This window comes from Paralichthys olivaceus, chromosome 4, assembly GCF_024713975.1.
Source record: "Paralichthys olivaceus isolate ysfri-2021 chromosome 4, ASM2471397v2, whole genome shotgun sequence".
NCBI classification, from domain to species: Eukaryota; Metazoa; Chordata; class Actinopteri; order Pleuronectiformes; family Paralichthyidae; genus Paralichthys; species Paralichthys olivaceus.
Window position 1 is genome coordinate 22,433,176 of NC_091096.1, and position 105,129 is coordinate 22,538,304.

General features: G+C 42.6%; 3 protein-coding genes across 8 annotated transcripts; all 3 read left to right on the forward strand.

Annotated features, from left to right (window-relative positions):
• The first annotated feature begins 4,803 nt into the window (after positions 1–4,803).
• kat6a (K(lysine) acetyltransferase 6A) lies at positions 4,804–38,903 on the forward strand. 3 transcript variants are annotated; one of them, XM_069524239.1, is made up of 17 exons: positions 4,804–4,957; positions 6,393–7,822; positions 18,806–18,914; positions 20,183–20,298; positions 21,327–21,408; positions 21,698–21,812; positions 22,786–23,102; positions 25,254–25,366; positions 27,176–27,291; positions 28,431–28,572; positions 29,353–29,514; positions 30,355–30,448; positions 30,577–30,808; positions 31,613–31,811; positions 31,908–32,603; positions 32,744–33,005; positions 33,259–38,903. In XM_069524239.1, exons 2-17 carry the CDS (start codon positions 7,157–7,159, stop codon positions 36,618–36,620), a joined length of 6,783 nt encoding a protein of 2,260 aa, XP_069380340.1. In that variant the 5' UTR covers positions 4,804–4,957; positions 6,393–7,156; the 3' UTR covers positions 36,621–38,903. The 3 variants fall into 3 exon arrangements, with proteins under 3 accessions (XP_069380340.1, XP_069380341.1, XP_069380342.1); XM_069524240.1 differs by having other exon boundaries at positions 4,810–4,957; positions 32,747–33,005; XM_069524241.1 differs by having other exon boundaries at positions 4,821–4,957; positions 22,786–23,060.
• A 2,269-nt stretch (positions 38,904–41,172) lies between these two features.
• ap3m2 (adaptor related protein complex 3 subunit mu 2) lies at positions 41,173–48,063 on the forward strand. The gene is made up of 9 exons (XM_020094047.2): positions 41,173–41,323; positions 42,833–43,117; positions 43,217–43,388; positions 43,746–43,883; positions 44,061–44,146; positions 44,539–44,672; positions 44,829–45,036; positions 45,247–45,391; positions 46,212–48,063. The coding sequence occupies exons 2-9, from the start codon at positions 42,845–42,847 to the stop codon at positions 46,310–46,312; spliced, it is 1,257 nt and encodes a 418-aa protein (XP_019949606.1). The 5' UTR covers positions 41,173–41,323; positions 42,833–42,844; the 3' UTR covers positions 46,313–48,063.
• Positions 48,064–57,285: 9,222 nt separating this feature from the next.
• On the forward strand, positions 57,286–90,320 carry tet3 (tet methylcytosine dioxygenase 3). 4 transcript variants are annotated; one of them, XM_020093891.2, is made up of 11 exons: positions 57,286–59,020; positions 59,721–59,780; positions 72,087–75,021; positions 76,995–77,085; positions 79,922–80,015; positions 81,042–81,250; positions 81,879–82,029; positions 82,141–82,230; positions 82,505–82,642; positions 82,789–83,137; positions 83,656–90,320. In XM_020093891.2, the coding sequence occupies exons 3-11, from the start codon at positions 72,135–72,137 to the stop codon at positions 85,422–85,424; spliced, it is 5,778 nt and encodes a 1,925-aa protein (XP_019949450.2). In that variant the 5' UTR covers positions 57,286–59,020; positions 59,721–59,780; positions 72,087–72,134; the 3' UTR covers positions 85,425–90,320. The 4 variants fall into 4 exon arrangements, with proteins under 4 accessions (XP_019949450.2, XP_069380344.1, XP_069380343.1 ...); XM_069524243.1 differs by lacking the exon at positions 59,721–59,780 and having other exon boundaries at positions 58,816–59,020; XM_069524242.1 differs by lacking the exons at positions 57,286–59,020; positions 59,721–59,780 and adding an exon at positions 64,824–65,053.
• Positions 90,321–105,129: the final 14,809 nt, after the last annotated feature.

Consider the following 105,129-nt stretch of genomic DNA (forward strand, 5'->3'; position numbering starts at 1 on the left):
AAGTCACAGCTATTTGTGCATGTTAATGGCCTTGTCAGAGGTCCCCCGCTTGAAGTGTACATACACTTACAGCGACTGTTAACCACAGCAGGACAATTGATTTGTCAAACAGAGTAGTTCAACCACTGCTTATGTCGGGCGTACAAGTGTACTCTGTGGCACTCTTGAGCACTCGCGAGTTCAAGTGAAGGGGATGGTGTTTTCTGAGAGGTTTCAGACAGGAGGTGAATGAGAGGTGTCTGGTTTGACTTTCAGCTCAGCGCCCACAAGCTGCACTTCACCTTCCAGCTGCTCTCCGTCCCTTTGGCTCCAAGGCAGGGGAGGGAGCAGGGGCTACAGGGAGGGAGGCGTTGGGTGGTGGTGGGGGGTTACTGGATGGGTGGGGGCATGCTCTTGGGCGCACAGGCCCCTGGAAATTTCCGTTTGTATATTTCAGCTCTTTTTAGGATGGGAGGGGTTTGTGTTGGGAGGGTGGTGGCGGGGGGGTGAAGCTGTGGTTGGGTTAGGGTTTGGGGACTTGGCTGTGAGCCAGACACAGCAGGAAGCCTGCTAGTTTCACACGGACAAAAAAGCAGCCTTGGACAGTGGCTGGCTATCTGAGCACAGCACTCCAACCATCACCCGAAAAAGAAAAAAACAGGAACTCAGAAATGTGGTGGCACAGATTGACTGCAGCTTACTCACAGCTGCACTCAATATTCTACAATCTACTCATCTTATTAAGGCAAAGTAAAAGACAGCCAGAGAGGATGGAGCTCCTTTCTTTTTAAATTTCAGCTCAGTCACTTACTAACTTGCTTTTCATAATGTCCGATTCTTCAGGTCTTATCATTTCACCCTATATTTACCTGACGTCTCCACTGTTACACCCGCCAAGGTTTCACTTTGGGTTTCCATTAAATCAGTCATGTGTCAAGTGATCGTGTTTACTTGGAAAATAAATGTCCCCTCAGCTGGACTCAGTATATAAACATCCTCATTTACTGAAACTAAACAGACAATCAATCAGGTCCTATTTTAAGTCCATTTCACAATAGGGGACATGACATGTAACCACAGGAGGATTTAGAATAAAAAGAATCCTTTTTACAGACTGGTGAAATTGCCACATTTAAAATTAACAAAAAAACATCAACACAACAAGCATGGTAATTAAGCGTGAAATGTTCTTTTTTCAGACTGAAAGGGATGCCCTGGGTTTATTTGCCCTGGCAAAATTCCAGCTTTTAAAACGGAGGCAGGAAAAAGTGAGCCAGCAGCGAGGCCTGGAGAGCGGGAGGTGCCGCTGTGCATCAGGTGGACGGGATGTGTGTGTTCATGTGTGTCAGAGAAAGGAGGGGGTATGGCAGGGGGGGCAGGTGGACACTGGTGCGGCTTGCTGGGGGCTCGGGGCCCCTAGCAGGTGGATGCACAGAGAATGGAAATCCAAAAAAAAGGAGGGATTAAGGGGATGAAAGGAAGCTAAGGATTACTAGTCTCCTTTTCTCCACTGAAGACAGAATACAAACCAGGGGTCTCATACCAAAACATCCATTTGTGTGTGTGTGTGTGTGTGTACTGTTCAGTCACATTAACAACCAGAAACTCCACTAATATTAGAATGTTATAAGATTGTTACATTTTGCATTTTTACACTAACACAAGCATTTATAGAAGAAAACACATATTTTTCCATTTCAATCAATCTATCATATATTTCTTCCACAGTGTTTTAGGGTCAAAGGTGACTTTTTCAAAATGTTTTTTCTGACCTTAAGTCTAAAAAGTTTGCATTGAAAAAATTGAAGACACACTTGCACCTGAAAAAAAAAAGTGTCTTTGACCATCGTTAAAAGCATTAGAAAAACGAAATGTATTCCTATGTATAATGTTTAGTGTCTTGTTTGTTTACCTCTACCTTTTAGATAGTGGACTACTTCTTGCGACCTTATGCTGACAACCACGCCTCAGGGAGTCACTACTCCTGCCTGAATTAAATAAAAATTAACATTTTATTAGGATTAGGATTTGTGGGATTTGTTTTAACATGACAAAGCCATGCTAGCAGTGTCTGCCAATTTCAGTGTTTACAGTAAGATACACAGGTATGGGCTGAAGCTACATATTTAACTGACAGACATGAGAGTTGTATTAAAATTCTCATATAACATTTAAAGAGAAAGCAAATAAGGGTATTTCTCAAGAGTTTGAACTATACCTTCAAACAGTTAATCAGTTTTCAGAAGTGTTTCCCATTTCCTGACAATCATCTTGTCATTTATTCACTGAAGATTTATGTTCTAGTAAGTTGATATAGCTTGAGTACATGACTTATATTTTGCATGATGATCTATGCTGTAATTGTTAGCCCATATTCATTTGTGATTTACTTAAAGGTTCAGTGTAAGATTTAGGTGAAAGGGATTTTTGTCAGAAATTGAATATAAAATAATCCTAGTGATTCACTGCTGTGTTTCATCTGAATTGTTGTTTTATTTTCCATAGAATGAGCCCTTTATCTTTACAAACTTTATATTTACATGGAGGGGGCATCCTCTCTATGGAGGCCTCCATGTTTTTTACTGTCGTCCTAAAACCTTTTGAGTTTTCATGACAACTGAAGTTCACCACAGGTTCTCTTTCATGTTGGGAAGGGGAGGGTGAGATGAGGAGTATTCAGCTGCAACATGCAACTTCACCTCTAGATATCACTAAATTCTACACACTGAACCTTTAAATATTGTACAAATTAAAGATTTGTGTAAATTAGGTAAATTTTGATCTCCTCCAGTTACTGTAGAAGTTATTAGATCTTTGGATTAAATTAAGTAAAGCTCTTCATGTTGTGTGTGTCTCCATACACCTGACTGAAAATCAATATGTTCTTACCAAAGTTACTGTAAAAGGACTCCCTACGCCTCCACCCTATCCATGAGTTAGTTTGTTTCTGTTGTGTATTGGTGAACATGGTCTCTGTCGTGGATCATGGTGCACGACATTATTTATTCATAGCTTGGAATGATAGATGTGTTGCAATCTTCCCCTGAGTATTGTCCATCTGTTAACTGGACTACTGTACACACTAATGTAAAACGTGAGTCCTCAGGAGGCGCACTAATGGCTGTTCATGTGTTAACACTTCACACTATTTATCTGTGTAATAACACCATCATTAATTAAAATTAGCGCCTTGTCATTGGAATGTGATTTATCTGTCCCAGAAGAAGGACAAGATAAACAGCAACTAAAGTGTGACCTTACTAGTTTTATTTGATCACCAGCACACTGACAGCCACTCCACCTCTCACAAGACACCTCTAACATGGGAAAACCTCAGGTCTAATTGCTTCCTATAAGACACTCCATAATCCGTCTCTGAGGACTGCTGTACACATCATTTTACACAAAGCTGCAGATAATTTAATTTCCACCCTGGGAGCTTTCAGCATTAGGCTGTAATAGAAAAGGAAGATTGCTGCCAGATTTCCAACCCAAGTGCCTCTGTATCACTATGATCATAAAACTGAAGCAGCGAAATCAGTTTCCCTTTATTGATTGTTTTTCTTCTGAATAATAAGAAGACTGTACTTACACTGTTCAAAGTTCCCAAATACAGATTCATTAGTTATGGCGCAATATATGATACTCAACCCCTCCCACATAGCAAAATTGTTTTGGCCCAGATTTGGCCCACACTGCCACGTTGTCATTCAGCCCACATACAGCGTGGAATTATGGCACTTGGTCACTCTGCTCCTCTGCCAGATCTGGGCCACAAATAAGCCATAGTAATACTGCATGTCAACCAAAGGTGCCAAAGGTGGCCTAGGTTTGTTTTGTGCTATTTTGGCAATATTCACCATTTACCACGTGGGCCACATTTCATTGTGCCACCAGATGACCAGAGGGGCCAAATCTGAGCTGTGTGTTCTGAGCCCTGATTAATAGTCTCTCATTTCTAATGCTGTAGTCCTAATTCTCTACAACACATTACTAAAAGTATCAATTACTTGTGCATACTCTGAAGCTAATTACATCAAAATGGAGCATGCTGCAGTTTCACATGCAGATAGTGACACGTTTACATTATGTTGCTTCCATCTGTCACCAGATGCTGTAATTTTATGTTGCTGTGAAAAATCCCTGCTTTCAGCAGCAAATTATAAAGAGAAGGTGTTGGACTCAACTGTCATTTAATGAAATGTAACAAAGTGGGTCGGCTGCAGACAGTTTACATAATCGCTGTCTTTGGTGGGAGAGGATAATGCTCTGTTTCACAGTCTGGAGAGCAATGCATCAGCACTCTGTTCTGCATAGGCACATAATAACATCCTTTATCATGTGGTGTAATAGCTCCACACCAACGTCTGATCACCAGGACTGGATCTGTGTGGCATCTTCAGCGTAACAAACACTCAGCGGCTACAATAGACTGCAGTGTGGAGGGGTGTCTGCTTTGATCTTTAAATACCCTCTAACGTTAAGGCATGCTCATTGGCTTTGTTTTTTTTTTCTGTATTATTAACAACTGTTGGGCAAAATGCAGACGCTCCCTTGAATCTCCCTCATGTGGCTGTAGCACAGCAGAGAAAGTGAGAACACCTCTGCTCTCTCTCTCTTCCTGTCGCTCTCTCTCCTTCTCTCTCCCTCCATCACCATCTGTCCTTTTATTCCATCTCATGTCCTCAAGCAGTATCCACACCCCTCTCATAGCAACAGCACGCCGCCGCCGCCCCCCGCGCCTTGCAGTGAATCTCCCCCCTTCCCCTGGCTCTTCGCCCCGCACCATGCAGACGCTCCCTTGGCCCAGCCTGACGGTTCGGTGTTCCCCCCTCCCCCACCAGCCGTGCTCCTGTTTCACTCAAAGATGGCGTCGGCTCTAGAGCCCCTGGTCTCTGGCTGCATTTTTAGGCTTGTTGTTGTCTCCGTTTCGCACGGTTTTGGCACCTTCTCCTCGGCGGCTCGACACGATATCCCGGTGAGTAGCAGCGGAAGCCGGACGGAAGGGGAGTGTGGGCTTTTTTATTTCTAACACGGCCCGCTTTTTGCCGAGGTTCCCCTCGGTAAACCAGAACCGGACCAGCTCGGGATTTTTGGTGGGGAACCGCGAGCGGTGGAGGAAGAGAGGGGTACGGAGAGGAGGATGAGTGCCGAGGTGGGTGGGGGGCTCTGAGAGGGGGGAAGCCGAGGCCTAGCTACTCCGTTCCAGCGGCCTTGTCTTCAGCGCACCGCGGGCTGTAGCGTTACGTGGGAGGGCGGTTGGCGGAGGGAGGAAGTCGGCGAGGTGGTGTCCGCTTGCAGGGACGCCTCTGAGCGGACACGGGCTGCTCACCCGCACCGGGGGCTGTGGAGGGCGCCGCAGAGCGTGTAATGCTGCGGAATCCGCCGCTACCTCCGCTTCGATTTTGGAATTGCCCGCTAGCAGAGATGGCCGTCTGCAAGTTGCATTGTGCCTTTTTTTCCAAGGCCGCGATTTCAGGTTAATATCTGAATGTCATTCAAAATCATATTATTGGCCCTGTTCGCTGCGCCGTGCTGCTCTTTATTGTCCGGGATTTTCTGGCGAAGGAGGGAATGCTGTGTGTTTGAGTGCAGGGGCGCCGGCTAACCTATAGTTTCATGCTGTTTACGTTTCGGGTTAGCAAGTAACGTAAGTAACATTATCGCAATGTTAGCTCGGTGGCTAGCATGTATCGTTAGCTTGCTAAACAACAGCAGTAAGCGGGAAGGCTTGTTGTCAGACACTTGGCGGCTTTATATCACACCAGTGAGACTAAGCAGCAGCAGAAAACAGTCTGGTGATGCGACACTTATCTCTGCTTACATTTTTATCTAGCGTCGCTGCTAATGTTTGCTAACAGTCTGTGTTTTGACTGCATCATGTTTACGTTAGCAACCCAACTAGCCCCATAGTCAACCTGCCAGTGCAGTTTTTAGAAAGAGTTTGTTTACCCTTTTATTTCTCATCGTTTACATCATATTTTGGCATATATGTACAACTTCTAGTAGTAATCACAGCTCCTGGTCATACTTGTTTGTTGATAGTATTATGTCATACTGGCTGTGGTTGTGATAATACAGTAATATTACTGTAATAAGAAATTAAGCATGGTTACACACTAATCAGACAGGCCAGTGGTAACGTGTGTTGTTAAGATTGTTTGCTCCTCTTCCCAGTAAGTTACAATAGCAGTTCATGCCCAAGCCTCATGTTGCTTTCTTAGGGCAAGCATAGCCCTATTTGTGGATCTGTGTGAGGACACTGTAGCAGAGTTCTTCAAAAGCATGTACCCTCTTAGGTTCTCTGACTTAAGACTGAACTTTGTTGCTGTTCTAACTGATTCTACTGCTTCTTCTGTTCCACTTTTATCTGCAGCTTTTAACCAACCTCTTTTCTTGTGTGTTTTGTAAAGGATTTATCAGCTACCCAGGTGCAATAGGCATGAAGGTGATCAGCCCTGGCTGCTCCCTGGGGTGAGATATCTGTTCCATCCCAGAGCTGAGAAGCCCAGAGCTGCTGTTTGAGAAGAAAAGTACACGTGGAAGAGGAGGGAACGTGAATGGAGAGAAAACCCACATCTCATGGATCGTCATTATCCACAGGAAACATTTTTACTGTATCGCCCTCGCCATTCATTATTGAAACACTAATTTCATGTCTTGGAGAAGATGAGCATCTTTCACTACACACTTTGAGAACTGGATAATTTACCAGCAACACAAAACTGACTGAACAGGTGTTGACGGACAAAGTGGGTAACACCACTTTTTATTTCTGAACACCCTTTTTAAAGATTTACTCTACATTTCTCTGTGTATTGTTGGAGGTCAAGTTGCTCATAGACCTTTTACTTTCTCCACGCCCCCTGTTTCTCGCCAGGGACCATCACCTGGCTGGGAGTGGGCGGTGGGTGAACCTGACTTTACTGGGTGGAAGCTTGGCTCAGGGGGTTTGTGCTATGGTTAGCTGCTCCCGTCCGTGCTGCTCATACTCAGCTTCTGAGGGACTCTCTGTACGACCCCAGGACAAGGGATAGTAAGCAGGCAGAGGGCAAAGAGGAGGAGGAGGCGGCGCTACGGCGCAGGCCAGGTATTTCCTCGCCTTACAGTCCCTATTTTTTGTCAGTGGCCATTGCAGTAAGGCTACAAGGCCTCTGCTCCTACCCAGGCTGCAGCCATGGTGAAACTGGCAAACCCAATGTACACCCAATGGATCCTAGAGGCCATCAAGAAGGTGAAGAAGCAGAAGCAGCGACCATCAGAGGAGCGCATTTGCAATGCGGTCTCCATGTCCCATGGTCTGGACCGCAAAACGATTCTGGAGCAGTTAGAGCTCAGTGTCAAGGATGGAACAATTCTAAAGGTCACCAACAAAGGTTTAAACTCCTACAAGGACCCCGATAACCCTGGACGCTTGGCTCTGCCCAAGCCTAAAGGTGGTGGCAGCTCTGAAAGAGGTGGGGGAGGTGGCAGCAGTAGTGGCTGTGGTAGCTCTCACTCCCACTCGGGGAAGAAACCGGGACTCGACTGGAACAAGCTGATCAAGCGGGCACTGGAGGGGCTCCATGAGCCTGGTGGCTCCGGCTTAAAGAACATTGAGCGCTTTCTTAAGTGCCAGGCTGATGTCGCTGCCTACTTGTCGGGCAGCGGCTCCATGGGGCCTGGCCTCTTCCACCAGCAGCTGAGGGTGGCCTTGAAGCGGGCAGTGGCCCATGGACGTGTGGTGAAGCAGGGTCCAATGTTCCAGCTCGTCAGCCGCAGCAGCTCACAGGATGATGGGATCGGCACAGTGTCACTGGAATCACTGCCACCTGTACGGTTGCTGCCTCATGAGAAAGACAAGGTAATGTCAAATTTTACTGCTATGTGCATACACCTCAAACTTGCACTATATATAGATATAAGACATTAAATGGAGCACAAGGGATACATTTTTGTACTGATCTTTGTTGAAAACAAAAAGTCATGCAAAAAGTCATCAGGTGTCAAACACTTTGGTCTTGCAGCGTCAGACGTGTCTGATGAGATCACTCATTTCCTGCTGAATCAACAACTGTAGCTGCATTGTTATTGTATTCTCTCCAGTCCAGAATGTTTGGAGAGATGGAGAGAAAGTGAATGGGATGTGTGATAAATATATAAAACAACACTTTCTGGCTCCTTTTGCAATAAACACCACGCGCATTAAACTTACGTAATAGCTGCAGCATGTCTAATTGGCCCTACAAGGCCCTAATATCCTATAGTACGGTTTGGTCTTAAAATACGTGGCTATCAGTTGGACGTTTTCATCTGGCATATGGTGTTGTGGTTTACAGTGAGCATATTGCAGAGTAATTTTAGAAGTAGCTGAGAAGAGCTGGGCAGCAGCTGTAAGATCAGGCACATACCAGTGTGAGCATCTCTCCACAAATTGCAGTGTGCAACTTTTTATTATGCTATCGATGTATGTTTTTGGAAGACAGGCCAGAATGCAGGTTAGACATCACCGAAGTCGGTTTACATTCCATGTGTGAGTGCTATGGTCCAGCCAAGCATTGCCAGAGTGATGCTGAGTAGGCGGCTGGTGGACCAGTTTTCAAAAGTGGAGGAGGTCAGGGGAGAGACTCACATGGCTTCCAGCCTCCTGAAGGGAGTGTGGACCAGCTGCTGGGCTGCTCCCTGTCAGTAGCTGTCAAGAGATGGGAGAAAGGAAGAAAGAAAGAAAGAAAGACAGACAGAGACAAAGAAAGAAACAGAAAGAGAGGGAAAGGGAGGAGTACTGACAAGCGAGTGAGAGGTGGTCTGTAGTGCTGCCAGAGGAAGAGGCCTGGGATGACGCAAGCTTCAGGCCTCTGTATCCAGAAAGTAAGAGAGAGGCAGAGACAGGGAGAAGAGAGAGAGAGACAGAATGAGTTAGAGAGAGAGAGAAAGAGGGAGAGGCAGACATGCAGGCGACAGAGGAGAGCAGGAACACACCCACTTTTGTAACTTGATCACAGAGAGCAGCCGCCTGCTAACCTCTGGTTGTAAGGGCCAGGGACACGTTCATTCACACACACACACACACCCTTACTGCTGCACGCAAAGAAAAAGGCACAGTCCTTACCTCAAACTACAAGTATTCTGACTTGAGACCACACACAAGCCTGCAGTAACGCAAACATGTATTTTCACAATCCTGTTGGAACTAAACACAACTCTACAATATCTGCCTACCATTTGGTCCATCATCAGGTCATATGTCAGCCAGGTTATCAGACAGTCAGTAGGACAGTAGACTTGTCCTAAACACTGCACTGTTTTGACTGGCTACTGGCTTTATCTGGCCCCAGTGTGTCTTTGTAGCCACAGAACCCTCTGGTAAGGACACACACACACACACATTCACAGTATGGTAGGATTAGCCTAGAGAGCAGGCTGGAGTCACATGGGGTCTGCCTAACACAGTGACCTGCTTGGCTGCAGATGGTCCACCCTTTAAGACAAACAGAGATCAACCACTTCCTCCTCTGATGGTTCAGCTAATGATTGGCTGGCTTCCCCATATTAATTGGATAAAAAAAACACAAACAAATGAACGCATGCTTGTTTTCAAAGCAATGCTTTTACATAGGTGAGCATTAGAGCTCTCATCAAATCCCTAAATTAAAAAAAAACATTTGCTGAAAGTAATTTGAGAAGCTGCTGCAGCAGTGGAGAAGTTGACATTTGTATCTGGCATTCACACAAGCCCTTTTCACTCTTCTTCTCTGCTCCTGCTCTGTTGTGATGTTGCCTTGTTACATCTCTCCAGAGGAATCAACCTTATTGCTGCTCAGTCATGTGTGTTTTACACATTGGTGTGTTCATGAAGCACATGCTATTCTGTGTCTGTGCAAGTGGCACATGCATCAAAGAGATGGAGACTGTGTGCAGGGAAGACAGAGACGGGTGTTGCATGATCACTCTCGTCTGTTTCGCTACCCTTCTACTGGCGCATCATTGCCATATTGCTCTGCATGATTACTAACAGTTACGATTTCAAGAGGAAAGGTGGAGAGAGAGTGTGTGAAGGCTGAGGGGGGAGGAAAATAAAAACAAATGGATAAGCACTGGCTTTGACCCCATTTGCAGGGAGATTTGTGTTCTCAACACACTGATGTTTATGTCAGAGCGCTCCATTCAAACAGGATCCCAGAACCTATTTCTGTCTCTCTGTCTCCCCCCTCTCACCCTCATAGGGTGCCATTGCCAGGTCATGAAGGGGGAGTTGAATGGGGGAGCGAAGTCAACCAGGGGTCATGGATATATAGATGGCAAACCTCATTGCCTCCCTGAGCACCCGTTAGCAGTATGAGGATACAGCCATTAGGTGGGATGGGCTTGACGCCGACCCTTTGTGTGTATATCCGTCTATGTATTTAGTTGTCTGCCTGTGTGTGTGTGTGTGCGCGCGCTAGCATGCATGCTGCTCATTCTGTCATAATAGACAAGAGCAATCTTCCTGCCCTGCAGTTGCCCTCTCCTCAGCAGCTGGAGTGGGGTGACCCAGAGTTCTGGATGTCGATGTGCAGTGTCATGGCAAGGATGAGAGAAAAAAGTGACTTGTTAACAACACAAACACACACACCATGTCGTGGTGATTAAAAAAAAAAAAAAAAATAATAAGATAAATAAATGTTGTGGTGATTTCCCTCCAAAACTGACCCCCTAACAGGATTGGTTAATGACAGCATCATGCAGCTAATGGTTCCTCTGCTGGTAGTAGGTGTGAAGCTGCTGCAGTACGTACTGCTTATTATGATCCATAATGGAGATATTTATCCACTGTAATTCATTCCTTTTAGGCGGTATTAAATGGACACCCACCTGTCTGGATAACATCACACACACCTGCCTCTCCGCTTGTGTTTGTCCCCAGACATCGATTATATGCCTTGGGTCCAACCTGCCTCTTCATTTGTTTCTGTATCCTCTTCACTTCCACCCCCCCCTGCTCCTTGCTGCTCCATCATGTAGTCACAGGAGAGGGTTTTTTGCCATTGCTTGATGAAGGGAAACAATTCCAGGGTTATAGTACTGCACCACAAGAATGCTGGGACTATGACTCAAGTTTGGAACCATTAAATGGACTCCCTTGACTCTATTGTTGACTTTTCTTGAATTTTAGATTATGGACTGATCCAATTTTTTAAAGGAGGGGGAAAAACTTGTATAACTTTGTCATTTCTGCCGCCCCATTTCCTTGACACAGGCATCCATTGTTTCCATTTTGTCAGAGCCATGGCCTCAGTTGACCCATTATTAGTTCCTAAAGTCAAAAAAGCTGGGCTCCACTCTGACACCAGCTTCAACCTCAAGCTGCGCTGCCACCACAGGCTCAGTTAGTACTTGACATTTAGTGGTAAACTACACACCAGCAGTGAGATTGGAAAACTGTGGAGCATTTATTTAAAGGTTCAGTCCAAAATATACTGAAAGAACTGCAACAGTTGGGTAGAAAATTTAAATGCCAAACATTTTGATAATCATGATATATATATATCTTAACAAATCTTTTCTTCATTTCTCACGTATCCCTTTAGTGGTATATAGCCATACAGATACTTCTCATATTTCCTTTTCCACCCAAAAAATGGATCAGGATAAAAAGTCCACCCCCCATTTTCGCACTCATGCAGTCAAATAAGGTAGTTGTTGCTCAGGTCGTCTGTGGGGCCTCCTCCTCTTTGAGTGAAAATTCATGAGGTGAGCCAGCAGATTTGGTGTTGCTGAAGAGTAGGGTAGTTGCTTTGTACAAATTTGACAAACTGCCTTACTGTTGTTCATTACTTTGCCGCATACGCTGTAAACACAACACATCGACAGACGGCTTCTCAGATGCTTTGCTATGTTTGTTTGCTCAGGACAGGTTTGTTTGCCAGTATCTTCTATTTTTATAGCCAAACAACATTAATGGCTTATTTTTCTGATGGGTCAAGAGTGAGCACCCTCTGCTGGATTGTGATGTCTGATGCTCTTCTAGACTTTACATCTTAAAGTTTAACAGGTCATTAAAGTTTACACATTCCAATTCAATTTTGAAGTTCTAAAAGTGACAGCCCCAGTATTACCATTTCAATTTTTTTCATTAGATCTGTGTTTGATTGCTACACCTAGAAAAAATCCCAAAGTAAATACTGTCCAACATCAACCCAAGTTGGCAGCAGTCTTTCAGGCGCAGCATCCAACATGGTCTCATTTGACATCAATGAAATCGTGGTGGAGGCAGTGACAGCAATTTTTTCAGTCTGAAGTGTGGTCATATTTTGGTTTTTATAAGAGAGCTGAGGGGAAACTTGATCGAAGATGGTCACTGTGTGTGCAGACCATGCAGATATTAAATCACTGCAACTGTTACTGAAATCAAGGCAACTTCCAGCTTTGTTAATGATGTGGGGACTTGAAAATATGGTTTCTCTGTTTAACTTGCTTATAGCCTGTTAGTGGTGTAAAGTGTCAGTGCAGCCTGCTGTTGTAAAAACACGTTGTTGGAGTGGTGCTGCTGTTTGTGCAATGTGTCTGCAGACTCTATCCTCCCACACATGTACATGTTACATAGCTCTCGAGTCTTGTGCTGCACGGGGAAGGTAAACTGAGTGATCAAGTCCAAATAACCCGTGATGAGTGTTGCTGTTTATTCGTAAAGTGAGTGCAGGTCAGCAGGAGTGTGGAGGGAGAACACAGGAAACTCCAGCACAGTACAAACCAACCGTTGCTTCTGCCCTGATCATGAAGCATTGGCACTCATCATTGTGCAGAGACAGACCGTAGTGGAAACCCTGTATTTTCACTTTTTGTTGCCACTGTTCTTCAACAAATTGGACACATGCTTTTTCTTGTTAACAGGCTCTCCTCTTGTCTCTACTTCACTGTCTGTGTCACTGTGTGAGTGTGGGCGGGGCCTGTGTGTGTGTGTGTGTAAACTCTGTCTCGTCCTTCTCAAGACAAAGATATGAGATGAGAGAAGTGACTCGCTAGCTCGCGAACATGCTTCTGCTGTTCTCCTGTGAAATGGAGTCACTTATGAGAATTGATATCGAATCATAAAATAAAATAAATAAAATTCGTTATCAATCGGAGACATTTTTTTTTAACCCACCCTTATAGTTCGGGAACTATAAGTTGCACATTGAGACATTGCATAAACACAAATGCAACACATAAGATGGACTGTGAGACACTGCTTCACCTCTTAATAGAAACAGCATTAGCAGTGGCGTTGGTGCCCAGGGCAAGCAGCTATCAAGAGCCCACCAGTGGCTTTGATGTAAATGGCATTTGGCAGGAGAAGAGGAGCTGTGTGAGGCCTCGCGTATGGCCAGCATCACCAGCCCACCAATGTGTTGAGCAGCTGTGGAAGTGACGGCTGGAGCGTGGCCAGCCCCTGCTCCGTTTGATACAGTGATTTAGCTTTGTGCTCCCTGGCTAACCTCAGCTTTAATGGAGGGTGATGCTTGGCTGAAGGTAGGGCATGCTGGCACAACAGAGAGTCCTCCTCTGGCTCTTGTAGATGTCACATTTACACAAGTTAATTCCAAGCGTGCAAGGGATCTCAGATTTGAAATGCCACATGGTCTCCTATCTGTTAACTGATGTCAATTGAGGATTCATGCGTGTTTGTTTGCTCTGAAATGAAAGTGGAACTATAGCGTGTCAAGGTGTGTCTCGTGACTGCTATCCCTCAGTGCATGTAATGACTTTTGGAACAAGTGCGTGTGTGTTTGTGCCCTGTCTCTGCTTGCGTGGCGTGTCCTATAACATTGATCAATGAGTTTGTTTTCGAGGTGGGGGCTGCCATAAGGATCTGTAGTGGTGGTGGGTTGTGTTGCTGAGATTGGGCTCCCATGTTAATGAGATCCTTGACTTGAGACGAGACAAGGACAACAGTAAAGCGTTCCCCTCTTTCTCTCTTTTACCATTGTTTTTTATCCTTTCTTTCCTCCTACTCCTCCATTCCTGTTTCTTCTTTGGTCCTTTGTCTACTGTTTTCTTCTTCACGTCTCACTCCTCTGCCCTCTGTCTTTACCCTCTGTCTTTGGATAACATAAGTCAGTATATTAGGGGGTTCCAGGCTACCTTTAGTCATTTTCTATAACCTATTTGCATTTACAAGGTCTCAGAAAATGCTACAATGTCGCCTCAAGTATTAGTTTAGGCTTTTAGAAAACTGTCTGAAGAATTAGGTAGCACAGTGCTACATGATATGCAGTTGTTGTTGCTCAAGTAACTTAAACACTGCTGGGTTGTACTAGACATGGCACTTAGAAAGTGGGATAGGGAGAGTCCATCAGTCCTAACTGAGTGGACTCTAACAGATCCAGGTCTGGTCCATCCTCTGGTATGTTTTTCCAGTCCGTGGACTAGCGACCTTCCAGTCTGATGTCCCTCTTTTCTAAGCACTAGTCCACCGCCGCTCCCTTTAATAGGCGTGTATTGTTAGACATGTTTTTATGGACTAAAAGTGGCATGTCAAGTCAACCTAGTAAACGTAGCTAGTAGCTAACAGTTGCTGTGAGGTGTGTTCTTGGCTCAGGCCAATATTTTGTTCCTGAATCCTGCTTATGTTGGGAAAAAGAAGAAGATCACATGCCAATACATGAAAACACAGGCTTAAAATAGACACTCACACATCTGCACACATTTCAAGTGAAATGCCGGCCCTGTCGACACTCAACTCAAACGGCCAGTTGATGTGAGAAATTTCTAGAATGCTGTCATAGTGCAAGAGCAGACCTGGCAGCCAGCTGAGGAAGCTGGCGGAGGTAGAAAAGCCTGAAAGGGGGAGGAAAACCAACTCTTGTGAGGAATTTGAGGATTGTGTTTCACTGTTCCAATTTCCCTGTCGTGGAGGGAGGATTAGCTTTTCATTTTTTAGTATCTGTTGGGGATTAATTTACAGTGGCAGCCAGTAACTGAAGCTTCAGTGTAACACGCATCTCTATACAAGGTGTCTGATTGTGTTAAAGGCGACGCTCCTTCGCTCGCTCACTCTCGGCTCTTGTTTACTCGAGCGTTCTCAGAGTGAGTGGGAGCAGTTTACCTCTTCTGGAGAGGAAGGGGTTAAGCGTCAGGAATGATTGAGGTGTTGGCCACACGCAGGCTGCTCAGCAGACTGCTGCTGCAGATTTTCTCCCAGTTTTTACGTTTCCCATTTCCTTTGCTTTTTTACCTCTGAATTCTTATTTTTGCCCTCGCTTTGCCTTTTTTCATACTCTCCTCCTCCTCCTCTTCTTTCTAGTTGCTGAGTTCAATTTCTCTTCAGTGACTTTGTTGCTTTCTTTTGTTTGCCATACAGCTATTTACATTGTAAAATCTTTATCGTTATCCAGTACACAATCATTGTTTCATATTATGTTCACCTGTGAAAAATGGGCTCAGAAAATGGAGAGAGAGAGAGCTAGCGAGGCTCTATCTTCTTCTCACCTGCATGTCTCTCCTTATCTACCTCTCTCTTCACCACTGACTCTTTACAACCATTTCTTTCTCTCCGTTTACCTCTTTCTTACTCTTTCATTACTCCCTCACTTTATACCTTTTGTTTCTCCCTTTCTCTGTCTGCTGTGTTTTGTGGGGGGGGGGGGGGTGTAGCGGGGGCTGCTGGAAGTAGCCTGAGTTAGAAGGAAATGAACCCAATAAATCAAGCTCTTGTCCCTGTCTCCTCCCTGCCAGGACCTGGTGCCTACCCAGCTCTCTGCAGCTACGTACATTTACACGTACGCTGTCCTGCAGGAAACCTCCAAACACCAATTTTACTGAATGTCATGGTGTTGTTTCCACCCCCCCCCCCCCCCCCGGCTAAATAAAGGATATGGTCCTTTGTGGGTTGGGAGAGATGTTATGACCTTGGCTGTAGAAAGCCTTTTTTCACTGTTTTGCAGATTACATCACTATGTACAGATTAGTGTTTTTTTTCCCAGCAATTTATCGCAGTTACCACGGACGTGCTTGAGAATAAGCTGTTCCTCTTAAGAGGCCTTTTACTTTGTAATTGTTCCGTCTGTAAATACATAGTAACTTGTGACGTTCTGCAAGTATGAGTGTATGTCAAGAAAAATAAGTTCTTTAAGATTTTACTAAAAATAATTTATACATTGGTCTAAATTTCTGCGCTCACTAGTGGTTAGCTACAACAAGCTACAGCCTCATAAATGATTTTGGGCATAAGAATTAGGTCTAACCCGATAGCTAGAAGCTTAGACTGTTGCCATGGTAATCATCGTCCAAATAAGTATTCAAATTCTGTGTTTAATTTTAAATTATATAGCTTTATTATCACAAAAAATCCCAAAAGTACTCGAACAACCATGGCAACATGTTGAAAACGCCAACATCTGGATTCTGGAACATCTAAATTTGTGAAGATGGCTGTTGAACAGTCCAATGTGGCAAATCATGAATCTATGAGTTTTCACAAATCACCTGAAAACTAGGAAGCTGCTTTCAGACATGCATTGAGTATGAGAGAACACCAATGTCTGAGCTGCAGACATTCTCTGGAGTTTGCCCCATCAGCTCCCTCAAAACTTGAGAATCTCAGAGTGAGCCCATCTTAGAACATAGCAGGATTCTGTTTGGACATACACCGCGAGGGAGTGGGTGTGTTAATGACATTTGTAACATACAATGAATACAAAACTGAAAAAAATGCAAATATCTCAGAATGAAAAAAAGCACCTAACGACAGCTTTTTTGTGATATGGGCCAAGTGTCCAGTCTCCCAGTTTCGAACAAAAACACTTAAATTCTGCAGCAGGATTAATACATCATGTCCTGCCACTTGCATTCTTTACCCAGGCACGACCATTTGCCTGTTTGAGCCAGATATTTTCTCACAGTCTCCTCCTGTGTTTTTCATATGAGAAAGACAGCTTAGCTGTCTTGCATCTGTAAAATGCTGAATGTTAACATAAATATAACGTTGAAGTCCGATTTCTGGCATTGTCTCTGCTTGACTGAATCATCAGCAGCTTTCATGTTCTGCCGCTAGTTCTGATAGTTGGATGTCTGGATGCGAATTTGTCCCCTGCAGGACGTTGTTGTTTTTGAATTTTGGAGTTTGTCATCTTATATGCAATCTCTTACAGATTTTCTTGCATTAATGTCGCCCACTGTCTTCAGTGAAGTGCCGTATTGAAGCATCCCTACACCATGATGCTACCATGCATTAACGTAATTGTTGTTTATTCCTAGATTTGTTGATTAGTGTTTTTTTCAGTTATGACTGTCAAACTAAATATTAGAATAAGTTCTCTGTCATTCATTCCCAATATGTAAATGTTTTTCATGGGGTTAAACCTGAGCCAGGTCATACAACAATGATGGTGATCATCACTTGCATACAGGGTCAGTAGCTTATAGCTGTTAAATTACATTATATGGATTTGTTTTTTTAAATGCACTTTTATCAGATGCGTACTCAGTATCAGCCCATGTTAAAAGTCCAGCTATTGGAATAAATATTGGGAAGTGAAAAATAGTATCCGAACATCTCTCTGTCTTTGTCTCCATATCATTGTTGTTGCTCATAAATTATATGCGATTGACATCGGTTGAACCTCCCAGAAATGAGTGTATTTAATGTTAAACTATTCTGGATCCACTTGATTACACACAGATGTTCTTGATTTACCTCAGAATGTGGCTTTTAAAATCAGTTTACTGTACCCTTGTCAAAAATCTAAGCAATAGTTTACCTGAGCTGTAACTATTTAGCATTTTTAAATTGTGCTTGCATCAATTTGTAAAGGGGTATTTTTTACAACTATATCTGTCATAAAACCCTTAATTACACCCACAGAAATTTTGGGATTGTTAAACTAAATTTGATAAAGGTCAAAACTGTTTTATGGGCATCATAAATCACCATACAGCACTGTTAGTTTTTTTTCTCCTTTTTCAGGTTCTCCTGACATTTGAAGCTACTAAAATTCATTTGTATTCACAACATTTATGTGAGCTGTAAATATACCAGCCAAAACTATAAAGATTTTTATGGTTAAAGTGACAGCAATACAAATTCAACTTACTTATATCTGTGCTCGGCAGCAAACAAAAATGTGCTAGCAGAAAAATGACTTGTGGTTTAGTGTGAGGCTGTACCACTTCCCCTCATGGCTTCCAGGCTCCCGAAACTTTTAAGACTTGCCCTCAGGGGGCCCTGCTTGTGGGTTGGTGTCTGTGTGAAGTGCACCTGTGCTGCTTCAGGATGATGTGATTTTTTTTTTCAGCTTTATTGTTCACACAAGTCTTATTTGATGTCTTTAAAACATGTGCTGTCCAGCCTTTTGTCATCCTGGACACAAACCTGGCTAAGGTGTGCGCTTATATACATTTGAGATGTGTTTTGTTTTGCATCTTAGCACACACCTGCTGACAAGTGGTGTGTTTTCAGGGACACGTTAAAAGATGTATGCAGCCCAGGAACCGAAATTTTCAAATTGGGACATGCTGCGACTCCACAGTCTGTACAACCAGGAGCAGCCAGTTATAGCTTTTGATCAAACAGCTCAGGAGTCGGCAAGAGGCACTGGCACATAATGGCAGACTCTTAACATGACACGGTCACATAAATTATACAAGCTCACTCATCACAGTAACTCTTATTCTCTTTATTATCCTAAACCCTGTGCTCACAGATCACATGGTGTCATTGTCGTTTTCAGTCTGCTGTTAGCTTGTTAATACACACAGCCACAGTCATCTGCTGTGGCAGGACACACAAGGCCACTTTGTTGTACTCATTTGTACAATGAAGCTGTTAAATTGTCTGTCAGTCTAAACTCGTGTCCCCCCTCTCTCTCTCTTCTGCTCTGTCCCTCTCCAGCCTGTGGCAGAGCCCATCCCAATATGCAGCTTCTGCTTGGGCACCAAGGAGCAGAACCGCGACAAGAAGCCGGAGGAGCTCATCTCCTGCGCTGACTGTGGCAACAGTGGTATGTGTGAATTTTTGACCAGTAAAACGTGAACTTGTTTTAAAAATTATCTTGCCACCAGCTCAGTCTGTTACATGGCCATACTCGTATACTAACTCATACTAGTTTTCTGGTCGAAATAATAATAAATAAGAACACTTCTGAGTGTCATTTTAGCAAGATGCACCCCTATCTCTGGCCTTGTGCTTTCGTCTGCGTCTTTAAATGTCATTTCAGCTACGTTTATCTCTTCCTCTTCAAGTAACATTTCTTTTATCTCTTGCTCGTGCTCTAAAAATTCAGCCACTCTCACTGGTTACACGTCAAATTACATTTCCACTGCCTTCATGGCTTACTCTGCAGCGGACAGTTTACAACAGCTTTTACTTCAGCTTCACTCAACATTTACTCTCCTCTTACAATTCAGCTTCATTGAGTGCTCACTCTTAAAAGAAGGATTGAGGAGTTGTTCCTGAAAGATGATTTATCTTATCTTTTGAAATCCTCTTCAAGTCCAAACGGCCATCAATAAAGTCATCTGATGATGAATTAAATTGTTACAGAGACATATACAGCTGAAGCAGAGACGATTGCCAGGAGAGTCCGCTTCTAGCGTCTTTTTGGGGGGCCTGGATTTGATGAGAGGGCTGATGGGAGGGGGTGGGATCTATTGGTTGCATATTGTAGCTTGTTCTTGCTAGTTTTTCCAGGTTTGACAACCCTAGTTTAATTATCTAATTTTCATCATCCATTTCAAATTAACCATTTTGGCCATTTAATTTTAAATGCTGCTGAAAGGGGGGTCTTTCATTTCCCTCCTAGGATGCTATGCTTAAACTGACACCTCACAAATACGAACACAGTGATTGAATACGCACAGATACTGGTATTAGTCTGTGTTCAGTACATCTCATATATAATAGATCCCTGTAAGATCTTGTTTTTCAGCCAGGAGTTGTAGTATTCATAAGAAGCCCTGACATTGCCTGGTGAAAGCAGAGGACAGATTGTTCTTTCCTCAGCGGGTTTCTTTCCCAGACAAGGCTGTCTTGTTTGCTCTTCCTCAAACCGAGCAAAAGCACAGCTCTGACAGATTGTCATTTATGTTTGAACACTCTCTTTGCAGCCAGGTTTGATTCAGTGAGGGCTTTAATTCCAAAAGGAGCCTTTTTTTCCCCCTCCTACAATGATGTAAGTGGGTCACAGCTGTCAGTCAGCAACGGCGGAAAAAAATTCTGAAGTTGACTCACTTGTTTTTCTTTTTTGTCTGCCTGTCTGTCTACCTGCAGGCCACCCGTCCTGTCTCAAGTTCTCCCCAGAGCTCACAGCGCGTGTCAAGGCTCTGTGGTGGCAGTGCATCGAATGCAAGACTTGCAGCAGCTGTCAGGATCAAGGAAAGAATGCGGTGAGTGGATGAGCGTGTATGGCGGCCTGGCAGCCAAACGGCGCCTGTGAACGCTCTCTTCTGCTTAAGTGCCAGATAGAGATGCTGATAGACATGTCTGTGGTCCTGGGATTGAGCTATTTTAGTCAAGCTTGGTATGATTCCTCTTTTCTCTTTCTTGTCAAGTTAGAAATCATTGTTATTCAAATGTTTGCAGGGAGAGTAGAGAGTGAGACAAAATGCCCAATATATCAAGACACACAATGTTAAAATTCATAATGTAATGGAAAAAAGAGTCAGTCAGGGTTGATACTGCCAAAGTATTGTTAATTTGTAATCTTCTCATTTTTAATTAATAAAATAAAAAATTGGATGACTCTCAGTAGAACACATACCTCTGCCAAAGCTGAATAGCTCCCTTGAACAAGCTTTACCAAAATTGCAGACACTCATAAGCTGCTTTCAGACACGCACTGAACTCTGTAGTTCCTCTGTATTTTCTCTGGATGAGGTACAAATGTCAGAGTGAGACATTCTGCCTGGCATCCCATTATAATGTTCGTAGAAATCCAGGAGAAGTCGATTTGAGAACACAGCAGGGGATTCCCCACGGAATTCACCCCAAGTGATTGGTGGGTTTTGATGACGCCTCTGATACACAGCCGATGCCATAAATCAGAAAACAAATATCTCCCAGGGAAAACGTGGTGATACACACAGACAAAGCTGTTTAGGGAGCTTGTGGTGATAAGAGCTGCCGGCGGTGTCCGTGTGATTCGGATCCACATCAAAATTGTATGGATTAGTCCCTGACTCATACCACATCCTGACACCAAGTTTCCAGTATTTTTTATGTAATGCTGTAATAACCAACAAAGATTCAGATGAAAACAAGTAAGTAACAACCTTGGCAGAGGTTTTAAATCATGAAAATTTGTAATATGAATGAAAAATATGTCAAATATATCACCATTGAATCAGGTCACTGAGACTCACCCTGTATAAAAACATTTGACAATCTTCAACACTTGTGTGTCTGTGCTGTACAGGACAACATGTTGTTCTGCGACTCCTGTGACAGGGGTTTCCACATGGAGTGCTGTGATCCTCCCCTCACGCGTATGCCAAAAGGTAAATAAACAGAACTGCTCTTTTAACTCATTACCGTCACATGAAGTCAACTTGTATCTGTCCAACCTCTCATTTACATACATGATCATCATAGTCAAAGAAAATGATTAAACATCTTTTGAGTTGTTGCTTCCAATGAACTCTAATGAAACATCTAATGCCATGAAGTACCATGAAGTACCGATGCGTTAGATACGTCCCAGGGCGTGTTAGTATCTGCACTGAAGCCTGTCGTGTCTAATCCACCTCAGTGTATGTGAACCTGTCTCTTTTTCTCTCTGTCTCTCAGGCATGTGGATTTGTCAAATCTGCCAACCCAGGAAAAAGGGAAAGACGCTTTTACATGAAAAGGCAGCACAAATCAAACGACGCTACAACGCACCGCTGGGACGGCCCAAGAACAGGTAAAGAACTGCCATTAGCTCATGGTTACTTCTTCAGTGTCAGTACGATGGGGAGCTCCAGCCAGACATCGTCTTTCTTACAGCTACAACGTTTATTCTCCAGACTTCGCTCACAGACATGTTTTCCTTTTATTGCCATTTCTCTCCTCTGCCCATTTTATTAGCATGTATCTATAAAAAGTATGTGCAGGGTTAATTTCTGTTCCAGCATTTACAGCAGTGATTCCCTTTAATTACCTAGACATGCAGTTCTCAGCAGGCTGCCAGACCTAGGCCCTCACTGTGTGAGGCTCTCACTTGGATGTGCATGAGAGCATACTGCATGTATGTTTGCTTGGCAATTACAATAATCAACCTTCACTGGCCTGAACTATCCCCTCGACAGCTACTTCCACAAACCGATCTAAGTGTGTGTTTACATGCTCCTCAGAACGTTCCATTGCCCAAGCTGAGATGCTGTAGTTTCGACTTCATTGTGTCAATGTTCTTCAAAGGCGGGAGGTGAAACAATCACATGGAAACCGTAAACAAAATGTGTTGTATTGTGTTAAGATCATTTCAACCACAGCTTGATGCATTTGCTTAATATGTACATGGTGACAAAGAGCAAAGAAAAAGGATAACGGGTGACTGACATATTAGTAATTTAAAACATTTGCAAGTTAGATAGTGGTGCTTGTGAGAGATGGATGTCCAGCTGGCAAGAGACAAAACTGTAACATTTGACAAATTCATATTAGCTACTATGTAAAGCTGATTGTAAAATTTTATGAACTGGTTTATAAGTGATGTCATTGTTCTACCTTGAGATGGCATTCACATTAATTTTCCCAGTCAGGAAATAATTTTGGGTTATTCTGACACCAAATGAATGCCCAAATTTCAGGGGGAAATACTGAACAGTACATATGTAGTTCCACAGGCAGGTCGCTGGACTTACTCAGCTTAACAACACTCCTTTATTCCTCTTCAGACCGGGGCGGCCCTTCAAGAAACTTGGCGGGCGTGGTCGGCGGAAGCGTTCAGCCTCGGCCAACTCATCCTCCAGCTCCTCCTGTGAAGGCTACCCCGGTGACGATCGGCTGCTTTTTTCAATGCGGGACGACGATGACCTGTCACAGAGTGGCCTACGCTTCAATAACAAGACCAAGGGCCTCATCGACGCCCTCACAAAATTCTTCACACCGTCACCCGAGGGCCGCAAGGCACGACAGGAAGTGGTGGACTACTCGCAGCAGTGCCGCATCCGTAAGAAAGCCAATCGCAAGGGAGAAGGAGATGACAGGGGGGGTAAATATTAGTTTTGTTCATCTGCTTATATACACAAGGGGGCAAAAAAATTAGAATACCAAAATTTGGCAGTTGATACTGTTCTTCCTACAACGGTAAGTAAACGTTGTTAGGAAAGTTCGTCTCAACACTGTTGCAGAAGTTCCCATGAATTTTGGGTTGTTAATTTAACTTTCTGTCCAGTTCATCATAAAGCAGCTGGATGTTTAAGTCTAGAGACTGAGCTGCTGTTTTGTCCAATTATATCATTATCCTACTGTAGGATGATGATTTGGCATAGATAACATATGTGACTTTGGCACAGCGACTAGGGGTGTTTTGGTAGTCGGTGTTACCAGTGTTCAGACACATACCATTCCAATGTAACTTGCTCACCGGTCACACCAGCTATTTCCATTTTTTGTAGACATAAAACTTGTTTGGTTAATTTTACACATTGCAGTTATAAAGTGGAAGGGAAATGTCTCCTCCACACAGCAGCACATTATAATCTTGTCACATGACAAGAGGAGAGTTCACCAATGAGGAAGAGGAGTATTTGGTGTTAAAAGACTAGAAAAAAGTTAGAAGATCAGACGAGTCAACATGTCAGAGAGCAAGAAGTGCAGGGAGCTGTAAACTCTACAGTGAAATAACAGCACAAAACTTCTTTAAGAGCTTTAATGTTATTATGAAAAATGGACTATCACAGTCAGGGTAATAACAAACTGCACACAACTACAAGTGCAGCAGAAATCAAATGTCATAGATCTCACTCAGTAAACACTGTGCAGACTCTGAGCCAGTGTCTTATTGTTTTAATATCCTCTGTAATCGGTAACTGTCTACATGTCTACACCCTGACATAATGTGGACGTGTTGTGTTTGGTGAAAGAGGCATTAAGCTAATTTGGAACAGCACAGCAACAAATTCAATATTTTAATAAAGTGTACGGGGAAATGCATTGGGCATCCTTTGGTAATATTTTTATCAGAGGCTGTCAGGTGGCTGTTTGTCAGTAGACTCAGCACTACCAGGTGTAACTGTGATGCATAGACTGCAGTGCTTCAGGGTTCTTTGTCCCATTAAAAAAAAAAAAAAAAAGTTCCAGCCATGATGCAGCTTATTGGGAAAATGTAGTCCAAGGCTAAGACTGCTGTGGAATTGATTTGTCATTTTCTGTCTAAGGAAATTGTTGCTTATATATTAGAAGGAATTGCAGTTTAACCTTGTTTAACTCTTGCAGCTCAGATGACAATGAAGTTTATAAAGAACAAAAACACACATTGTCAATTGTCAATGAAGAACAGAATAAAAGCAGTAGAGCAGATTCTTCAGGAGCTTTCACAGAAGCACTCAGATTTTTGATTGTTTTCCTTTACTGTGGATAATTCAGGGGTTCATACAACTTATCAAGTTTGGGACAAATCCAGAAACAAAAGTCATAATTCAACCTATTTACCCTTCATGTGTATAAAAAGCCAGCTCAACCACATTTATTGCTGTATTTATAAAAACATGTGCATCTATAGTGGTATGACTCTTAGTATATAACTGTTTGTGATGTATTGACTTGTGTTTTCCGAAATCGACATATGACAGTAAAATACCTAGTACATTTTGCGCTCACCCAAATGGAGTGCATGTTGAAGGCAAACTCCAAGGGCGGCGGTTTGATGCCAGTCTTCCCCACCTGCACGCCTAAGTGTCCTTGGGCAAGATACTGAACCCCAAATTGTCCCTCATAGATATAGAGCTGCCCATAGATGCATTGTATGAATATGTGTGTGAATAGCAGTAAACTGTACTGTAAAGCACTTTGAATGGTCATCAAGACTAGAAGGGTGCTATATAAATACAGATCATTTACCATTTAAGTAGAAAAGCACCTGCAAAGCATTTATGATACCAAACCCCCCTACCTACACTTTGGTCTTTAACATCATCCCTTCTAGTAAAGCCGCAAACTCCCTCCAAATTACGAAGAAAATGTTGTTTATTGAGGTCTATTCTATAAAAACCTTCAACCCATTTATACGTGTCTCATAACTGTCTACCTTCTGTGGCAGGAGCACCATTGTAAAAAAACAATCAGCAAACATCTTGGCATGCTCTCTGACAATCCACTCTGTAGATTTGCATTAATCTCAATTTTGTGTTTCAATCCCCAGACAATCAGGAAGGCAGTGACTGGCGTGACGAAGATGAAAAACTACCGGGTCACGAGAACCTGACGGAAAAAGACATTGAACTGTTCCGACAAATCCAGGAGCTGGCACTGCAGGTAAGCACACAGAGAGATTAAATGATAAATGTCTTTAAAATTTGGTGAATGGACAGAGATTGGTCAAAGGGATGAGAGCAGCTGAAGATGAGCCAGGTTGTAAAGTGAAACGGCATCAGCCAGGGAACCTGGGAGATGGAGTCTAAGACTGCCAGACTGCAGTCAGTGGATGTGATACTGTGTGCAGAGAAGGAGCTGGATTTCATTGGTGAGGAAAATGTTGAGAAAGAGCAGAGTCAACAGCAGCCAGGTTGTAAAAGATGGTCACTGGCTCAGGGTCTGTAGGATGTCAGCATGTTGGTGGGTGGAAAGTCAATGAGCTGTGAGAAACCATTGTGTTTCAGCACTGAAACAAATTAATTTGCCATAGAACAGCTGCCAGGTTTAGCTTGTATATTAAAATCATCCATTACCATTGATACAGGGCAAATAGAGCAGACAGTGTAGGATTCAGTGAGGATAAGAGGTTTGGTTTTAAATGGCCAGTAGATATATGGAACAAGGGGCGATCGAACAACAGCTTCACGACAGGGTAATTAAAGTATAATGTTTACCTTGGAATTTTGCTTGAATTTCACATTATACTCATGATTGATGATAAAAATCTACTTCCTGTTTAGAAGGGCAAGGCTGGTCAATGTAACATACCCACTAGATTATGTGTCAGACTTGGCAGCAGCCTCATAAGCTCTATATTCATTGTAAGTGTGAATTGTCTTATGTTTGATGGCGTGAACATTGAGCAGGGCAGCACTAATGGCAGCTTCCTGCATTGACAGGTTAGCCAGTAGGTAATGACAGGAACCATAAATTTGCCTCATTAATGTCCTGTTTCACTGCATCACTGCAGCAGGAGATTGACCTGAAAGTGGGTGTTTGGCTGCTGTCGTAGAAGTCGTATTAAAACACCATCTCAGATCCCGACTGGAACATCCACACCAGTGCTCAAGTGTTTGACGCAGGCAGAGTAGTAAGAATTAATGGTGTGTGAAAAGGGCTGATGTGATGATTGAGGTTGAGTAGCAGTGGAAGAGAATACGTGATCATCGTAAAGCGGCAGGCAGGGATGTCCAAACCAGCAATGCATTTTGAAAGCTTCACTTATAATTCTATAGTTATAGTCTTTCTGGGGATCCACATGTGATGAAAGGTTGTAGCTTTTGGCCAATTACCTGGATACTGATGTGTTTATGTATGGATTCCCAAGCTGCTTTCAGGCATGCACTGAACTCCAGATAATCTTCAGAGATTTGCTGATGGGGCGCTATTTGACTATATAGTGCCCCATATATATATATTTGACTATATATACAAATATATATATATATAGTGCAAATATTAAAAATAAAAAGCTCCAGACTTTTGTTGAGTTTTTCCAGCCAGCCCCATAGTTAAAAACTCTGTGAGAAGTGAGAAACCAGGATTCACCGCGATCTGTTGTTTTGATGTGTTGCCGCTATTGATATGCTGCAAACAAAAACATGTGATCTCTGCAGTGGAATTGAAATGTTACATTCTGCCCATTCATGACACCCCTTAACTGAATCCTCTGTAAATGTCTGTGTTGTTGTGAACGCATCTGAGCTGAGAATCTCCTGCTGCGTTGTTCATGTATGAAAGGCAACCTCCAGAGAAAGCCTGGACTCCCATTGTGCGGAACCTCTGAAAACAGCTCCAGTGTACTTCCTTCCTGTCACGCTGGAGCAGTTCCTGATCTGCCTGGTCAATATTGTAGTAAACCTGGAATTGACCTTCCAATGTCTCTGTCTCTCCCTTTCTTCCTCCATCTTTTTTGTTCACCCCCAACAGAAAGTCGGGGTGACAGGTCCACCAGATCCTCAGATGCGGTGTCCGTCAGTTATTGAATTTGGCAAGTTTGAAATCCAGACGTGGTATTCATCTCCCTACCCCCAGGAGTACAGCAGGTAAGCTAAAGCACCATAATTAAGAACACTAGCAGTAATGTGTTTAGTTCACAGTCCTGCTTGTAGGCATATAGCTTACCACTAGTAAGCTCAATTATAAGGTTGTTTACAGTAACACCCATTTCGGTTAGTACTCAGTCAGAGACGAGGAGCCAAGGAGATTTTGATTTGCTCAGAGTGCAGTATTTTTATGTAACTGCTGGATATAACACTATTCTTACCAAGTCTGATGTCATTAGGTATGTGAAAATTCATATGAGAATATTAGCATGGGAGAAACAATTACAGACTCTTTCTGAGCAACAATATAAATAATAATCCTTAAAATGTCGAGTGTCATAAGTTCCATGTACAAGGATGGAGAAATGTATCTGCCAATTATTTTCTTCAAATAACCAATCGATCATTCGGTCCATAAAATGTCAGAGTGAAGTAAAAACACATCATTCCTGTTGCCTTTTTTCTGGGCAACAGCCCATAACTCTGACTTAATCACTAAAACTGTCATAGACCACCAAGAAAAACTGCAAACATTTTTGTCTGTTACGATACCATTCTTCCCTTCCACACTGGACCTGGCCGATACCAAGTATCAATCTGATACATTGCAATTTTAAAAATAACAACTGAAATTACACATTTAGCTGTAGTAAGCTACTGAGATTGTATGGAAGTGATTATTGCTATCAATGTTGTATGACCTGACTCAGGTTATACCCGTTAAAAAAACAAATGCATAAAGAGAATGAATAGCATAGAACTTATTTTATTATCTAGTCTAACAATCATTCCTGAAAAAGAATAAATAAATCTAAGAAAACACAGCAGTTACTCTAAATAGCTCAATACTGAGGCTTGGCATACACAGTACGTGGTATATGTACTTTTGGGACCTTTCAGTGTGATATATTTATCCAAATTGCTGACATGTTACCTCACAACTGCCGTCAGAACATACAGTATGTAGCTGTAACAGAAGAAACTGGAATTGATAAAGAATTATTTAATTGGCAAAATAGTTCCTGATACATGTTTTGTTAATCACTTACTTATTCAGCTATTTATTTCAGTTCAAACTGGGAGTTTTCACGATTGCACCGCACTCCTTGTTCATTTTTCTCCCTTCTTTACCTTGCCAGACTACCCAAGCTGTACCTGTGCGAGTTCTGCCTGCGCTACATGAAGAGTCGCAGCATCCTCTACCAGCACATGAAGAAGTGCAACTGGTTCCACCCCCCTGCCAACGAGATCTACAGGAAGGATGATGTCTCTGTATTTGAGGTGAGTTCACTGTTCAGTATATCGGAAGGTTGCATGGTAATAGTTGAACAGAAAACAGAAGATATAATGTGAGTTCATAAAGATGGATGACACTGAAACAAACAAAAGAACAGACCTCTGTTGATGCTGCTACACCAAGTGTTTTAATTTTTGCCGTGGTAGTCACCTCAGAGAAATTAATCTTTCATTATATATGTACCAAGACCTCCTAAATATTATCACAGATAATTAGAGATCAGAGATTAAATGTTGACACCAGTTCTTTGCTTCCTTCCAAATGAACAGACAGTTCTTTTATTAGTCCAGTATCTTGTGATGTTAAATCAGCATCTCTACATCCCGCAGGTAGGACGATTGGGAGAGTTCATAATTACTGATTTCCAGTTAAGCTCTTCTTATGGGTCTTGTAGCACAGCAGCAGTTTCAGTGGATTGTTGCCTGCAGGCCATGGCCACTGCAGCTTCTGTTTCCTCACTCTGCAGTCCGTCCTGGCTCTGACGAGAGCATAGATAGCTGGCGAGCTGCCAATCTGAACCTCCTTCCTTTTTCTCTTTACAGCTCTTTGTTTTTCTCCACTGCCCCATCTATCTGTCAGCCTCTAGAGACTCCGCTGAGATCATTGCTTGACACTGACTTCTGTTCCATTCACTTTCACTCCTGCTCCTCAGCTCTCAAACAGCACATTAAAGATGTACTTCTGGACTGTTCCTGTGATTCTTTCATTTAGGAAACTGTCTGTTGGTGTTGCACTCATGTGTCATGTCACTGATCCCACAACAGGTTGATGGGAATGTGAGCACGATCTACTGTCAGAACCTTTGTCTGCTGGCCAAGCTGTTCCTGGACCACAAGACCCTCTACTACGATGTTGAGCCCTTCCTCTTCTACGTCCTGACACAGAACGACGGCAAAGGCTGCCACCTCGTCGGCTACTTTTCAAAGGTTTGTTTGCGATGCTAGACATTAGGGTTTAGCAATTAATAGAAAATTGGTTAACCTAAAATCGACATTTATAACCCTTCTCTGACCTAATCTTGCTCATGTAGGTTACTTTGTTGAATACTTTTCATGCTGCTAAAAAGATCCTAGAGGAAACACTTAATGTCACATTACAATGTAATAAAATGCTACATTGAGTCATCAATAAAGTAGAAATAAAAATATGTACTTCATGAAAAAAAATGTCCCAGCTTTTATAGTTCTGCATATTTCTAATACAGACCTTGTCTGTATTACAAATATGAGGGCAAAGTAAAAAAACAAAAACATAAAATAATCGGTAAAAGTTTGAAATAATGGTGATACTGATTTGTAGTCATATCGCCCAGCCATACTTGACATCATTCCTGTGCTGGATTCAACCTCCACAGCCTCCGAGTGATGTTACATTTCTAATGAATTTTGCATTTTTAGTGTCTTATCCATTTTCATTTTGATGAGATACATACAGTCACTCTGTAAATCATAATCGCCCAGCACAAACCAAAACAGCTTAATGAACCAAAATGAAGAGGAAATGATTGAAATGCATTGGTATCATCCCACTCTGGCCCATTCCAACAAACCTACAAACCTACTCACCTGCTGTGAGCTCCCCTGCCCCTCTGTGGAGTTTTCAGTCGCAGGTGCTCTAATTAACATGTTGCCACACTGCCAAAATACAGCAGTGAGTGAGCGGATGTGGTAACAGCTCTGCTGTACACCCACATAGCTCTGTTTTGTGGAGCCTTGATTTATTTAATCTAATGGTAGAATGTCTCTTTGTACTTTTCTCTTTTCCAGGAGAAGCACTGTCAACAGAAATACAATGTATCATGCATCATGATTCTTCCACAGTACCAGCGCAGGGGCTATGGACGCTTTCTCATCGACTTCAGTAAGGCTGTCAGCTCTAAACATAACACAGAAAACACTGATAAGACCAACAACTGAGAAAATGTCTTGTTAAAGAAACAAAAAGCAAAAATAGTGTTGTATAACATTTAATATGATGTGTTATAACAGGCTACTTATTGTCAAAGCGTGAGGGACAGCCTGGCTCTCCAGAGAAGCCTTTGTCGGACTTAGGTCGGCTGTCCTACATGGCCTACTGGCGCAGCGTGGTGCTGGAGTGTCTCCACGATGTCCGCGACCGGCAGATCGCCATACGACAGCTCAGCAAACTGACAGGGATCTGCCCGCAGGACATCACCACCACTCTGCACAGCCTCAACATGCTGGAGCAGCGAGAAGAGAGGTCAGAACACAGCAAACACTCCGAGATACACCTCAGTTCCATAAATGAGTCAAAGACACAGTGATTGACTGTGTTGTCTCATGTAGAAGGAACTTCCTCTCAGATTGCGCAGCGTTTTAATATTCTCAACGAACTGCACATTCATTATTGACCTTACACTCATAACACTGATGTGAGCAAAGACAAAGGTCAGCAGTAGCATCTGAAAGTGTGCAACATGTCACTTAATGGTGACAGAATGAAGCTCTGTTTTAAACAACACATACACTGACCAGACTTCTAATGTAATTGGTAGATTTTTGGTATGGAACAAAGACTTTGCCAAGTCCAAATATTTATTCCTGTGAAGGAGTGGGTTTGACGTTAAACGCGAGGCAGGACTTACGTAGAGCACAGCAACATACACGTTTTATTTTGTTTCAGTCTAGAAGCATCTTTAGCTGAAATACGTGCTTCTCTGCAAATAAGTGACGTGGTGATTTCAAGATGCCCATTAAGGAAGTCCTGTGTCTTCCTCAGGTTACGAGAAAAACTCTTACTGCACCAACACTTCAAGGATACCTGACTTGCATTATACCAACTAGCACCTCAGTTATGATTGTGCTATTCTGTGATGCCTTACATGGCAATTTATGAGCAGAACTGTGTCTACATACACATACACAACAACATTAACACACTGTTGTGGATGTTATCAAACACATACTGATGTACACCCTCATTCACTTGGTTTACTGCACTTGTATGTAGTGAAACATGCACACTTAGTTCTCATGCTTTTCTCTTTTTGTCCGTGTTTTTCAGACTCGTCCTGGTGCGAAGGGACAAGCTGGTGACGAATCACATGACTCGTCTCAAGGCTCGGCCGCGGCAGCTTGAGGTTGACCCCGAGTGTCTGCGCTGGACTCCCGTTATTGTAACCAACACCGTGGTCTCTGACGCTGATGGAGATGATGATGATGACGAGGAGGATGAAGAACCCAAGAAAGACAACCACAAGGAGGTAAGTGCAATTCATTTATTTGTTTTAAATCGAGATTACAGATTGATGCACTTGTTCTTATTAATATCTTATGTATTATTTTACTTTACCCATAAGCACATCAAACCAATTCACAAGGTCCCCCCAATGTCCTGGCACATGCGCCAACGGAAGAAAAGGGATGAAGAGGAGGAGGATGACGATGAAGAAGAAGAGGAAAGGAAGGACTTTTTGGGGTTTCCCCTTAGCCAAAGCTCTCCAACTTCCCCTCCCATCCGCTGTCCACCCCCTGTCCAAGAACCACCACGACCCCCTCCGCCAACAAATGGAGAACGCAGACCACGGGGACGCCCACCCAAAAACTGGCCTTGGGGCAAGGTGAAGGACAGCACAAGGGTTGGAAGGCCACCTAAGATTCGCCCTGTGGAGGATGATGACGATGAAGATGAGAGAACAGAGGGAGGAAAGGCCACTAGCTCTGCCACCGGCCCCCCCTCCCTTTTCTCCCTGGACAGACAAGAGTCCACAGCCTTTCACTCACTGGACATGGCCCGACACCCCTCCATAACCCCCACACGAAGAGGACGGCCCCCGCGGAAAAAGACAGGCCCAAAGCCCAGACTAAGTGAAGGGCCTGGTGAGGGGCTGCCACAGCTTCCTTTGGTTTCCAGGTTAAATGAATCGCCACCTGTCAGGAAGAGCTGCTTCAGTGAAAGCAGTGAAGAGGAGGACGACGACGATGAAGATGACGATGACAGGAGGGCATGCTCCCCACCCATCCTCACTAAGCCTGCTATGGGGCTCAAATGCAAGGTAAGAATCGATGTTAACATTATTGATACTGTTATAAAGTCTCAGAATTAAAATCTTAACTGAATCTCACTTCCAGTTAATGTACATCTATAGCAACGTTTGCAACTAAATTCAAAGGCATATTTATTTTTTCTACCCAGAAGCCCCTGAGGAAACGCCGCTTTCGCCAGCGCAGCCATCCTCACAGCAGCGTGGTGACAGAGACCATCTCTGAGACCACGGAGGTTCTGGACGAGCCTTTTGTAGACTCAGACTCAGAGAGGCCTATGCCCAGGTTAGAGGAGGAGACACCACTGGGCCACCCACTGCGCCGTTACCCCCCAGCTCGCTCTACATTGAGGTTGTCAGACCCAGCACCCAAAAGAGGCCGGCACTCCAACCTCTCAGATTCAGAGGAAGACGGTGAGCAGAGATGGTTTTGATGTCGGTCCTTCCAGGCTAGCCCCTCCCACTTCATGTCATAGATTGTTGTAAAAACTTGAATCGAATTCAAGGAACCTTGTAAACTCTAGAAGTGGGTAAAATCAGCTATTTAAAAAAATGGGAAGAATGAAAATGTGTTTTAGACCTACAATGAAAAGTAACACATAATATAATCTGAATAATCCAGAATCTGTATACAATAACAATTTGGTATCTTCTTATCTCTTCTCAGATCTGACACCTGTGCTGAAGCCTGTGGCTGCTCTGCCAGCAACTCCATCAAAGACTCTAGCAGCCAACTCTGAGGTCCCAGTGAAGAAGAAGAAAGGCTGGCCCAAAGGAAAAAGCCGCAAGCCACTGCACTGGAAGAAACGGGGACCTGGTAAACCACCTTGTGGAGGGCCCAGCCAGAGAGGAGCTGCAGATAACCAGGCCTTAAGCGGGGATCCCCCACCCCCTAAAATCAAGATGAAGCCTGGCCGAAAGCCCCGCAGCTGGTACCTGCAGCGAGCCCAGGAAGAGGCCGAGAGGCAGGAGCAGGAAAGACAAAGACTGTTGGAGCAGCAGCTTGACAAAGACCCTCAGCTGCTCCAGAAAGACGATCGTAACAGCAAGAGAGTCTGCTTAACCAGCACTGACAGAGACAACAAACACAAAGACTCAGACGAAGAGGACGACTATCTACCTAAGCCTGTTGAGCAGAAGGTGCCCAAGAGGCGAGGGAGACCTCCCAAGAACCGTGCCCTCTGCCAGCCGCCACAGCCTGCCCCTAAACCCCCTCCCACCTCAGAGCCAGAGGAGGAAGAGGAGGAGGACGAAGAGGAGGAGAATGAAAGAGCCTGGGAGGAGGACAAACCGAGCCGTCCACCGTCCCGTCCCCTGCTGTCCCCTTCATCCTCCTCTTCCACATCAGGGCCCAGGGCCCCACAGTCCCGGCCTCAGGACACAGATATGGGCGACAGGGAAGAAGATGATGATGATGATGAGAGGGAGGAAGAGGAGTGTGGCAGCATAGGCAGCGTTAGCATCAACAGACGAACAGCAGTCACACCAGGTTCAGGAAGCAGGCGCAGTGAAGACCACGATGCAGACGATGAAGGTGATGGACACTTGGAGGAAAAGAGCAACAGCAGCAACAACAGCAATAAGAAAAGAAAGAGTCAGGACTCGGAAGATGACGACGATGATGAAGACGAGGAGGAGGAGCCTGCCTCCAGGTCAAGCTCTCCTCCAGTCAAAGAAGAACCCCAAGGTGGAGAGGCTTTTTTAGACATGGAGAACAGCGTAGCCCGGGACTATGTCAGCAAGCAGGAGGAGGAAGAAGAAGAGGAGGAGGAGGAGGCTGAAGAGTGTCGGCCCTCCTCAGCTGACCCGCAGCAGGAGGAGCGGCGGCGCAGAGAGCAGGAGGAGTCTGCTGCGGCTGCTGCGGCAGTGGAGACAGTCACAGCTATGTCTGTTCCCTCTGAGCCCATGGAGCTCCAGCCTCTGCACCCGGACGACAAGGTGGTCACGCTTTTGATGGAACCCCAGCACACACACCCACACTCCCACCCTCACCAGCAGTCTGACTTCAAAGAGGAGCTGAGCCACCATCACCCACACCACCCCCACCACCACTCTAACGAGCTGGACCTGGAGACTATGCAGGCCGTCCAGTCCCTCACGCAGGGGGAAGCCCAGGACGAAGAGACTGAGCCCCAACCACACCACGGGGCTTACCAGGACTGTGAGGAGACTCTAGCTGCCTGCCGAACCCTGCAGAGTTACAGCCACACAGGGGAGACGGAGGAGGAGGCCCTGGCCTTAGTGGAAGAGTGTGGGGCCCCCCAGCACAGCAGTCCCCTCCCCAATCCCCCTGTACCACCCCTACCCAGTCAGTCTGTGCGCTCGGTGAACAGTCCGGGTTTGCCCTCAGGTATCATGGACACAACATCAGCTGGGCAGAGGGGAGGGACACCTATCCCTCCGGGAGCAGGGGGCAATGGTGGAGGTGCTGGAACAGGTTACACCCAAATTACACCGGAGCATCCTAGCTCTCTGTCTGCTCCATCCCAGCAGAACATGGAGACGTCGCCGATGATGGACGTGCCATCTGTATCGGACCACTCGCAGCAGGTGGTTGACAGCGGCTTCAGTGACTTGGGCAGCATAGAGAGCACCACAGAGAACTATGACAACCCCAGCAGCTATGACTCCACCATGGGTGGAGGGGGTAATGGAACAGGGAATGGGGGAAACGGAGGAGGAATGTCAGCTGCTGTTGTTGCAGGAGCTTCCACAGCTTCTTCGTCTTCAGCCTCCTCTTCTTCCAGCTCGGCAACACCATCCTCCTCCTCCCAGTCCAACAGCTGCTCCTTTGTGCCAGCCCCCACCCTCACATCACCCACAGGTACCGGAGGAGCCCAGCTAGCGATGGGCAGCTGTAGCCTCATTCAGCAAACAGGACCAGGGCCCAACAGTGGGCCAGGGGCCAGTAACGTAGGCAGCGGTGTGCCCCAACCCCCACCACCATCCAACACCCCCAGCTGTGGCATTAAGTCTCCTCAGAGCTGTGGTGTTATTGAAAGGCCTCCCAGCACCAACCAGCAGCAGCAGCAGCAGTCCCAAAAAAAGGTTCCTCAACAGCCTACACAGCAGCAAGCCCCCAACCCTCAGCCTCCACCCTCAGCACCGCCACCACCACCACAGCAACAGCAGCAGGCCTTGTCCCAGTGTAGCATGGGTAACGGCTTTGCCTCCACGCCCATGATCATGGAGATACCAGAGAGTGGAGGTGGAGGAGGAGGCCGCGCCCTCTATGAGCGCATGGGCCAGGATTTTGGCACAGGAGGCTACCCACAACCCTCTGCAACATTCAGCTTGGCCAAACTCCAGCAGCTCACCAACACCATCATGGACCCCCATGCTATGCCCTACTCTCACTCAGCCTCAGTCACCTCCTATGCCACAAGTGTTTCTCTGTCCAACCCGGGGCTGGCCCCTTCACCCCACACTCCTCTCCCTCAGGGCCAGCCAACTATGACGCCACCTCCCAACCTTAGCTCTGGCTCCATGAATCTAGGCTCCTTGCAGCTGCAGTGCAACATGCCCACCACCAACATTGGCCTGGGGCCCCCACCACACACTCAGAGGCTACAGGGCCAGATGGCTACAGTCAAAGGCCACATTTCCATACGGTCCAAAGCCACCCAGCAGCTTGCCCCAGCCCCACACCAGCAGCAGCTCTATGGCCGCAGCTCAGGGGCCGTGGCCATGCAGGGCACGCCACGCACCTTGGCCGTGCAGCGTGGCATGATGCCAAATCTCATGCCCACACCGGCACCGTACAATTCCATGAACATGACACCCCTGAACGCCATGTCTGCCGGCTACCGAATGCCCCAACCCATGATGAACAGTGGTTATCACGGCAATCCCCCTTACATGAACCAGCCAGCTCAGTACCCCATGCAGATGCAGATGGGCATGATGGGAGGGCAGGGTTACCCACAGCAGCCTATGCAGCCCAATCACCACGGCAACATGATGTACACCGGCCCCTCCCATCACAGCTATGCTGGTGTCCCAAAGCAGTCACCGTACATGAGTAGATGAGCAGCCAGGAACTGAAAAAGGAGACACTCGGCCAGAGCTGATTCTTGCTGTACTCTCAATGTACAATACTCCTGTTAACCCTCTCCGGTGCCTCGGGGGGGTACCAGGAAGAGCGGGTGAAAGAAACAGAGAGGGTCCTGTGGGGTTCCTGTTTTTCTATGTTGACATTTCGTCCCCTTTTATTTGGGCTCGTCTCCCCACCCCTTCCAGCTGGCTGTGTATGGGAGCAAGTCTGAAGGGTTTCTTGCTCGGGGTGTGTACATGGACCACGACAGTGCCATGCTGCTTCGTGTCAGGCCTACACAGTCGGCAAACGTGGCATCACACAGACGCAGGAGTCTCCACCTCCTCATCAAGTGCAGGAGGAGAGACGGGGAGTACAAGAACAACGAGGAAAGACAAATCAGGAATACCTTGCTTTGTCAGACTGCGAATCAAAACTGAATATATTCAAACATGCACACAATCTTTTAATTAAAATAGGAAGCCTTACCTTGAAAAAAGAAAGACAGTGAAACATAGTAGGCGGATTCTTGTCTTGTTTTGTTTTGTTAAACATGATGTTAAATCTTATTTTTGTTGTCGATGTTTTTGTTGATTGTTTTTTTAAAAACTTGTGTGCAGTCAGACCTCTTATATGCTTTGGTCTTTATATGTGCAGTGATAGACCCTCGTGCTCTCTCAGAAATACCCAGACATCTCTGCAGGCCACCCGGTCACACAGCTTTTCACCTGGTTCCAGAAAAGCATAGGAGCCAAAGCCTCCGGTGTGTGAGCTGTTTTTTAGAGTCTCTGTCTTCCTGGAATGAACAGTGTTGTTGTACCAAAACACAGCAAAGACACAAAGGAGACGAGCGCGTTACTGTCCATTTTATGTCCATAAATTAAACAAGTAGCATTATTTTCCAGTTTGCCGCCACTCGTTTAGATGTAAATATTCTGGTACTTCCCAATATCAGCACACACACACACACACACATACACACACACACACACACTGGCTAGCTGTCGCCAACTGGTGGCTGGCTCAGGAAGCATTCAGCTGTTCCACACTCCACTGACAGTCGGTGTACAACGTCAGCCTTTTTTTTTAGCAGTTTAGGAAATGCAGAACAAACGGTGGGATTCCCATTGAACTGCTTTAAAGGAAACTATAGCTGACTTCCCCTCCTTAAGTGTTAGTGACCCAAAGAGGTCGAGGAGTCTGCTTTTGAATGGTGTATTCTGTTGATACTGTAATTTTTTTTGTTCTTTTTTTGCAAAAATCTGCACTCCAATTGGCTAGAAACGTGGCAGTAAGACAGTATGCCTTTTATAAAAGGTGTGCTTAAATGCCTGATCTAGTGCATGGACTGGCCCTCGCATAGAGAGGCACACTCTACACATGAAAGCAGGGTCAGAGGTGAGTTAGTGTTCCGAGGTCCTGTCAGCTATGGAGGTGAAACGGTTGACCTTGTTGCTCCATGTACCAGTATTCAAAGTCAAAAGAGGAGTTTTCGTTTTCTTACAGACGTGACATTGCATACTTAAGTTGTGTGTATTGTTCTGTTCTGTACTTCCTTTTTGTTGTGTTTCTTTCTGAATTTTATCAGACTGGGCAGCTTTCTTTTATGACACAAGCTGACTCTTTTTGACTTTAGAAAACCTATTGTAGAGAAAATGTTTTTTCTATAATATAAAAGGAAATTCTGACATTGATATTGGTACTGTCATTTTTTTCACTTATGTTTCAGGAAAAAAAACAATACATATTTTTTAGCTCGCCTCTTGGGTAATAATTACTAAGAAATTCAAAATTTAAAAAAATTACCACTCACTTTTAGTGACTTTAAGATGCCTTTAACCTCTCCATTCCATCTCATCTCTAGAGTTTTTCTATCTTTGTGTAGTATATTAATGCTATTTTAAACAAAAGGACTACAAATATCTGAAGGTCACTTGGCATTCTTTTTTTTTTTACTACTTGTGTGTGTATAGGATGACTTCCTTACATTTAAGAGGCATGTAAAAATGAGCTCAGTATATTTCTGTCTGTTTATATCGCTTCCCTTTTTGTATCCTTTGTAATTGTACATGTTGCGTTGTATGCTAAGAGATGGCGCAAAATAAAGAGGCGTGACAGCTGGGCAAACAGTGAAGGTTGATTTGTGCCCAGCAGCCTCAACTCTCGACTCTGTCCCTGTATGTATTTCCATTTATTCGTTTTTTTTTTCTTTCTTAGCAAGTACTTTCAAAGAACTCTGTACATTTTAACATAAAATGAAAATAAATTATGTTGAGCCATCATGTTTCCCTTGAGCCTTTTATACTTGTTTCAAAATCTACTGCTTGATTATGGTCAGCACCCAGGTCTTATTCTGAATCAGTCGGACCGACTGAGAGAGGACCTCTTCTACAAGTTGAATATTTAGATTTTGGAATTGGATTTGAGTTAATCTTAAAGTAGAAGCCGGGAGTTTTATTTGAAAATTAGGTCAAAGTATTAAAAAGGGTCTGTAATTACTATTTAACAGATTCTTGTTCCAAGTTGAATGCTACTCTTCACATTTAGTTTGACATCATCCAATTGTGTGCTTTCTCTACCATTGACTCCTGAACTCAAATTTAATTTATTTTAATCAGTAGCTAATATATCTGTGGGAGACTATTCAAGATATTTAGTTTCACACACTCCCTCATGAAATGATCAGTTTACCCCACAGTGGGTCAGCACTGAAAATGCATTTCAGCCTTCACTGCAGTTATTTATGAGATTGCTATGACTACTTTTGGCCACTGGAGGTCCCTGTAGGACTAGAGCTTATGTCATAATAAAGCCTCGATGTGAGCATAATATTGGCATCTCCTCACCCTCTAAACACAGAGGAGTTACGTTTGTCATGATGTACACACAATGTCTGATCAGGTCACTGCGGTCAGCACAGTTAATACACACCTCTTAACTAAACCAACATGCTGGTTTATGAAGGTGCCATGTGTGTCACAATCACCAGTGAGAGGCTGACGATGACATCACTTTAGATCATGAATACTTATCATTCACTCAGTCCTGCTGAATAATTTCACATATGTTCTACGTTAAATCTCATTCTATCATGATGTATCATGGTAACTTCTTTCTGACGGACAGATTGATTTGCATTTCCTTTGTAAGAAGTGGTTTCCCACAATACACCAGAGGAGGCAGACTGAATCAGCATCTTCATCATGCTAGAACTACACATAATGTTGCCTAATAAAACAAATAATCACTTGTAACATCTTTACTACTGGTTCTACTCATCTACTACTGGTCTATCAGAAATAGAATAGATGGAGATAAAAAGGGGGACGTCCTGAGTGCATTAAAGAAAAGACATTGTTCTTTCACTTCAGCAATATGCAGCAGATTTGTTGGTTGTGGTGTATGTGTAACAGGGAGCGTGAAAGGGACATATGTGTTAATGCATCTTACATCTGTCCACTGTGTCTTTATTTGTTGTCCATGAATTAATCTGATCATTATGCAACACTTTCTTAATTGATTAACAAGAAAAATCAATCAACCAGTCAATCAATACAATCACAATGTGCTAGCACAAAGGGCTTTACATAATAAAAACAACCCACCCCAAAAAAACTCATATGAAAAAATTAATAAAATGAGGAAACTGCTAAACTACTAAAATCTCATTAATTTGCAATAATGCAAGATAGAAAATTAAAATATATATATAACAGCAATATGAAAGTTCACAGTGGAAAAATTCGAAAATAATAGAAATAATAAAACATTTTATTTTATCATTCATAAATAGCAGACTATGGAAGTAACATAACATTTTAATCCATACTTTCTTTGGTCATATTTACATCTGACGTGTGTGTGTGTGTGTGTGTGTGAGTGTGTGTGTGTGTGTGTGTGTGTGTGTGTGTGTGTGTGTGTGTGAGAGAGAGTGTGTGTGTGTGTGTGTGAGTGTGTGTGTGTGTGTGTGTGTGTGTGTGTGTGTGAGAGAGAGAGTGTGTGTGTGTGTGTGTGAGTGTGTGTGAGTGTGTGTGTGTGTGAGTGTGTGTGTGTGTGTGTGTGTGTGTGTGTGTGTGTGAGAGAGAGTGTGTGTGTGTGTGTGTGTGAGTGTGTGTGTGTGTGTGTGTGTGTGTGTGTGTGTGTGTGTGTGTGTGTGTGTGTGTGAGAGAGAGTGTGTGTGTGTGTGTGTGTGTGAGTGTGTGTGTGTGTGTGTGTGTGAGAGAGAGTGTGTGTGTGAGTGTGAGTGTGTATGTGTGTGTGAGTATGTGTGTGTGTGTGTGTGTATGTGTGTGAGTGTGTGTGTGTGTGTGTGTGTGTGTGTGTGTGTGTGTGTGTGTGTGTGTGTGAGTGTGTGTGTTTGAATGGACAGAAACTCCACAAGATGAAATCTGATACTGAAACAAAATGTCAGACCAGCTCCATCTCACAGCCAATCAGCGGCCAGTGTTGCTGCTGTTTACCGCGGCTCTCCCTCCGCGGTCCAATCACAGCGCAGCCATGGGCTGAGCAGCTTCCGTATTTTTGACCTATGACTCCATTGAGTAGGCGGGACTGTGTAGCCTCGGCCTGTGATTGGTTGGCTCTGGTCCTCGGCTCCTCTCATCAGGATCTGCCTCAGCAAACCGGAAGTAGCGGCTCAGTGGCTCATCGGGAAAAAAACGGTGAAAGGCGAGAAGTGAACGTAGAGAAACATTCCTCGGTGAGTGTGAGCAATGTCTGAATGACTGTCGCAGCTAATGTCAAAGGTTCAGCGGGTCTCAGGCTGGTTATCTGTGTGTCGATGCCGGAGCGGGTGACGGGCTGTTCCTCAGTCATGAGACCGAGGAGGAGGAGGAGGAGGAGGGATTGATGTAGCATCCTATGTGCAGATGAAGGCCTTCACCCTCCGAGCGACACAGATCGAGTTCTCCTGTTCAAACACTTTTCACCATCATGTTGTGTTTGCTTCAGAATGTGTGTCCGGGTTTGTGTGATCCCCACTCTGCTCTGAACTCGATATCTCTGCCGCATGTTTAATGAATATTCCGGTGTCACATTTCCTCAGCCGCCTTAAGTTTGACTGGAGAGGACAGAGACATGTTGTGTAAAGACAGCGAGGTTAGAAACAGCTTTACACCAAACTCCTGTTACAAAGTTCCACATGTAGTGTTGACGTTTATACATAGATCCAGTAGCTTTACTGCGAGGCGTGTGTGACTCACTCATTGATATGTGAGACACGGTTGGACAGATACATGATGTGGAAATCTAAATTATTTACTTTTTAATTCCTATGGCTTCACCTGTGTAATATTTGCTTTACACTAGAGTGTAGTAACGTTGTGTTGCCGTGATAAACCAACGCAAACCTAATATGTGCTGCTAAATGAAGTATTAGTATTAGTTTTAAAGTCCAGTGTCCGACTTCAGTCATTCATTCTGAGACTCAGTGAAAAGACTACTGACTACACACAAGTGCAAAACAAATAAATAAGGGTGAGCAAATACATTTACTGAAATAACTGCATTATTAAGCCATAAGCACACTAACAGCACAGCAGTTAATTATCAGGTGTAAATGATATTAGTGCCACATAGCTGTTTCATAATCACGCGCTCAGTATTTTCTATTGTGGGGACTAAATATTTGACCCCGATTGATTTATTGGTTGGCCGACAAAAATCAGCAGCTATGAGCCTCACACATCAGTATCTGCTTTTATGTTTGCTCATATAAACTTTAATTTACAGAATATACAATGCAGAAAACATTTGTTTTTATGTTTACATTTAACATAGAAATGTGTTTATTTCCTAAAATACTAATTGTATATATTTGTTTGAATTTATATTTTTATTTTGTTTACAGATATTCATAATAAAGGTTTTGTCTAAAATGTAAAATATCAAGATCGAACGAGAGTTCTTTGACATATGGGTTTCCTAACCAAGGTAAACAAACCAACAAACCAACAAACCAAATCTGAGGAATCATTGCAATATATAATGGCCTCTATTTCATCGTCTGGAGTTTTTTTATCCTGAATCGGTATCAGCCCCCCAAAATTCCCATTATGTAATAGTATGCATCACTTCTCTTGATTTAAAATGTGTATGATCCAGTGACCCCCACCTGAATTCCACATGTCTTACAGTTCATTTAAATGCATCCTATAATGCTTTGGTTTATATTATGTGCTGGCTTATGTTCACATTGTTTACCTTCCAGCCTCCAGCCAAAATGATCCACAGCCTGTTCCTCATAAACGCCTCAGGGGACATTTTCCTGGAGAAGCACTGGAAGAGCGTGGTCAGCCGCTCCGTTTGCGACTACTTCTTTGAGGCACAGGAGCGCGCCACAGAGCCAGAGAACGTGCCTCCAGTGATCTCTACGCCGCACCACTACCTTATCAGTGTGCTCAGGCATCGTATCTACTTCGTGGCGGTCATCCAGAGCGAAGTGCCGCCGCTCTTCGTCATCGAGTTTCTGCACAGAGTTGTCGACACGTTCCAGGTTCTTGCTCAATCATTTGTTTAGTCAATTTTTTGTTGATTTTATTGACTGAGATCTGACTTTAAAGCTCCACATTCTGCCTGTTGTCTGTGATCTCAGGACTATTTTGGAGTGTGTACAGAGGCTGCCATTAAGGACAATGTGGTAGTGGTGTATGAACTACTGGAGGAGATGCTGGATAATGGCTTCCCACTGGCCACAGAGTCTAACATCCTCAAAGAGCTCATTAAGCCCCCCACCATCCTCCGCACTATGGTCAACACCATCACAGGTACAGTCTACTTACATGAACAAATTCAAAATGAAACTGACACGCTCCCCATTAGAGGACAACAATGTGTTCTTAATATTATGTCAAGTCAAAATACAGATGTGAGATACAGTATGTCATAATTTGTCAGCATGGTTCTGTTCAGGTCCTTTGTTTTGAAAACCTCAGAGGATCCATTAACACTGAAAAGTAATTACATCTGTTATTATTGAGTCGTGATGTTAAAGTGCACATCTCTAAATTAAAACATTCCAGAAATTCAGCCATCATCTATAGTCACATCCTGAAACATAGCAACATGAGATCTCTGTATACTGCGACTGTATGTATTATTTCACATCAATGTGTGTTTTGCAGGCAGCACCAATGTGGGTGAACAGCTCCCTACAGGCCAGCTGTCCGTGGTGCCATGGCGACGCACTGGGGTCAAATACACAAACAACGAAGCTTATTTCGATGTGGTGGAGGAGATTGATGCAATCATTGATAAATCAGGCATGGCGCTAATTACTACTACTACTACTAATTCCAAAGACACACACAGATTACACTGATGTACATGGTACATCTGCATGAAACATTTACTTCAAAAATCCCAATGTCATATAATAATAATAATACTGGTCAAATAGTTGTTTGTAGAGGAATGTGTACTCATTGTTTTCTCCTCAGGCTCCACAATAACAGCAGAAATCCAGGGAGTTATTGATGCCTGTGTAAAACTGACGGGGATGCCGGACCTCACCCTGTCATTTATGGTGAGTTTACAAACCTTTTCTTTTACTCTTACAGATTTTCAACAAGTTATCTCTCAGTGCATCTACACTATCTAACTAATGTAGACCATTAGAAAGTAGTATATACCCAGCTCTCACTTTTGCACTCTGCCTCAGCTTAATCTTGCATTTGTGAATTATTAGAGAAAGTGCTTCGGTTCAAAATTATGTAAAAGGGAAATATAAAAACATATTTAAGATTCTGCTCATATTCAATCAAGTTGTTGTAGCCCTGTTTTTGCTTTAACCAAAATGCTTTAAAAAGAGTTGACTGGGCTCAAAAAATGAAAACAGAACGTTTTAAACAGCAGGAAATACTAGAAAATGTATTTAGGTCTAACTGCCACCCAAACGTTTGTTTTTCCTTCTCCCAGAATCCTCGGCTGCTGGATGATGTCAGCTTCCACCCGTGTGTTCGGTTCAAGCGGTGGGAGGCTGAGCGGATCCTCTCCTTTATCCCCCCAGATGGAAACTTCCGGTTGCTCTCATATCATGTCAGCTCTCAGAAGTCAGTGTTTTATTCAGTTTTTCTGTTATATCACATTATGGAAAAGACACATAAAACCCTTATATTGAATTCATTAAATAATCCATGTATTAATTGTCTAGATGTTGTAAGCTGTCTACTTACATTAAAGTATTTGTTGTCTTGCTTCTTCCTCAGTCTGGTGGCAATTCCAGTGTACGTCAAGCACAACATCACCTTCCGCGAGGGAAGCTCTCAGGGACGTTTTGATTTGACCCTGGGCCCCAAACAGACCATGGGCAAGGCTGTGGAATCGGTCCTCGTCAGCAGCCAGCTGCCCCGTGGGGTCCTCAACGCCAACCTCAACCCCTCCCAGGGAACATATACCTTCGACCCAGTCACAAAGGTACTTCGAAAACGTGTCCATGAGTAATCATACACCTAAAACAAGGAGAGAGTATATGAACATAGGAATGAAAATGTTGCTCGATTTATTACATTGAAGCTACAGGTGTCAAAAAGTCATTGTATGCTTTCATTCTGTGATGTCATAGTGTAAGAAGGAATGACCTGTGGTTTTAATCTCATACATATCATACCTTTTGGTTGTGTCTAGTTGTTGACATGGGATGTTGGAAAGATCAACCCGCAGAAGCTTCCCAGTCTGAAAGGTACCATGAGTCTGCAGGCTGGAGCCTCCAAGCCTGACGAGAACCCCACCATCAACATCCAGCTCAAGATCCAGCAGATGGCCATCTCAGGTACACACACACACACACACACACACACACACACACACACACACACACACACACTTTCAACAACTACACCTCTAATAAGAGTCATTATTGTGTCTCTATGAAATCATCTTTTCCATAGTTGAAATTCTCCAATAAAAATTGTTTTTACATTCCTGCTTAATTCTTACACATTTATTATTCATGAATTTTATTAAATATTTTCATGTTTATCGTTACACGTGTTTTTGTAAAATTGATTCCCAGTAGCATTTAAAGTAGTTCACCCTCAACCCCCACACTGAAGAGATTTTCATATCCTGCTCAGCTGACAACCACCTGACCCGTCTCAGCCTGTGAGCACAGTCACCACTAGATGGTGCCGAAGGCAATAAAAACTCCTCTGCTCTGACATGTGACGTTGGAGTTTTTTATAAGCAGATTTAAAAATATTCTCTGGTATACTTGTTTCTAAAGGTATAAATTTGGATACATAAAATGAATCATTTCAGTTTGTTGTTAACTGAATGTGTTTACTTGCTCTGATCAGCCATAATATTAAAACAGGTAACCTCATTTAATGCTGCATAAAATTAACTATTTAATAACTTGTTCTGAAAGAATTCCCACAATCCTCAAAGACCCCATCTCGATGGAGCAGCATTACATTTTGAGCTTTTAATCTCTTTCTCTGCAGAAGTTGTAGCTGAAACAAATCTCTCTGGAGGGTTTATAATTTCATCAGCATCTCCACTTTGAGCCACACAATATTCACACATTTATGCCAGACACTTATGATGGTGCACTGAAGTATTGATGAATTAATAATTGTGCCATTCAACAGGGCTGAAGGTTAATCGGCTGGACATGTACGGTGAGAAGTACAAACCTTTCAAAGGCATCAAGTACATGACGAAGGCTGGCAAGTTCCAGGTCCGGACATGAAGACTCCTGCTCAGTGATTACTGGACCGAACCACAATCAAACAGAGGGGTGACATGTTGGGGGAAGAGGAGTTGGTACATACCCTGTGTATATATTTCAGGATTTACCTACACAAACTGGAGGGTCCTTGTAGTGGATGACAATGGGCCATTTCACATAGAATTGAAAGCTGAATTTAAAGCATCAAAGTCCAGAAAACAGGTTGAACAAAAACCAAAACATTTCTATCTGAACTGAACCAGGTCAAACCCAGCTGATCCCAATGTGCTGTATGTTACTCCTGAACAAGATTGTCCCTATTAATTTAATTCTGAGCTTAAATCAAACCCAAGCAGTTCCAAGTTTCAATTCAGGCGCCAAGTTAGAAACACATTTCAAGCTCTGAGTAACAATCTGATGCTGTCCTGTTTCAGCTCCGAAGGTGATCCGTCCTCCACTCGTCCAATATTTCATTATCCGTCATGTTTGTCTGGATCAATGAGTGCAGGTAATTACTATTTACACACCAGACAAGAGTTATTAGATTTTGGACCCATAGTAAATCAAAACAGCTCCCCATTCATAAATTGTGTTAGCATGAGTTACAAAGTATGATTACATTTTTTTCCCAAAGGTCAAAAGACCTCTGCAAGATGAAACAATATCTTTGTCTTACAGCACAGTAATACACCAAACTAAGTCAGGAAACTAGTGTCTGCCGATTGGCTGGTAATCTTCTAAAGACTTATATATTTTGTTCCAAATCAAATTTAGAATTTCTGTTTTTTTCTCCCAAATTTCACAGAATAGAGCTACTACGACCTTCTGTGTTCAAAAACGTCCCATTGTGAACTGCTTGTGAAACCTACTAACACATTTCTTACCCTCCTGTGTGATTACTTCCCCATCGTTTTCTCTGTTCTATCGGTTTTCTTTTTGCCCTGTTCCTGCGCTCTTTTCCATGTTGCAATGATTTGATGATTTTATGTCTGTAGCACTGGAGCCAGCTCACTAACGTATGACAATGTGACACATCTGCTGGTACTAACATTTCATTTTAATGCGAGTGACACGACTGTAGAGCGACTGAAGCTGTGTATCAACACGACAGTTTCTGGGAGATTTTCAGGCACATGTTCACCTGTTTTATTCTAATAAAATTGTTATTTATTAAAGTAAACAAAAGATTTGCAAAATTAATATTATTGTGTTTACAGTGTTTCCGATCCCTGCAGTCCATCATCAGCTTTAACTCCAAGAAACTTGTTATTTTAAATGTGTTATGGCGAAACAGCAGTTTTAGTTTTCAACATAACAAAGATTCTTCACCCTCTCAGTTTGGTGCTTCGCACTATGATTATACAAAATGTTTTTCCCAGTGCATAAAAACTGTATAATGTGCATCATAATACCTATTTGTAGAGATCTTGTAAACACAAATTATGAATTTCACCATGGCAACTGGAGTAAATCAGATGAACCGCTCTAAGAGTCATGGTAATAAATATGCGTGCCGCTGGCTCTCTGCTGAAATCAGCTCATACTCATTGTGTTCAAGCCTCACAGGTCACAGAGGTTGAAGGTTACAAACAGAATGTGATGTGAGCAACTCTACTCAAACAGAAATATTTGAAACTGTATAATATAGAACAATGACAGGTCACTCAGAGGAGATGTTGATGGTTTGTATTTTGTGTGTTTGCTTAACAGCCTCCAGGGGAGTGTTATACTTGTGTAAAAATAAAGATTTGATGTGTTGTACTGCTTGATAACTCTAATTCCAAATTGTTTTATTATACTGTGAAGATAATCACAAGTCTACTTCTCTTCATTTCAGTTCTCAGTGGTTCAACAGACTGTGGAGCTACTCTTGATGAACATTCATAAAAGCATTTGAATGTGTTATTATACATGTATAATGTTATTTTTAGGAACAAATTAATACTTTCCTGTTCATGTGAAAGAAGCACATATAGATGCAAAGTCAGATTTAAACCACAGCCGGAATAACTCTACGGACTAGGCCCCGGATAATTTAGATTTTATACATCATTACAATCGCAGAGTGAAATCATAATTATAGTAACAGTGAAACCACAGAAGATCTTTCTTTTTTAGTCCGACTCTTTCAACTTCATTTAAAGTGAAGTGCAGTCGGTGCAGTTCTCAACCACCACAACGTCCAGAGCTGCTAATACGCCGTCATTTGGTGTAATTGCTGATGTCTGACTGAATCTTTTTCAGCCAGTTGAATCTAAATTGAATTATCACTGGTGCTCTGTTGTTTTTCAGGGTAGGACCTGAGCCATGTCTCATGACCTCACAAGTTAAAACTTAAACTGATCACCAGTTTAACCCCTACATCCTCTGGCTGTGTGACGTCACCCCTCCCCCTGGCTCCAGCTGGCAGGAGTCCACTCCACAATTTACTGATGACTTTAACCCTTTCACAAGCTCTCTCTCTGTCTCTGTCTCTCTCTCTCTCTGTCTCTCTCTCCATCTCTCTCTCTCTCTCTCTCCATCTCTGCAGACCAGACAGAGCAGCTCGAAGTCTGACTTATGTCATCAGGCCAAAACTTTTCCCTCCCTCTCCCCTTTTGTGCACGAGTATTTTTTTTATTGGAGATTTTTTTTATGATATATCTAAAACTCAAGTAAAACCCTTTCATCATTATCATAGTGGAAGGACTTTTTTTTTTTTAACTTTTTTTTTCTGTCATTTAAAGTGAGGCTGAAGTGAGGGGGGATATCGAGACTTTTAAAGAGCCATGCATACCGGCTGGTAAGTTGTTCATTTTCATTGTAGGTATTATGGATGTGTTGTGCACGTGTGGATGAGTCAAATCCCTCCTTTATGCTCCTCTGCAGAAATGTGTGCAACTAGACTTTCTGTGGTGCATTTTTTTATCACATGCAAATGAAGGCTTAGGCCTGAGACCTTCATCATAAATGAAAGTTAAACAGAATACCGGGACTTTCAGACAATTCTGACTTTTCTCCTGCAGCGTGGATGTAAATCAGAATCACCCCCAGTCACAGTGTTGTTTCTGTCACCCACAGTAATTAGCGACTCACAGCCCTGTAATGAGTTTGTGTCACACACTGTTGATAAGCAGCGTTTATCTCGGTGTAAATCTGAGGGTGTGTGTTCGCTGCTAACTGATCTGATGGGGACCGGACGTCCCGCTGTGATGTTAGCAGCTCCCTGTCGGTGACCACGTGGACACTCAGCGGGCTCACAGTAACAACCGTAACCGCAGTTACCATAGCAACGACGATAGCGCTGAGCCCCATTTTAACTTTCACGATGCTGATCGCGCGCATGTGACGCCACGCGAACTTTTGGTTATAGCACGTGCTTGATGAGGAGGTGTCACGGGGTGCTTCTGCTAACACCCGATGAACACGCATTTAAACACAGCAGCTAAAACCATCACACCCGAATAAAGTTCTCATGTTCATCTATGGATGGAACCCCAGAGTTTTTACCTTTACCTGTAACTTTAGCAGAAGTCTGTGCTACATGTCACAGATGCTAACTGCACATTTTCACCCAATGCTTTAATCCCACTGAGCTACATCATGATCATCCATTTGTAAGTTGATGGTTTTCTTCTTGACTAATTAAAAAGCCTAAATTATACTTCCATGTACAAAATGAATTAGTGCTGTGGCAGCAGTGAGGTTTGGCTAATGCTAAATGTGCAAACTATCTAAATGTTGAGATGTTTCACTTTAGGCTTCACTTAAAGTTGCAGTTTTGGCGTTTGTTGAAATGCTTCGCTAAATACATTCACTAAATCACTTCTTTCCTGCAGCAGTCTGCAGCTTACAGCTTTTGTAACTGTGCTAGACCCAATGCAACGAGTTTTTCTTTGCCGCACATTGCTAAAATAGATCTTTTGAGGTGAACTTGGTGTCACAACAGCGTGCATCTAACTATACGTGTAGAAGTAAGTGCTGCAATAACTGAAAGAGGCATCACAATGATTTGTTGTTGTTCACACTGCTGCTCCCTGAAAGTGAAACCAAGACAAAAAGTCAGCAACACACTCTAGTCAAAATGAAAGCTTGTAAATGTATGGCTGAGATTTTCAAGCTGTGAAAATCCCAACTTCAGAATCAGAAGTACTTTATTAATCCCCGTAGGGAAATTCAAATGTTACAGAGCCCCTGAGAAAGAGGTGAAAGAGCAAAAGCAGGTATAAACATAGCAATATAAAAATCAAGTAAGGATAAAAGAAATGTATATCTTTTATTTGTTTTAGCCTTACTTGATTACTTTCACCTCTTTCTCAGGGGCTCTGTAACGTTTGAATTTCCCTGCCGGGATTAAGATGGTACTTCTGATTCTGATTCTGAAGTTTGGATTTTCTCAGCTTGAAAATCTCAGCCAAACATTTACAAGCTTTCATTTTTAATATCCACACAATTTTAAATTCACTGCACTGCAATTTCACAGAGTTCTGTAAAACTAGCTTATGTTTTTGTTTAGTACCCTCCACAGCTTGTTCAGCACTGCCTGAGCAAAGAAACAGTGGGTTAGGGTTTATACAATACACGTTATTGACGGTTGACCGGAGCGTGTGACCACAACACAAAGGGGACTGTCCCTGCCATCAACTTATCACCCCCATCCTTCATTCAGGATGCACACACACACACACACACACACACACACACACACACACACACACGCCACTGCCAGGTCTGCTGCAGAGTATTCTCAAACTGCTCACGCCGCTCTGTGGCTGTGAGCCAACTGGATACACGACTCTGGCAGCTGTGTTTGGAAAGCAGACAATATCAGACAGCAGTCACAGATGTCAGCCTGAACTTTAATGCAGGACAAATCATCAAAAATCATTTATAGTCAGTTATACCACTATATAACAACATTTCTATAAAATTAGAGCAGTAACTGCTTTACAAGATAATGTTTGGTCGAGTCTACAAACTAAACGTCTGCATGGTTTTTATAAGATAAGCTAATTGTTAAGCTAATGTTTCATAATACTTTTATGTTCTATCTGTCTATAGTTGATAGCTACTTTTAACCATGAAATTAAATTAGTAAAAAATGTTTTGTCTCATCCCTCTTTGCCATTTCTGTCTCTGCACCCCTCCAGACTGTGTCCAGGCTGGGCAGAAACTGCCATGAATCCCCAGGCTCGAGCCACACGGCCCAAATTGTGGTGGACCACCAACCATCCCTCACGGTAGTCGGGAAAGATGGACACCATACTGGAAGTTGCCACCTGGATTCTCCGGGCCCACCAGGGTGACTAAGATCACAGAACAACAGTTAAGTTGTTGCTGGAGGGCACAGACGAGAAGACAACTTTTATGAGAGTTAAGGGATTGAGGCTTGAGACAAGCTGTCTTCCTGTCAAACTGTTATTAGGACAAACTTGCAGCAAATTCAGCCAAATATTCATGGTACATTCAAATAGCATCTGTGTTTGTCTTCAACTTCCCATTTCTTTTAAACTCCACAAATCCTTTTAATTCAGGGACATAATTCGCATAAAGCTGGACATTCACCATGTCTAAACCAAGAGTTGGGCCTGCTCCACCACCTGAGGACATTTTTGAATTCTCCATGGATTCAGAGGAGGCTCCGTCTCTTCACCTGTATAGGAAGTCCTCAGAGACGACGTCTCCTCTCATCAAATATATCGAGAGTGAACACCAGGAGGCTGGGCTCTTCTCTCTTTCTCCCTATAATGGCTCCCTGGATGCCGCCATTGACCTGCAGAAGAAACGGAGGAAGAAATGTGGCGCCTGCGTTCCCTGTCTCCGCAATGAGAACTGCGGTACCTGCGCAAACTGTTTGAACCGGAAGACGGGCAAGCAGATCTGCAAGCTGCGGAAATGTGACGAGTTGAAGAGGAGACGGAACGAGTGGGAGGTGAGTGACTTACTTCTATTGTCTGGGATATAGTATTTGGAAATGGTTGGTGCAATTTAGAAGTATCAATATTCAAGCGTGTTGCATTGATATTAATCTCATCCATCCATCAAATGATTTTCAATCCCAGCTTATTATTATCTGATGGATGCAAAAATTAGGCAAACACCCAGGACAAGTTGTGGATCACACAAGTTGTAAGTTTTCAGACTTTGTTACTAATGTTGTTGTTATGTATGTCTGATTGTCAGTGGCTGATAAATGCAGAGACAACTCTTACATGCTGTTGACTGGACAGCTGATGTTGGAGGGTTACAGACGTTACTGAGGTTCTCACAACCTCTTTAGAGTTTTCCCCCAAAGCAAGATATCATTACAACCTTTCTTTACTAAGAAATGTTTTCTTGTACTTTTTTTCCCACCCAAAACAAAGTCACATTATTATAGACTCAAATTTCCTTCAGTAGAAGCAGGTGGCTTTTAGGCAAAGTAAGTTTGGATTAGACATTGTAGTGCTGTGCTCAATGTAAAACACCTGAGCAGAAGACTAGGAGAGAGTCAAGAAACCATCATACACCCACCCACCCCACTTGCTGCAGAGCTTTTAACTATAAATCAGTACAAACATCAAACACATCTTTTTATTGGTGTCCATTCAAACTGATAGCTTTAAGTGTGTCAGCTACTTGTGCTAAACCTGGTGTTCCTTATCTGTTAAATTCTCCTGAGACTGGGGTAGATAGTCAGTTGCACATGCCATATACAGTGATAGATGTGGCACTTGTAATAGGAATTCAATTCCTAAAATACTGGAAGTCATTTTCCTGCCAGTTCAATTATATTTTTAATAAAGAACACCTCATATAATGCTGTAATACTGTGTGCTTTACTCTAAAAACAAGTAGTGAATTAGAAAATCCCCTTCAAGCATTGTTGGAAGTGCTCAGTTATAAAATTCAAGCAGCTGATGTAACTGCCATCCACAACACCCCACTGATGGTTTCATATGTGAAGATCTGAACTTTAATTGTTAGAAAAACAGAAGGACACACCCACCTCACACTCACCTTAAATGTCTTTAATAAGCGTTTGTATGATCGTGCAAACATCAGTATCTGTATCATGACCAGTGTTTTAACAGAGTGTTGACAGAGTGGGTGTGTGTTTTTGCATGGCTGAGAGACTGAGAGTGCTACCAAACAGCAGCGGTGGAGAATTCCTGCAGTTGCCTGTGCTTTGTCCTCTGACCTTTAAGGCTTTGAATGAGGGTGGGGGTTAACCTTAAGCCATTTTGTGTGTGGGTGTGTGAAGAAAGCAAGAGAGTACATGTGCACTTTTGTCTTAATGGAAGAGTGCATGTGTGTTTGTAGTTGCATCAGGGTTAAACGGGGGATGGGTTGTAAAGTTAAGAAGGAGAATGGAAGGATGCAGTAAATGGTCAGCACCATCGGAGGCGGAGAAGCAGGAAAAACCAGAAAAGCTTTCTAAAGACTTAATGAGAACTGGACACTTGCTGCCTCTGTCAGGTCCTAATATTGTTTCAGTTACTTACATTCTTACACTGATATCACACATGCAATGATCAGATAGTACAGAGGACCCCCCCGATGTAAATATAAAGTATTTGAATATAAAGGGCCTTTTCTGGGGTAAAGAAAACTACAATTCATACAATTTAGATGAAATGAACTAGTGAAAACATCATGAGAATTATTCTACATTAAATATCTGCCAATAGTTCCCTTTCACCTAAATCTTACACACTGGACCTTTCAAAGATATATTTATTTCTGGACTGAAGATGATATGTTTTGTCCAATATAACCATTCTCATATCATAGCAATTCCCATGCTAAATCCCTCTATTCTCATGATTTTATAATAATAATCATCATAATTATGATTTTTTTAATTAGTTGGTACCTTTCAAAGGATTCCTCAGAAAGAACATAGATCACCACACGATACAAAATCCAAAGACTAGAATGTCACTCAGTAGAGCACATACCTCCACTAAGACAGTCTCTGTATGAACGCTTATTTAAATTCACTAGATTTTGATCTTTTATTTAGATCTGCACCAAATTGCACACACTCATAAATATCTGACCCATACTTCATCCTCCCACAAAGTATTGTGGTTATCTGTCCAGTAGTTTTTGTGTAATCCTGCTAACAATCAGACAGACAGAGACATGCAGACCACAAACAAGGTAATAATGACTAAAAATGTCTTTTTATAGAAAGAATGAATTCAGATTACAGGCCTCTTGTATCAATGTTGTATTGATCAAGTAAAGAAAGGGGTCAGAATATGTCATTAAAATGCATCTTGTCCATTGGTGTTTTGAGGTCAGCTCCAGTTGTTAATCTAGGGCCTTTATCTATCAATGTTTTCTTTGATTTGGAGAACTGACTCTTGGATGTTTTTTACTTTTGCTTGATTCGTCCTCCTTTAAGATTCTGTTTGCATCATCAAAGAAAATAGATCAACGTCTCAGCAGGCAACGACATGTTAAGTGTTGAAGAGCAGAAAGCTGAGGTTAAGAGGAAGATGTCAAGGGTTTGTTTAGCCACAAACAGGAAATCAAGGTTTCCATCAGCACTCTGCAGACCTGTTGTATCCTGTCCTGACAAAAAAAGCACTCTGTAATAGTAAGAATCATTCAGCGTATTCTTTAGCATATGTCTTACAATGGCAGACACAATTTAAAATTTCAGGCCCATAACTTTGTCATGTGTGTTCAGCAGCAGAGAGGGGAACAGTCTTGTTTAAAGAGGGTTCCGTTGTCTTTTTCTTTTGTTGCTGAGGGGGTAATAGAAATTTATAGCCTCTATATTTTAAACCCCTGACCTCTGAGGGAACTCTTTCCCATTCAGCCAATCCTCTTTCCTCTTAGTTCTTTACCAGCATCTATCTCCACAGTCTGTTAGAAAAGACCAGGCATAGGAAAAAACAACGAAAAGGGAAAGATATTTTTTTCATTTTTGATTTCGAGAAAAGCCAAAATGTTGAGAAAAAACTTGAAATTTCATTTTCAATTTTCAAAACATATCAAACTTCAAATGTTGTAAGAATATGGCGACTTGCTTTCGGAGCTCTTTTAAACTCATACCAGGGTTCGTGAGAGTTTTGGACTAATTCTCCTAAATTCAGTTTTGTTGCCTTTGTTTTCCAGAATATTCACTATAAACTAGATACTCTAGACTCTGCATCAGTGTACTAAATCATCTTTTCTCATTACCTGTTTCTAAGTCACATAAATAAGTAAAATAAAATGTTGCATGACATTTTTTTGGCTTGTCTTACTCACTATATCTGTTTAGTCATGCAGTCACATGCAGTCACATGCAGAAGTTAACAGGCCAGTAATAATCAATTTAAATCTTGTACTTTCACAACCAAATTCTAATAATCTATTCCTCACATTTCTGAGTTATTGATCATAGAAGTAAACAAACCACAATGCACTGCTGCTATGATTGGCAGGCTTATATTGAGCTGTTATTAAATAAACAGGATATTACCTTAGTTACATTGTCCCACTTTTATAATACAGGATATCACAGATCACAGCCACACCAGGCCCCCTAGTGGCCTCACCCTGCCTTTGACGGGGCTATATTAAATTCTAGTATTTAAATTAGATGTTCAAAATTGGTACAGGATAATAACCAACAACTTGATTCTAAAATAATATTGTTGACCCTCACACCTACACTGTCCCTGCAGACATCTGTGAGTATAGTTAGATGGTGCTTCAAGAGAAGAATTCACCCATTCATCAGTATTCCTCCCATCTGTGCCTTCTAACCTCTGTATGGATGCAGCAGCTCAGTCCCTTATTGCCTGGAAACCACATCCTCCATCTTCTCCTGTGACAACTGCACTGCAGCTCACTGTTGCACATGGGGAATATCGGCAGCAGCTCGTAACCACTGGCTGTTCATCATACACTAAAATCCAATGTGGCATGTCTGTTGAAGCTTTGTGCAATTTAACAGAATAAATGTCACCATGATATGTGTGTTTTACCCCTGAACCTTTACACTCACATAACATTTTCTTATCTAACTGTCTGGTTGAGATTCTATACTGTGAATAATGTGCTTGTTCATATATGTAAAAGAGAGAAGATCTGTGCTGTGCTTCAGTCAGTATGAAGAGGTGGACAGCCTGGTTTAATTAATACCTCTAGTGTTGTGCCACTTCTCTACCTGCCTGTTAGGAATGGGCTGTTTGTTTGGCCTGTGGTGATTCTGGTTGCAGCTTTCTTTCTGAAACTGTAAAAGTGGCCTGCAGTGATTGAGCCACATCAAGTGTTGCTGCACCACTGATGCTGCACCACTGCTGCAGCACGAAAAGCTGTTCACCTGTTTGTTCAAAGTTTAGTGAAACTTGACTTAGTTCGCAGAGACCCCAAACCGGAGGATCAATTGTCATTGCCACTGTTGTGAACGCAAGTTGTCATGATGAACAGCTTCACTGACGTTGATGAGTCCCAGCCACCGCTGCTACAGAGTGCTGGTCGCCTGTTTTAGTTTGAACACATCAAGTCCATGTCCAAATTGCACAAAATTAGACAATGCACTTCCATGGGCCCTTAGCTGTACACATGCCAAGTGTGAAGCTAATAAAATGAATGATTCTCGAGATATGGAAGCCACAGACGGACAGAGAGAGATTTCTGACATTCTTTTTAGAATAATTAACTACACCAACTGTAATTGACGGCAAAGTAACTCAGTGTGTGTGTGGCCACCTGTAATGAGGTACACCGAAGCCACGCCACCGCTCTTGCAGTCCGGCCAAAGACAAACACGCCCCCACTCAAACATAAACACACACATTCACACACATTTATACACACGTGGCCCATCTGACGTCAGCAGAGGGGGTTTCCCATGCCACACGAGAGCGTCAGACCGACACTAGAAATGCTGTGTCACTGTGGGGCTGCCTCACCTCCACACGCCACACTTCAGCTCGCTCTCTCTTTTCACTTCCCTCTCCGTCTGTGTGTGTCTGTCTTCCTCTCGTTGTCTGTCTTTTTCGCTTTGATACGCCGCTTCTTCGCCAGGCTGCGTGAACTTTCGCTGACTCTGTCTTGTCTTTCGGAGGTTTCCTATTCTGCAGCCATTTTCAATCTGTTGCATGCTTTTGCTGTCTTTTATATCTCAACAGAGCGCTTTGCTTCACCATTGGTTTTTCGTTAAACTTCCCAATTTCAGTAAAGCTGACGAGTGACAATTTTTGAAGAGGGCTTTGTTAAAAAGGAAAAAAAGGGAAATGCATCTTTGCAGCGGTACCCGGTTGCTGATTTGGACAATCCCGTGTTCGCTCGGCTCTTGTGGTTATGATAAGCAGTCTGGTATGAACATACGCTGATGTCTGGGGGTTGAAGGTGGAGATGATCTTTCACTCTCAGAATGTTAACATTACGAACACAGGCTTCCAAGATATGCTGTGCATGAAAGAACAGAAAAGAGAATGTAAACCCCAGCTGCCTTTTCCTTTTAGTGAAAGGTTGAGGCGGTTCTTGCATGTGTTTGCTTTGAAGATCACCGATTTTTATCGTGAATACTATCACAATCAAAGCTGATGTTTATTTGATCTTGTGGCAGTTTTTTTGTAGCTTTAATGTGGAGCAGTGGCACTGTGCTCATTTTCTGTCTCCGACTGCTTTGAGTCAGCATATTGGGCTCTGCTGTGTAATTGTGCATTTCTCTTGTCAGAAAGTGTGTGTGTGTGTGTGTGTGTGTCTGCATGTGTGCACACTGTGCAGTCCAGTCCAGTTATTGCAGGCAGCCCTGACACAGATGGTGCTCAGCGATACCACATACCAGAGGCATTGTTTAGGGAAGGCGAGTTCGAGGAGATAATTGACAGGCATAGAGAGGACCCATCCCCCATTGCACACACACACACATGCACGTACACATCCACACACACCTTCTGTCCACCTTTACCCTGTCTCTTTATGCCAGCTCCTTTTTCTCTTTTTTATGGATCTGCACACACACACACACACACACACACACACACACACACACACACACACAGACACACACACACACACTCTTTTCCTTCTTGTGTTTTAACCTCCTCTTTTAACCCTCTTTCTCTCTCTCTCTCTCTCTGTCACCGCCCTCCCTGGCTCTCCTTCAGTTTCACCCTAGCAGCAGAGCCCAGCCTGTCCCCTGATTGGTGGACGGCCTGCCTTTGTGTGCTATCTGTAGCGTGACGTCTCTCCGACGACCTCTGTGTGCGCGTGGTTTTTTTGTGTGTGTATGTGTGCGTATTTGTTCATGAGTGTATATGTTTGAAGAGACAACGAAGGGGGGAGGGGGTGCCTGAGGGGCATTCACATCATATATGCAGAAGGAGGGGAGAAAAAAAACTGAACGAGTGGGAGGAAGGTGCGATAGTGATCAAAGAGAAAAAAAATCTCTCTGTTGTGTGTAAGTGTGTGTATGTGTGTGTTCGGTAGACCTATTGGCATACTAGTAGGAGAGAGAGAGAGAGAGAGAGAGCGAGGAGGGGGGTAGAGCCAGCGAAAGAGAGAGAGAACGTGCGTACGAGGGCTCATGTAAAACCAGATTAAAAACACAAGATGGCTTCCTGAATGGGCTGCTGGAACACAGACGAGAGAGAGAGAAAGAGACAGAGAAAGAAGAGTGGAGAGAGAGACAGAGAGAGAGAGAGAAGAAAGGGATAGAGGGAAAGAGGTGAAGACGAGAGGGAGTCGGAGTCTTCTGATGGGGATTTGGCCAGCGGACGGAGGAGTACAAACCAAGGCAGCTCAGAGGCTTGGAGGGTAAATATTCATTACTCCAGACTATTTTAGGATTGATGGGTGGGTGGGTGTGAGGCTGACGGGTGGAGGGGGTGAGAGATGAGATTGGCGGGACTGGGGAACGACTCGAGACAAAACACATCATTTAACCACAGCCAGGGCCATATAGACAAGGGGGACGTGCTGTGCCAAATAAGAGGATGCTATTGTTTTCCAATTATCAGCTCTGCTTTGATGAACCATCTCCGTCTATTACATCTTACTCTCAGCTAAACTAACCGCTGACACTTGTGCACATTTGGCCAAGTTGCTCTTAAAAAAAAGTGGGGCTTGTCTGATGCATGCATCAGGAGGGCTGCAGGTTGGGATACAGACATTACATAATTCTATAATTGAAATTGAATCCTGGCATTGCTGTCTCTCATTCTCTGTCCCAGCAGCAGAGGGAAGTGCCGGCTCACTGTCTGAGCACAAATCGAAGAAAAGAGATTTGTATGCACGGCTGCTTTTTGACGGTTTCTGAGGATGACAGGAATGATAAAAAATATTGCATGTTGAATCACATGCATGTTGTAGCTGTTGGTCCAACTGTCCATAATGATGAGTCTTTTTGAACAGGCCCTTGTCGCATTATTCTATTGATTGTTATTCTCTCCCCCTCCCATCTCTCTCCGTCTCCCTCTCACTCCCCCCTCTCTTGCTCTGTTGGACGGCTGTAAAGGTGGAATATTTTGAAGACATCAGTCAAAGCAGTTTGGGAAACCCTAAACTGGCAGCTGAGGTAAGAGAGGGCATTGGATTAGTGTTTGCTGTTGTGTATGTGTGTATCATCTCTGTCATATGTGTGTGATATCTGTCCATGTTGCTATGATTCTTAGCTGTTGGTTCATCAGTGCAGTGAGGCTCTTAGGAGGTGTAAACATGGTGGTTAGTCAATACAGCGACCAGGTCCTTTATTCTTTCTATGTGTGTCTATTTGCATGTGCGTTTTTACAAATGGGACCAATGTTTTTATGTATGTATGTACGTGTATGTATTTGTGTGAATGGGTTTAACCATTAAGACCTGCTATACAGAAAACGTTGTGGTTGTCTGAGCCACTAAGAATGTCAGACTATTCGCGACTCTCTCCAGCGAAGACACAAGCTAATTATACTATCCTTGACATCATCGAGGTTTGGCATAAAGGTGCAATAGTCACTGGAAGTAATTTATCTTCTGAATCTCAGTCTCTGTTCGGGAACTGACTATATTAAATTAGTTACTTTGACTTTATCTCCAAGCCGCGGTGATGAGCTGAGAGCCTTAGTGATGAAGTGGCGGCGTCCTCGGTTTAAAGTGTCCCACGCTGCCCACTGATTGGTGCCAGAGGCAGGCATGTGTAGATGCAAGAGACCAAGGAGAGGAAGAGGGAGGAGGAGGCGGAGGAGGAGGAGGTACCCTACGCGCTAGCTCAGGAGCCAGGGGGCTGTCTTTCTTCTCCTAGGTTCTGGAGTCAAATGAGGTAAAGGGAGTAAAAGTTAGTGGGTCACGCATGCGTACGTGTTTGATTGCCGGGCGTAGTAACCTGTGGCGCGTGGCCGCTGAGAGCTGCTGTTCTTCAACTTGCCGAGTCGGGGCACGCTTGTGTGTTTATGTGGAAAGAAAGTTTGTGCGGCATGATGTCATTGAAAGAGCTATATCAGAATTATAATGTTAGAAGAACGTCCTGTCGTAGAAAGAAACATTTCAGTGTTGCCACCATTAGACATGTGAAAGTGATAAGTTGTCCCTCAAAGGAATTTAAATCTTATATATTATACCACATACATTTACTTGGATCACTTCAGTGATAAGAAATATAGGTCAGTCCATCACATAACAAATGTCATGAATGAGTTAAGCTCAGTTGTACTGATAAACTCCAGTTTAATTCTCAACCTGCTCTAATCCTTATCCATGTGAACACAGTCACTTATCAACAAGGTAATGTCCATACGACCCTCTGGTTCACAGGAAAAAAAAACATTCAACTCTCCATTTTGTGGGACACAAGTTTGTGTTCTTAGTCTTTGTGGTTTTCTGAGCTCCTGTTTGGTCTATGTTCACGTGTGTCTTTATCTCTTGAAGATCTGTTTCAGACAGTCATCAGTACAAAGCTGGTCTACACCCAACAAACACTGATTTCAACAGGTTAAATAAGCAGTTATACATCAATTATATATCATTAGGTTTTTCCAGACACATAAAAACATTGAGTGTGGTCCAGCAGCACATTGAATTACGCTGTCTGGCTGCTTTCTTTGCTGTTCAGGAAACAGAATCGGGTTGAGAGGTTACCACAACACGTTACAAGACAGACAGACTACACTGATCTGATTTTTTTTCCCCCGCCCATACACAGGATTTCCTCTTTAAACACGAGATGAACCTCACTCAGCCCACTGGTGGGAAAGAGTCAAAAGTGGAGTAGAAATACTCAAACCACTGAGTGCGTGACAGCAGATGGAATGTTTGCTAATCATATGTTTAGCCTCGCGTGGAATCCCCAGCTTCGCTCACAAAGGGTTAATACTGACCTAGTTTCCGTGGCAACACTGAATGTCTAGTGACATCATTGCTTTAATTTTAGCTCTAGTCCAGCATCCAAGGTTGGTCACATGACCAACTAGCCGGCACCACATGCACATGTGTATGTGTGTGTGTGCGTATAGTTGGGTAATGAGTGGTTTTGGTATAGAGTAGAGACTCAGGAAGTGGAGGGTTTGACATCACCTTTTCCATTCAGTGTTGTTTTTACTGCTCTGTAAGGTTTCCACTCAGTCTGTGAAGAAGTGTAGCTCAGATTCCCATGAGAGTCTGTAATGTAGTCAGTAATTATGACAACATTTGGTTTTGTTTCTTAGGATGACACTGGCATCTGTTTATCCTTCAGAACTCATGGTAAGGTCACGTTGTCTTAGTCGTATTTGGTCTCGACTTCAACTAAAATGATGATTGACAAACAGATCTCATTTTCCTGAGTTTCTCATTGATACTGGATTGAAATGAAAGGTATTTAATGGTCTTTAACAAAACTAAAACAGAGTTCAGAACTCTGCAAAAGACACAATAAAACATCAAGTTTCTACTTATTTGTGTTGGCTTGACTACAACACAGTCAAACATTTAAACCAAGATTAACTACAACATTAATTTAATGTCTGTTAGTGACATGACTGTGTCTTTCTCAACAGTTTAAGATGAATCATTTTAAAAAGGTAACTTACACTTCAAGGATTTGAAAACAACATCCATAAATCCTGATTTCACATGATATTATAATGTGGTTAGTCAGCAACAGTTGCCTTACTTACACACAGTGATTCTGGACTTGAGAAGCTGTGTTATCATTTTACATTTCTAATTAATGACATCTTTCAGACATTCATCTCTGCAATGTATTTGTTGCTCCACTGCTTATAGTTCTGCATGTTCCACTGAACGTGACTGGACCTGACACCGATTCCTGGCGTGGATTGATAGCTTGCATGGCAATATGAGTATAGCTTGGTGGCATCGTTGCTGGTGTCTGTGTCTGATGTTGGAGGGACGTTGTCAGCCGCCTGGTGCCGCAGTTAATAAAAAATGAATGGAAAGAGAAGGGGGAGGAGCTCTCAGCTGTTGCTGGAGCTCTTTAACTCTCACCTCTCTGGCAGCTCCTCTGCTGCTCCCACTGGGCACGCGGTTTATTCAGCCCTGAATCCCTCTACTGCCAGATGCTGCCAGGTTTTACGTAATACAGCGCCACAGCTGTTGAGTTTTCCTCACACACTATTGGAGCACGCACATGAAAATATTGATTTCTAAAGTATATGTGAATTCACTGGTGGCTGATATCTGCTAAAAAGATAGAGAATTGGGCTAATGACAAGATAAGACATCAAACTAGTAGAAATGCATTGCATGTACCTGCTTCTAAAACTTAGAATATTAAATAGGACAAATCATCCTCTTCATCCTAGCAGTTTACATTTCATTTGAATAATTAAATAATACATTTTGACTTAGGCTGCAGATCCAGGTAATCCAGTTTTATATTAAGCACTTACATGGCTTCATGGTGCACAGGGAAGGTTTTTTTGTTTTTAGTGCTGTCCCTTTAAGCCCGGCTACGCCTGACTTGAACATATGGGAAGCTAATCTTAGCCCAAGTCCTGAGAGAGACAAGGCTGGCAACCAGCCACTGTGCAGGACTGAGAAAGGTTTCACTCGCTCTCTCCCTCTGAGCTGATATATGATTTAACTATCAAATAATGTCGCAAACAAATAGCCACATAGTCTCTGGGCTGCATATATTTCCTCTCCAACTGTTAATGATAACATCACTGTGCTCTTTTTCATGACTTTACACACATTACCTGTGCAGATTTTTTACTCTTAACTCTCATATTTCCATTCCCATCTGTTGTCCACTCTCTTTGTTTCAGAGCCAACATTTTCTAAACATGTATATTGATTACATTCCTCTCCTTCTTTTCATCTCCCTATCCTCAAGCACAAAGAGCTGCCTCTTAGAAACAGCGCCCCCTCCTCTCCTCTTCCTCCTCCTTGTTATTTTTTTAGCGACTCCACCCTGCCCAACAGCTCCCCCCACCCATCACCACCTTTCAATTTTTTTCTGCCAAACCACTCCTCCATTTCTCTTTGTGAGGAGTTTAGGGGGGGATAGCCCTCCCCCAGCTGGGTCTGTTCGTGCTGACTTGCACGTGCCAAATGTCAGGAGGTATGACTCAGACTGGATACCCAACACTCGTTACTATGATCCGCACCCAAACACACCCTGAACCTTACACCAACCTGCTTGGGAAGTCAACAGACAGACAAACAGACAGATGGAAGTTTGAAATAATGGTGATTCTTGAATATGAACAACATGTTTACAGTTTGTTACTCATATAGAGAAACAGATGGACTCAAACACTTTGTGTTGCTTCTACTCTGTTCAACCAAATTTGCTCAGTGTAGCCCTGCAGCCTCTTGTCCCGCCCACCAATAAACCCAGTGATCCTCAGTAACAATCCAATACTGTATGAGCTCTAGTGTGTGTGTGTGTGTGTGTGTGTGTGTGTGTGAGTGTGTGCGTGTGTGTGGTGTGTGGAGAAAACCCCCCCATAAAAATGCGCCCCTGCATTTGCAAGACCCTTTGGTGTCTCAACCTCTGTGTGCAGATGATGAGAAACAGGCGTGTGTGAGCAGTAAGAGAGAAGTGAAAGAGAGAGGTAAAGAGATAAAGGAATAAAGAGAGGGAGAGGGGGAGGAGAGAGACTGACAGAGTGTGTCAAATCAGATGACCTTGATGCCATTAGACTGCAGGGCAAATGGGGGGGTGGTATAGGAGCAGTGGTGGAGAGAGGTGGAGTCAGCTGACAGGAAGAGAAGGGAGGAGGGGAAAGGACCCTCATGTCATGACCATGATGCTTATGTGAGTCATTAAATGGCTGCTGGAGAAAGTGTTTTTACCCTAAATGACACAGATCTCCTCACCAATTAAAGATAAGGGAGGTGCAGAGAGAGTGAAAACTCATGAGTTCACCAGTTTAGCCCTTGAAAAACCACACAATTTGTCCTTAACTCACACACACACCTCCTACTACAGATGGTGCTGGTAAAACATTTAAAAAGCTTGTTTCAGTGTGTGAGGGTTGTATGTCAGGACTCTGTTGAGAAGAAAAGAGAAAGATGAGTCAGGCTTAGTCATACGCAAGTCACCCCAACACACATCGCTGAGGGTCGGACTTTTGTTGTCAGTCATCCCTCCTACAAGCAAAGATATTTCCTCCGCGCTGCTGAGAAACAGTGTGCAAGAGACAGAGAAGTGAGAGAGATGGAAAGAGAGAGAGAAATGGAGAGAGAAAGAGAGAGACGAGGGCGTGAAGCAACTCATTTGGACGATAAATTGCCGACATTGTGAAATGAAGTGATCGATGTGAGAATTGGAGTCTCTCTGTCATCCCATCCTTTCTCGTTCTCTCTCTCACACACACACACACACACACACACACACACACAATGCCCGGCTACAGCAGGTCTACTGTAAGTGTCACATTTTTCAATTTTAATTTCACGTGAAGTCTAAGATAGTTAGATTGTTGTTGTAAATTATAGTCTTGCTCAGTGTCATGTAAGTAAACTGTTAAATTACAAGGTAACTATGGTTACAGACTGTATGCCTCCTGGTTATATTGTAACCTATCTAGTTGAAATGTAACCTATTGTGTTGAGGAGGTGATTTCAGGTTCAGTCTTTTGGTTAAACCTGTATGGCAACATTGTGTTGATGCTCTAGTTTTAATCAAACAGTAACACACCTTGTCTTACTCACTCTGTCTAAATTCAGTTGTAAATCTCTTTTAGTACATGTTTCAATCAAGATTAGAGAAGTCTAACTGTAATTTACCTATACTCAGTAAATTGTGTCACATGATGTTTTGTATTTAAAGTGTGTTGTGTAGAATCTTCCTCATGTGTCGGAAACAGCTGAATTTGCTACCGTGGAGGCTCCCTCTTCTATGTTGATGTTATGGTCTAATTGTACTTCTGTGTTTTACTCAGCTTTGACAATGACAACCCACTCAGAGATAATGTTTTCACAATGGTAGTGAGTGAGGGAACATATTCTGTGGTATTATGGTTTCCTTCTAAGTCACAATTTCAACTTATGTTTCTGTTCTGTTTCTTGATGCTCATTTAAAAACTGTGAAACTGTGATCACCATTTTATGCCTTTCATTTGTAGCACTGGGTCTTTTAGATCTAAGCTGCCGGTCTGCCCACATCTCTTTTAGCCTAATGACCACTTTGGCTTTGAAATATTGTTTATTTTGGCAAGTGTTGCGTCCTACTTCAAGACGTCCTTTTACGGAAAGGTCTAACTTAAGCTGATAACAGTACAGTGCTGGCCCGGCAGGATAGAAAAAAGTCTGTTGTGTTCAGTTGGTTTTTGAAATGATGGACTGTGTGGAGTGCATGTGATTCAGGAGTTAAGTTGAGTCTTGAGCTAGAAATGCTGTGTCACTGTTCAGCCGGGGGATAGTGTGAGCACGAGACAGTGAAAGAGCATGTTTGCGTCCGTTGGTGTGTGGTGTTGGTGATAGTAGAGACTGGGCATGTGTCAGATGATACATGCGCCCACCCCGTGGCAGAGGCAAGCATCGTGGTGGGAAACGCTGATGATGGTGACGATGCAGCTACGTCACCTCCACATGTGTTTCCTACCTCTCTTGCTCACTGCTCTCTTTCGCTCATTGGCACTCCCCGGTCATGTGACCTAATGCTCTACTTCTCCTCTCCTTCCCTTAGACAGCTTAGGCTGCGCAGTGTTTCTCTTTGGGATTGACGCTCATCTGTGTGTGTACATACGAATATGTGTGGCAACAGAGAGACAGGCAGTGTACAATTTACGGGGCCAGTGATCGGGTGCGTCAGAAACTGTTGGAACGGTAATGCAATAAGCTAAGCTAGAAGGAGAAAAGGCTCAGGAAACAAACAGAGAGGCACATCGAGAGAGGGAGGCAAAGGCGGAAAGCTCCAAGAGAGACTAGGAGAAACAGGGGAAGCCAAACTAAGAGAAGCAGGGAAAGGATACTGAAGTTATCGCAGTGTTGCTGGCACATGGTCAGTAACATGTACAGAAAATTATTACGCCGGAGCTGACAGCGATCTGCATGGAAGGTACAGCCATGTTTTCCCCTCTCATCCTCCTGGTTAAATCTGCTCCGAAACTCCGAAGCGATGTTGGAGAGAAGAGAGGAGACACAGCAAGGCCGGTCAGCCTGCAAGTAGGAGAGAGGAAACATCCAGTGATCACGACGTTGTTGCTGATGATAGTGACTGTGACGCGAAGACGAGAGATGGCAAGGAGAGAACACGAAGCGGACATGATCATAGGCTGGTGAACAGGAGAGGACAGAAGTCTTGCGTCCCTCGTGAACTGTTTAAAGTTGATTACATGCGGTTGATGTCTGTTTGGCAACAACCTGCCAGTCTTATTTCTGTTTGCACCCTCTTCCTCTTCTTCATCATCTCACCTCCCATTACAGAATCAGTCACATGAATAACTGAATGACTCTGTCTTGCTTTTAACTGTCATCTCTACAGACGTCCCTCTTGTTGTGTTCCATTTCCTTAGTGTCTTTCTCCACTCCCTTCTCTTCATCCCGGTACTCTGGCTTGGTGAAGTGTCATCCGCAGTAGAATAACGTAGTTGTCTTGTTCTTTTACTTATGTTGTAATCATACTTCCATCGCTGTTCCATTTCCATCCTTCTTTACATGAAAGAGATGACAATATAGAGTTTTGATGAATGAATTTATATATTAAGTGACCCTTCATGTCCTTAAGTCAAAATCCTTCCATCTTGATTGCATCCTTTGAATCTTAGAGGAAAGACCAGCTAGAGTGCCAGCAAGCCAGTTCCTTCTCCATCTACAAAACCTTCCACTTTCTTGTGCATGCAGCCTTTTTAGACGATCTATTATCAGCCCCAGATGTACGATAGAAGCTTCTCGTTTCAGGCGATGAATGGGCAACCGAGGTGAATGTGGAAGAGGAAGAAAATGCATATTGTGGAACCATTATCGGTGGCTTCTCCATTGGCCCAGGGCTGGAAGCTCAAAGGTGGAAGAAAATCTCTGTAAGGGAAAGCAGATGCCGTTTGCAGAAGGAATAAATAAGCAACGTAATGCTGCTTTTCTTTGCTCCTTTCTCTTTTTCCTGTTGATACCGTTGTTAGTTGCGATTGTCTAATCGTTGGCAGCCGCTGGTTCGCAGGGAAGCTCTGGTATAGTTGAAATTGCAAATACTTGGCTTTTGTGGATCAGCAGAACACAACACAGCCTTATATGTAACGTCATCTAATGTAGCAGAGCAAGCAGTGTTGAAGGGTGTGGATGGAGATAGAGAGAGGTTTTCTCGTTGGTAAGAGCTCTGCTGCACTGTGCTGTTTCCTAGGCTGCTGCTACTAGCTACTATCCCTTACAGCGCTCTCTGTTTCTGCTCACTGCACACTCCTCCATTCCATCGTACGTGCCCGCTGTGGCTCAGATAATGGCCTCTCGCTCTGCACACACTGAAGAGAGAGAGCAGAGGAGATGGAGGGAGAGGCTGCGCGAGAGGGAGGGGAATGTAGGGAGGGAGGGAGAGAGAGGGGAAGGTGGGGGCTGCGAAGAGAAGCCGACTGCATGTGTAGCTGAGAGAAAGAAAGAGGATATTGAAAAAAGGAAGGGAGGAGCAGACAGAGATAATGAGAAAGGAAAAAGGAGAGAACAGAAAGCATTGGACATAAGAAGAGGCAGGAGAATGAGAAACGTGTGTGCTGTGTTGGGGGGAGGTGTGTTGTGTGTATGCGGCCGACTGTGTGTGCGTGTGTGAATGCATGCATGTGTTTTTCGGCACTAGCTCTGTCTGTGCGCTGCACGGACTGGACGAAATAAAAAGGAACAAGCCAACGAGGCCGTACCGCCTGTAGGCTGCTGTGCCGGCAAGCAAGTCTCATGCTCCTCTCTGTCTCCTCTTCTGCTTTCTGCTCTACGACCGGCAACTCCGTCTGGACGTCAAGGACCACGTAAGTATGCGTCGCTGCTCCTCAGGCTCTCAGCCGGCTTCATATTGTCAGAGCCTCTGCTTCATGTTACTGCTCAGCACAGCAGCGTAGGAAGGGGTGGGGGGAGAAGGAGGAGAACCAGAGGGAGGATGGGGGGTGTTGTGTATCTAGGATTTAGGTTCAGCTGTCTATTCACAAGCTGAATTTAACCCCCTCACTACCATCAGTAGTATCTTTACACACTTCACCTCCTCCCTCCAGTCGTTGTTTTTCGCTGTGTCAGTGTTGAACAGGATTCACTCTCACACAGAGCTGTAAAGGCTGCTCTTGTTTAAAGGGCTCCCAGACACTAGTCCTTGGTCAACCAGGTTCTGCAAGGTCTGATCCTGTCACGTGTGTTGACAGTTTAAGACACAGTTATTAGTGTGTGCAAAGTTTGTTCAAATACGTGTATGTGAGTGACACAATTAAAGGGAAGACAGCGATAGAGTAAATATTTGTCAAAGCATGTGATCTTTACAGTCCTTAATTGTCACCCGGTGAGGTTTCAATCGCTGCTTGTGTGAGTGCTATTGTTTTTTGTTATTAATATCCTAGACTCACAAAAAGTCAATCAAGGTTATGTCTGGTGAAGTATTTGTTATCTGTACTGACACAGGTGAGAAAATTGTTTTAAATGTTCAGCAGGAAGTGCTCTGAACCCATGTGACTATAGCCTGTGGTAGTTGTTTTGTGTGTGTAACTGTGAGAAAAAGAGGAAAAGAGAGTGTCAGCGTGTGTGACTGACGGTGCGTGATTGTGGGATGTTAGGCTGTGCAGTGTTGCAGTCACTCTGTTTCAACACTGCAGTTCTCATAACTGCCGTACACAGCAACCCCCCACCCCCTTCCTCTTTCCCGTCTGATGCCACTGATAGTGCAGACATGGGGCCTCTCACGTATTGCATGCCGGCTGTTCTCTCACCCCCCCCCCTCGTCCCCGTCACCGTCCCCAACCTCTCACCAACAACCCCGCCACCCCCTGGGACCCCCCATCAGACACCCGGCGCAGAAGGTGGACTCAAAAGAGCTGAGCATACTGTCTGTCCAGTAATTAGCCACTTCAAAAGCTAATTTCAATAATATTCAAATGACAGGGAAGCTGGACGCCAGACTCACTTCTACTGTGATACACTGATGAATCTACAACCAGAAGCCATCTTTCTTTTTCTTTCTGGCTTGAGATGAGAGAACACTTTGTGGTTCAAATCAATCTGGATCAGGAACTTGATCGCATTATGTTGGGCTGTGTGACATTAGCAGGCTGAGGTGTGTGTTTGTGTAAAAAATAATGTATATCCATTTCACATTATCATAGTGCAGTGTTTGTTATGTCTCCTGGCAGGAAAGGAGTGTGCTTACAACCAAGCGTCCTTGTGAAGCAATAGTAGCTTGTTTAGGGTTCACTTTTCTGTTAATAGTAAACACATAAGATGAAGGATTTGACACTATTAATGTTATTCATAGCACACTGGCTTCTTTTAAACACAAAAATACATTTTTATAGTGAATCCACCATTGTTTTCATTTCACAAGAGCAATTAGACATGTTGGAATACACTGTTCAGCCACAACATGAACTCTGTCAATGATTTCTCTGGCTGCCCTTGGATTATGTTTGTTTACTGTTCTTCTCCACATTCATTTAACTGTGATCTATGAAGAGTTATTGTCAGCACATATTATCTGACAATCCATGTGAGCTGGAGAAACAGTGTTGGCTTTAAGAGACAACTCAGATTAGTGGTCATTTAGACAAATGTAGCAACATTATTTTTTAACTGTCCACAGCTTTTGTCCATTATTGTGGTACTGCTCACTCGACTGGTGCCTCCAGCATAGCAGAATAACCAGAAGTCTTTGAAAATGTAATTTGACTTAGGGTCATGTGATGTGAATCTGTGTAACTACAGATGTTAATGTCCTGACCAACTAACTGAAATGTTCAGACACCAGGTCATCTTCGAACAAGATTTTCTTTAACTCTTTTGACAAAGAATGTCAGTGTTGCTCTACACTTGATCAACAGTTCTCTCTGATACATCTCATGACAACCAGGCCTTGCTCTAGGCTGTTGTGTTAGATGAGGTGCTGTCTGTTGGGTTTAAGATTATTTTAGCATTACACACTGACCATTTATGGTTTGGCATTTAAGGATTTTTTTTCTGGATGGTTATCTTTTGGTTTTATGATCCAGTAAATAAGTGATAGACTGCAAGTTTTCAGACCCTTAGTTTAGCTGCAGTTTCCTGCTATAATCATTTTTCAACACAACAAATCAACCCAAGCCCATTAGAAATTATTTGAAACCATATTTCAAAAGTAGTTCTCTTTAAAAGTTGAACAACTTTTGTGTATTGTAATTTCTTTTGAACGAGTGTTTAATTAAATTTATATATTAAGAATGTAAATAAAACAAAAATCATTAACCAACCCTCCTCAATAACCCCCCTAATAAATCCATAAATTAGTGTCTGCCTGTCTTTCTGTCTGTCCTTTGAGTTTTGTTCTTCAACAACCTCTCTCCACTCATCTTGAAACTGGTGTATTTCTAGGGGAATCCAGGATGTGCAGTTACAACTGTTACGTTTGGATGAGCAGTTGAAGTCCTTATCTTAACTCCCCATTTATTTATACTTGCTGCACATCAGAGAATATGGCTTTGTGAGTTTGTAAATAGAAACCAGTTCTCCATCAGGCCATTTCCTTTGTGACTTTCATACAGCCACAGGCACATTTTGAATGGGCATAAAACATATTTAATAATAATAATACAGACGATAATCTGTATACTCCTACATTGATAGTCATTTTAACATAATCAAATTATTTAGCAGTTGTTACATTTTCAGATCCATAAAGAATGTGAATGAGTGTAATGTGAATGGTGTGTTTGTGTACATTACTTTCAGATATGACAGCATAACAATGTATTTCAAGTAGTATTTGCACTTTTTCTCAGTCCAGTCCTGAGAGTTGAAAAATATTTTTTCCTGTGATTCCACTTTTGCCTACTTGTGTCTTGCACATTGTTTTCCTCACCACTCCACCACCTGTACCACACAGTCTCTCAACACCATCTGTCTGCTATGCATAGTCCAAATGATTGGGAGTAGTGTGTCTTCATATACAGCAGTGACAATGTGTCACATGACCTGTGACAGGCTCTGATCACTCCACTGAAACCGTAGTTAATTTATATTTCTTGAGCCCCAATGACCTGATCCTGTGGTACTGTATGTTCTGTTTGCTTCAGAGGGGAGAGCTGTGAAAAGGGGAATATACTCTGACTTTACTTTTATAGCTGAAACTCAACTTATTCTTGAATTACAGATGAATTATAAAAATGTGTTTTTTTACATTTACAGTTATTGTTATTTACACATGGGGACAATGGGTGATTATGTCTAATGTATTTTTTTCCATATCAGTCCTGGATTTATTGGTTTCTTATAAACTCACTAACCTTGTTTTATATGTGTCTTTCAGACTGTTTGTGAAGTCACTTCAGTGGATGGCCCCAGAAGTGGAGGCCAGATGGAAATTGGGTCACATGACCGCCTCCAGGAAGGAGCGCTGAACCTGGAACTGGCCAATGGAGTGAATCGCTACCGTACTGATGATGAGGAATCTATGGAAACGGAGCAGCAGAGGGCAGAAAGCATGCCTCCGAGAAAGTGTTGGGTGGCAGGACATGGCAAAGTTAGTGACACCCAACAGCAGCCCTGTTGGAACAGCAGCAGCGGTGCAACCCCTGGTGAGCCTGTGCACCATGCAAACATGGAGGATGCCCACAATCTGGTGGCTTTTTCCGCTATTGCTGGCTCCTTGCCTCCCTCTTCTTCCTCTTCCTGCCTTGTCACACAGCCTAACACAGCCCAGTTATATGAAAGGTTCACCCAAGAGATGGGTACTGAGGGGGCTCAGGCCAGAATCTCTGCAGGTGCTCCTGAGGGAAGGCGTCAAACTCCAGAAGACCTGAACACCCTACAGACAGCACTGAGCCAGGCCAAACATGGACACAAGCCCCCTAACTGCAACTGTGATGGGCCTGACTGTCCAGACTACCGTGAGTGGCTGGAGAAGAAGATACAGTTGGCAACCAGTGAGGACCAAGGTGCCCCCAAGATCACTGATGCTCCACCACACTTAGACCCTCATCTACAACAACCCCGATTGCAGCATCAACCTCAGCCCTATACCCAGGTAAATGGTGGCAACCATCTTTCTACTTCATACTCTCAGCAGCTACAGGGATCTCAAGGCCCATACCAAGACCAAGTGCCCTGCTCCAAACCCCCAATTCCTTGCTCCCCCCAGGTGCTCTCCATAGCCAAGGAAAAGAACATCAGTCTTCAGACAGCCATTGCCATTGAAGCCCTTACCCAGTTATCTGGTACCAATCCACAAGCCCCTGGCTCTCCTGGTCAAAGCCCTTACATCAGTAACCTTCATCACCACCAACATACTCAGAATCTCCCATCCCAGCCACCCAATGGCTCTAGCTTGATTCCACACTCTCCTGGCACCCACTCATCATCTTCACGCTCTCAGTCCGTCCCTCCAGGAATACACACCAGCCAGCAGGCTCCAGTGTCCTGTGAGCACCACAGGCCCCAGTCCCAGGGCCAGCCACCTCATGCTTCCCCTCTCCCCTCCTCTACCTCTCCCTTCCCAGGTCAGGGAAAACCTCCAGGCTTCAGTCGCAATCCCCAACAATGGCAGAAGAGCTCGGGCAGAGTCTCTGAACAGAGGAATCCATGGATGTGTATTAAGTCTGAGCCCAAGTCTCACTTTGCTGCTGCACCGCACAGTAGCTCAGACCCTATGTCAGAGCTCAAACAGCTGCTTGGTGACACCAGTGGCAAGTTTAGCAATGCTCCTTTCAAGCTTCCAGTCACACAGCAGCTCAGCTTGAACCAGAATGGAGGTATCCAGGCCCAGGATAACCCAGCACTGTCCAGGTTAAAGCAAGAGCAAGACTCTGGTGAGCACTATCATCATGCTGCCTCCATGGGACATTATGGCATGGCTAATGGTCAGCAGCAGGGTCAGCACCTCCCTGGCACTCCCTTGTCACATGGCCAAGCAGTCATCAGCCACTCCACTCAGGCAGCTCTACAACAGCACCTTCACTACAAGAGGAACCTCTTCTCTAACCACTCCCCTGGCTTTGGAGCACCAGGCCCATGTGCACCGTTGGCTTGCCAAAGCTTAAAAAAATGGTGGCCACAGATGGACGCAGAAGGTTTGCCACATCTGGCCATCAAGCAGGAACCTAAAGAACCCAAGAAGAAAAGGAGTGTCCAGGGGTCTCCTGTCTTCAAAGGTATGAGTGGGATGCTTGCAAGCTCTCCCTTGACCAAACCCAAACAGATAATCATCAAGAAGACCAAGCAGAAAGCCTCCATGCCAACCTTCCTGCCTCAGACTCAGATCTCCGTACAAAAACCACCAGTTCTCATGATGGACAGAGCCCCAGCCCTGACCAGCCTGCAAGCAGGTTGTTTTCCTCCTCTGCACCTCCATAGTAACTCCACTCAGGCTGCTGCTGCAGGCCTCCCTGCCCCAGCCCAATCTCAGGTATCCATGTCCAACTCCTCAATGACTCCCTCTTTTACCGTTTCTGCTTTGTCAGAAAACACTCCAGCCCATATGGGCCGTCTGCCCCCACCTGTGGCTCCTGCAGCCCATGCTAAGTCAGAAGGAGTGGGCACCCTGGCACCCAGTAACACCAGCACCACCACACCTCTGACCTCCACGTCTCCATCCAGCACCTCACAATTACCGAGTCTTATCAACATAGACCCTAAGTACGAAGAACTGATTCGCCAGTTTGAGGCTGAATTTGGGGATGCCCCAGATGCCTCTGCTGGTCAGCCTATGGAGGAAATTGCTACAGCACCGCAGCTGGGGAATCAATCCCAGACCAGTCCTCAGGACCTCAGTCCCACATCCTCATCCACATCCCAGTCAGTTCCCTCAGTTCTCACCACTCAAGCTAATTCCACACCTCATCCAAGTTATCAGGAGATGGAAGCTCACAAGGACGAGTCAGGGACCCAAAGTGAATCAACCATGAACCAGGCATCCACAGAAACCCCTGTGAAGGAGAAGCCTTCTCTGCATCATGAGGCAATGCTGGACCAGCAGCAGCAGCCCAGTGTGATAGAGGATAAGTTCAGCATGCCTTGTTCCCAGCTGCCTAAACGCATGAAGATTGAAGCCTTGGGTGATATAGCAGTTCTGTCCACCACATGCTATTCTGAAGAGGACACTCCCACGAAGGACAGTCTTCCTTCGTCTCCATCTCTCAGAGGCTTCCTTGAGTCTCCTCTGCGTTACCTGGAGAGCCCCACCAAGAGCTTGCTGGATACTCCCTCCAAGGATCTACAGTCAGAGTTTCCCCTCTGTACCTGTGTGGGTAAGTCAGTGTGTTAGTGCTTGTTTGTATGCTGGAGAATTAGGTTGCTGTCATTCCACAAACTGCATTAGCACCTTTTTGAGATGCATATTCTTTAATGTTCACACAAACGTTACCCATTTATCTCTGAGTAGAGTGACATTCAAGTATTTTAATCTGACCAGTGTCAGATAATGAATGTTGCAAGTTTGCGTGCAGGAATAAATTCTTGCAAGTTGAATATTTAGCTATTGAGCTAAACATTAATAAAACAATCACTGCCAATGCTTTACTACTTAATCTACACAGGTCAGCTATTAGTTTTTGTTTCTCACACCTCCCCCTCCAGCTTCTCTATAGATGCTTGTTGAGTGTGTCTAAGAATGTGTGTGTTAGTGGGTTGTCTGGCTGCAACCATCCATACTGTGACAGTGTGAGACAATGACGGCAGCAGAGGGACACAATAGCAGTTGTTCCAGACCCAAACCCACACAGCAGTGGATTTGGGTCTGACAGACGATCAGAGCAGATTCTTTGTTTGACATAAATGTTTCAGTCCTGTAGTTTGGGCAGAAACCTGCTCAGGTTATATATTTATAACAGTGAGGGTGTTCCCACACTACCCTGTCTACTCCTGGTAGCACATCACCACATTTGACTGCCTCCAACTTACAGAACTACAATATACAACCATGATGTGCACTCATAGACACAATTTCCTCACAAGAATTTAGTATCACTCCTCCACTTCCTGCCCTGAGCCACACCCTGGTGTCTCCCTACACTAACAGGGAAATCTGACCTCAAGCTGTCTTTGAGCCAGACACACACAACACATGTGTGTAGCGTATGTCCATATTTCAGACAGTTCGGCTGACAGTGTTGGAAACATTTACATTTAGAGCATTTAGATAATGTTGTCAACTAGAGATGATACAGAGTTGTTATATACAGAAGCAAGAGCAACACAGTTTTATTTGTTAAACAGTTCTGGTTTAAAGCAAAGATTCAATGCAAAGTCCAATACAGTCTAAATTACTATCTACTTAAAGTTAATGTAGGTCACACACTGCTGTACTGTGTTACACACACAGATTAGCACTGAAGTCTCATGGCCTGGTTTGAGAAATAAAGGCGTGTGTTGGACAGTGGTCAGAAACACACACACACTTACACACACTTACACACACATGCACTTACACACTTACACACACAGACCCATACACAACACAAGTGCACACACAATGTGCACTCAGACACACCCTCGGTCCCATTAACACTCACATATACTGAGTCAGTCATGACTACCTCAAAAATCTTCTGCTTTGCAAAATGTCTCCACTCATGCACCACACCCTACAGTCACAGCCCACTGTCTGTGCATGGGGGGGTGTTTATGTGCTTGTGGGAACTAGATGTTTCAATCAGTCAGACATTCTCACGCTTGTCAAAGTTCTGCAAAGTTTAGTTTTAAAAAAACATCAAAACACATGAGCTGTACCTGTGATCTGGTACAACAGAAACTATATGATAACATGCAGAAACACAGCTTCACTCTTTACTGAGTTAAATAGATTTAATTCTTAATTGTGGACATTTATTTGATTAATGCAATGTTTATTGACATAAAATGATATTAACCTAAGTTTAGCACAATGTATCGAAAATAAGTGTACTGTCATTTAACCTTTCCGTTGTTTTGCGAATTGAGCAGAGATTTAAGGAAAAATAAATGTTTTCTTACTCCCTTTGAGTGCATTTAAGGAAATTCAATATGTAATTGTGAAAATGATTCACAAAGCTGTATAAGAATACTATTTATACTAATAGTAACTCATAGTAAAAGACAGCCAGACTTAATAATAGTTATATTTAGATAAACTCAAGTGTCTGTCACAGAGTATTTAAGATATGTAATAGAACCTTAATAGGAGAATCAGTAAACTGTCAATACCAAATCTAATGTCCTCACTCTGCACTGTCGTTTTTTCCAGAACACATCCAGGAGAAAGACGAAGGACCCTACTACAATCACCTGGGATCTGGACCTACTGTGGCCTCCATCCGAAATCTGATGGAAACAAGGTGATCTCTCCTCTCCTCTCCTCTCCTCTCCTCTCCTCTCCTCTCCTCTCCTCTCCACTCCTCTCCCTCCTACATGTTCTTGCTGTCCATGCCTCCACCTCCTCTCCCTCTACCTTCCCTCCTCCTCACATTTTGTCCTCAGGGAATCTGTGACCCAGAATCCAGTAGGAGTAACAGCATCATCAGCATATCAGAGGGAGGAAGAAGGATAGAGATCCAATCACAGAGAGAGAAACAGAGAAAGATAGTGGGAGAGGAAGTCAGAAGGAAGGGACAGAAGAAAAGAGAAAATAAATTGTAGTAGAAAATTTGATATGATATCAATCATGATATTATTCAGTTTGTTTTTATGCATTGGATCTTCTTCAGTTGTATTTTATAATATGGCTTTTCTATTCATTGAGGATAATACTTTTGATGTTTGATATTTTTTACGTCTGTAAATAATATAAATATAACTTCAGAGAGAACAATCTCAAGTCAAATTGATTGTAAAAATACAAGAAGCAAATGACGTTCAGTATTAGTCAACAGGAAATCTAATCCATGTCTCATACATAGTATTAACAAGACAGCCTCACCAAACTAATCCAATAATCCAATGCCTAAAGTGCATCAATCAGACATTGTTATAAAAAAACAGGATTACTGTTTATTCAATTTAGGGTGTAATAGCAGAAAGATCCCCTGCTGATGCTTTTAATAACCAAAGTGCAGTTACAGTCTCTGGGATAAAATGCTGTCAGATTATTTCACAAAAACTGGTCGAACATGATTAAATGTTTTTAAGGGTTAGGATTAGTTAATACAATCTGATGATGTTTTGTGGTGTTATTTGCCACAGCATGATACTTAAACAATCAGTGTAGTAACCTTTTATAACTAGATGCCTCATTGAGTCATACCTCCTATTTACAGGAAGTGAACATTGTACATTGTGCATTTCACTGAAGCACACGTAGGTTACTTTTTCTTGAAAGGCAGGTTTTCAATAAGACAAATGAGTCATTAGTCCCGGGAGAGAACAGGTTGAGTGAGGACGTTGGACCAGAGACTACTTTCTGCTTGAGAGATGATGTAGGATGTTTAGACCCCATAGTCCCCAGCTGACCTTTGACCCACCCCTGACCCTAGCAGGCCACCCCTGTGGTGCTAAAGCCTACTCCACCTCCCACTTTCTCACCCCCTCAGGGTGATTGCTATTCAGCAGGAGCCCCTTGTGTTCACTGTCCCGCCAAATCCGTTCAGGGCTGAAGTTTTCACAATGGCAGGTATCAGGCAGCGAGGGGATCTGATATGGCATCTGACAGGTTCTAAAGGTCCACCCAAACCCCCAATGCAACCTATGACCCCTCCCCTCTATTATATAGCTCCACACTTAACCAAAAGTTGGGGCGGAAATGTGGTCTGGCTGTCAGAGCACTCTCAACACCCATACACACAAACACACAGAGCAAACACACAAAACAGCATCATGCATGGATATTTTGACACAAACCCCAGCAGAGAAATCTGTCCAAGAGGATCCCTGTGGCTGGCATTGTGCAGAGGCTAGTGGGTTCTGGTTTACACTGACGCTCCTGTGTGAATCTCAGCAGAGTCTTATGAACACTCCTCTCCTGCCAGAACTGCTGAGCTTGGCCTGTCTTTATTCAACTTAAGCTACGTTCACACTGCTCAATATTGATTTCTTTCGAGATCCAATTTTTTGTATTTAGCGGTTCACATTATCTTTTGAAGTGTGGCCAGTGTCAGACTCCAATGTGGACTGGTCATGGCCTTGATGTGACTTGCATGTGCAGAAGAACAACAAGACGTCACACGCAGCAAGCTGTGTATGGAAATAAACAAGAAAAAAAATTGGTAATAAACATGGAGGGCACAGATGTGAGCATTTGTGGTTCAATTTTTCTCTTGCTATGCTTTCAAACACAGACCTGTTACAATACGACTCATCAAGTTTTGCTTGTCCAGACGTCACGTCGAATTCTCATGAGGTCTATAACCTCACTGTACCTCAACTGACTACCTCCATCTTCCATGTTCCTTCACCTGCGCACAATTGTGAGGAATGTTGATCAAGAGCGACATAAAATTCGGATATGGGTTACTTGACTGTTCAGACTGAGGTCGCATTTCAAAAAATTGAATCTGTATCTGATTTAGAACCACATATGAAAGTGGCCCAAATCTGATGTGAAAATATCAGATCCCATGTGATTTGTGCTGATCACAACAATCAGATGTGGGTCACATAGGGGGAAAAATCAGGTTCCCGCTGTGTGAACGTATTCATGTTATTACTCCAATAGACTTCTATGAAGACTTCTTCTTTAAAGAAAACACAACAGATTCAGAAAAACTACCTGGATTACCTGGAAAAAATTATTAAAAATATCAACAAACTTATGTGCAATTATGTCTCCTTCACTGATGCAGCAGTGAGCAGCTGCTGACTGTTGCTGAGCTTCTGTGACCATGTGTCGCTCATAGTCTTTGCAATGTGTTGCCAGAGGCAGCAGTTATGTTCATCTCAGTAAATTATTAATTTCACATTTTTCCTTTTCAGCATATCAATACAGCATAGTTTTTTGGATTGTGGATACAGCCACGGGACATACATCCATACTGATGGTCAATTGGTCATTGTGTTGTGTCCCAGTTCAAATTTCAACAACACATGAAAGCATAAAAACTATCAGTGTGCTTTTTTTAGGTTCTTTGAGGTGAGCCTGGCTCTTTTAGAACCTGACACACAGAAAAGAGAGAGTGTTTCAATGTAGTGACAAAAGTGTGAACATTAGAACAACTGTAACTTTTGTCATCTCCTGTGCAGGTATGGAGAGAAAGGGGAAGCCGTCCGGATTGAGAAGGTGGTGTACACAGGCAAAGAGGGAAAGAGCTCACGAGGATGTCCAATCGCGAAGTGGGTAAGTTGTATCTTATCACCACTGTCAGGTGATGAAGTTTGATAAAGCCTTCATCGAATGACAGATATAATGAAAGAATGGTGCATTGTGGTAAAGTAAGAGAGAGAACAACGAAGACAGCCAATCAACAACAGATTGATGTGGAGTGGGGCGTATGTGTGTGTGTACTTGTACTGAGTATGTGGGGAGACACACAGCCAAGTTTACTAACAGTGAGTAAATCAATAGGAGGTCTCCCCCTTGTAACAACTGCCTGCTCTTCCTTCCTGTCACCCCTGACACTTCCTGCTAATGACTTTATGACTTTATCGCTAACTACTGTGTGTGTGTGTGTGTGTGTGTGAGTGTGAGTGAGTGAGTGAGTGAGTGAATGTGTGTGCGAGTGATTACTTGTCTTTGTATAGTTTTTAGGGCAAATTTGAATTCAAAAACATAATTGTAAGGATATTTTGATATTTTGAGGACATTTTAGCTTGTTTAAGGGTTAAGACTTAGGGTTAGTCATTAAGTTGTGATAAGGTTAGGGTAAGGGGCTAGGGAATGCATTATGCAAATAATGTGTGTTCTCACAACCATAGAGAGAATGTGTGTGTGTGTGTGTGTGTGTGTGAGTGTGTGTGTGAGTGAGTTGGTGTGTTTGAGACAGAGAGAGACAGGGAATATAAAGATAATATGAGTCAAAAACAGCAGGGTGGTAAAAAGTTGGGAGTAATCAGAATAAGGTTATGTGAGGTAGGATATGTTTATCCTTGATTCCACCAGAGTAAATGTAATAACATATTCTAGTATGTGTAATGTGAATTGACTTTGCAGCTCTCAGTAAAACAATGCAGATTTCAGGCTTTTCAGTGTAAGCATCAACTACATTTTATTTTGCACAGTATTTCCAAAGTGTGTATACATGCATTACATCTAAAGGTGCTTTAACTGTCATTTCATTTTAGTTGTGAGAAAAAGTCTGGATGTTTATCTAACTGCCCTGTGTAAGTAAAAGCTAGTATAATGATAAGCTTTGTTTCCCGTCAGGTCATCCGCCGTGGCAGTGAGACAGAGAAGCTGCTTTGCTTGGTGCGTGAGCGTGCAGGCCACCACTGTGCCAACGCTGTCATCATCATCCTCATTATGGCCTGGGAAGGTGTCCCGAAGATGCTGGCTGACAAGCTGTACCGTGAGCTCAGCGACACCCTCACCAAATACGGCAACCCCACCAGCCGGCGCTGTGGCCTGAACGATGAGTGAGTATTGAGTATTTTGTGAATGTTCAAACAAATGGTTTCTGCATGTCAGCATTATATTGTATTACTGTACCTTTGCTGCATGTATGCCTGGTATTTTGGTCATGGAGGAACTTAGAGGGAAGAGTTAATTTCGTAACATTAACTATTTTGCCTCAAGTCATTTTATCAGGAGTTAGAGAAAGACCCATATCATTAAGTTGTCTATGTGGCTGGGTTTATGCCCATCATCCTGTGAGATCTGTATAGGTGTTTGTGATATGGAAAAGTTAAAGATCTCCAGACATAAATCATGCTAAATCAAAACAAAACATGTTTGCAAAACATTTTAATAATTTATCTTCCTCACCAGATGTTTGCACATGCACCTTAAATGCTATTAGCCTATTGACTTGCTAATTCATGACCTCAAATGTGTGCATTATAAGTATAAGATAAAATTAATATCTGTTCCATTGAACTTGCAGGAGACCATGATAATGTGATGTAACCCAATTTTCCTCATTGACCTTTCCATGTCTAATTAAGCTCAGTTGACTTGTAGTGTACACGCATGATGTACAACCATACATGGGGTTCACTCGTTTATACATTAAGCTGAGAGTATGCTCACTGTCTCCCCCTGCAGCCGTACCTGTGCATGTCAAGGCAAGGATCCTGATAGTTGTGGTGCTTCCTTCTCGTTTGGCTGCTCGTGGAGTATGTACTTTAATGGTTGCAAGTACGCTCGAAGCAAATTGCCACGCAAGTTCAGGCTACAAGGAGATCACCCTGAAGAGGTATTCATCACAACCACAACAATGAAGGAGTTTGTTTAGGTTTTGTTACCATTTTAAAGCTCTGTAAGTCTGTGATTTCTTCTGACCTGTGGCTCATGTTTTTTTTTGCAGGAGGAGAAACTCAGGGATAACTTTCAGGATCTGGCAACTGAGGTGGCTCCTTTGTACCAACGGCTGGCCCCACAGGCGTACAGTAATCAGGTTTGTTGTAGAGACAGAATCTTAACACAATAAAAACCTAATTTCACCGGCACTAAACCTCTAATGTTTTTCACATACAGTGAACGGTTCTGTATGTCAGACTATCAAGACACTGGCTACCACACTTTAATGCTTCCTGCTTCTTACAAAGAGGTCTCTGAAGTGCTGTGGTTGAGATTGGAGAAAAAAACTTTAATATTCATGTGTGTTTATCTTGGATGAAAAGACTTAGCAGTTGTTAACTGTTGTCTCGTGTTGCTGTCCTCTTCTTTAGTGTCAGTCAGAGTCCAAAGCTCCAGAGTGCAGGCTGGGCATAAAGGATGGCCGACCGTTCTCTGGAGTCACTGCTTGCATGGACTTCTGTGCCCACGCTCATAAGGACCAGCACAATCTCCATAATGGTTGCACAGTGGTAAGACCACTCACCATAATCCTAAATGTTTGTTTTGGTGCTAATTTAAAGTGAAAACAGCCATAATGTTATTTGTCTGTGAAGCTAAATAAAGGGACGTTCTGTAATTGGCACAGTTTACATTTCACCATATTCCTCTCTGATAGGTGTGCACTTTAACTAAAGAGGACAACCGTTCGGTGCAGGAGATCCCTGAGGACGAGCAGCTTCATGTGTTGCCTCTATACAAGATCTCCCGGACTGATGAGTTTGGAAGCGAGGAGGCCCAGCAGCTCAAGATGCAAACAAAAGCCCTCCAGGTGCTGCAGGCTTTCCGCCGTGAAGTACGCAAATTGCCTGAACCTGCCAAGTCTTGCAGACAGCGCCGACTAGAGGCCAAGAAGGCTGCAACAGAGAAGAAGAAAAGTAAACTCATGCAGCAGGCAGGGGAGATGCCAGAGAAAACCGTGTTGAAGACTGAGGTCTGCAGTGCACCTCAACCCCAAGGCAATAAAGGTTGGTTATTGTTTGGTTTTTTTGTGTGTCACTTAAAAGGAAATTATAGCTGCTTTCAGACATGCACTGAACTCTGCAGATACTCTGTATTTTCTCCAGAGGAGGTGCATGTGTAAATGCAGAAGGGTGAGAGAGGCCCTGTTTATCTGCGGACTCTCTCCACGTGGCTTCTGGCTCATAAAGTCTATAAAAAGTCAGGAGAATCCGATGCCTGCCTCTGCCTACTGTACTGGGCTGCACCAGCTCTCATCTGAATAATGCAGAGGATTTGTTGTGAACGCTACTGTGCAAAGAACATCCAGTTGTGTTGTGCATATGTGAAAAGTGAACTGTGGGTAAAGTCCGGAGAATTGGGTACAGACTTTATGTCTTAAAACAGCCTATGTTAGTTGGTTTGACTTGAGGCTTTGTGTGGCAGTAACCAGTCCAATGGAAAAATTAAAAAAAGTAAAATGCCTCTAATAAAATCATAATAAGTTTAGTATCTAATTTTTTTAAAATTTGTTTTGATCATTCAGCAATTATAAAACAAGAGATGAAGCCCAACATCAAGAAGGAGCCCTTCAACGGATCAATAGATGGATACCCTGTGCAGGCAGCAGACCCATTCAACAACATTTATCCACACCCTGCCTGCTATGCAAGGGGAGGCTTCCCCCCAACTGGCCAGCCCTCTGCACCTGATCCTGTGAATGGTTACCATCCACCATCAAATCTTCCCGGAGTGCACTATGGCTTCTACAACTACCCCCCTAATGTTCTTTTCCCCCCTAAGCTGAGGACCTATGAGGGCCGAAATGGCTCTTTGCCCAAAGCAGGCGGTAAGGCTGTCCAAGTCGACCAGAAACCTGATATTCAGATCCTTCAGGCCAAACTGGCCCAGTCCTACCCTGGCCACCTGGAGCAAACCAGCCAACCACACCATAGCGCTTATGGCCAGCCTGCAGATTACAACCAGTCCCGTCCTTCCTCTGTCTCCTCTGAGCACTCCAACAGGGGCACTCCAGTAATCAAACAGGAGCCTATGGATGTGCCAGTCTATGAAGGCACAGTGCCAAGCCAGGCTGGTGCTAACACACCGAGCAACATCATCCAGCATGCTGCTTGGCCAGGACACAAGCTTAACGGAAGTATCGTTCCCACAAACTGGGACAGCCATCTGCACCAGAAACAAAGTCCTGAAGCTGCATCATTGCAACTGGAAAAGCAGCAGTTTCACCAGCATTCCCAGCAGCGGCAGTCCTCTCCTTTCCCCCAGCAGTGGGCATCATACCCCGGCTCACATGCCATGATGGCCTCCCCTGCCCCATCACCAACACATCAGGTACCTCTCTCTCCGTCTCCATCCCCTCACCCTGGCACTCCGCTCCCGGGCAACATATACCAAGGCTCTGCACGTCCTTCCACCCCACACCCAAGCACCTCTCACCCAGGTACACCACAGCCTGGCATTTCTCACTCAGGCTCACTTACACCACAGCCCGGTACCCCAGACCCAGGCAACCCCAGACACTGGTCCAGCCCTGCTGCATATAGCCCTGGTTTGAAGCACAGCAATCCTGCAGCATACCCTGACAAAATCTGGTCCAAGACTGGGGAGAGTCGATGTTCCACTCCCCTTGGGCTCCAGGAGAAGGCCTGGAAGTCTTGTGGAGGTTCAGTGGCAGGCAGTACTCCGTCCCCTGCCCCTGAGGGCCGTCTCTTCCCAGATGCCCTACAGCAGTCAGATCAGGTCCACTGGGACCTCAGGCGAGCTGACAGTGACATAGAGAGAATCAAGCGCCTAGAAGAGGATGAGGTGTTTTCGGACAGCGAGCACAACTTCCTGGATCCCAATATTGGGGGTGTAGCTGTTGCACCAGCCCATGGCTCCATCCTGATTGAATGTGCCCGTCGGGAATTACATGCCACCACACCACTCAGAAAGCCTGATCGCTCCCACCCCACCCGCATCTCCCTGGTCTTCTACCAGCACAAGAACCTCAACCAGCCAATGCATGGCCTGGCTCTGTGGGAGGCCAAAATGAAGCTACTGGCGGAGCGAGCGCTGCAGAGGCAGCAGGAAGCGGCTCTCCTTGGCCTCTCCCAGGAAGACATCAAGGCCCTTGGTAAAAAACGCAAATGGGGGGCTACAGTGGCAGGTGCGAGTCCAGGACCAGGACAATCTAAAGACAAGAGGGAGGGGCCGGTGACAAGGTTAGCCCCTACGTTCCACACCACCTCTATGGTTACTGTGTCTCCCTATGCCTTCACCCGCCTCACTGGGCCCTACAGCCACTTTGTCTGAGGTCAGACAGACACAAACTGACTACAGAATGGTGCAAGGCTGGAGACAGCGATGAGCAGGATGAATGTCTCCCCGCCCGTCTTGCAGTCTGGCATCTCTCAATCCTGCCCCCTCTGCAGTCCTCTTTGAGGAGGGGACATTTTTATTGTTTTTACCTCATGTCAGGCAGTGGTTTGGGCTTCAGACACACTGCCTGTGGTGCTCTTCCTCTCTCTTCCCTGGAGAGGAACTCCATTGCTTTCTCTTGTTTGTAGAATTTTAATGGTTCTAATTATTGCTATTATCAATATTATTATGATTGCTATTGTTACTGTCAATGTTGTTATTACAGGTATTATTATAATGAAGACTTGTTTTTTTTTATTATTGATGTTTTCATTAATGTTATTAATGATATCATTTTTTTTGTTTATATATATTTTTTAAACCAATCAGTCTGAGTCAGTGGGACTCAAACAATTTCTTTTTCCATGTTTGGAAAACATGTTCCCTATTTTCCATTAGACTTTCTTTGTTCTTAATATTCCAGCTGTGCTTAGAGGAGGAGCCATTATTTGTGGGGCAAGACAGCAAATCAATATCGCAGTAATCATACCGCTCTATATAGTAAAGCCTTTACAGCAGGCTTCCCGTAGATATGTATCTCCATTATTGACAGATATGAAGCCTTAATTTTATAGAATCTACTTTTAAAAAATGTATTTTGAATATTATCAATGTGGGTCTATATTTCCTAAATTTGGTAGTTCTGCAGAATGTTCCACATTTTCCACAGTGGTTGGTTTCAGTGTGTATCTGAGAGCAGTGACCCTGTGCTCTGAAGTCATAAATAATAATAAGCCCTAAAACCCCACATTGCTGCTTCTCTTGTACCTGGATGATGTGCTCCTCCTCCTCTTCTAAACCCTCCAGCTTTCAATTGGTGCTCAGCTCTGTTCAATTTTCATTCCACTACTCTTCATGGCACTTGATGCTGTTTTTGTTCTGGTGCTCGAGCTTAGATCTGGCTCAAATGGTATTTGCAAGTTAATATTTTTCTTATGACCAAGGTGGAGTATCAGAGTGATTGGGATTATTGTTATTGACAAGACAAAAGTGCAGGAAATTAACCATGCAAAGAAAAGTATACTGACTTACTAATGTTTTGTTTTCCTGTGTGGAAAACATCTGGTAATCCACAGAGGCTAAAATAAGTGGTACTATTTTTAAATGCTGTTTGAACCAGATCAGCAAATATCATATAGAGATGTTATAGGTTGCACTCTGTATCATCCTATCACATTCAAGTGGGGTTGACCACTTTCCAGTGTAAACTCTAGAGGGCAGCAGTGACTACTGTTTCAAAGTGGTGTGTACAGACAAACCTTCAAGCACTTGAGATCCATTCAGAAGACAGTAGAGCCTTGCCTTGCTGCTTTGACCATCTATGGCCAATAGAGGGAGTTCTCACACCCTGTTTGCTGATCGTGGATGATATTTGTTAAAGCAGCTGGAGGTAACGCTGATCTTTGCCCCATTGTGGCACAAATGTGAATGAAGAGCAGAGATGGCTTTGTGAGGCCCATCCTGGGTCAGAGCAGAAGGACACAGTGTTGGGATAGTAGTGTTTTCGGTGCTCCTAGACACACTCTGGTGCTCTCCTATTACACTTGATATACTGTGAAGGGCCCACCCCGTCCTCTGCATGGTGCTGTCATCTTCGAGCAGAGCGAGGCGTGTCCTTCTGCAGGCACCTTGTCACCACGGAGACAAGCAATCAAAGCAGCGGCCTTGTGTTCACAGCTCTGTCCCTGGGCCTTAGAATAGGTTCCTTCTGCGGCGATGTTTTGCAGTTTGTCATGGATAAGTGGTTTGATTTCACAGAAAAGTACACTGTACAGAGCAGAGAAAGCAAAGTTGTTCAATGCATTCTCGGAAACTCATTCACGGAGAAAATACAGCACTGAGAGTCAAAGGGAGATCTTAGAAAATTACTGGTGCTTCTGGGATTTGGCATGAAATGCAATTGCATTGAGTCAATGGATCTCTCACTTTGTGTGTATGTGTGTGAGTGTGTATGTGTGTGAGTGTGAGTGTGTGTGAGTGTGAGTGTGCGTGTGTGTGTACATGTGTGAGTGTGCGTGTGTGTGTGTGTGTGCATGTGTGAAAGAGAAGAACCAAAGAGAGAGACTATTTGATAACAGCCAGTAGAATCCCATGAATCCCTCATTTTTATAATATCTCCAATCAGGTGACTATCACGGTTTACTTTCAACATGTGATGGAAATTAAAATGAACATGAGCGACTAATAGAACTTGACACAGACCAACTCCTGGATGCTGTGTGGTTGTTTGGGTCAAGGCCCACCTGTGAAAGACCCCTCATCGGGGGGTCAGTCTCCAGCTCTCTACCTCACGCTGTAGAGACACTGGTCACAATCCCAACTTGCTACTGAGGGCAGAGAATCAAGCATATGTCCCTTTGTGTGCTCTAGATCTCCTCACTCGTTTTAACCTCCTTTTTTTTTTACTCTTTATTTATTACTACATGGTGATGATGATAATGATTGTCTTTGATGTTTTTTTTTTCATCTTTTTTATATAGCTAATACAAATTGTACATACAGAAGAAAAGATTTATAAAAGCACTTTTAATCTTGATTTTAAAGACAAAAAGAAAGAGCCGAATATTCACAACTTGAAGCTTAGGTTTTTTTGGGGGGGGGTTTCTCAAGAGAGAGATAAAAAATGTAAATATTAAAATATTTAGGTAAGATTATTTAACTGGTGAGGATAGTAACTAAACAATGACATAACAAGGGGGTATTTTGAAGTGTCTGACAGCCCATAACAACAGTAAACAACACTTGGACCTGTTGTGTTGTGTGTACATGTGTGCTTCGTAACACTGCTGTTTTGCTTTCTTAAGTACTGTTCCCCATGTCAGCATGTAACCGACAAAGACCAGTCACTTTCTAAAAACTCATTAGCCCACTTATCAAACATGGAACTGCACTTGACTTGATCGCCCCATGTTTCTTGTTGTCTGACCAAAACCTTGACAAATAATATGTGAAGAGAAACTCTCATTATAAAGTAATAATAATGTCAAATTTGAATTTAACCCTGAAAAATATCACAACTCAACAACAATGATCAGTAAGCTAAGAACAAATCTAAGTAGGTTGCCACAAACCTGATCCGTCTTTTGTTTAAAGGAGTAGTTCAACATTTTGGGAACAATGAGAAGATTGAAGCCATTTCTACATCTGAAGAATAAATGTTAAGCTATATCCAGCCGCTGGTTAACTTAGCTTAGCATAAAGTGTAGAAACAACGGAAATAAACCCACCTGATGTTTTCACCAACTTGATATAACGTGTTAGTGAACTGTTAAGTTTTTTATGCCAACACACGTGAAAGAGCTTCAATGTTCTCCAATCACCCAACAAGAAAGTAAATAAGCGTATTTAACCACAATGTTGAACTGTTCCTGTAATGTCAGTAGACCTGCTCTTGTTTAACCGGTGGAGCAACATGTTCCAGATGTTTAGGGATCACTGGAGGCTGCAGATCAAGTCTAAAGTGAATCAGTGGGCGATGTTTTAGCAAGTTATTAAACAACCACAATCTTTGTCAGTTGTGTTAGACTATCAGGTATATCTGCCTCCCTGCTTGTTTAGATGTATCCGTCATAATTATCTAATCTAGTTCTCATAATAGTAAGTATGCACTTGATGTCCCTGTGGAGGACACAGTGTTTAGGTTGTGATGATAATTATAAAACACACACACACATTATGGTTAACAGTAGTGTGATTGGTGCAAGGGCAGAGACTGGACCCACTTTTCCTTTTTTACCCATGATGCATGGCCCACATTATATACACATACACACTTAACCTTAATTGAGGGTGCTGAGGATACGGTATACATCATACCTAAATAACTGTACATTTCCAAAATGACTCACCAGTTTGGTGGGTGGTTCTTGCGAGGATTGGTGCTATTATGATGCTACACCTTAAATTCAGTGTGTGTAAAACATTTGAGTGATATAAATGATCACCACTAATATTTTTCTGAGCTCCTCAAATGTCCAGAGGATTATACTTTTGATTAAAGCGGTTTCACAGGATCAGAAGCTGCCCTGGTGCTGACTTTATGAAAAGTCTTTTGTTACAACGCTACAAGTGTACATCTCTTTTTTGAGGGCAGGGGGAGACTCAGACAGCTGAACCTACTCTCTATCAACATTCATTCCAAGTTGTACTTGAAGTCATTTAAACTCAGACGAGATATAGAATCAGATTATATGAAGACTGTTATCCGGGGTTCATGTTTTGGTACAGTGCAAGTACCAAAGGTTGTTAAAATTATCTTTTGAGTATGTTGTATATGTTCATGTTAATTGAATGCTAAGATATTTGGACAATACCAGGCTAGCAATTGTGTAATGCCTCCCTCTTTTTCTCCCTAGTCATGCACTTCCTTTACTCCACCACTCTCTTTCTCTTAACACCTTGTATATTTTATCTTTCGCTTTCACACACAAACACACACACACATAGACATACATATGCATCTCACTGTGTATGGCCCTAATTTAATAAACACTCTTAATTTCAGAAAGAGACCTTGACCCTGGCCCACTCAAAGAAAAAGAAAGAAAAAAAAAAGAAAAAAAAGGAAACGAACCAACACAACTGGCAGCTACATTCCTTTTTGAGTTTTGGGATTGTTCTTGGTTCTTTTTTTTTTCATGTCAAGGATGCAGTATGTAAAAAAAGTGTTTTTGTTCAGTCTCTCTCTCTTTGTAGCTGTATGGTGTATTATGTGAATACATAGTGTATGTGGTAAAAAGCCCACAATATTGTTTTATGTCGCGCGATAAATAAAAACATTGAAGTGAAAAATGCGTTTGGCTCCATTTATTAATTAGAGACAGGCATAGAGAGCACTCGCAGAGTGCAGTGTCCTTGTCAACCTGCTTTCAATCAATCAATCAATTTTATTTGTTTAGCCCACATTCACAAGTCACAGGTGCGTGATCCTTTCTCCTAACCCTCAACAAGAGTAAAGAAAAACTCCCGAAAAACGTAGAAACCTCAGAGGGAGCCACATGTGACGATCCCTCTCCCAGGATGAACAGACGGTCACTAGATACCGTGAGTAGCTGAGTGCATCAACAAAAAGACAGCTTTGTGATTATGAAAAGTAAAATAGTAAATACTAACAAAGCATTAATCAACGCAGAGAGCAGGGCAACACAAAATAGACAAAATGATCAACACTGAGGATTTACTCAACGTGCTTCAACAGGTGGTTCACTTATGACTTACAGGTTTGTGTCTGAGTAACTGATGAATTGCGTCCTGTCTGGGTGAACGTTTCTCTGCAGGTGATGTTAGTTACTGTGAGGGAGGTCAGCAGCATCCAGATTTTCATACTCATGAAGTATATCCACATAAATATTCCCTTAGTAGCATTTAATTTTATGGTGACCTCTCGTGGCCGTTATCACAGGAGCAAAAGGGGACGGAATTTTAATCAAAAATAAGGAGGAAGTCCACATAAAAACACAACAGGATAAGATAACTAAACATGGACGCTTAAACTTAAGATCATCGTCATCCGAAGATGTTTTATTAGATGAATCCCCCTCCGTTATATTAATACACACATACACACGAGATCTCACTTTTCCATTACTAGACAGATCTGTTGCCTCAGCCTTCATGCTCTGTCTTCTTCCTATTGATGATTCAGCATTGGGAAATGTATAATTAAATCATGCAGATATTTTTATCTCATTATACTACCATTCCTTTCACTGCTGTTATTACACAGAACAAGTTTGTTGTTTTGATAGCTTGATAAATCAAGAGCAGAGTCATCCTTCAATAGAATAATATTTGGAAGGCATGGTATAACTACTTCATTACATCTGATAATATTCTTGCTACCCACTTCCAGAAATTAACACCGGACAATCCAACAACATATTTATATATGTTCCAATTTGATTTTGAGGACATTTTAAGTTGGCTGTGCTTTCTTGGAGATATTTAAAACCTGTGAATGACTTTATAATTTAACAAGTGCTGTTGCCCGTATGTCAAAACCCTGTTATTATTTCTGCAAGCAGGTGGGTATGATTGATTCCATGGAACCCCACATGTGCACATGGCAGTGAGCAGCTGTAAATTAAAAAAGAAAGACGATCATCCCTCAGGTCTTGAAAGGATCTTAGACCATCATTGTTGTAGATGTCAGAAAAGATATGAATACTACATTTTTGATATTGTGGAATATGTATAGATTTTCCACCTGTTTATGTGATATTATTGAATATTGGTGTATCAATATGCCATTTTGTTTCCTATTGACTTGGCTTTTTCAAGAGTAGATATAGACTTTTCTCAACCCAAGCCACAGTTCATCTCTCAGTGTATCACCAACATTCAACATTTTAGTTCCAGTGTGTAAGATTTAAGTGAAAAGGAACCATTTGCAGAAATGTAATGTAGAATAATCCTCATGATGTTTTCACTAGTTCATTTCATCTAAATTGTATGAATTGTTGTGCTGTATGTTTTGAAATAAACTGATTTGCTATTTCAGTGACACTGCTTAACCTAAAGGAAACAGACAAAAGACGTTTCATTAATGCCTTATCACCATATTTTCCTATTAATGATTTGCATTCTGATTCATTGTTTAATTTGACAATAACCTATAGAAAAAGCACAAAGACACCTACAAGAATGGTGTGGGCATCAGGTCAATAGGTCAAGACTCAAACCACTGCTCTCAACTTAAACTGGCACTCTGTCTTTAGACAGAAGAAGGTGTCCTTTTAGGGAAACCAGATATGTTTCTTTAGGTTTACGACGACAACTCTCCTGTATAAACGAGGAGTTGGAGCTGTTAGGGAGAAGAGATTCACATTGGCTCAGAATCTCTCTCCAGGCAGACTGCAGTGCTGGTATTGATGCTGAACTTCTTGTAATAAACCTTTTTTGCAAGCAAGACATTGTCAGTGGATATTCCTTCATCATCTTCACATCATCGCTACCCAAATATACACCAAGAAAATCAGTGAGATAAGTCATTCATTCATTTATTATTTATGATATTTGTGACACCTATTCTGTATTGGTCCATAAGGCTGGATCCAACTAACATGCATAATCACTAACGGATCAACCAGTCCACATTAATACCACATGGTAGATTTAAAAAAGATTTGTTATGGATACTCCATTGGAATCATGGAAGTTGGAAATTGAAGAATATCAAAAACTTGACTAACAGTTAGTGGGTATCCTTGCGCTGGACAATCCTCTGCACTTTTACCAATCCGCCCACCAGTTAAATATGATGAGGTATTTGTCTTACAGCTACATTAACTGCTCTTTCTTTGCAGTTGAAATTGTCTTCATGGACTTACTGATAATGACTCCCAGTGCCTGATATACATGTTTGCTTGATACAATGCATCAAATCATATGAGCTCTACCCTGGAGGCCTGCATTCATTGGCATTTAAGAGGCTGCATATGTTTATCGCTCAAACCAACACTGCATAACCCTTTTCAGCCAATTCTCCACATCAACAATATAACCATTGTTATTGTAATAATTGCAGAAGTCAATATGTTGGTATGACAAAGTGCTCCTATATATGTATGGTGTTATTATTGATGTCCACTCATATCCCATTGTCACTGGGGCTACTGATTTCCTATGCAGCAATTATCTGGTTTTGTAATGTCTCTACATTGGCAATATAGTGGATATTCATACATGTACTTGCCAATAAATCGGAATGTATACTTTGTACAGCAAAACCACGCTATCTCTAACGTTAAGATTATTGCGACAAACATCAGTCCATACAGACAAAAATGTGACATGGCTACATTCACCACCCTGGAATCTTATCATTAGTGTTTATCAGTAGGTGAAAAATGCGGCATAGATTTTTTTCCGTGGTATGGTGTCACATTCTTAGCAGATCACATTGATAACATTACCTACTCTCAAAGGATTTCTGGAAGGATTCAAGCTTCTCTCTACGACACAAAAATCACATAGGCTGACTCTGTTAAAACATGAAATGGCACTAGATTTCCTCCTAGCTACGACTGGAGGACTATGTGCTATATAATTTTACAGGAGAAGTGTGCATAACTCTCATCCTAGATAACTGTCAACATCACGTCTGTCATCGATGCACTTGAAGTGAACAGAGATGCTTTTGAGACATCTGACTCTGCAGGTTATTCTTTCAATAAATGGCTCCCGGATAAACTAGGATGCAAAACTTGTACATCTTCTGATCCCAGTTCTCATTACATTTGGCATTGTAACTGACCGCTAACTTGTTATTTCGTGCAGTTTGATAATGTGATGATTGATTATTTGTGTTGGGTTTATTTTGTTATTCATATTCTCCGAAGTATGCATTTTGTTATTTAAATTAGTAATTTGTTTGTCCTTTTAATTTGGCAACTCCCCCCTTGTAATTGCCTGTAGATTTTGCGGAGGGGGCTGATATTATTGCATGAGAAATCACTTGCTCCGGGATGATTAGAAACCAGCTGTTTGAGCTTGATAAAACACATGCTGCACATTTGCATCTTAAATATTGCAGTAGAAATGGTAGGACAGTAGCTCTACAGCAATTCCCAAAACAAAGGGACACATTTGAGAAGAACACCCCTTTCCATTTGCTACTGGTAGTGTAGGGTGGGAGTCACTCATTCACAGTGGTCAGCATGTGACTCATGTTCATGAATGAGCTTCAGCGTGATTACTTTTGATTAACTTGTTTTTATTAAATGATTGTACTTCCTGTTAGTATGAATACGAGTTTATATTTTGTGTATTACCACAGTTACATCACTTTTCCTTGTCCATCTCATCTCTGCCCACCTTGAGTCTGGCTCAGTAGGACGTGTCTTCCTGTTAGATGGAGTGTTTTCTGCACCAATGCTGTTGCAGAAAACACTCCATGTCGTGACTTGGTGCTATATGAACAAAATATAAATAAATCAAAAGAAAATGCATACAAATGATCATATAAAGCAGGGACAGGGTGGGGCTGTTTGTTTGGAATCTCCTGTACTAAAAAAGTCCCATGAAAAAGAAAATTGGAAAAAATATAGAAAACAAAAAAGAATAAAGAAAGAAATCAAACAATAAGAGGTCCTATCTGTCGTTTTTAAGAATAGGATTCAATATGTATTTGTTCACATAACATGGAAGATGTTGAAACAGATAAAGCAAAAAATGAATAAACAAAAAGAGGTGGTGGTATTGGCCCAGTGTGAGACAATGATTTGGTCACATGACATATTGTCTCTTGCAGTCAGACGGTAATTTATTGATGGTCCCTGGGTTAAACTCCGGTGGTGAGCAGTGAGGGCTCGCAGGTGACCCGCGCTCTCACTGCCATCTGCGGGTGAAGGTTGACAGTGGAGCCGCCGCCGGATCAGCTCTGTCAGTCTGTCTGTCAGTCAGTCTGTCGGTGTGACATCCAGGGTGAGAGTGGGTTCACTGCGGGAGACGGAGGAGGGCGCAGGCAGCTCGTCCGCGTTGTGCACGGTGGGCTCGTGTTCCTCATCAGTGTTGACTGAGCTGCTGGTGTTGGAGCATCTGGAACCACGGGGGTGAGTCACTTTTTCATTTTGACATGTTTTCATGTTTGTCATACATCTGCAGACACTCCAGGTCAACACATCAGCTCCTGCTCAACGCGTCCTCTCCATCAGCTTTGTGTTTATCTCATGGTTTCCACTTTTCAACTGTGGGAAACTGAATTCAAAAGAGTGAAACAAAAAGGGCTCCAACTTTTTAACACCAGCTTCACAACCGCTTTGTGTCGAATCTATCAAATCCTCCTTTTTTCCATCAATGAAACTAGATAAAGCTGCTGAGACTTAAACCTAATACGCCTCCAAAAGGCTCATGTTGTTTTTTTAACGTACAATACAATCTCTTAGTCAATTCATTACCCATTTTCTTACAGTGTAAAAATAAAAATGTTCTTGTAAAATAACAGAAAAATGGCTGAAGGAGAAAAAGTAGTCTATTGGTACCCAGAGCTGTTTGGAAATGACACTGACCTGTAGTGCTTAATTTAAGATCATTGTGTCATTAGGGAGGAAATAATGATAACAGGGTATCAGTGCTGATTTTAAAGCAACAGGTTTGTAGGAGTATGAAGGACCACGAGCGCCATGGAAACAGCATGGCGTTTCATTAAATAACTATTTGTGTGATAAAAACATGCACAATTCTATATCAGTTTCTAGTTTTTATATCTAGTTTTAGTCTATTGATCGAGACGATATTGTATATTTTAATGTATATTTTAATATTAACCAGCAATAAAAATGAATTATTGAAATAATTTAGAAATTAAATATTTATGCAGGATTAGATCATTCAAAATGTTTAAGGAGTTTCCTAAAACTCCAGCTCTTTGGTTGGTTAGAGAGCTTCACCCAAAACTGTTATGTTGCCAATAAGACCCTTATCGGAACATATACGGTTACGTCACAAATTTGTGCCTCGACTTTCACTCTTTTAAAACGCCAAACCATATATATGATATGTATATATATGTTATTACATGGTTTGATACAATGGGAACATTGCTCTGGAAGAACTGACATTACCTTGACCTTATATATCTGATATATATAGCAATCTGTATCTTGGGGGGATGTATGTGCACACAGAATTAAAGTTGATATAGTTGCAGACCTGACCAGCAAAGCTACAGACAAAGCTACAGGAAAGAACAAATAAACAGAACCCATATAACAGCATCACCTTCTCTTACCTTGGATGTGCGACACTTGTTGATGACTTTAGACAGCTCCACATAATTTGCTAAAGACTGAGACTGAGCAAAAGATGAGTTTGATCACAGTGCGTCCACGCATAAAAACAGAATATTTGCAAGCAGTAATGCTTGATGAATTAGATAGTTGCTAGGATCTGTAAATCCACAGCAACATTTTTGACCACGATTCTGTACGGCTCCTCCCCGTCTTCACTCAAGCTTTGCAAAAGTAAAGGTGAATAGCCCCTATGTGCATGAGCTGAAAATGTCTTTGGCATAAGGTGGTATTTAAAATAATTCTGCAAAGTTGTCAGGTGGTAAATTGAACTTAAATATACACATTAATATATATCTGTTTCAAGGTCTTCAGTATACAGTTGTGGTGGCTGTGTGCCATCTTTGCTGTGGTACATATAGGTCCTGTTCAGACCTGTTATTATACAGTATATCTGTCCTAAGAGATCTGATCACAAGTGCTAAGCTTTAAGTTCATCCGTTCAGACCTGACATTAAAATGTAATAATAATAATAATAATACATTTTATTTCCATTACAAGGCAGAGATAAAAATATCTCCTGAATGTGTCTCCTGTGAACACCTGTGATCGGATCTCACTATCCCCACTATATGCAAATAGTCACAACTGTCATTTATGTTCACAAAGAACAAATTATGCCATTTAAAGTCTAAGTTAAAAGATTTATCTTTTGTCGATGTGTGTGTATGTTTGTGTGTGTGTGTGAGTCAGCATGAGTGAGAGAGAAGATAATTGTGTCACGTCAAATCAATAGGGACTAGATGAATAGATACAGTGCACAGATCTATTTTGAAGAAAGATTTGTGGTGGCTACAAACAAATGTATGGGCACTGAGAAGAATAAAATCCTTACGATTCATTTTAGGACTGTAACAAGGCAAAGTCGTCAGGTAATTAGTTGGTGCTTGATATGTGGCCAAGGACACAAAGCGTTGACACAGTGAAAAGAATGTGACCATGTGTCTCAGACTTCCTCTGAATGTGTTGTGAATGAACGGCTCCCAGGATGCATAGAGGAGCATTCAGACCTGCACTTAGGGCTGACTATTTGTGATTGGACCACTCAGGAAAGATGTTAGTACCAAGTCTAACCAGGGCCTTATACCTATTCTACTCCAGAGCTTGAATGCAGGTAAACCCACTAAAGGGATCAGTGTGTTGAATTTGTCAGGATCTCTGCAAAAATTAGATATAATTCTCATTTATAATTTACAGTAACTGTGTAGTGACCCTAAAAGATAATGTTTTTATTTCGATAGAATAAACCTTTTATATTTTTTTATATATCTACATGTACCACAGGTCTCATTGCCACTGACATCGCCATGCTGCTACAGTCGCCTGGAAGGGACAGACTGGTTTGAGGTGGCGTTGCTGATGCAGCAGCATGAATTCAACAGATTTAAAAAATGTGGAAGAAGTCTGACTGGGAGGTTGACAACAGAAAAAACACTAGCATCCACAGACGTCATCAAAGAAGTGAAAACGTGATGAGGTGAAATGAAAGGGACAGCTAATGGGATGACAAGGTGCTTTACGTGGTCTAAAGAGTCATGTAGATAAAGTAAATAAATTGCTGATGCGCTACATAACGGTATTCCCTGCTGTCAAAAGGTTGGTCACACTGACTGCGGTGGTCAGCTCCCTGTGCTCCTCCAGACTCATCTGTTGAATAGGGCTCTACCTCACACACAGTATCTAAAACAAAAACAGGTTTAAATGTCAATATATTACTGTAACATACTTTCCCTATATAGTATCCATATAATTATTATTCAGTGGTGTTTGACCTTTTACAGTCACTCTTGTGCTGTATTGGTCTGGTTGATATCATGCAGACCAAGTAGGAATATAATAAAAATTAGTTTTGTAAGTGCAACCCATATCTTTTGTCCCACTGCTATGGAGGACAAGAAATTACTTAAGTATAAATAAATAAGTAAATAAATTTTACTTCCACATTTATTTATTTATGTATTTCTGTGTCCATATGCAAATGAGTAAAGGCGGTCCTAACCTCAGTCTCATGCAGGATTGGTCACAGGAGTGTGATGATCCAGTTCTACTACTTCTGCCTGTCAATGCTGACTGTTGTGAAGTAGTTGCTGTTTACAGTGTTCAGTTCAGTACAGTTCACACTTAAAAACGTGTGTGTGTGGGTCTGCGCTGTCTGGAAGCACACATACATAAATAAATAAATGCGGAAATAAAATGAAGATATTTATTTATTTATTTCCACATTTATTTATTTATTTATATTTATAGCCAATTTTGATCCTCCGTACACTGCAGTGTCTCAGTCTCTCCTCCTCCTCTTCATCATCTGTCTTCACCTCTGTCCAGCTCTCAGCTATTTCAGTCTGTAAACGGAGAAAACTCCTGCTATCGCTGTCTGACTAAACAAGTTTTTATGCGAAGGTTAGATTGCATTAGCATTCAGTTATCTATGCTACCTCATGTCAGTAATAAAGCACTAGAACAGCGCGGTCATTTTTTTCTACATGTCACCACTGGAGGCTTCTCACTTCACCTTTAAAAAAGAGGATTAGCTCCTTTCCCATTGTCAGTAGAAGAGCTTGACAGACAAACAGTAACCTGGGTCCAGCTTTGTTTCTTGGGAAGTAGGAGCATGAAGAGCTGTGAAGTATCAAATATAAGGGTGACATGAAGAGAGCAGTATAGGATGGGACCTCCACCTAGGCTAAACAGACATAGATCTCAACACCTTTATTTTCATAAAGATTTTTACATTTACTCTTGGATCCATTACTGGATCTACAACAATTCTGAATGTGTTTCAGTTCAGTATAGTACTTTATTGTCCTGCTAGTAGAAATTTTGTCTTGCAGCAGAGCACAGATTAAAAACAAGGGGCCTCATTCACCAATATCTTTTTAAGATTTTCCTTACATTTGTTCTTAAGAAAATGAAAACTCTATACGTCAGATTTATTACATGTTCTTAAACTGCAGAATTACGCGTTTTAATATTGATGATTATCATGTCTTCGTGGGGTTAAAGTGGGTGCCAGTTCTTCCTGGCACGTCCATGCTAAGAGGCTATATGCACATGGTGGTGCTGACGTACCTCCAGATAAATCTCGGCCAGCTACCTTACTTCGGCTCCGCTTCTGCTATCTGTACACGATTTTTCAAAATTACGATGCCATCTCAGAAAAATAAATGTAAGTTTCAACGTACTGATAGCACTACAGCTGAACATTGCTGGGTGCCTTTGTCAAGCCTCCACTAAATACAACAAGGTACTTAGTTAGGTAGGTTTGTCATAGATGTGGGAACAAGATGAAAATGGATTGTGGCTATTCAAAGGGAATACTTCACAGTGAGAAACCTGAGACACGTTGGCGAATGTTAAAGATGGGATTGGTTTCAGTGTTTGTGTTTGAGTGGAACAATTTCTGCGTTTGGGAAAGGAGAGAGCGAACAGTGTCAGAGAGCGACACGGACGAGGAGGTTGAAACAATCCCCTGGGACCACAACTATGCTTTGGCTCCAGATCCAGTAGTGGTCAATTAAGCTCTCGATGAAACAATGTCTCTCAGAGAGGAGATCCTCCAGCTGAGGACACAAATTCAGAATCTTCCCTCGAATTAACGGTTTGGCCTTCACTGTTTTGCTGGCTTAGACAGAGACATGCATTTTTTCACAAGGTAAGATATCTAGCACACTCAGATTAGTAGTAAGTGTTAGATGCACTAAAATATGCAAAGCTTACAGACATATTCACCTGTACCGATTAAAGTTCAGTAGCTAATTTTTGAAACTAGAACCAAGCCAACTTACTTGTTAGTTATTGTTATTGTCATATGTACTCCTGATTGTTGTGTTGTGTAGTAGTTTAGCAGTAGCAGCCGATATATTAGCGTGTGTGTGTGTGTGTGTGTGTGTGTGTGTGAAAGAGAGAGCGAGAGAAAGACAGACAGACAGAGTAAATACTCATAAGTAAGTTCATATTAGACATCTGAATGGTATCGTCTGAATTGTATTTCTATAGTTTGCATCCCATGACTCTGGGCCCAAATAGAGCCAGCACTGCCGTCTATGGCCAGAGGATGTATATTGTCTTTTTAATATGGGTTTATTGAAATACATTCACTTTGTTCAATGTTGATGAAATGAGTTGTATATTGTCTTGGGAATGAAATGTGAATCTTGTAAATAGCAATTATTTGTGCATACTTACTGTACATGAAATAATTTTTATATGATTCAGGGTATTGAATATTGGTTGACTAAAATACATTTACCTTGTTCAATTCAAGTCAATTCAATACAAGACACAAAAACACACCAGTGCTAATCATTTATCTTTATAATTAGTCATTTGCTTACATTTTTTTAAATGTATATATACACATGGCATTAGTTCGACGGAGTATTAGGGCCACATATAAAAAAATAATAATTTTGGAATTAATTACGAGATTAAAGTCATTATTAAATATGGTGAGAATAAAGTCCAAAAGATTAAGTATCTCCTTGTTTGTGAAACCTATACTAAAGTACAATTCCACGAAATGCTCCACGGCCCTCATTTTAACAACTCTCCTCCTCTGAAACAACGGGTTAGAATATTTATGACTGTATTCTCGTAATTTATTCTCGCCATATTTAATAGCGACTTTAATCTCGTAATTATTTCTCGCCATATTTAATAACGACTTTATTCAGACTAAATATTTTAAATAATATTTGCGTTCAGGTCAGGTCGGTCACGTTGACTGGGCTGATTTATTACACTGCCCATGTCTGTAATGTCGGAAAACAAGCAATAACCATCATGTCAGGGACTGAGTAGCACAACATCATTAGGCTTGAATGCCTGTTACATTCGGTCAGGCTTGGTGCACACTGCAGCCCCAGACCTTGGTGCAGTGTGCAACATGTAGTGCAGTTGATTCTCCTGAGCCATCTCTCTTCTCAGAATCAGAAAAAAGCTTGTTTACAGAACTAACAGGATACACAGCTGTAAAACCTTGGAACACACAACCCCTGTTTACAACCTAAAGATGGGAGACTACTTTTGTGAATAATTGTTCTTCTATTCAACATTTCCACAATATTATGGTAATTTAAATCTAAGCTGTAGAAATAAAAACACACAGTAACTGGTTGGTGAGTGAGGCCCAATGACAATACGCACATGCATTGCAACACTAATACAACACAAAGATAAAATTTGTTTGCAGTTTGAAGATGAATGTATCTTCCAGCACAGACACCCAGAAATCCCTAATGGCTGTAACGTGACATGTTTTTATTCAACAGGCTCATATTTTGTGTATAATATTGTTTAAATTAATATAGGGGTTTCATCAAAATATGTACACATATCCTAGTAAAGTACCATGGTTGCTGAGATAAGTATCTGTGGGGCTTAGGTGAATTCACGGATAGACCCATGTGGATCTGAATATATAATATTAGAGGTTGTCTCATAATGTTAATGTATGGGCAACACCATCCCCTGCTATCTCCTTATGCAATCCCTAAGTACAGTGAAGGATTCTATTGGTGGACAGCTATTGGCTCAGAAGCCAACCATGTCCTGTTCCTCTATGTTATGTAATGATGATGAATTACGATTCAAGAAACAAAATGTGAGCCTAAGTCAAATGAATCTAAAACAGAACATATAAATAATCTTCATCATAAATCATCAAGTGGATTTCTCTCTCTGCTTGCTAGTTGTAGGAACAAACAACACACATACACATGCACGCACGCACGCACGCACACAGCGATCACAGTTAACCAGGTAAATTGACATAAACTATGCTGATTGCTTTTTTGTTTTGAAAAAAAGGAAAATGGCCACTTTAACGCTTAGGCCCAATCCAATTTCATCCCTTCTCCCTAGCCTTTAGCCCTTCCCCTCTATTTTGCATGTTCACATGTAGATTCTTGTTGGGATGGAGGGTGTTTAAACTGAGACTTTTCTGACCCACACTTGAAACCAAACCTTAAAAAAAAAGAATCGCTAGGATGCTAACGTTACATCGTTATTGCCTGATAATACCATATTTTCAAATAATTACATGTCACACCCCTGCTCTTTGAAGATACATGATGCACTTGATGTAACTAGTGTATAGCAGCGATGTTACTGAACTTAACTGCTCCTCTAATAACAAAGAAGATTACACAAACAACAATCTATTAATACAATTAACAAGATAAGAAACCCCAAAATCCATCAATTAGTGCATGAAATAATTATTGTGTTTGAGGATTATTATAGAAAGCTGTACTCAAACCCCCCCTCAGCTGATGAGGACACTCATCACACATATTCCAAATTTCCTCAACACACTCGATCTGCCATCTATTGATGAAATGCAGATCAATACTCCTACCGCTGAAATTAAAAAAGAAAATATACAGGACTGAAAAGTAATAAATCACTGGGCATTGATTGATTTCCACCTGAGTGATACAGAATATTTGAAAATGAAGTAACTCCTCTTCCTATGTCGTTTATTCAATTGGACGATAGAAGAGGGAGGGGCCCCACCATAACTAAAAGGGGCAATTATCTCACTTATTCCAAAAGAAGGCAAAGATACAGATCAATTCAACAACTTTCATACAATTTCAATTATAAATGTAGATTATAAAATCTATACTTCAATACTCAAGTAATAATATAATATAATATAAGATAAATTAGAAGAAATTAAGCATTGCGTTAGTTCATGCAGGACACGGAGTCATGTGCTCAGCTGTCAGCTACTGTTATGGGTGCTCGTCAGTCACCCACCAATCACAGCCCATTCTCTCACCAAAGTGTCCCTTTAAATATGCCCTCATCCTCACTGATCCCTGCTCAGCTACACTGCCACTCACACCTGCTGCCTGCAACTTGCCTCCACCACCCCAGCCTCCACCTTTTACCACCGAGTCCAAACATGGTTGTAAATGATATTAATCTTGAACCTTGCCTGCTATAGACCATATCCAAAATAAGGGTTCTAAAGCTGTATTAATCAGCCTTGATGCAGAAAAGGCGTTTAATAGTGAAGGTTGGGCTTTTTTATACTTAGTTCTCAAAAAATGTGGCTTTAACAAAAAATCCACCCAGAATATTGAGACCAGATATCAGAAACCAACCGCCAGAATGAAAGTAAACGGACATCTATCAAAAAGCATAACATTGGAAAGGGGCACTAAACAAGGCTGTTGTTTAAGCCCCATACTTTTTGCCCTCTGTATTGAACCTTTCGCCCAAGCAATCCGAAGAGAACAAAGATTTGGAGGGACTATAGTTTGGTAAATAAAAAGCACATAATTGGCCTCTGTGTGGCCTCTCCCTTGTTTCTCAAGGGTTATGGCCATTATTCGGGATAACTGAAAGACCACACTCTTGAATAAAGAGAATCTCCATAAACATTCAAATGTTTATTGCAACAGTAGAACAGGTTAGTGTTTGGCGTCTAGGCTCTGATTAAATCACTTCCCCAGGTATGATTACATAGATATGATGGGAGTGATGAGCAAATATCAAATATAGTTCAATTACCCCCTAAAACTGCACAAATTTGGAGCCTGCATGCATGCCTGAGCTGTGGCCATTCTCCGTACGCGTATTGGCCTGCAGGAGAATATACTACCTACTGGGACTGCTATGTGTGGGCCTGGTACCAGCCTCAGTGAGCTGTTCCCCACAGCTTCCAAACGATATTAAAATATACAATTTCCTTGTGATCTATAGTGATGTGCTATTGCACCAACAGAAAATAAAATTGCAGAGTGCTCATCACATGGCTCAGTGCCTCAGATGTTTCAATGATAAAACAAACAAACATACAACTCTTATTAATATAAATAAACAAACAAAATATTAAATCAAATATAATATTCCATAGGCCTTCTGATGAATCCAGTTTCAGCATTAAAGCTTACCATCAACACATATGACAGAAGAACCAGCGCAGAAACACAGGATGGTTGAAGTTGACTTATGAAGAGAAAACACACTTTCTTTGTCTGACAGATTCAGCTGTACAAGTGCCATGGGTGTAAGGGAGCCCCAACTATGTACTTTGGCTCTTGGAACAACAGGAGGGAGGAAGTTGAGAAACAATGTCATCAGGATGTATCCATCAACTGAGTCAATTCCAAAGATGCAGGCTAACATGAAAGTCTTTGAAAGCCTCACTGTTAGTTAGTTTGAATGTTATGATTTGGTATCATTATCTTTCTCTGGTTCATTGGCGGGTGGCAACCAACATCAAGGTGCATTACCACCATCTACTGTGTTGTCTTATAACACAGGCCAGCATCATAGTTCATTAAAGAGTAATTCATGACTATGAAGGGCAGTCTCTGTGCTGTGGTGCTGACGTTCTTCTGTAGGTCACATCACATTTTACTGATTTAATTTAATCTAATAATTTTTTTACAGTTGAGTATAAATTACAACATTTCCGAGTTCATCTTATTTTGTCTAACTTAAAAATTGTCTAACTTAAAAATTGTCTTTCTTAGCAGTAATAACATTTAGTCTGTCAGTTCCTTTGTAATGACATGCTTGAGGTTTTCTTGCTGCGTTTGACATTTCTTCCTGAGTTCCTGAGGGAGAGCTGGAATTAGTCTGTCTAAGCATCATGCCTTTAGGTGCAACCATTATGGATATCAACATGCACAGTACACATTGCACAATGTCTGCGGTGACATTAAATTTATCACTTGAACTGTAACATGTCTGAGGCTGGCCATGTCCACATATGGGCTTTTTTGAAAGAGCACTGGTGATACATCGAAAAGTTTTCAGTGCTTTTTCGTTAGAAGGTCATTCATCAAATAATATC

What these genes read in the sequence shown, in the direction of transcription:
- ap3m2 (XM_020094047.2), top strand. Translation starts at nt 42,845, where the DNA reads ATGATCCACAGCCTGTTCCTCATAAACGCCTCAGGGGACATTTTCCTG. An exon ending in GAGTTGTCGACACGTTCCAG is followed by an intron (nt 43,118 to 43,216) that starts GTTCTTGCTCAA and finishes CTGTGATCTCAG; the next exon opens with GACTATTTTGGAGTGTGTAC. An exon ending in TATGGTCAACACCATCACAG is followed by an intron (nt 43,389 to 43,745) that starts GTACAGTCTACT and finishes TGTGTTTTGCAG; the next exon opens with GCAGCACCAATGTGGGTGAA.
- tet3 (XM_069524242.1), top strand. Translation starts at nt 65,030, where the DNA reads ATGCCCGGCTACAGCAGGTCTACT. An exon ending in CGCTGTGGCCTGAACGATGA is followed by an intron (nt 81,251 to 81,878) that starts GTGAGTATTGAG and finishes CTCCCCCTGCAG; the next exon opens with CCGTACCTGTGCATGTCAAG. An exon ending in AAGGAGATCACCCTGAAGAG is followed by an intron (nt 82,030 to 82,140) that starts GTATTCATCACA and finishes TTTTTTTTGCAG; the next exon opens with GAGGAGAAACTCAGGGATAA.
- kat6a (XM_069524239.1), top strand. Translation starts at nt 7,157, where the DNA reads ATGGTGAAACTGGCAAACCCAATGTACACCCAATGGATCCTAGAGGCC. An exon ending in CCTCACGCGTATGCCAAAAG is followed by an intron (nt 21,409 to 21,697) that starts GTAAATAAACAG and finishes TCTGTCTCTCAG; the next exon opens with GCATGTGGATTTGTCAAATC. An exon ending in TACCCCCAGGAGTACAGCAG is followed by an intron (nt 27,292 to 28,430) that starts GTAAGCTAAAGC and finishes TTACCTTGCCAG; the next exon opens with ACTACCCAAGCTGTACCTGT.